We start from the raw sequence: 143,207 nt of genomic DNA, 5'->3' as shown, positions 1-143,207 counted from the left end.
TGACTGGGGAAGTTCAAAGGAGCTGCTTGGTAAGGAAGTAGCAATCACATTGATTTGGAAAATGGAGTCCTTTAGTGAACAGATACACAGCAGACTGGAGCTCTCAGCAAACCTCATTCCTTCTCCATGAGCCATTGTTAACTCTCCTTAGATGTTCATATCCATGCTGTGTGCTGGGCACTCCTTATTATGCAAACGCAATGAAAAATAAGTATTTCCATCTCTAAGAAGTGCTTGTTTTGAACCCTATTGGTACTAGGAGAAGTAATTATGTCTAGGTAGGTTGAGATAGGTGGATATGCTGACCTTCAATGACACCTTCTCTACTCTTAAACCCACACTAAAGAGCTTCATATGCCATTTTAATATTATTATCAATGATTTTTTTTGTGGTTTTTTTTTTTTATTATTATTTTTTACTTATTGTTGTGAGATGTTCTTAACTTGCTTGATTCCATTATTTTTTTTTACTATTAGGGACATCTTTCCTTCTTTTTTTGGGAAAATAAACACATGTTGGCTCTTTCCAGTTTATTAGATCAGTTTGAAGAGAACAAATGAATGAAGCCTTGTGGTGAGTGCATTGTGGGACACGGCCAAATTGTGACCAGAGAAGAGTACAGGAAGAGGAGTCTGGTGGAATGTAACCCAGTTCTGGCTCTCTTGCAGATGGTCGACCCAGCAAATTCTCTTCACATGAGAGCCGTTTGTCTTGTGCTGAGTGACGCGCAGCATAACCCGATCACTTGCTGTTTAAAGCAGATGCAGTCGAACTAATGGAACAATCTTTCATTTACACTTCTGTTTCCTCTTTTGCACCCCATGTCAATAAACTGAGCTGTTCTGTTTAGGATTTTCACCTCCCTCAATAACAGCAGTGAATTGAGTTGAGAGATCCTGGGTTTTAATCCATGCTCTGCCACTGACCTACAGTTGCCCTGTTTCCATTTTAGTATTCGCACATGAAACCATGTGTGTCTGTTTTCATCACAATCCCAAAGACTAACCACAGGAAAAGCACAGACTCAAATTTCCTACATTTGAATGTGAGCTTCGCATGCAATGGATGTGTGATTGTGTGAGATCGGCAGACATGACGTCATGGCAAAATGTTCACAGTCGTTCGCGCCAAAAGCAAATACCGGGTCACCTAGGGAAAGTAAAAATAGAGTGATCATTAATAGCATAAAAAAGATGTGTGTGTGTGTGTGTGTGTGTGTGTGTGTGTGTGTATGTGTGTGTATATATATATATATATATATATATATATACATATATATTACTTAAACGTTCTTTTAGCAAAATAAGGACCTAGTGTACAAGGATGCTGTAGGACGTTGATTGATGACACAGTGGGGTTCACTTTTACTTCTGGGTCAGAATTGCACTACCCTTGCATGGTGTCAGAGGGCAACTGTACTGAATTCATTTGGATGTAATGTTTAGACAAGGTCTATCCCAACGGGATAGTATGAACATAACTTAACCCCTATTTTATTTAAGGTTTTACTTTGATATTACTGAAGGAGAGTAATTAAAAAAGCAAAAGGGAACATCTCAGTCATGCTGGAGTGTTGATTTCAAAACATCAGTGGGCAGTGTGTTTTTCAGTAGCTCAGAAGCTATGTCGCGTGTTCTTTATTTCATGTGACGGATGCAATTTTGCAACAAATCCCTGATCCGGAATTTGAGGAGAGGTTTGGCCAATCTGTCCTTGAGTTACCACCGCAAAACAAAAACATTTAAATTCCACTAATGTGGAGTATTTATGCTGAGTAAACTATCACTCTTCAGGGTTTCATCTAAAGCCCTCTGAGCCGTGCCCCAGTCATGCAGGGCTTTATTCAAACCATTTGTAAGTGCGGTCGGCGGGGGTGGTGGGTGGGCGGGAGATGGGATAGCTCTGAGAGAAAGGCTGGGACTCTGAGCTTGCGTGATTGTGGCTTCCTGTAGCCCTGCTCCCCCCTCACCTGGATCCCCAGCTTCAGCAAGCACCTGCACACACGGCGGGCAGGCACGCAGGCTGACCTAGTGACCTCCGACCCGGAAGGCAGACAGTCGGGCCGCTTGGCTCAGCGAGTGGTAGAGGCTCCAGGAGGTAAATCCAAAAATAATCACAGAAACTGTACCACCGCAACAGCAGCAGGAGCAGCCTGGATATGTCTGGAAAGTTATTCTTTTTATCCCCCTATATTTTTTATTTGTATTTTACAGTCTACAGTCTAATAATCTTTCCACCAGAGAGAACACATTTGCCTGGCATTCTGAGTGGACAGGGTTAGGAGTGTTCTGTGCGGTAACACCCTTATAAAGGTTTACTGAAGTAATAAAGCACAGAAAAGTGGTAATGCATTTTTAAGCCATGGTCAATCCTTGAAAAGCACAGTAAAGACATAGTAAAAGAACTAGACAGAAGCTGATGAGAGACATTACGAGGGCTGCCGCCCAGCTCACATATGGAAATAAGTTCAAATAAAGTAGTGATAGTGAAATCTGTACATCGAAATCAGCATTCTTATGTAAAACCGCAGTCCTTTATAAGCTGAGGTTTGTGTTACCGATTTGGGTTTTGCACTGCAGTCCTGAAAATTATTCCCTGTTGGATTCGGAACAACTTTGCTACATAGGAATCTGATTTCCCTGTCTGATGTGGGCGCCTTGTCAGATCCGATCGCCTGCCTGAGCAGTTCTCTTGTGTGGGTGCTGGTTTGTACTGTAAATTTAATTTAATACGAAGTTTTTTCATCACACTCTGCAAGAACCTCAATAAATCCATCTCTATTTTTCTACACTTTAATGATTTATACTGATTGGAGTTTAAAATATCCCCATGTGTCACCCTTATAAATCTGTTACTATTCGCTCTCCCAAGTTGCTTTGAACTCCTCAACGTGCCTGACAGAGAAGGGAACTGCCATATGGCGTAATTTCCTCTTCAGCGCATCTGTATTGCTGTCATTACAAAGACCCTGCCAATTTTCCTCAGGATTCTCGCATTCTTTCCATGTTTACCTCTGAAATAGCACCTGACACGACAGACCATGCGATGCAGTCACACATCGGTGTAGCTAAACGCTACGCCATGCCACGCGATGCAGTCACACTACACAAACTTCTCCGCGCCAAACCACAAAGTCCCGGTTAGCATTGGTATTGCGCCTAATTCTTTCATGTCTGAAGGTGCTTCTCAACTGCAGCGTGCTGGAAACTGTTGCAGACTGATCCAAATTACAGCACAGCAACCAGGAATGAAAAGTCAAACTGCAAGGTTTTGAAATTGTTTACAGGAAACACTTCCAATTTATTTTGGGAGAACATTCCAAGCAGTCATAGTATTGTAGAAAGAGAGGCCCCCAAAAGGCGATCTTCCAGTTAGGGGGACAAGCAATAGGGCAGACTCTGTGGAGAACTTTCAAAGTTTGCTAGTCATTCCGGTTGTGGAATTCTACACTTTGAATGTGTCCAGTCTGGGCTACTAGAGTGTTTAGTGGTATCACCTGACAAACACATTTTTTCACTGTAGATGTGGCCGTACATATCCACATCCGGGCTGCTGATCAAATCTAATTGAGATTTGTTATGTATGAGGTTTTCATCGAATGTCTCTAATTAAACAGTAATCACACTGTTAGTTAGATAGTAATTAGATTGTAAATACACAACCATGGGTGTAAATACAACCTAATAATGAAAGATATTTGCAGCTGCCTGAAATCTGCATTTTAAACACGCAGTTGCATTGTAACTACACAACCATCTGTGTACTTACTGTATTATCACTGTGCCATAGTGCAATTGCGGCACACTTCGGACCCCTTGCTCAGAATCTTAACTGCTCACTACCAGCATCTATTCTTGTTTTGGCCCTTGAATGAGGCAGCCTTAGAGCAATTTGAATTGTAACATGTAGTATATAATTGAGGCCTGGCCATGCATGGTTTTGTAGTCAATCTTCTGAAGCCAGTGAAACTGAGAGAATAGCTGAAATTTGCTGGTGAGCTTGGGTGCAACATATTCTGGATGCTGGAGCTCAGACAACAGTTCAAATAAGGCCAGACAACAATACTTACTTAGAAATCACATTGTTAGCACTGCTGTATATTAAAAAAATATTAATAACAAAACTCTTGTAGAGGTGCCAGCCTCTGTTAAAGAGAGCCAGCTGTTGTATGTTTAAATGCCTGCCACTCTCTAAACACTTTCTAATGTGGGCCTCATTCCAATGTATTTTTGATCGTGTTTAGTTGGGGGTAATACATAAATAATAGGTCACCCCTGGAGGGACAAGTCCAGTTGGATTGATATTAGGTTTTAGTATTTAGATCCAGGTATAGCAACTTTGAGAATATGCTCTTGTTGGCATTTGGCTGGTATTTAAAAGGGCCAGACAGTGAACTCCCAGGCACAAGAGAGAGCCATGAGGCGTGACACTACCATCTAGTGAGAGCCATGGGAGGTGCATATCACATTGCATAATAGGCACGAATATTGTTTACAGTGTTGAAACCTGTGTCCAGCGGGTTCCCTGACTTTTTGTCTGAAAATATTTGTATTAAATATTTGATCACCGTAGAACCACGTTAAGTATGTAACCTACAAAATCACTGTTAAGAGCAGGATTATTTTAAAGTATTTAACTAGTTGGGGAACTTATGACACCTCATTTTTAAGAGGGCTGGGAACGGCATGTATTGAAGAAATGGACATAGCCTGTACACACAAACAATTCTCATAAGAACGAGCAGTATATATGGTACTGTACACAAGCTTCACAAGGGTGACTAACTAACTGGACATGATTGAACGCCCATGGTAGGTAATGGTCCAGATAGCACAAGCTCAGAGTTGGCAGGATGACATGGAGCTCTTCTGCATTCAGACTGTTATGCCGACACCAGTGTTTAAAGATCAGGGTGGTGCTGCCACCAAGTGGCCCTATAGTATACCTACAAATTAATTATATATATGATTTGTCTGAAAGCAGGTCTGACTTCTGTAAGGAACCCTGTATCCATCAACTCCACTGTGGAGATGTACAGTATACAGCGCACTCTTTCTTTCTTTCTTTCTTTCTTTCTTTCTTTTTAAATAGCCTCAACTGTTTACTAACGATACATGACAGCCATTGCAATTAGGTTCATCATCTCAAAATGTTTGTACCTATTGAATCAGCCTCAAACAAGCTTATTCTGGTGAATGGAAATCGCCAAACCGAAAGAATTTCAATACAAAACCCCAACCGCTCAACATTAACTTCCTGCTTCCTGTATACAACTGTCTTTATTGCACAGACCTGTTGATGATGCAATCAGTGCAAAATATTGTATAATAGGCTTGTTTACATTTATCAATAGATACACGGCATGTATTCAGGGTCTCGATTAGGCAATAGTACCTCTGTGCAGGGCCTGCCTGGACAGTGAGATCTGGACGCTGAATCACTTGTGGAACTAAAACTGTGCCTGACCTACTCCCCCTAGTGGCAAAAGTGGCTTATTTTTCTTTCCTTATGGCAGCTGCGTCTCACGGTTAAGTTCAGTTTTCCACTACAATATAATCCTTCTGTGACTTTTATAATAGAGCAGTCTTCAGGAACAGGTTTCTTTTTTTTTTTTTTTTACTGGTAACTAGGTCAAGGGCGTGTCCACAGCTATGTGTCAATAACTTATTTGACCCCTTAGAATCGATGTGATTATAATAGGTACTTATCACTTAATTAATAATTCTTTAGGAGTGAGAGTGGTGCTTAGAAGTAGCTTGTTCCCTTTTCTGTGCTCCAAATAATCAGATGGTTACCGCTGGCAAATGATGCAGCATCTGAAGAGGTCACACACTGAGTAATTTCCTTATGCGTCAGAGAGACAAATGTACACAAGGGGGTGCTCTGTCCCACACAAATACAGTGCTTGCAAAAGAAAAACGTATGCAGCAGTCAGCTGCTGTTGGTTTAGCCCTATAACTCTCCCACACAGTTCAGTAGCTCTGCCTGCCGTCTTTTAGATTCTTATAAAATGTAAACACGCTGCCCCTTGTGTTTCTCTCAAATCTAAACAAGCTGTTGAAGCGAGTTCTGGATGCCAATCTTTTTTTTTTTTTACAGCACTGCTGTTTAGGAAAGGCTCACAAGAACAAGTGTGTCACACAGAGCTCAGCCCGACCATATTAGGTGAAGGCAAAGAGATGTAGCCTGAATTGATTTTTGTCCTTACCGTCCTGTTAAACAGAAAGCGGCTATTTTTTTTTTTTTGTTTGTTTGTTTGTTTTTTACAAAATTTATTAGCAAAGACCTTACCAAGTTGTCATTGCTATTCAACAATGTGGTTTCCTAATTGTATTGCTTTGGTAGTACTGTGCAGAATACATGAGTTATGGCGAGGACTGAAGATACCATTAATATTACCCTAGCGAGCACCTGTGTGAATTTAAATATCAAAAGATATGTGTATGAGAATCATTTGAGCAATATCGTTGTCCCAATTAGATTTCTCAGCACGTTCCCTGGTATTAGGCAGTGCGCCACCTACTGGGAAACTGAAGGAATGAACCCGGATTCTGCACGTGGTGTATTCCTCGCACTGTGAAAGAGAATGTTTTTACAATGGACTTTTGGATCATCCTTTTATTGTGTTCAGTTCTGGTCACCTCATTACAAAAAGGATATTGCTGCTCTAGAAAGAGTGCAAAGAAGAGCAACCAGAATTATCCCGGGTTTAAAAGGCATGTCGTATGCAGACAGGCTAAAAGAATTGAATCTATTCAGTCTTGAACAAAGAAGACTACATGGCAATCTGATTCAAACATTCAAAATCCTAAAGGTATAGACAATGTCGACCCAGGGGACTTCTTTGACCTGAAAAAAGAAACAAGGACCAGGGGTCACAAATGGAGATTAGATAAAGGGACATTCAGAACAGAAAATAGGGGGCACTTTTTTACACAGAGAATTGTGAGGGCCTGTAACCAACTCCCCAGTAATGTTCTTGAAGCTGACACCCTGGGATCCTTCAAGAAGCTGCTTGGTGAGATTCTGGGATCAATAAGCTACTAACAACCAAACGAACAAGATGGGCTGAATGGCCTCCTCTCGTTTGTAAACTTTCTTATATTCTTATGTTCTTGTAAAAAATAGCCATAGCTACAAAGAAAATCACATTGGGAATCCAATAGATCGTTCTTGATTATTGGGAGACCTATCCGGATCCCATAGGATTGTTAAAGAATCCCACAGGACTAGTGATCAGTCTTAATTAATAACGAGGTTCATAATCACTTTAAAAACTGACATAACATGCATGTAAGTATTTATATTATGATAGTCATGCTACAAACCTAATGCGCTGTCACTGCAAATTCAGCATTTCAAGTTTGTGAGTGCTACCCTTGAAAACTGTGACTGTAATATTTTACATCTATTTAAAAAAAAATCCACCCTGTAGCATTACAAAATAAAATGCCATTCCAACACACCTGACACAGGGATTATGAAGGATTATGCACCATAGGTATAGTGTTATGATAAATACGTGTTTTTTTATTCAGCAGAACACCAAATTGATATTATAGTTATAGTCTTAGAGTTATGGGGGATTGGTTTCTATGGCCGCCATTCATTTTTGAGATTTTTGTCTCCCTGGTTACCACGAGCCGCTAGGGATGCACATTACTGATCCCTCTAATACTATATAGCGAATGCGGCGCTTTGTACGCTTCAGAACTCGAGGCGATGTAGTGAGAGAATGTAAGCTGAAGCAGTCAGATCGGGGAGGCACTGAGACGGAGCGAGTCAGAGCTGTGCTCTTTGAGTGTAAGCCCGCAACAGCACCACGATCAGAGACAAGTTCTGCAAACTGAAATATTTGACGGAAGAATACAAAACGAAAGGAAAATGGTTTTAAACAAATCAAAAGTTATTTAAACTCAAATTCCAGACAAATCCAAATAGACTTCACTTTTTCTCCAAGCAAATATACCAAGAAACTGTTGGTTTGTTTGGAAACTGACCGGGGTTGCAGAAAACAAAGCAATAAAACACAATTGCTGTAAACACGGGGTATTTGAATATAAGGGAAAGATACCGGATCTTGACTGGACTGTGAAAAGTGCGCTGCGTTCTTTGCCCTGTTAATTGACCTTATAAAGCGAACTTACAACTTAAACCTTAACAACATTTTAAAATACAGCCCGTTCGCAATGAACAACACCATGAATACCTCAAACAGCGTGAACTACACCGCAACGAGCTGGAAACCGGAGTCGGTGATAATCCCTTTGGTGTTCTCGCTCATATTTTTGGTCGGGACGATCGGCAACAGCCTGGTCCTGGCGGTGCTGTTCCGAAGCGGCCAGATGAATAATAACACCACCAACTTGTTCATCCTAAACCTCGGGGTTGCCGACCTCTGCTTCATCATTTTCTGTGTCCCGTTCCAAGCCACCATCTACACCATGGACGAGTGGGTGTTCGGTCCATTCGTCTGCAAGGCGGTCCACTTCTTCATTTATCTGACCATGTACGCCAGCATCTTCACTCTGGCAACGGTCTCTCTAGACAGGTCAGTAGCCTACGTACCTGCGCCAGGCACTAAAATCCCAGTGATATTCTACTGATGATAACTTGGTCACTAAGCATCGTAGGCTTCTTATAGTAAAACTGATGGTTTAACTGTTATTGCAAGTGGAGATCTTGGCTTTTTAGACACCATGCGTTTTGTTTTTTTAAGGTTTTAACAAAATTCTTATCTTGCGTTATTAATATCTTATAAGCCTGATAATATTTAACGCATCAGTCTATGTTTGAATATCCTTCGTACAACATCCCACTGCTGCAAATTGATGCACGCAGCACCAATGACAGACGTTTATATATTAATGTGAATCAAGACTTATGGTCATCTACCATAAGTAAAGCATCCAGGAAACTAGACTGCAAAAGCAGGTAAAAACAGACACTAGTCATGTTATATGTCACTGTAAAATTGAATAGTGATTCTGCCGACTATAATACTGACAAAACTACCTGTCGATATTCTTACACACAATACATTCTGTGAGACGGATTCCTTCACAGAAAATTAATTACAGATGACACAAGCACTCGCTTTTCGCAGCGGCATGGCTCAGGAGATGAAGACTCATTAAAATGGTTCAAATTCCTTTAATGCTGAATACATTTACGGGCATTTAACTCACGCGGTACCATGAACATGACAAAACTAGCAATATAAAATAAAAAAAAATATACAGCAGAAAGAAAAAGAAGCAACTATACTGTAAGTCTATTAGTTTGGTGTTCATTACAAGACAGAAGATACATTTTTTAATATAATTTGTTAATAGATTCCGACTACTGATTATTTATGCAACACATTGCCTACCGAGTTTAGATTTTCTGAGAGAGACTGGCGATAACTAAATATTATTATTATTAGCCCTTATCCAGGGCGACTTACAATTGTTACAAGATATCACATTATTTTTACATACAATTACCCATTTATACAGTTGGGTTTTTTACTGGAGCAATTTAGGTAAAGTACCTTGCTCAAGGGTACAGCAGCAGTGTCCCCCACCTGGGATTGAATCAATTGAGTACAGAGCCCTAACCACTACTCCACGCTGCTGCCCACAATATAACCCTCTATGTAGTTTCTAAAAAAGCGTCTGTGTGTACAGTATTGGTAACAGCCTCACTTCACAACGGGTCTGGTGATCCAGTGCACTTGTATAAAAACTGTGCAATGCGTTTTGGAATTGGAATTTATCAGTCATGCACTGGCAACAATGAAGAACTACTCTTACTAGCAATATCTGTGTCTCCTATTAACTGCTTCAGGCAGCATGCACCATGTCCATCAACACACTGCTGTCTTAAAGTTACTGTAACTTTGCACCCAGTTTCCAATGGCTTTCATGACCGTTTAATAATACAGAGCTTCACATTCCTTTATTTTATCTTTCTCTCCTCCAGGTACCTGGCGATCCGTTATCCCCTTCGCTCGAGGGAACTCCGTACTCCCAAAAATGCGCTGACCTCCATCTGCTTCATCTGGGGTCTGTCCATTATCTTCTCTGGCCCCTACCTTACCTACTACAAGCAGATCGACATGAACGGGACGATCGCCTGCATTCCGGTCTGGAGAGTCCCACGGCGCAAGATCATGGACATCTGCACATTCGTCTTTGGGTACCTGATCCCCGTCCTCATCCTCAGCCTGACGTACGCCCGGACCATCCGCTACCTGTGGACGGCCGTCGACCCCCTAGAAGACATGTCTGAGTCCAAGAGGGCCAAGCGCAAGGTCACCAAGATGATCATCATCGTGACCGTGCTCTTCTGCCTGTGCTGGCTGCCCCACCACCTGGTCATCCTCTGCCTTTGGTATGGCTACTTCCCTCTCAATCAGGCCACCTACGCCTTTCGCATCCTCTCCCACCTGGTCTCCTACGCCAACTCCTGCTTGAACCCCATCGTCTACGCGCTGGTGTCCAAGCACTTTCGCAAGGGCTTCAAGAAGGTTTTCAGCTGCATCTTGCGCAAGAAGGTCACTAATAAAGTTCATGTGGTCCAGGTGGCCCACACGGTCAGCACGGTAGAAGCTGTCTCCACAGAGGTGTCCCACATCAACGAGCCCCAGCCCAGCAGCTCCAGCTGCACCCAGAGCAATGGGAGGCAGTGGGGTGCAGGGGAACAAACCAGCCACCACGACAAATCCCCAAACACCTTCATCACCTTCAATGTGACGTAGGCTACCCTGTTCTGACTCCCTGCACTGAGGAGCTTGCCTTTACGGGATGCAGAGAGAAGTGGCTGAACAGGACATTGTTCTGATCTGGTTTCATTGTTGTAGTTTTACCAGCGAATGTATTCAGACTAGCCGAGATGCCTAATGTCCTTTCAAGTAGAAATGTAGTCTAGACAAATAATTAAAAAAAAAAAAAAAAAAACATCTTGTAATAATGTGATTTCTCTCATAGCCTATATATTGTAAACACTTAAAAAATAAATAGCTTAAGAATGAATTTCTTCACTAATTGCCTTTTAAAGGGAAGTTCAATGTAACTGTATGCAGTATTTACAATATTTAGTCAGCAGGTGGTGCCAAGCATTAGGTAACCATGAACATTTAAAGGGGGCACCATTTTAGCCTCACAGCATTCTTCATACTTTGCTACAGTGTGTGGTTTCAAAAGTGGTGTTATGTAAACATGATGTAGGTATGCTAACATGGTGTGTGTGTGTGTGTGTGTGTGTGTGTGTGTGTGTGTGTGTGTGTGTGTGTGTGTGTGTGTGTGTGTCTATATATATATATATATATTTTTTCTGCTTCTAAACAACTGCTTTTGTTTCAGCTGAAATGTATATTTTAATAAATACGGTATATTAAAAAAGAAAAAAAAAAAAAAGGATAAAATCAATGTCTGGCTGTTCTGTATTGTTGCGGTTTGATAAAGGTCTGTGTATTTAATTATTTATTTACTATAATATATCTAATCTGATATGCCCACTGAGATGACCACAGTGCACAGTGAGTTCAAAACTATTGGCTGCATACATTATAACCATTCCTCAATGGTTTCTGCGTCTGCTTTTTTTAGGGAAATTGGGAGTGGACATGTGCAGCAGTTCTCAAGAACTGTCGACAGAATCACCATTTCTGAGGTTGTTCCTCATGAAACGTCACTACTTAAGAAATGAATGCATCGTGTGAGAGTCAGCCCTTATCTGAGTGTGTGCTATAATGGCAGGTGCGAATGATTTACTATTTGTCCTGAACTTTTCAGAGATATGCAGGCAGTATCCTTTATCAATTAATTAGAAAACAGAGCCAAAAATAGATGTACCGGTACCAAAATAGCTGGAAAACAGATCAATTTGTTGCTGACTGAAAAACAGATTTCAAAGGCTTGTCCTTATAGGACAAGCCTTTGAACAACATTGAGCTAATTAACCCTAAAACATAACACTGCAGAACTCTCTCACAGCATTTCAATTGTATTTAATTATGCTAATAAGGGAGTGGATTCAAACAGACCCCCTCTTACACGCAAGCCCTTTCTAGAGTGTGATGGTGGCTGCAGTCTGATGATCACCTGGGGTCTCAAATTGTGCTTGACATCAAATGAACGAGGTCAAAGGTTTTGATTGTTTCTACAGTCATTATCTTCACAAGCCGCCTCCAGCCATAATATTCAATACAGATTTAATGAATTCCCAATAAACCCAAAACATCTTGACGTCCTCCAGTAGTTATGAAAGAGTGTCCAGTCAATAGAGAAGCAGTTCAAGGGGGCGTTGGAGAAAGCAGGCAGTGGAAGAGAGAACAAGACAGTCTGACCTTGCTCAAAATCCTGCCACACTGAATCAGTTTGTCCAGAGAGAGAGACTTCATTAAATGAGGATATCAGAATTGATTAAGGACTAATGCTGAATACTGCTGTTAAATGCATTGCTGTATTAGGACATGGCTTCAAGCATTTCTCCAGCAGGGATAAATCTTTTGAGTAATAATAATGCTGAGCCTTTCCTCTATAGAACTACCACTATACGTTTTAGGGGATATTTTATTGACTACTCTTTGTCATTTCCCATAAAACCAGTATATGAAATGATCGACTGACCATACAGTATATACAAAACCAATACTGAATACAGTATTTTCTTTTCTGAATGGGTTAAAATGATTGTGTGTGTGTCAAATCTGGTGCTGAACATTTCAATGCTTTGCATCAATCACAATGGAACAACTTTTTCTTTAAAAGGGGAACTGCAAACAGAAAAAAATGGGGATCAAAAGTAGACTGCATCCATCTCCCTACATCAATTATTATTATTATTGTTTATGGATCAAAAATGGAATTGGTCATTAAAAATGTGGGGCTTAGATTGGGCCTTATTTGCTTGGTCCCCTCCTGTTCCAGACATGCATGAACCAAATTAAAAGAAATGGATCTGGCAGAAGTATTTGTCTCAACCTGCAATAATTCCATCAGCTCTAATAACAGTCATGCACTTGTCTTAATTATGGGTCACAGGAGAATAATCCTTTCTCTTTCAAAAACAAGTCAGTGACCACGGGACACACACACACACAAAAGAGAGTTATCTTTTAATTCTGATGTCAGACCAGAACAAAAGGTACTTATACATTTAAAATGTGATGTTTGGTTTTAGTTTTTTTTTCAAAATGATCACAGGATTTGCTTGAAATCACTATCTAATCCTTAATTAATACATTTAATGACAAATCTGTTGACTAGAAGTCTTTCTCAGTGTTTTTAATGTCTAGTTCGGAAATGGAAGTACTGCAAAACATTCTGTCCCTATGGTAACCATGGAGAGTAATGCAGAAGGGAGAGGTAAAATGTAAATATGTCTAATTATCTTCAAGTATCCGTGTGCAAAGCAAAAGAAAGAGATCAGAACACGATTAAAGGTGTTTCTTTTATAACAGCTGTGATTTGTTTTTATATGCAGTGAACTCAGAGGTAAACATTTCAAATTCTAAAATAAACAACAAGCCTTGTGGTTTATTACAATTCAGAATGTTTATCTCCTTGTACACCTAAAGACAAATTTCACTGCATCTTATAAACACTCTAAGTGTCATCTGCTTAGAGCTATTATGTTTCAAGTGCTGTGGATTTTTCTTATTAAGGTCTTGGAAAAAGTCATTGCTGCTTCTATCCATTCACAGCACAGACAGCTTTCGCACTGCGCTATGAATGAGAGTCTTTGGGCTTTGGTTTTTCACATTGAGAAAGTACACTTAAGTGAGCAATAACACTCAGAAGTCTGTTTATTTAATCTGCATGGTGTTATCCCAAATAGCACAGAAACGGGCTTGATATGCCTGCACCACTTGTCTTTATTAATACATCATAATAAGTGTGTGCTGGCTCTGTTTTTTGAAAAGACAGAAGTGCTATTAAGAAATTTGGGCTGGTGTCTAAATAGGAAAATCATGCATATCACAATGGAAATCAACACTACAAACGGCTAAACGGTTTTGCTGCTTGCAATTGATAGGAAAGCACAGGCAGCCTCTACGTGTTTTGTGAAGTAATATTCCTTCTGTCCATGCCATTAGTACATTGCTCTGATGAATACTGGAACAGGTATCTGATAATGACTCTCATTTGCAACCTTTCGGGTCAGATTACCGACAGCTGGCAGAATGGTTTATGACGAAATTAAAATAGTTAACACATTAAATTAAACAAACAGTGTCATAACAGGTATTCTAACCCATACTGATCGTTCATTCATGATGCTATTGTTGCTGCATTCTAATATTTTGAAACAGGGGTTTTGATGGAACACAGAGCCACTATGAACCATGTCTAACTATGGCATCTTGTCTGTCCTGGTGAGAGCAATGCTAAATAAAGAAGCACAGGAATAGTGTTGGAATAAATCCTAGTGGAATATTACATTTCTTAAATTTCCCTGGAGAATGGACCGTAAAATTGAGGCAGTTTATTGTGAGACAAAACATCCCATATAAAAGTTTACTCTAGTAAACACATAGAGAAAGCATGCTAAAGCATGGGTAAGGATTGTAAAGAATAATGAGGTTTGGTAGAACATATTCATAAACATGGCAAACACAGGAAAAGCGTGGTAAACTTTTATAACTTTTATACATCAATTATTAGGAGACCATAGAAACCATTAAAAACCAACCAATCATACCTGAGCATTGGAACCCAGGGAAGCACTTGCACAAGACAGGCAGTAGACAAATTGTGTGTTTCCATGGTGCTCTTTAAAAGTTGTATGTCAGTTCTGATAATGAAGACAGATGCTTTTCCCAGGTACATTATGGCTCTTAGCTGCATAACAGAAGTCAGAGCTCATGCTGTGTTCTATGAAAAGTACAACACAGCATTTGCTCTCCTTCTTCACTGGGTCCATTATCTTAATGGATGCTATTTATAAAAATTTGACGTTGGAGGTGCAGTTCCGTGGTTTGAGTTGTACAGTGTAAACCAGTAATGTAAGAATGACATTCAGCTTTACACTTTGATCTCTCAGTCTATCTATTCCTTTCTGTTTGGTGCTGGAAGGAATATCACCTGCTAGGTTCCTAAGATAAGTATCCCCCTGGTTGAATCATCTTGAGTCTTAATTTTTCTGGAGATTCAAAGAGATCGAAGGAACAGTTTAATGTATATCAAACAGATCTGTTCTTTTCCATGTTGATTACAAGAAAAAGATAACATTTCTAGGCCCTTTAAATTCATTTTGATCAAACTTTTATATACCCCATAATGTTTAAAAGTAGTACATATTTTTTTTAAAAACCTGCCAAACTACAGAGTTTCTGACCCATGGATTGGTACTGGGTTAACGGTCAATCAGAGAGTTTCAGCCAATCAGAGATCAGAATTTTTTAAGGCAAGTTTTTGTGAGGAAGGGGAGGTGTCAGCTCCTGTCCAGTGATTACACCCTACAAATCAAAGGAGATGCATGCGTCAGGAACTGGGAAGAAGCCTTGCACATAAAAAGACGATCCCTGCAATCCTGGAACAGGAAGTAGTGATTATTCTCCTTATTTCCTGACTTGAAAGCAGTTGCACAAGGTGAAGGACTCTACAAAACAATTCCATTCAGAAGCAGATAAATGAGGATCTGACCCAGCAAGCTTATGATGTGAATTCCTGCTTCATTATTGTGCAAGACTTTAAACTTGAGGAAGGCTTCAACAAAGCGCCAATGACATGGTGTTCCGTAATGCGATAAAATTAGATTTATTTATTTATTTATTTTTTTAAAGCTCACTATAGAACTATAATATTCAATAAAAATGCCTTTCAGTCTTTGGCAAACTTTTGATCTTATCATGCGACTATTTCTGCATTCTGTGTTCCAACATACTTGTTGCTGTCCAAGGTTCTGACTTGCCTGTACTTTGTACCTGGACGTTCTCCATTCTCTTGGGGATCCCGAAGGAAGCATTGCATTGGAGACAAAACCTTCAGGGATTGATTCTTCTCATCATGCAACAGTGGACCCTACCGACCAGGCACCTAGTGAGCTCAAGCGACACCTGCAAGGCTGATCTTTATTCTCCAGAGGCCGATAGCTCACTGACATCTGTTGAGTGTAAAAGAGGAAACTTGCTTGGTCGTGGGATCAAAAGACGCCCACTGAACCTTTAGTTCCCCAGAGATGTGCAGGGCATTGCTGCGGTGAGGGGAAAAAAATCAATAAATAATTGGACATTGTAAATTGGGAATTTAGCCTTATATGTTATAGTACAATTGGTTGCTTAAAAATAAAAAAAAATTGGGACTGCTGCTTTTTTCTCTAGACGGTTTTCATTCTTTTTTCACTTTGCCATTGTCTATGAGGGAATTGAAAACTGTATTTTGAAAGCTTGCCTCAATACTTGTCTGATTGATTGATTCATTGTTGTTCTTGTTGAAGTATAAAGGCCTTCTGTTGGTTGTATATGAAGTTGTTATTAACAAAAGTTAATCAGGAATGGTTTTATTCTGATGCTCTTGTTTACGAGAAAAAGCAATCTTGAGCAACAAGGCCTTATTACAGAAGACTTACTCAACAAAGCCATTTCAAACAGCCTACTGTCTGAACCAGGGATAAAAGCAGCCTACACATATTGTACAATATGAAAAATTGGTCATAGTTTAATGCATGTCTTGCCTTCTCCCCTTTCAAGGATTTAGGAGCCCGAGTCATATAGACCAGTAAAATCTATATTTTCTATTACAGTTCTATTCTTCATGAAAGACTGCAGCACTTCAGGTGTTTTTATTATGTTTCCAAGCAGCCCCTTGTTGTCAAAAGCACAGGCACTCAATTCCTCCGCTTTGTCTCAAAGAAAAGCTTTCTCTTCTGTTTCTCTTGGTTGATGTATGTGTCGGGTTATTATTATTATTATTATTATTATTATTATTATTATTATTATTATTATTGTTAGTAGTAGTAGTAGTAGTCGTAGTAGTCATATTTTCTTTCTATAATTCTTTTAAGATGTCCCAGGAATAACAGAGCTCCACCTCTTCTTCCACAGCACAGAACTGGAATGAATAATTAGCATCAATTGGCATATTGTGCAATAAGTAATGGATATAGTTAACAAACAACTATACAGTTATACAGTAGTAGACTGAAATGTGAGCATGACATGTGCTAACATTATAATAATGTTCAATAATAATGAGTTCAGTGGAGTTATGTTTTTGAAGTTTGTAAAAAGATTTGCTTTTATAGTTTCACAGCGATTTTAATGGCGATGGACCCACATAAGTCACCAAGCTTTGAAAATGTGTTTTGTATTGCATCTAGGCTAAGGCTTAATAAAATGAAATCATACAAATTCATTCTGCAATGCCTTTTTAACTGACTATCATTGCCTGCTCAGTGTTTTGTTTTGTTTACAGAAAAGACAAACTCACCTTTTACCTAGAGGGTAGTTTTAAACACACTTATAAGATGCAATCCTGTCCCAGATGTAGACTGTTTACATTGAGGTTATTTAGTATTCGATAACATTGTATTTTGGGCTAACTGAAGCTTTGGTCAGCGGTCTTCAGAATGGTCACATATTGAATTGGCATGGTGGCTGCTGCACTTGGAAGTGGGCATACTGTTGACGAATGAAAGACTAAAACAAAAGTCCAAACTCCTTTCAAAATGAAAGAAGATTCATTTTAAAATGATTTAAACCAACCCAATTATCTAGCTTTGGCAGGCAGACAATCCGCTAAGCTCTTTGGAGCAGTACTTCAAGAGACACGAACAGACAGCAGCACTGATAGACCCTTCATTTGCAGTACACTTCTCCTTTAATGTCTGCCGGCTTTGATCCAAGTGAGACCATCGTAACAAGGTGTAATCAGTAACTAGGATAGTACCAAGCTATTTATTTTAATAATTGTGATTTCAAGGCATTCACTGAGCTCTTCTATGGAAGCAAAACAAGACAAATGCTTTCTATGATGTGCATCTCCTTTCTGTTCCCAAGGTTTGCTGTAATGTACAATAATTTCAACCTTGTCTTTTCATTACCTGTATTATTTGAGTAGTCTTTGGTATGTATATATATATATATATATATATATATATATATATATATATATATATATATATATATATATATATACACCAATGAGAGAGAGAGAGAAAAAGCGAGAGAGAGAGAGAGAGAGAATAAAAGGTAGAGTTTATTCTATATTATAGCCCCCGTTTATCTATCTATCTATCTATCTATCTATCTATCTATCTATCTATCTATTAGGTAGATAGATAGATAGATAGATAGATAGATAGATAGATAGATAGATAGATAGATAGGGGAATATGCCATGGGCCAACAGTAAGGACAAAATATTCTAAGTTTATACAATGTGAATGAGAGATGGTAGAAGTAGACTTCAGCACCCAAACCTAGGCAGTGTAAAATGTGTCAAAAGCAGATTTCTTATGAAGAACATACTCGGTTTCACTTGTATAGGGTCAAGCTGAAACATAAGCTTCCAAAGATAGTGGGCCTTCAAAGGAACAATACACTGTCCTCTTAACTCTACTGCTAAGCGTATTTGCACTACTGTAAATCCAAACAGCAAGTCAAGACAGCACACATCACAAACAAGGATGCACGGCACTAAAATATTGTTGAAGTTCAACAGCCATGAGGAAATAATTCCCTCGAGTTAGTAAACCAGAATTTGGCCCTACACAAAGAAAATTAGTGTGAGTTGGAATGCAGCCTGTAAGGTTTATCAATTAAGGTAAATATGGAATTAGCTACTGTGTTACGCTAGAAGGATGAGACCACACCTTGTTTCAAATTTTAACAATGTTTACTGTTTATTAGTTCCAAATGGTTAGTTCCCCATTACATTTGACATTGAATGTTTTTAGATACAATACATGCCACTAGTATTAAGAGAGATAGACAATTGATCATATTACCTCAACGCCTGGAGAGACAGCCCCAGATGCTACACTGATGTTCTGCCATGATTGTGGAGGCATTGGGAGCTTCTCTATTTGTGTATGCCTGAATGCCTTGTATTTATACCGTAGTAGGCTCAGAAACTATGTGAATACAGTTTAATTTTGTTATTTTACTAATTATAATAGAAATGGATTATTCAGCTGTTACTCCATTCAAGTGCAACCAACCCCTAACTACTCTTTTACAAGGTTGCTGTGGTTGATTGCTTACCATATTTCCTCTTTTCCCATACATTCCTGCACATGTTTTATCACTTCAATCATTCTAAACCTAAGTTGCCTTAGCAACTCTACTTATGCCAAAGTCACCTCTCGCAAACATTTAACATTACCAATACATTCTCTTTCATATGACTACCTGCAGCATGCAGCACCATTGAAGGAGGACTAGGTTGACTTACAATGTCATGCAATCTTCCTGCAACGACTTCTATGGCATATACAAGTTTTACATTGGTGAAATTAAGAAGCGTTGTCATGTTGTGAATCTCATTCTGACCTGAGATTGGCTAGTAGTTGTCTTTTGGCATCACTGTTGTGCACACACAGCACAAACATAAAATGCAACCGAATTCGGTGGAGTTCAGTATTCAGGTTTTGGCTTTGTGTACACATCTGCTAAATGATTAGACTAGGTAACTAGGGTTATGTTTGAAACAGGGTGCCCTTGTTTATTTGAAAGAAATTAAATGAATGTAATCCTTGATGAAAACTTTAAAAAGCCCAATTAAGTCTCAGTTAATTGCCCCTGGAAAGCAGGTGGACAAGACACTCTAGAACCGTGAGTGCCATTTTCAATGCGACTGTATACATCTTCAAAGCTTGGAAGAGTGCAGTCTTTTCTGTTCATTGTTAAACTTAATTAGGTATTTGTCAGTAAAAATACTGTAATTAACACAGTCCTGGATACTGTATCATACCTACTGCTTATAGATTAAAAAGAGCATGCAGAAGAATGAACTAATTATTGGCTCGCTCATTCTTCTTTGAATTTCAAGATGGTTTCTGTTTTGTTAATAAACTCAAACTGGTTTCTGCTTCAGTACTCATTGGCCAAATCGTTGAATAATAGCCCAGATATTGTTACCATATGCAACAGTAATACAAACAGCCCAGTTTCAAGGAAAGCATTCTTTGTATCCCCGATCGCTTCTTATTTCTGCCACAAGCACATTATGATTATGGTCTGTTCCTTCCTGTTGCATGAATGAGATGGATGGGTGTGGGTGAATGGCGTCAGACGTGTTCAAAATAAAAGTGAAAAACACATGAAAAAAAGGTTTTCCAGAATTATCTGCCAGTTGCTTAACTGTGTTTATGTTGGATACAGTGACCTGGCAATGAACCTGATTACTACAATGGTAATTAGTTGAAATGTTTATTCTATTGTATTTTCCAGATAGTCCACTTTAGTTTAATTTGAGCTGCCCAACATCTTATGAGTTATCCGTTATCTTTAATGGCCTTGATCCATCTAGTCAGACATGGTTTTAAAACGCCTTGCATTGTGAACAGTATGAATGAATAGCAGTAAAATAGCATAGAAAACTTCCCTTAACTACTGTAACAGTGGACTAAAGACCTCTCAACTCTTCTGACATTAGCACCGTAATAGAGACTGTGTCATCAGGAATAGTGAGTTTCAAAGTGTCAAGAAAACATGAAAAAAAACTTGATTAACTTTGAAGTTGACATGGGTTTAGGGTTAAATACATGTAAAATGGTTCAGCACTAATTAAGCACTAATGGGCCTAATGTATGCACGGGAATGTTTATCATGTATTGTCAACTAAACTGAACTCCCAAATTCCAATGTAAAGGATGTCTGCCCAAGTTTATATTGAACCTTGAACCCATAGTGTGAGTAAAACCTAGTCAAGCACTGCAGAAACTCGATGGAGTGCAAAACTGTTTTATTAATTTATCACTAGACATTGAGCAAGCAGCGACCCTGTACTGTACTCACTCAGACCGGGCAAAGCCTAGAGATCAAAATGGCAGTGACAGGAAGCTCGACTGTGTTACAAAGCTTCCCAATCACACACATACTTTCACCAAGGCAACACATCACCCTGTCATTCCATCGTAACCATGTTGCTGCTCAAGAGAAGAGACAGGAGGTACCGCAGGAGAATGGATTTCAAACCCAAAGCTGACAGCAGTAGCTATATTTACTCCTGCTGTCTGCTTTGATTCCCATGAATGGTAGAGTGACACACCTTATCATTACATCTTTTCTTGTTGAAAGCTGCAGAAATTGTATTATATTTCTTTGAATTTTAGAAAAACATTGGGAATGTGGGAATGTGATTACAGTAATGATATCAGGTTCACATAGCTATGGGTTTGAGCTGCTTTTATAAATTAAGTTACTATAACAGTCTTGGGAAAATATTGAAGCTTTAAAAAACTTATTGTAGTGGTTAGGGCTCTGGACTCTTGACCAGAGGGTCGTGGGTTCAATCCCAGGTCAGGGACTCTGTTGCTCTACCCTTGAGCAAGGTACGTTACCTAGATTGCTCCAGTAAAAACCCAACTGTATAAATGGGTAATTATATGTAAAAATAATGTGATATCTTGTAACAATTGTAAGTCGTCCTGGATAAGGGTGTCTGCTAAGAAATAAATAATAATAATATTGTTAATTATAATGCTTGTCACAGCTAATCCTAGAGCTACCAAAGCGTATAGCTTCTGGCAGAAGAAGCACTTGACTTTTTATTGAGTGCTCTTTTTGAAGTCACTGAGGTCAGAGCTACACTCATTTCAAAATCAAATTAATTTCAGTCCCCAGCTGCTGAATATGCAAAGGTAACATTGTCACATTGACAATACTTAAAGAAAATGATATACTGCACTCACACTGTAACACCTTAATGTGCTCTTGTGTTTTTACTACTCTTTGACCAATTACACATGCATTTGACGCTTTGATTTACCATTTGAAATGAAACATTATTAGAATTACCAGGTAGGATAAAACAAAGGGACATGTTCTCAGAGCTATTTACTTTAAAACGTCATTAGTGCATTTTTTTTCTGAATGAAGAAAAACACCAAATAGAATTTAAAGCAAATAAGAAACAACTTAATGTCTATTTTCAAGACCCTTTATATACAAAAAAAATAAAATCTGAATGGTTTAATTCTCATTTAGAAATTGTCATTAGCACTCATTAAACTTCTAAAATGAATGAGGCAACTTTCATGTTGATTCAAGCCCCTGATGTAAAAGTCTTCGTTGTTTATATGCGGTTTTGTAACTTTATTGGGTGCGTTTCACCTTTCTGAAGAAATTGTGCTAATGGCGTGTGTTTCAGGCTCGCGCACATAGCAACTAATTGCGATACAGTGAAGCAACATTTGTTCTCCATTAAACAATTTGTTGTATTTTCATTTAATGGTAAGTGGTACTGTGTTACTATTTGTCATTCAAATTCTCGGAGACTGATAGACCTTAGACCTTAGAAAAATAACCGGAGGTCCCTTGACTTTCTACAGACTCTCCCTTGAAATTTGATAGTAACAGGATGATTTTTCTTTATATGTAGAATATCATGAACTTTGACAAAAGTGGCATCTCTGGTGGCTGTAGTACTATTGTAGGAAAGCATATGAATATTTTCGCGCTTGTCAGAACAAAATCAAAAGGTGGTAAATGTGTTACCATACCTATTCCATATCTCATTGCAATCTCTACTCACTGTGCTTGCTTATATTAGGCAGTGTGCTTGTGTGGTTGCTGAGTGCAACGCTTTCACACACAGGTGTCTGCCTGTTTGAAACTGTTTCTGACACAGCATTGCCTTTTTTTTGTAAAAGTTTCAACCCTGCATGTGCTTTGATAGGGTGATTTATATTCAGCAGGGCTTGGCATAAACTGCTTTTCTGTTACGCTAATGTACTAGAAACATTCTTTTTTTTCCTTTTAGCTGAAATTCACAACAATGAAGAGTTACTGTTGATTACAATCTAATCATTTTGATAAATGAGCACATCAGTGCTAATGCACTGTGAATAAAAAGAAGTATGTTAAGTTGGTTAAACTCGAAGCTATGCCAGCATTGCTTCCCTCCCACCAGCAGTGTGGAGTAGTGGTTAGGGCTCTGGACTCTTGACCAGAAGGTCGTGGGTTCAATCCCCAGTGGGGGACACTGCTGCAGTATCCTTGAGCATGGTACTTTACCTAGATCCAACTGTATAAATGGGTATGTAAAAATAATCTGATAACTTGTAACAATTATAAGTCGCCCTGGATAAGGGCGTCTGCTAAGAAATAAATAAATAAATAAATAAAATCCTTGATACTGGAATGTGCTGTTTGTTGAATTCACTACACTGGTTATACTGAGACTCTGGAATGCTATGCTCTGCATTAGAACCCTCAGAACTTTCATCCACCAATCAAGAAGCACCATTCCAGGGCACTACTTGATGACTGCCGAACATTTGTGTAATACACAAATGTAAGGATAAAATGAGCTGTTTACAGATCTCCACAAGTGTAATAAAATACTTGTCTGTAGTGTAGTTTATGGTTTATGCTGAGGTCTGGTTGCCAAATGGGAGTTGGTGGGATTGGTAACCATTTACATGAAGTGTCTCTAATTACTGTGTATTTACATAGGAGTTACTTAGTAAATACATGTGGACTTAGATATAATTACAATGTTAGTATGCATAGTTACAATGCACTTAATTATAACCCTAACTCTAACCCTAACCCTTTTCTGATACAAATATATATATATATATATATATATATATATATATATATATATATATATATATATATATCGTGCAAAAAGATTGACACATTAAGTACATTGTAACTTGAAGGTATGAGTTGTGTCCAAGCTACTGAAGGAGTATATTTATTGGGTTTCCCAGTCGGTCCTCCCTCACCTCTTTCCCTTTTCATCTCCCATAACATTTTCTTCCTTACAATACAATACGAACACATTTTTATATAGCACCTTTACGCCATGGCATCCCAGAGCGCTGCACAAAATTAAAAACAAGAGAGCTCACATGTACAATACACTTCAGCTACAACCAATTATATAAAAGCACATTCACAAAAGTATGTTTTCAATTTAGACTTACAAGAATCCAATGTTTCAACCTGCCTAATGTCAACAGGAATCAAGTTCCACAAACGAGGAGCACAACAGCAAAAAGCTCTGATTTGGAGCAACTAAATGTTCTGCATTTTATGATCTCAAAGAATGAATAATCCATGAAGGACTTTGTGGGAGGATAACGCTGTGGCCCAAGATGTTATCGGGTGTAATACAAGACTCAGAGTCAAGAAACTGCAGTGAAGCGCTGTTTTAATACACTGTATTAATGCACTTTCAATACACAAAAACACACAGTGACAAATAAACTAGGCACGAGGGCCAAAATAAAGGTTTAAGCAAAATACACCTGGGCATTCACCTTCACTATAATTACCAACACACACGTCAACACATCAACACCCTGGTCAAAACTCACCAAACAAAGGATTATCCTCCTTTTATACAGGTGGCCATTCCTCAGTTAGCACTCAATTACCTAATTGGGGAATGGCCACACTTGTGATTGTTGGCAGGGACAGAATTAACCCCATCCCTGCCAGCCTTACATTCTCAGACTATTTACAAAAGCAGGGCTTTTTGTCTTGTCACAGACGTTATTACGGCAAATTCAGAATCAATTCTGTAACACACTTGTAACCAATGTAAGGACCTGAGCACTGGGGTAATATGCTGAGAGAGGTGAGTGTGAGAAAGCAGTCTGGCAGATGCATTCTGGACATGCTGAACCCTTCTAAGTTTTTAACACCGCTTCTGTTTTTGGAGCCCATCCATCTTCAATGAGGCCGCTAACATCAGGATGTGTAAATGAAGTATGTGCTGTTTATTTAAACGCCTTTTCAATCTGCATGAGCGTGACAGGGTGAGTTTGGAGGCTTAGAATTGAAATAACATCTGCAGCTAATGGAATGTTGTGTTAAAGGATAAACCGTTGCAACTTTGATATTTCCATCTGAGAGGTTCTGCTGCCAGGGGCTAAGTAGGGGGATTTGGAGAACATGTCCAATTTTAATTTAATGCCCTAGAAATAACTTCATTCAGGAATGATTCCAGGAAAACATTTACTGCCGTTAGATGGAAGAAAGAACAGGCATTTTAGTGCATTTATTAATTGAACACAGCTTTTTGAGTTTGCATATACTGTACTTTCCAGAAAGGTCAAGGATGGGCGCCAAGTACTTGAACAGGGCAATGGAATCCATACAAATTGAAGCTTTGGGATTAACATATGGATCACCAATGAGATTCTTGATTACTGTATCCAGCTGAATCAATGACCAATTCCACAAAGCAGTTTTTTGTATATGGAAAGCCTACATGTCATCCCCATGATTTCAACAGAATTGTGTCTTTTTAAATCTGTTATTCCAGAAGTTTGTTGGATAAACAAATACTTTAGAGAAACTGGACAGTTTAAAAATTAGCTAGGTTACATAGACAGCTAGTATGAAAGCAATCTGGTTTCAATACATTTTATGACAACTTGAAAGGTGATTGCACTGTATTCTTCGGGAAGTGATACCTTTGGCTAAACATTCCTTTCCCACAGTTTAAACTTTCAAAGGAAAATAGGCAAAAGGTTTATTCCTTCTTTCTTCTCTCTCTTACTATTAAACTATTGCTATGTTCTCTTAGAGAAAGAGAAAAGGGGCCACACATGATCAATAATATTTTTGGTTTCTAGGAGGCTTGTAAAACTTCAGTTTTTACGGATGCACGGAGAGAAAATAAAAAGACCATTAACAAACATGTTTAATATGTTAATTCTACAAAGTTCATTACAAAACAATGTAAAATAAATTTTTAAAACAACTTTAACACCTGCAAGGTCACGGAAGCGTACAAACGCACCACAAATCTGCTTTTAATTCAAAAAATATCACAAAATGTAGCAAGTGTTTAATGTAAAAGTACTAATGTAGCCTGACTACGCCAGTTCAGTGCGATAAGACACCGAAAAAATTACAGAAGATCCTTTAGGTTCTTTTTATTCAGATAATAGATCTAAAAATGTAGGAACAAGGTCACCAAGAAAATCACAGATACATTAACAAGCATTTGTTTATTATAAACTTCCAATAACACCTAGTTTCAAACGGTACTGATATAAAACAATTCCATTCACCTATTAACAGGTAGCAAGATTTCAAGCAGTTAAACAAGGTTCACATGAATTAGATAATGTATTAAAGTGCAAATGCAACAACGCTGCTACCCAGCAATAAAGTGGAGATACACATTCAAAACACACCATAAAACTGTCACAATAAAACAATACCACGGTATAAAAGTACAAATACCCACCACACACACACACACACACACACGCACACACAAACACACACACAAACACACACACACACACACACACACACACACAATGTCCGTGCAGGGGAGGGAACACACAGAGAGAGCAGGAGAGAAACCAGCATCGCAATATAGCCTATTCTGTGCACTTCTTAAACTCCAATCGACTACCAAATAGGCTAAAGACACTCGGGCCGTTCGCACTCAATATTCCACACCGGCATACCATCAACCCAATACTTATTGTCAGGATGCTCCATTTACTTAAACATGTGCTATTTATATTCAGGTGCTCTCCCCAACCTACTAATAGGAATGAGAATTAGAATGAGTTCCAGACTTGTTTTTGTCATTTTAATTCAGCACTTCAAGCTGTAAATAAGGCAATTCTGATTCCAAACAGCTCCTGGCAAGAAGATACGAGAGGGATAGACAGGAGTGGAAGCTGAGATGGTGCCATTTGCATCCAGCAAATTATAGGAAGCAAACACCTGAATGTTAAAGTCTCTTTGAAGGTATTGTGTTAAATGTGTAGGGAATGACTTACAATGTGATTCCACAATCATAGATGTGCCTCATAAGAGCACTCACAATAATATTGTGTTAAGCACAAGAGATAATCCCTTTCAACATAATGCGTGACTAGAATTGTAAAGACACACCAATGTCATTTTATTATTATTATTATTATTATTATTATTATTATTATTATTATTATTATTATTATTATTATTATTTGTTTACTTAACAGACGCCTTTATTCAATGTGACTTACAGAAACTAGGGTGTGTGATACCGAATCTAAATGAAAATCCTCTAATTTACACATTTCCAAATCTTTGTAACCAAGTCCATTTCTTTTCATTGCTGATCAAGGGAGGCCATTTAATAGAACACCAGTGGCAGCAGGTTACAAAATCCAGCTGAGGTTTTTGGCAGCTGTACAACTAAGTGTCTATTTGACAGTGTTTCAATGGGGCATCATCAATCAAAGGGACTACCAGACTGAGATGCAACAGCATTGGGTACACAGACTTTCCTGCTTGTATCAGCCCAAAGCTTAGAATTGTGCTGATACCAGTCCCAAACTTGACTACATGATCTTTACCTAAATATATACAGACGTGCTCAAATTTTTTGGTACCCCTCCACAAAAGAATGCACAATTTTCTCTGAAATAACTTGAAACTGACAAAAGTAATTGGCATCCACCATTGTTTATTCCATATTTAATAGAAATCAGACTTTGCTTTTGATTTTTTATTCAACATAATATTGTAAATAAGAAAACAAATGAAAATGGCATGGACAAAAATGATGGGACCCTTAACCTAATATTTTGTTGCACAACCTTTAGAGGCAATCACTGCAATCAAACGTTTTCTGTAGCTCTCAATGAGACTTCTGCACCTGTTAACAGGTAGTTTGGCCCACTCTTCCTGAGCAAACTGCTCCAGCTGTCTCAGGTTTGATGGGTGCCTTCTCTAGACTGCAAGTTTCAGCTCTTTCCATAGATGTTCGATAGGATTCAGATCAGGACTCATAGAAGGCCACTTCAGAATAGTCCAATGTTTTGTTCTTATCCATTCTTGGGTGCTTTTAGCTGTGCGTTTTGGGTCATTATCCTGTTGGAGGACCCATGACCTGCGACTGAGACAGAGCTTTCTGACACTGGGCAGTACGTTTCGCTCCAGAATGCCTTGATAGTCTTGAGATTTCATTGTGCCCTGCACAGATTCAAGGCACCCTGTGCCAGGCGCAGCAAAGCAGCCCCAAAACATAACCGAGCCTTCTCCATGTTTCACTGTAGGTATGGTGTTCTTTTCTTTGAAAGCTTCATTTTTTCGTCTGTGAACATAGAGCTGATGTGACTTGCCAAAAAGCTCCAGTTTTGACTCATCTGTCCAAAGGACATTCTCCCAGAAGGATTGTGGCTTGTCAATATGCATTTTAGCAAATTCCAGTCTGGCTTTTTTATGTTTTTCTGTCAAAAGTGGAGTCCTCCTGGGTCTTCTTCCATGGAGCCCACTTTCGCTCAAAAAGCGACGGATGGTGCGATCAGAAACTGACGTACCTTCACTTTGGAGTTCAGCTTGTATCTCTTTGGCAGTTATCCTTGGTTCTTTTTCTACCATTCGCACTATCCTTCTGTTCAATCTGGGGTCGATTTTCCTCTTGCGGCTGCGCCCAGGGAGGTTGGCTACAGTTCCATGGACCTTAAACTTCTTAATAATATTTGCAATTGTTGTCACAGGAACATCAAGCTGCTTGGAGATGGTCTTGTAGCCTTTACGTTTACCATGCTTGTCTATTATTTTCTTTCTGATCTCCTCAGACAACTCTCTCCTCTGCTTTCTCTGGTCCATGTTCAGTGTGGTGCACACAATGATACCAAACAGCACAGTGACTACTTTTCTCCATTTAAATAGGCTGAATGACTGATTACAAGATTGGAGACATGTGTGATACTAATTAAAGAAACTAATTAGTTTGAAATATCACTATAATCCAATTATTTATTATCTTTTCTAAGGGGTACCAACGAATGTGTCCAGGCCATTTTAGAATATCTTTGTAGAATCAGCAATAATTCATCTCTTTTCATAGCTTCTTTGTTTTATTCTATGACATACCAAAGGCATGCAAGTATACATGATAAAATAGCTTTTAATTTCATCACTTTTCAGGAGGAATGAAGCATTATTTCAATGAGCTGTAAGGGTACCAACAAATTTGAGCACGTCTGTATATTTTGTGAGATACCCACTGCAGGGTAAAGTATAGAAGCACGTGGAAGACATGGGAAATCCATACAGGCCTGCAGTCAAGATGGGAGACAGTTAGATAAAAGTAAAATAGAGAAATTATTTAGAACGATTGTGAGCATCATAGAAAGATAAGGCATGGGTTATATAAGGTATCAGTCATTCAAATGAATATGTAAATTCATCAGACGTTTGCAAAGTGAAACATATACTGCTACGGTATGACGGAAAGGACACCATTGAAACTGAGTAACTGCAAGTGCCTCAACCTACACATAGGATGTAAAGACTTCAAAGCTAAGTGAATTTAAGAGGGCAAGGGGTAGGTTGCTGTGCTAGTTTGCAGAAATGACCGTGCTTAATTGTCCATAAAAAAATATTTTGCTAAAAGCTGTACTTGAACTTACCATGACCATGGGTTGCTGCTCCATGGAATAGAGTAATTTAAAAATGAAAATTTAAATGAGGTTTAGATACAATTATGGTAAGTAAATGTTGCTACATGAATTCATCTGAAAGCAGATATTAGCATACCACTGAAAAATATTTCCTTTTAATAATGTTTTTATGTTTTCTTGTGTAACGGGGCAGAGGCTGGGGAAGAACAGGTGTGCATGCAAAGAACAAGCAAACTTCTTAACCACTATACTGAACTGCAGAAGCTGTTAGAGGAGCTTTTAACCTCTTCTCACCATCAGCGGTCCAAATCCGTATCACACAACACTGCATGTTACTCTTGCATCCAAGGGGATGCAGAAATGCTGGAATTACTCAGTGGTATTTTTCTTTATTCCTTATGTTGATTTACAACCAAAAAAATGTATTGTATGCATTATTTATCAATTATTTATACATGTATGTAAAAAATTAGATGAGAAAAAAAAATCTTCAACATGATGAAGATATTGTCATACAAAAAACTAATAATAATAAAACAACTGACAAATGTTTCGACTAGAAGCCTTTCTCAATGTCTTTCTCGATGTGTCAGTTCCTGTTGTATTGAATTGGTGTTGTTGTATCTCTGTAGAAACTGTTTGTGTGAGGGAAGGCAGGGGTTCTTGACCTTTAACAAGCCTTTATTAAGCAGCCTGAGAGATGGGTTTTTAATGTTTTTTCTTTTATCTGAATGTTTTTGATTTGTCGTGTTGTGGCATTCTTGTCCTTCATATACTTATTATACACGGTAAGTACCCTTCTTTTTATTAACCACTGTGAAAGTCAATAACTACAATTACATACCTACTGAGAATCCAAACAAATCAAATCCACATTTCTGCAGAGCTGCGAGAGGTAATTGTATATGGACTGCTCAGTGAAATGTCAACCAGCTCAGGAAAAAATGTACATTTACCTTGAATTTGATTTTGGCCTGTTCCAGGAAATAGCAGGTGTTTAGGCAACTAAATATAGATCCAACCCTGGCTCTTGATGCACACTGAACAGTTCCCACAAACCTGGTAATTGCATTTGCTTTTACCATACATGACACATTCTGCAACACCTGTGCAGTAGTTAAAAGTTGGCTTCATGATGTGCATTGTTGCATTAAATCCATGGCATTCTGACAGTAAATAGTAATTTACCTGCAGTAGGATATGGATTGATTTAGGATAGGAAGCCAACATTATTTCCGGCATTCTGTTAACGTTTTAAGCTTTTCAGTTAACCCCATATTGCATGAATTCAAAGATGACCTAGGCTAAACAATGGTTTGCATGCAGTCCTGTTATTATGCAAAGAAGGTCATCTTCTATTAAAATAGGTGTTTTATCATATAACCTCTTAATTGACTGCACCACACATAGAAGACTATGGGATCTTTGTGCTGAAGCTAAAATGTTTCTTGAGGTTAATGTTTGTGTAAATATCACAGCTATAGCTACTGTATGGCCAAAAGTTTTGCATCGCCTAGAATTTCAGGATTGAGACATAAAACAAAATGTAAAAAACTATATGAACATGATTTATATCTTTTATTTAACATCATGTAATCAAATAAACTACAAAATGATACTGCAAAAGTCTACCGGAAGACATAATACTAGTACAGTATTTCATGTGAGAAATGTCACATTTTTCAATTTGTCAGTTTTTTGTTAAGTATATGGAAAACTACAGAGCGGTATGTAATTCAATATGTTAACGTTGCATTATTCAGCAGGGTTTTTTTTTGACTTTATGAAGCAAAATTAGTTCATTCTATAGGGTGATGCAAAACTTTTGGCCATAGCTGTAGGTTGATTCTGTTTGCTGTATCTTATTTTTCACTTACCATTTGATCTGATTGTCTGTTTAACATGTTCAACCCCCTTTACAATGATTTGAATTGAACTTGGTTATACTATTTCGGGAACAAAGGTGTCTCATTGTGTTATCCATACGTATCCTGGCTGGCCTGAGCTCAGGCCTCCACACTGCGTTTAATTGGTTCGGTAAAGGGGCGAAATAGTCATGTCCAGAATCGCATTACCGTTTCCTTTCTTGGACAAACTAATGTTCTCTCTGTCTGGTGGTGACGCATTCCTGCAGCAGATCATTACAGGAGGTTAATGAGAGCCCCGAGACCTTGGCTATATACAGAATGGCTTACTCATACAGTACCTAGCCTGGTCCACATTAAAGAGAACAAGGCAGATGCAGTGGTACTGGTGTAAACTGCAGGGCACTGACAATACCCTGTTGAACATGTGTTATTCTTCCATTACTGATCTGTTATTTGAATCATCTAATTATTGGGTAAAAACACTGCAACCGTTTCATAATTCAATTTCAAATATGTTGTAACATAGCAATACATGGGTACTGCTGCTACATAGAATGGTTACTGTACACCGTTTATTATGATGCCCTGTGTTGTTTTTTAATCAAATGCTTGGATCTAAACAGGAATATTGAACTACTCTCCTCCTAATATTGTTTGTAAAGAAATAGTCTGTTACAGCTTGGCACTGTCCGGGACGATCTGTTTGTTCAAATGGGAGGATGCGCAGGATTCAAACATGGAGAAATGGTATTAAGTAATCATGAATCAACTAAAGCTGAACAGCTCATCACATGACTAATGGATTCTGAGGACAGGAGCTTGACAGAGTGTAATTCTTGGCTGGAACTATTATTGGAAATGTTGGTTTCGACGTATAAAAGGCTGAAACGCTCTTTACAATTTGTTTTATAAACTTAAAAGTCAAATATGAAGAGACTGTGGAGTGAAACAAAATGGGTCTTGCTTGTGGCTCAGCCACTGTTTATCCTGCAGACCCCACCATTAGGTCAGTTTCTTTTTGAATTACTTGCCTTCTTTTTCAAAGACTCAATTCTTAGTGTCGTCTACTCTAGTGTATTTAGAACAGCTATTTGATCATCATGTGGAGCCCCCTGCCTATGCCTGCATGCTAGCGCTAGTGACCCCCTCCTTTACCCTTTATCATCCCATTGTGTGGATCCTCACAGGGTGAGTTGTGGAACTGTGGTCCTGACTGCCCCAGCGCTGCTTGAAATATCCATACTGGAGCTGGAGCCACTGTTTACCTGCCTGTCTGTGCTCAATGTCACAGAGGGTCGTTTACCCATTCAGCCCCCCAGCAGAGCCAGGCACAGGGTGGTAATGAACAGGTTTAAGGTGTCAACAGGCTTTTCTAGGGAAGATGAAGGGAATACATTTCCTTAATAGATAGTTTTTGTGCACAAACAGATCTGTTGAAAACCTTCAATGAATTTATCTTCCACCTGCAATGTGTTTGCATGTGCTATTTCAGTTCCCTTCTAATGAAACATCTTGGATCTTACATTAGTTTCTATCTTTTAACATTAAAACTGCTGGAATATTATTTTTGTTCATTGAGCATAAATAATGTATACCCAAGAGAAAATGTTAACTCAAATGTTCAGAATGTTCGTTTCTCCTTCTAAGAATTCATGATTATATGACCATAGTACATTTATACAAGAGTAAATGCCAAAATCAATGCCTCAGAACTCACATTATCCTTTGATGAAACTAAAAAGCGACTTTTACTTTTGTTTCTGTGTAAGTCGATAATGAGTGCATGCATAACATAGAGCCATTAAGTAATCAACTGACTTCCAACCAGGGCAGCAGCAGCTCTGTGTTGGGCAAACACATAGTTTAAGAGTTAATAGCTATAATAAACAGGGATAAACACTAGAACAGAACTACCGGAGTGGTCATTTTGACCGATCACGGTTTTTAAATGCATTTTTCTCCACTGACATGCTAACCTTATTTTTGTCCTCTATGTGCAGTTTGGCTGTGCACACTTGAGTCAATAATATGTAGAAATTACAAGCCATATATAAAAAAGAAAAGAATGCATTAACCCTTCACCCGCAGCAACAACTGAGCTCACACGGAAGGCAGAAATGGGTACAAATGCACCCCACATACATAATGCTATTATGTTTTGTACTATTATTTAAACTGTTCCGTACTGAATACATGCTGTTTTGAAGTGCTAAGCCTTTTTAAAATAGTTTATCGAATAAAGTTTAAGCACATGTAAGGATATCCCTCGATCTTCAAAGGGATATGCTCTTTATAAAAACGTTGGGGTGTATCTGCACCTCTTCCTGCTGATGAAGGGTTAAGCACAGTTAATGTGGAGCAGGTATTCTGCTTCTTTTTATTTTCCTTTCTTTCGTTATTTCTTAACAAAACCCATTTTTTACGCCCACTCCTGTATTTCAGTTAAGGTTTAAAGGTTTTTGCTGGTTCTAATGTGTCTTGAAGTGCTGTGTGGGTATAAAATGTTTTTATTACTATTGCACACAGACAACATTAATGGGTGAAGTGAGCACATGTTTCATACGTGACGCAAATGGCGTGGAATATGGCAGACAAAACTCATGCTCTGACTGGATGAAAGTTTCCCAGCTGTACAGGTAAATAAAACATAAAAAAATATGAAATGAATAAAGCCACCGCTTGCAATGACTTTCACATTGTATTACTCTTTGGTTATTTCAAGTCTGTTTTGATTAAATACATAATGTTTACTGTTTATAAAATAGAAATGCATGCAATTTCTGACAAAGCAGTCATGAGTTTCCCCCCCTACCATCGTTGCTAGATTTCTCATTTTTACCTCCCTCCTCTCTTCCAAGGGTGAAGTCAGCAGTGTGGAGTAGTGGTTAGGGCTCTGGACTCTTGACCGGAGGGTTGTGGGTTCAATCCCCAGTAGGGGACACTGCTGCTGTACCCTTGAGCAAGGTACTATACCCAAATTGCTCCAGTAAAAACACTTCTGTATACATGGGTAATTGTATGTAAAAATAATGTGATATCTGAAATAATATATAATGTGATATCTTGTAACAATTGTAAGTCGCCCTGGATAAGGGTGTCTGCTAATAAATAAATATTAATAATAATGTCATTGGTTGGGATCCTATCCTTCTTTTTATTAAAGCTACAGGGCAGCACTGAGATGCACCAAATTACACATAAGTTAAACTTAATTTGCATTTGTTTGGTGGCTGTTGTACTTTCAATAAACATGTTAAACAAACCTTAAACTCCTGTCTGTTGCTGGCATGTTCAACTAAGTTTAACAAACTCTAAACTCATTTTTCTTCATCAAAAGAAACTTTCACAAAGTTTTTAAAAAATACCTGTTGAATGGAGCACCTGGTTTTAGTGCTGCGTAAGTTTATACTGCAAGTTCACACCTGGTTGTGTTTGACTCAGAGCGGCCCACACTGGTTTACAAAAGAAACATTATTTCATTTGAAAATTAATGAATAGGCAGGATGTGCCTGGTAAATTGATTTTCAAATTAGAAAAGAGGAGAGTATCTTGTCAAACCATGTCATTGTTAATTCAACAGTCAACAGCCTCCCAGAATTAAAAAAAAAGCAGGGCCAATAATGAGCAGTAAAAAGGACTACATGTAATAGGACTGCATTGTCACATCTGTGGCTTAGTCACACGCTCCTTTGTTTGGATAAAAATACAATTAAAAACATGTATTCAAGCAGAACTACGCAGAGGGAGAGGAATTCATGTGAGTATAAGTTTAGGTCGTAGCAAATCATTTTGTTTCCCTTTCCACAAAAAAGGGTTTAAGCAGCGGTACTTGACATGGTTTGTTTTCTGCCTTTTGGAATCGGAGCCAGGGACAGTGCAGTTTCTCAACAGGAGCGTTCTTCCTTGGCTTGGGGCGGCCATAGATAATCCTTTGATAACCCTTTCCAGTCTCAAGCTCTGTTGTAACCTGATTCTTTGTAAATTCACTATCCAGTATATACAAGCTCTATATAAAGACCAACTCACTATAAAGAGTGCACCGCAAGTCAGTTTCAATTCTTTCTGTATAGTATGGTTAGGGTTAGGATCAGGGTCAGGGTTAGGATATGATTGCTCCAAAGAGGGATCCACAAATGTTTGTGATTCCGAGGTATAGATATGGATAAACAGTTGTAAGAATTCGATTCATTCACGCATTTAATTTATAGAGACATACAAAACAAAGTCCAAAAATGTGCAAAAAGAAAACCTTCAAGCTCAAATGCATTACTTCACTTAATTTCAAATTAGTTGTATCTTAAAATAAAACCTGCTCAACAAATTCCAGTTAAATTCTATTTCAAATAATTTGCATGTTATTATTTTTATTTGTTTATTTAGCAGACGCCTTTATCCAAGACAAATTACAGAGACTAGGGTGTGTGAACTATGCATCAGCTGCAGAGTCACTTACAATTACATCTCATCCAAAAGACGGAGCACAAGGAAGTTAAGTTACTTGCTCAGAGTCACACAATGAGTCAGTGGCTGAGGTGGGATTTGAACCGGAGACTTTCTGGTTATAAGCCCCTTTCTTTAACCACTAGACCACACAGCCTCCTGTGTGTCTTTAGCACACTTGATTAACGGTATAAAATATTTCTTCTTTTAGAGCAGCATTGCCACTGTAACTGCATAGCTAATAGGATAAAAAAGAAACAATAAATAAAGTCATTGTTATCTGTTGCGAACAGCTTCATTATATAAGAAAAGCAATCATGGTTCCAGCAAACGATTCACATGAGATCAAAGCATTTTAAAAGGTTTCATTGCAAGCACTTCGCTCCTTCCCAGGAAGCATATATTGCTTATTTATTCCCTGCAATCAAGCACAATGAACAGATACAGTAGAAGCCTTGTCAGCCCTGCTTTTGCCCAACGGTGATTGTTGAACGTGTGGCTTATCAAAATCCTCATGTATTTGTCCTTTCTTCGCTGGAACTGCATCTAATAAGAAAAATATACATCTGGACACGAAGCAAATGCATTCAAACAACTCCTACCATTACTTTCCACACTGCAACCCAACACTCGAATGCACAAAGCCCCATTGTGAAGGTACAGCGGGTTCATTGTGAAATGCTTTGAAGGACTCCATTGATTTTTTTTTTTCAGTTTTGTAGGAGTTTGGTAGAGGTTGGAAAGCTGAGAATTTCAATTTAATTTATACTGTAACAATCTTTCCGAGGGCTTGTTTTCATACTGACCATATATAAAATGAAGATTGAATATCAATATTTAATGAGCTAAATAACTGCATATTGTAGTAGTGCATACAATCTAAATTTGCCTCCACTGCCGGAAGAGTATAGTAACTAATAAAATTACCTCAAGTGTCTGCCTCCGGTTAAATGAGCAATGTGAAGGGCCTGATGTACAAAAGCTTTTGCATCAATTTTACATAACCCTCCTTCAACAATAAAGAACTATTATAAATACTATATTCACCCACGCTTGTATCTTGGTAATTGGATTGTTCCATACTGATGGCCCCCAGTCAGGATTATTGATTTAATTTATTAATTAATTAATTTTTTTAATTAAATTGATCCCAGAACTCAATTACCTCCCCGTCAGATTCGACCATTCTTCAAATGTAGTGTTTATAGACATTATCAAAGTTTCAGCATTGGAAGAGCTGAGATACTCATAGATAGGACCCATTAAGAGACTCTGAGATGGCACTCTGAGTCAATAAACAATATTGACAAGAGAGAGTATCTCATGTCTGATAATGTTGATCGTGCATAACAGCCTCCTGACAAATTGTGTTTGTGTTATTAAAGTGTCACACCCACGTCAAGCACCTGCAATAACAGTATTTTGCAAAATCCCTGAAACTCATTAGTGCTCTTTAACCATGGGGCTGCAGGTGTGTTTCACAACAGTAGCAGTTTTCATGTGCTGCTGTGCATCTTTCTAATAGGGAATCTGGCACAGGATCAAAACCTTGTGCAAAAATATACTGCACTAAGAAAGAATGCAGCAAATGGACTAGAAGGCCAGTTGCTTTGCTTTTCATAATCCCCTAGGCAACCAGAACCTAGCTTCCGAATCCCATGCTCTGCCTATCTGAATGAAAGAAATGTGTGATAATGATAATACTATTTAGAAGGCTTGCAATCCTCTTTTCTCATTTCCCTAAAAGTGGCTTTATTCACTCGGTTGATTTGAGGGCAGTAAAATCAAGGAAATGAAGAATTCCATACACTGTATTTAATTGAATCACCTGAACCAGGCTTGATTTTCACTGCTTTGTGGTTAATAGATCAGATGACTTGACAGAACTCATTAATGCTGTGACCGGTTCACATGATTTAATCATCCTGTTTTTAAACAACACACCATAACTATTACATTGAATGTGTAGGGTGACTCATAAACAATGTACCAGAGCTACATTTATATTCCCAGACAGGATTAAGAATGTTCCAGTGAACTGGAATCAAAGAATTACCAGGTGCTAGGACAATGGGAGATCACAATTTGAATAGTTCATGTCGTGAATTGCATTGTAAACAAATACCGGATGTGTATGTAAATCACACCAGAAAAGAGATTACCTTGTTTTGTGGTTATCTTTTCTTTTCGTACACAGTTTTAACAGAACTTTTAAAAGATTTGTTGAAGTATAACTAGCTGCAGGAAGAACTTAAATTATTGATCTGAAAAGTGTTTGAAATGGTTTTATTTCTCTTTTTTTAATAACACACAGCACAAAACATTATTACATACATATTACAAATCATATTCACAGCTGTCTTGCTATTATGCCACCATTCAAAGCCATGTGATTGTGTTACTGACACACATTGAAATAATACAGCCTGTCAGTTTTCATCTGCCAAAACATATAAAGTAGATTTTGTTTAGATGTAAACCTAGGAAATTCACGTATTAACTGTACTACTAAGAAACATAGCTGTAAATATAAATAGCACATACATAACCTCATCTTCACTTGTATTGAGATGAATAGATTTGATCAATTTATAAACTCAATTATTTTTCTTTCAGGATAAATATTTTATTCATCTTTTTTGACATATCGCACTCAATTCCATTTGTTTGCTTTTTTTTCGTTTGACTTTTTTGAGCAGGCCTTATTTTATGTGAAATGATTTCAATAAATGGATTGGTGACTTTGGACCTTAACGTTTTTGTCAAAGCATTTGTTGAGTTTGCCTGTGTTTTTGAAGTTTGCAGTGACTCATGATCTGAAGACAGATGAGTTTTTCATGGCTTTCTTAATTTGATCACTGCCTGCTTCAGAGAACTAGCTCCTTGGCTCAGTCCAGGTGGGGCTCATGCTACAAATGATAAGGACCATCTTGTAATCCCCATATCTCTACCCCTGTCCATGATGAAGACCACGTGTGGCCAAGTGGTTAGAGCCACCAGGAGCAGTGTGGTCTAGTGGAGGGCTGAGAGAGTGTGGCCTCCCTTTGAAAAAGAATCCTATATTTATCTTTAAAAAACGATATAGTACAACATAAGTTTGGCCATTTTCCCATAGATATATCTGTAGATCGTCTGCCAGGCAATATGGCAAAGACAGCAAGTGCTAATGTGGGTCTGCAAGGTGCATTGGATCTGTGGCTGCATTGGGGTGCGGCATGGTTCTAATCTAGTAGCCAGCCTAAGGCAGTCCTGCAGCTCAGGGATGTAAAATACATCATATGAATATTAAAGCTGTAGAATATTAGCAATTAACGAATGCAAATGCATTGTGAAAATATAGTAAAGCACGTAAACCAATGCTTGCAATGGGTTGGCACAGTGTGCTGGCACTGCTGAATCCCATTCCATGCAATGCACTGGATCACGGCTGGATTTTCCCCAGGTAAATATTGTTGGGCTTCAGAAACGATGATGGCCACTTAATGTAATGACACTTGGTGGCTGCTGTGATGGAAACTGTATGATACATGATTTGATATGTTTGGAGTTTCGGACCCCAGATTGCGACCATGTGCTCTTCTCTTGAGGATCTGTGAAAACCCATATGGAGAGAAACTAAAATAAATACCAAATACCAAACAGGAACAACAAAATTGCTGAAAAATACCAATTTTCAAAAAATACTCATTTTAAATCCATAGAGAAAATATATGAAGGTGTAAAGAGTTCAAGGGTGTTCAAGCTGTGAATAACAGTTTAACAGAAGTGGAATCGAGACAAGTTAGCAAAAAGAGGGCAATCGAAGTCGGTAAATAGCTTCCCTGCTTCAAAACAGCAGGCTTTATGACTTTTGAATTGTGCACAGTCACTTAATCAGCACTCATAATTGAAGCAAGGGTAGAGGCAGTGGATTGCTAGGAAGGTTCGTGGCAGCTAGAGGGGCTGTGAGATTGCGAGCCAGGCTTTCCAATCTCCTTTCCTTAGAGAACATATTTTACTTCAGATGGCCTAAATGGAAATCAAATCCCTCATCTATATAGATAGCGGGAATCAATAATTCATCATATCTTTATATAATATATGACAAAACTAACAAAGCCGTTCATATCATACGTGTTAACGGCAGGGACCTACAGCATGCACGGACTAGCCAAAAGATTAGGAAGTACAATAGAAACAACAACTAGTTCAATTTATAATTGCAGGTGACATGCTTCAGCTGTGTAAGATTTATGATCAGCAACAATATGAAAAAGCCGAAGGAATAGAGCAGCTCATTTTAATGTGACGTCTTTATCATCTGATACAATCCACCTGATACAAAGTCATTCTACATGGAGGTATCGCATCAAGGTCCACCATGTATGTATATATATATATATATATATATATATATATATATATATATATATATATATATACAGGTAGTGGACAAAAAAATGGGTAAATGAGGGACACCAAGTATATTGAATGCAAGGGCTTCCACACAGGTGTGGCTCATGCGTTAATTAAGCAAATAACATCCCAGCATGCTTAGGGTCATGTATAAAAATGCTGGACAGGCCTGGTTGCCTATAATTATGGCTAGCATGGCTACAAGAGGAGACCTCGGTGACTTTGAAAGAGGGGTGATTGTTGGGGCGCGTTTAGCAGGAGCTTCAGTGACCAAGACAGCTCAACTTGCTGATTTTTCATGAGCAACGGTGTGCTAAGGTGATGTCGGCATTGAACTCCGAGGGAAAGACATCATCAGCAAAGGGCAACAGTGGGCGGAAGCGCATACTCCAGGATATCCGTGATATCCGTGCATTAATTCGAAGTGCAAGGCAAAACAGGCGAGCATCTGCAGATCAATTGACTGCAAATTTCAACCTTGGGCAAAAGCAGCCAGTTTCATCAAAAACGGTCTGCCAAGAACTCAACAGAGTGGGATGACATAGTGGCCCAACGCCCTATTAAGTGACTTTACATTGGTGTTTCCATTTTTCTGTCCACTACCTGTATATATATATATATATATATATATATATACACACACACACACACCCCTTGAGAAAGGTATGTTAAGCATACTGAAACATTGGAAAGTTGTCTCTTGCAGTGTAACAGACACAGTGCCTGTTGTTCCCTACAAACTAATGAACTAATATGAAATCAGTCAGGTTTCTCACCCAATTCCATGCCCTTTCTGATTCCAGCCAGAGGCATCAGCCTGCTGTCTGACACTGTAGGCTATGGTTTCTCTATTTATTATTACCTTGGAAACAGCACCTTATACGTCTTTATCATCCAAAGGTGAGAAAAAAGCAGCTGGAAGTCGTTCGCTTTAGCAGGACACCGAAGGGAGCCTGCTGTCTGATAACAAGCAACTGTTAACCCCCTGTGCTCAAACAGAGCCAGAATAAGTGGCCTAGTGGTGAAGAACAGCACAGTGGGTAGAGTTGAGGGACTGGGAAATAATAGAGAACAATTCCACTAAAATAATCCAATAACTGCAATGTACAGCACATTTTATTATTTATTTATTTCTTAGCAGATGCCCTTATCCAGGGCGACTTACAATTGTTACAAGATATCACATTATTTTTACATACAATTACCCATTTATACAGTTGGGTTTTTACTGGAGTAATCTAGGTAAAGTACCTTGCTCAAGGGTACAGCAGCAGTGTCCCCCACCTGGGATTGAACCCACTACCCTCCGGTCAAGAGTCGAGAGCCCTAACCACTACTCCACACTGCTGCATCTACATATTCATGTGAACCAAAAACATAAAAAATAATACTTAACTTGCTTAATATTGCTTCATATCAACATGTAGAAATTATATCATCCTGTTAGAGAGAAGTTTAGTAATTCCTATTTGTTAAAGGGCACATTGTGTCATTAGAAATCAAACTGGCAACCAAATGACATGTGCTGGCTTTAAGAAAGAACATAAGAACATAAGAAAGTTTACAAACGAGAGGAGGCCATTCAGCCCATCTTGCTCGTTTGGTTGTTAGTAGCTTATTGATCCCAGAATCTCATCAAGCAGTGTCTTGAAGGATCCCAGGGTGTCAGCTTCAACAACATTACTGGGGAGTTTGTTCTAAAATGCCCACAAGCAGGCTAAGGGAGTTCTAACCAAGTTGTTAATGAATATATTTGTTGCTTGTATTTTTACAAAATTACCTACATTATTTGCTCAAATATGATAATTGCAGTTGTCTAATTTATAATTTCACTCAAACTAAAATCATGACATGATTCAGCAGTCTCACAGCAAAGCTCACACAGCAGTCACTCTCGCCCAGCCACTAGAGGGAGACTGTGACAATAGATTCAAACCTGTTCCTATGACCAGTCATCCATACACACGAACAATAAGCAATCAGATATCTGCAAAATAAAAGACCTTTGAAAAATGAAACCTCAAACTTCAGAAAGTAAATAAAGGCTGTTTGCATTGTGCTGTAAATTAAATTAACTTCTGTACCATCAAGTTCTATTGAAATCCCTTTGTACTAACCAGTAAAAACAAACAAAAAAACTAAAACAAAAAACAAAATCTGCCCTGGAGGTGCAGTTGAAACATAAATATACAGTACAGATTATAATTTCCTTTCTTTAGGTAATACTCCTTCATAAAAAGGATAATTTGGGCCACCTGCAATGTTAGAAAGACACTAATGTCTCAAGAAGAACATGAAAGAAAGAGAAATAAGAGAATGTGTTGCCATGAAAGTGTAATCCCTATGCTGAGTGACTGTAATAAATCTTTTCTGTCAAAAGCATATCAATCGAATGAACATATTAAGCACAGACAACTCAACGGACATAAGTACACAATACTTACAAAGGCTTTGTTATCGATGATTATTAAACTCAAAGCCTAATTGATTTATTGAATAAATACATAACTGAATGCACAAAAGACTGCTTGGCTCTGGTGCTGACAAACATATGGGGCTTCAACTATTTGCATTGGCACCAGTGCAAGTTTTCTGAAAATGGAATTACATCTGTTTAATAAAAGTGGCTTGGAAGACTGGAGTGCTCGGATTGTCTAACACCATCACAGCCACACTTACTAGAACCTCATGACCCCATTTAGATTGTGTAGAAATTCTATAAGAGCAATAACACTGTATCAGTTGCGGACACTTCTTATTGTGTAATGTACACATTTCTTTTTCACATTTCGGAGGTGTGATATATTATTGGTGAGTGCTATTGCTTATAAATGCCAGTGTAAAGTTATTAAAATGTGCCTGACACATGATAAAGTGTTACATATTACATATGCTCATATCATAAGTACCCCATAGCCTAAACTGTAAATTAAGTGGAGTTTTAGGAGGATAACTTGTACACAGTTCAAATGAGGTGATGCCCAGTCGATTTATAGAAATATCTTCCAACAACTTCATCCTTAGTACTGCTGGTGTGACATGATCAGCGTCTTAGGTCTAAATGGATTCATGCACAATAAAGACTAAGAAGTATAATTTAAAATGTGATATGAAGAACATATGTTCTCCAAATCAACAAAAATCAACCCATGCTTGAAATGGGACTCTCAATTGAATCAAAACAAGATTCTGATTTGTTATTTAATCAGTTGTAAAATACAGATTAATCACTGTAATACTAAAACATTCAAACCTGTATTCAGGGCTATCAGTGGCTGCCAAATTGATCTCAAATAATTGGTTGACTCCTTGGGGTGTACCAGATCCCTTTGTTAAGAGTTTTTTTTTTCAGAACTATGACAAAACTAGGGGTTCATTTGTATTAAATTGTACTAATTTGTACTGTTTTATAACTCATTTTTGGTTAAAACTGTTCAGGTGCCATGAAAAGGAATCGTGATCAGCCCCTTTTCTTTTAAAGTTTGAATAATTTTAACAAATAAAATAAAAAGTGACATCAAACATTTTTCTATGGACAATTGTAGCTTTTGAAATAAGGCTCAAATCGTGTGCCAGTGGTAAAGGGACAAACAAACACCCCTCCCTCTCTCTCTTTTCTTATGTTCTTATGCTCCTATTCAACATGGTCTATCCTGGAGAAATATGAATATGTTTTCAAGCAAACAAATCTGTGTAAACACCAGCTCTAATGAAAGCCTTTTGGTAATAAAACATGGTATCCAGTGAATAAATACGCCCTCCCAGCGTGCTTGTTCTAATTTTCATCTTATTAACAGTAGAGGCAAATTGTAAGCAAATTCAAAACCCAGAGCAGAGCCAAAAACACACGATCGGGCCAAACCAGCAACGACATCAGAGTAAGTACAACTCGTTGTTTATTCTGTTTTATGTCTTTGGTAATATATGCATGTCTTAATTTAAATTGCATTTACTTACAGACTATATATTCAGATTGATTTGACAACAAATGAATACACTTTACACCAGAATCACCGTCGAGCCCTCTTGAGGTGTCGTGGGCTAGTCGACGAAACACTGAGGATGGAAGGTGCCCACTTGAAAACCCCAGAGATGTACCCTACTTAGCTCAATCCAGACGGTTGTCATGCTGATGCGCTGGGGAGGCCGCACTTTGGTTGATCCCCGGAGCCAGCATCGCAGCCGTAGTGTGTGCTGATGCGCCAGGGAGGCAAAATAAGCTGATCCCTGGAGCCAGCATTACACTTCAGCCATTAACACCAGACAGAAGGATATCTACATCATCATATGGAAGGAAACGTAAATGGATGGAGACACATATGGCTCACATTAGTTTACTGTAAAGCTACGTCTTAGTTGGTGCTTATCTTGGCGAGAGCCGAGTTCAAATCAGCATGAAGTTTTAACATCTACTCTCGTGTAATGGAAATCAGCTATGCTGCTGAACAAGCAGTGTATATTCTTATGTATGGCTCAGTGTAAAGTCATTCGAAAGGAAATTCTGTTTGTTCCTATCACTTTTTATAAAGTGTTACCAGAAAGTCTCACAATACCTGGAACTGGTTTGCATGCTTCTGCATTTTAGCCTCTTTGTTCATAGATGGATGGCAAGCCATGTATGAACTCTTTATTTATATTGTGCAGATTAAGTGAATGTGCATGTGGTTTTGAGAAGTGCCAGGATTTCAAGCATACTGTCACAGATTGAAGTATACAATTTAGGAATAGCCACATACTTTTCTTAATGTATTAATAAAACACATTGTTGTTTATTTCTTTATTTAACCAGGATATTTACTCATTGAGACCAAATAATGTAACCTGTGGCTTATCTAAATACTGCAACCATTTAGGGGTGAAGGACTCTGGCTTTTCCAAGTCTTTGTATCTGAAACCTTGTATCTGTTAAACCTGAATTAGAATGACGCTGCCAGGACCAAAGTTCCCCGTCCCTGAGTTCAATCTTTGTGTGAATTGCTTTTGCTTACAATCCCTTTACTATTATTTGATGGTGTTTCTGGGTTATTACTGACTTATTATCATTTTCTCTAATTCTGTCTTTAACTTGGCTTGGAGCAGGGCTAGAGGAAGGACGGACTCCCTATGGTCACATTAGGTAGTTCAAGATCACTGCTGATCATGCTCTTTGAAACCGGCTGTTTATGATATACTATTCTCTGCTTACATAAAGTATTGGGTAGTTATAAAATCCTTCTTTTTTTCCCAGACGCTCCAGAATGAAAGTCACAGGCTCCTCCAGCAGGCATGCATTAAACACAGGGCTTGTCATTGTGCTTTTTCAAGCAGGTGAGAGTGCGAATTGTGCAGTGTTGCTTTAGTAGACTTTAACTGAAGAACAATTATGATACATGTCAGTCAGGAATCAGTTCCATCATTATATTTTTGAGTTACCAATAAAAAAAAAAAAAATACATTGTATAGATAATTCACTTTTTTAATTTAGGGAAGAAAAAAGGAAAAAAAGTCACTCACTTGTATAGACCTGAGGTTCACATAAAAAGATGTTCTACAGCTAGAGTAAGCGTTTGAAGTTAGATTGAAATTCTTTCACGGCATTATTTCCTTGCTTTCACCCTCTTGGAAACTAGATAGCTCAATCTCACGTTGTCTATAGTACTAAATCAAATCAAGTCAAATTCAAACAAATCAAAGAGTCTGGCACCGTTTTCCAGTAGAACATCACATACCCTAGATTCCAGAAGATTTAAAGACACCTTTTTGCATTGAAGCTCTATCTGAAATGGGTGACCTTGTCTTGCAGTTTCCAGTGTCCAGGCTCAGAACGCCTCAGGCTGTGTCACAAGGGCATGCCTGGTCAGTACTCTGCTCGCCAGTACCAACCAGTATGTCATTCCATCAGAACGGGAGGGCTGTAAGGTGGAGGTGAAAATAACCAATATTAGCATAGAAACCTTGGAAGTGGTAAGTACTGTAACATACAGTACATGTCAGGACATGGGGTCGGATATATGTATGCATTTATTTTTATTAACTGTTCTACACTTACACACATTACAATGGGAGCATGTATTAATATAAATAAAACACCAGGAGCCATAGCACTAGATTATCCAAACTAAATGAATCCATTCATTTGTTGCAATACATTTTTATAATGAGAATATACTGTGCAGTCACCAACAAAAGTGCAAGGGTGCTCTCTCCCATACGATTTTACTTCTTTACCATCGTCAGCACTTACAGCACTTTCATCTGCTTGTGTAATTGGCTTTTACTAAGCCATTTGGTGGTAGTAACAGTAGTATTTTAATTGTTACTAAATTAGTACTTTACTCTTTTTTTTCTTCTATAGGATACAAAGAACCTGTATTTTGTTACTATTCTGAGAATGACAATGGTAAGTATTTATGAGGAAAAAAGTTGGTACCACGATTATTGTAATGCTTACTAAGCTGGTCTTCACCATTGTAACCAGGATCAAATCCACATGGGTACTAAAGCTGTGGCAACTGTGTGTGAGAAATGGAAAATCACAGTAAAACACACGTATGTAGAACATGGTATAGGGTGCTGCTGAGTGTAGTCTACTATATGTTATTTATAATAGGATATCAAACAGGTAAGAACTTAAATATTATGAAAGTGTAGCTACAGTAAAGCAATAGCAGCTCTTTTGACCCATTCTAAGATGGATGCATCAATCCTTGAACCCATCAGCCCAGAGCCTTCTTCCAACCAGGTCTCCAACTGTTTACCTTCACCTACGTGTTCAATTAAGTAATTAGGAGCCTGGTTGAATCATGATCCTGGACTGGTGTGGACAGAGAGAGTCACAAGTGACAAGCACAGCTATAAATGATCCAGTGGTTCTCAACCCTGGCCCTGGAAACCCACTGGCCTGCTGGTTTTTGTTCCAACCAAGCTCTCAGTTACTTAATTGAACCCTTAATTGAACTATAATTTGCCTAATCAGAGCTTTTTAAATTATTTTAAACAGTTGGAGGATCCAAGTTAAATATAAAATTATATAAGGAACTTGAATTCTCCAACTTTTTGTAAGCTGAACAATTTAAAAAAGTCAAATTAAGCTAATTATTAGTTCAATTAAGGTTTTCAATAAGTAATTGAGAGCTTGGTTGGAACAGAAACCAGCAGGACAGTGGGTCCCCAGGACCAGGGTTCAGAACCACTGCCTTTAACCAACCTCTTTGCTTCGTCTTTCTCTAGGTATTTCCTCCATAACTGTACAACACCACAGTACAGTATGTCTTCTCTGAGAAAGACTTCTTGTTGAAATGTTTCTAACAGAATTGTATCATTTTCATTTCGCATTATGTCCATTCCATGTTCCATGCATTACAGTTTGGCGCACATGCTCCTGCATTGTAATTACTTTGTGTAACACATATCTTTAAAGTTATAAAGAGCCAAAAGCTTCCTCAAGGAACATGATTAGAATTTTTTTTTTAAAAACTCAAAAGGAGCGATTTCCAGAGTCCTGAATGTTGCTGTAACACACCTAAGGTGTAACAGGCCTTCATACATTTCCATCTCTGTTCTGGGATTGCTTTGTCAGGTGTGGCACGATCCCAGTCTTCACTGGAAATCTGTGTTTGATAGCGTCCCTTTGCCTGTTGATTATGTTTGGACGCCCACGCTCACTGTGAAAAACGGGTGAGTCTCTTCCATACGTGACGGTTGTCTTTTGTCTCAGCATCGAGACAGTTATGATGGTACCTCACTAGGGGGTGAGTTATCTTTCTGGGCCTACCAATGCGCCCCAGCATGATGTAAGGGGTACTGCGACATTAAAAACAATACACTAACTGTCCAAAAACTGAAAGAAAATGTGATACGAAACCTTCAACGCTGGACAAGTAGGGCCTTTTTTTTTTTTTGGTTTTTATTTTTGGTCACGTGATGTCCCTACAGTTACAGTGGCTCCATTTCTTAATTAAACTTGTTGATTGTGAAACAAGATCACTTTTGTATTGTCTATGATTCTGTTTCATTGATAATGTAAAAGAAAAAAGGCAGTTTCTTATTTTTAATTCAAACCAAACACAAAAAGTGAGTTCAGTTAAATTGCCTTTCTCAGATTTAAAATCTTAATGACTTGTTGCAAAAATGTTATAACCTGTTTTGCAAATAATAGTTTCCTCTTAATTACGATTTAACTTCACTCGCTGTTTGCGTTTGGTTTGAATTAAAAATAAGGAGATGCTCAATCAAGTTATGGGAGAAAAAAAATAAAGTGAACTTGTTTCACAATCAACAGTTTTCCAAAAGGTTGATTGAACAGAATCGGCTCAAAAAAAGGGACAGAACATGACTAAAAATAAAAACTGAAAACAAGGAGCCCTATGGACTAGACACACCTGGGGAGCGATGCACTGTGAACTTTGTAGCAATTTTTTTTTTTGCTTTTGTGCCACAAATGCTTGAAAGAAAAAAAAAACAAAACAAATACATTTGTGTTAATATGTTTTTTTTTTTTTTTATCCCCTCAGACTCAAAATGGAGAAGCAGTCTGAGACTTCCCACCTGCTGGTCTACAGTAACGGCACCGTTATGTACAACTACTTGTTGTGGGTGACTGTCGGCTGTGATGTAAACCTTTACAAATACCCCTTCGCTTCAGATTTTTGTGCTATTTTCTTGACTGGCTGGACTGAGGATGGTGGGTCCTTAAGCTTCTTCTGTGAACTGGTTCTCTCTGTGGTTGGTCTGGGTTTATCTAAGGGATGAACAACGATAAGTGTTGAATCACTGCATAGTGGCCCACTTCGCGGTGTTTATCCCACTGATAACAATTATAATTCAGCTCAAGATAAGACTACGGTTTATGAACCATAAAATGAAATACACAATTAAATTTAAAAAAAAAATGATATTGGTGAACTCGCTGAAAGTTGCCAAATGTGCTTTTCCAAGGGTGTGGCGTAGAACTAGACATTATGAATGCTAGTATAACCGTGATGGGGAAAGACAGAGGAAACTGGGTCACTGAGTCAGCTGAAATGGAGGGAAAAGATGGGCACACTATACTGAAGGTAGATTGTTTTCAATATTTCAAAAAAGAATGCGAGATAATGCTGCTAATGTATTTATTTTTTAAACTGAAAAGCTGTGTAGCTGTAGTGTTGTACCTCCTGTGTGACCATGTGTATTGGGTCTACCTGGTAGGTAAACATTCGTTCACAGATCTACAAGGTTCTGGTCTCCTTGATCATTCCTAGCATCATGATCATCCTGGCCGATGTGGTGGGCTTTGCCTTGCCGATACTGGACGGGGAGCGTGTCTCCTACAAAGTGACTCTGGTCTTGGGATTCGTCATGTTCCTGCTCATCCTCACTGACATACTGCCTGGGTCGCCCAAATGCGTTCCTCTCCTCAGTGAGTTCCTGAGACAGTTTCTTAAATTAAGGCAGAGTATGCACCCACTTGCGTGATTTTATGCACCCTCACTCCAAACTGGATCTGTAGCCTCGACAATCTCACAGTCGTGGCCTTAGTTATTTAAAATTTTACTCGATTCATTAACTAAAGTTTGTTATTCTTGTTTCTTGGTAATAATGAAACTCCAGAGTTCAATTATTTGGACGACGGAGTTCCATTATTGCCGAGGAACACGCCAAAGCAATGCAGTTATCCGATTACACTGCAATGTTTTAAAGTCACTTATTTGTTTTCTTTATTTGTCCTCTGCTTGTCTGAAATAATCATTGCAGTCCCCTGAAAGAGAACTTTTTCAAAGCAGGACTTTCATCAGTGGTTTTAGTACAGGCGTTGTTAATTAGTGTCATCTCTGAGCTGCACTGTATTTGCCTTCTGTTATTGAATAATAACAAAACAGCTGACTTCTTGTATGTACAGTTGTACAAATTAACTCATACTCAATCATAAGGTTTTCAGTGGGGCCATTTTTGGTAACACCAAAACCAGTAACACTAATATAAACCCTGTTAAGGCATACCAACATTTTTGCTGTGTGTCTTCAATGTCTATCACCCAATATCCATCAATGGGGTAGCCAATGTGGTTTTCTTCATTTGCTTACAGGCCAGCACTTCACAATCACACTGATTTTCCTGTTGTTGAGTTTGATTGAGACCGTGCTGGTAACTTACCTGGCTGCAGCAGGGACCCCCTCTCTCTGTCCCCCCTGGAAGAAGGGGAGAGAGGCCAAGCAGCATCCTGAAAAGGAGGCAGGAGAACGACAGCATGACAAAGGACAGAACGGTAAAGTTTATATTAAGTTTACTGTAGAGCCTTTTTAACAAGCTGTAACAAATACTACAATCTCAAGAAATGACACGCAGCACTTATGGATCAGCAACAATATTCCAGGGTGTTTTGTGTCTGGTGTTTTAGTTTCAATTCTTTTTTTTAATTTTTTTGATAAGGTGTTGCTCCTGAACTGCTCTCTGACACGGTCTCCCCGGGCCTCGGTGCCAAACCTCTGCAAAGAATAATCCGTTTCATCAGTTATATGGAAGACCAAGAACAAGACGCAGAAAAGAAGAAAAGTTTTGCTGCAAAGGTGGACAAAGTCTGCTTTACGCTGTACATGCTCGTCCTGATGATTTATTCAGCAGTTATGCTTTATATGTTCCTGGGAAACCAATGTTCAGTTAACCACTTGATTTTTTAGTGTATGGCATTCCCTGGGAATTCAGTGTAAAGAACTGGGTTTCCTTCTCAGAGTCTGCGTGATCCTCTGGGTGAGATGTAGAGCTATATGCTTGTATTGAGTAGTTTAGATTGTTACAGAAAAAAATACTTTCGCTGCCTTTTGTTGAAGCCTTATGTGTACTTTGGACAACTGAAAATATTGTTTTAAACATTATACTGATGTTTTATTCCCTCTACACCAATCAACTTCAAAATGCACCACCAGTGAAAAAAACTTGTTCAAAAAAGATATTGAAGAAAACAACATTGTTGTTAAAAAGACCATTCCGAGCACACAGATGGAAACCACGAAAATCCAACACAGTTACATATGTGAGCAGGAGGATGATGGGAAATGTAGTTCTGAGCAGTCCATGCGGGTACATGGGAAGCCATCTTGAGGCAGGGAATGCAATTTAAAAGTTTAAAAAAGTGGTCAAAATGTAAAAAAAAATAAATAAATAATTAAAACAACACACAGACCTTACGTAAACAGTTGTAGCAACACATGGGAACATGTAACACAGTAAAATAAAAAGGTCCTTATGTACCCTTTTAGTAATATTTATTAATGTATTTATTTATTTGCAACCTATACAGATTGATGTTAATGTGTGCACTTTCGTGTTTCTTTTCCTACATACTGAACTGAGTAAAGTCAGAAGTCAAATTTGGGTCTTTCTGTCTGTTTAATGTTGAAAATATGAAATAAACTGCAATTGTGTTTACAAAGAAATCTGAAACAAGTGTGCGCTCTATGGGACAGCACAAAAAGATGTCTTTAAGGTCTAAAGTGAACGATTCACAAGAAACATTGTGCAATATATTTGTTTAATGTTTAACAATAATTAATTTACAAAAGTAAATCCTGAGCGTCTCTTAAGCGAGGCGGAGGCAGTGTGGGCCAGGCCGAGCAGGGCAGTCGATCAGTCGCAGGCTGGGGCTTATGCTGATGTATCAAACAGTCTCTCAATCATTTCTTCCACTTGCTCTGGTCTGTATTTGTGATACTTTTCTGGGTTCTTAGTAAATGAGATGTTGGTATATCTGTGGGGGAGAACAAAAGACTGTTCAGGTCCCTTTTCCAGTCAGACTTGAGCACTGTGATAAAATAAGTAAACAAAGGTGTTTAAGACAAAATTAAAATGGCTTGTTTAGACAAATTGTTGTTTTGGTTACTTATCCCCTCCCCCCAAAGCTTCACTTTATACACCTACATGTAATGTTCTTATGTTAAATAAAAGTTAGTGCTAAAAATTGGTTGTCTCTGTATCATTAATATATTATTCTGTCAACCCCACCCCCACATACAGTACTTCAATTGGCCTAAAACTCTCTGAAGTGTGTTAACTTAAAGTGAAGTAACAAAATGTTTGTGCACACATTATGTATCATTGTACATTTCTGCGGTTTGTTTTGAACTGAAATAATGACAGTGATGTCCTGGATTCAGCGGGTGCACATACCTCTGCAGAAAGGCCCTGTACGCCTGCGTTATCATCCTCTTCTGCGCCTGGCGGATGGCATCTCTCTGGTCTTTATCAGGGATGGCCCACACCTTCTGGATTTTACACAGCTCCTCCAAACCATCGTTAAAACCCTGCAAACCGCAACATGACACTGAACTTGTAACTGCACTGTGATCCCAGCTTAAACCTTTCAGCACTGCAGGATTGTTCTGAGCAAACTGAATTTTCCAACACAAATAAGAAGTGCACTCTGGCAGGTGAGCAACGCTTTTGGGTCTTTAGGCAGGTTAACAGAAGTGCATGGCAGCCTTAAACTTCTTCTCTGGCGAGTTATTTGGACATTTCTTTTAAATGCGGAATACAAGCAGAGCCCCCCATACTAGCCCATGCAGTGCCCTCTATACATATATAAAACTGCTTATCATACCTTAAATTTGTCTTTAATCATCTGTCGTTCCTTATCTTTTAACTGAAAAAGAAGATATGAATTATTGTTGGTCACAGATAAAGCTGCTTCTCCAGCCCAGCCAGCAGCAGGTTTACTAAGTGCATATGCAATGGCAGGATGAATCTAAGAGGTTCTTCAGAGAAAACATGGCCAGGCTTGCGAGCACTCCTGAGCTTTGTGCATTAGCGATAGAGAGCATTTGACACTGCACTGCCCCCTAGTGTACACCAGGCTAGTTCAGACAGAGAAACAATGTAATTTATATACATATATGTATACATATTTTATCGATGAGCACATAATAAATCTAAGAATGTCAACGAGATGATTTCTGATTTCAATGACATCAAGTATTAAAGTGTGATTGCTTACCTTGGCCCCAGGTTGGAAGGCAGGCATGTTTCGATCTGTAATATATTCTGTCACCTTTAGCCAGCTGCAATAATGCAAAGCAAGTCAACAGAGGTTTAAGGGATGTTCGCTTTAGAAATTGGTTTGTTTAAAATCTTACCTGGCAATAATACTCGCTTCTCGAACTAACTTACAGGCAGAGTGCTGCTTTTATTAAAACCCTAATAAAACCACCATGTCTTGAGAGTAATGCAAATAATGGACATGCTTTTCTTTTCTCAGGCCAAAGCGACCTCTTTGAGTCAGACTGCCACATTTCACAACATCGTCAATTTGGAGATACAGATTTTTTAATCAGTGGGGGTTGACAAAAGCTAATGTAAAAGTAGCAACTTCCAGATGTTATCTAACAAATATACCTTTGTGGCAGATGTAGCAGTCTATAGCTATGGCCAAAAGTTTTGCATCACCTAGAGTTTTAGGATTGAGACATAACTAAAAAATAAACGATATGAATATAATTTAGATCTTTTATTTTACCTAATGTAATCAAAGAAACAACAAAATGATATCACAAAAGTCTACCGGAAGCCATAATAGTAGTAAAGTATTTCATGTATGATTTTGAAAAGTCACATTTTTCAATTTGTCGTTAAGCATATGAAAAAACTACAAAGCCGTATGTAATTCAATATGTTAATGTAACATTATTCAGCAGGTGTCATTCAACTTGAAGCAAAATTTGTTAATTCTATAGGGTGATGCAAAACCTTTGGCCACAGCTGTACACTGACTGCCTTCATTCCCAGGGTTGCCATTTCCAGGCTGTCTGCCCCACAGCTTGCAGTTTAAAAGAGTGCTAACGAAGGGGAAGCTCACCTGCGCTGATAGGATTGGATCTGCTGCTCAATCAGCTCCCTGTACTGGGTCTCTGCCTTCCTTTGGGTCACAGACACCAGCTGGATCAGTTCAGACCTGGGGAGTCATGTGATACATAAGCAATCATGGTAAGACTACATGAAGTAGTTGTAGAGTGAGAAAACAAGCTGCCCCCTGTGGCTGGCTTGCCATGCTGAATTAGTTTACATCGACCCAAAGAGCTGCTTTTGAGCACATACTTCTCTAGAGACTTGAGGGTGTAGTTGTAGTTGTTGTGCAGGAAGATGGCACTCAGTGCGGTGTCTTCATACACTTTGGATTTGCTCAACAGGTTCAGCTGCAAGTTGCCCAGGACTTTGCCTTTAAAAGGAAGCAATACGGGGGGGTTAGGTGTTCTGCGTGCGTTTTGTAGACCTACAGTAATTGACATAGTGAATGTAGTGTGCATAAAAGCATTGTCCTTTCCTAAATGCAGTGCACGTTTTCAGTATCACACAAAAGCCATCACGCCCTTACTAAATCTGCTCTGAAATAACGTACTTCAATAATCTACTTAGTTAAAAAATTACTTCTGAGACCCCACCCAGGGGTGCAGAACTAATGGGAGTTTCTACACCTAGGGACGCGTTCTTTGGTCTATAAACCCTTCTTGGTTCAAGGTTAACTAGCCTCACTGTCTAATAACCATATCCGGTTCCTAGTTGTGAAGGTTATACTTACAGATGTATGTACTGAGGAGCCTCCTACTGAACTCAGAGCTGTAGCTGCTTGCTGATGAACTTGTTTCTGAAAACAGAAGTACGTTGGTAAAGGTGAAATTAAAATGTTTGCATGCACACAGACTGAATATCTTCAGCGTTTTTTTTTTCCCATATTAGACTCGACAAACATCAACTCAATTTCTGAATGTTTGCATACACTGGTTCAGTATGAATGGTTCCTGAGTTGTTCAAGTTAGTATACTAATAACAGCCATAGCTTGTACATCACTAAAATGCAAACACTGATCAACAAACTGAATCTCATGTAGAGCACCACACAACTTAACAGCACAAACACACACATCGCTGATATTTTCGCTCTCACTACAATCACTAATATTAAAAGATGAGTCAACATTAAAACGCCCAATGCATACATTTATGGCAACATTGCAGTCCATCAGGCGAAGGCATTAGAAATATCATTGAACAGCTTTACATTTCAAGCAGTCCAGCAGCTCAAGTAGCAAGCTGTAGAGACAGCTACTGACAATCCATGAAACACACACAATTGTAGGAACACTAAACAGTCACTACATTCAACTTTTTTTTTTTTTCTAAAAACATTTAAGTCAGGTCTAATATGCGCTACACTGATCTAAACCACACAGATTCAGTGATAGTACCGGTACATCTAAAGACCCTAAAAGGAGTAACAAAAATTGGTTACAGCTTTAAGAGACTTTTCTGCTTAAACTGCAGCTGTGATAGACGGTAGAGAAGGGAGACACGGTCCAGGTGTTTTCTGTGCTTACCTCGGGGGTCTAAGGGAATATTGTAAGTGTCCCCAAGAACTACAAGGTACGTGCAGAGCCAAGAGAAAGAGAGAGAAAGAGAAAGAGAGAGAGTAAGAGAGGCAAAGTGCACCAGGTTAGAGAATCTCATTAGTATAGAGTTAGCAGACCCAAGACAGACAGCTGGCAGGTGTAAGAGAAGCAGCACTGTTAAACCTTTGTTGGCTGCGGTTTTTGTACAGTATGCAAACATGTAACGAGCACATGAGGAGCCTTTATGAGTGAATGTGGCTTACAGGTTGAATGGGAAAAACAGGTCAAATAAAAACCTTGAAATCGGCTTGCCACGACAAAGGTGGGAATAAAGTGCGTTTGCTAAAGAGACTGCAGGACAGTAGCTTGGAGGTTTCAGCCATCAAAGGGTTAACCAAGTGGACGTGATGTAGCAGCATCAGCAGTTTGGAACCAGAGGTATGAAAGGAGCTGAAAGCGGTGATAGAAATTGAACAGCAGGGGGGAGGGACTGCTGAAGATATACACCATGGAGTCATGAGAGCTGGATGGTTCATATTCCTCCTTCTCTTTGCTTACAGGGTCGCCCTGCAGATTCACAACTGGGGCTTTAAACATTCAATAACATTGTGACCCTTGCAGCTGGCATCTCTAGACTGCGGTTTCCTCCAAATCAAACAGAAGCAATCAACGCAGTGTTCACAATTTCAGTAAGCGTGAAAAGAAAGCAGTGTAAATCTATTGAGCTTCCCTTTAGCAAAGACTTGAATCTATTTTGATGGCCTGAGGTGGACCTCTTTCTGTCAAATATGGTTGTAGTTTTAAGTGAAATTTAGCCCAATTTCCATCTGCAAATGAATCTAACCTGACTCACGTTGAACCGTCCCCAAATGAAAACTATTAGAGAATAATGGTCTTCACTTTTGATGCAGAGCAGTGAATACTCCTAGATTATCACTTGTGTGTCTATACCTGCAGTTCCTCATTCATTTGAAAAGTGTCATATGTCATTTTCATTCAAGAAGATTGTTTGAGTCATGAAGAATTCTAATCAGATTTGCAGCGGGATGCATTTGGGAAATTAGCCACAGCGTACTTTAAGTCTTATAAAATGATCAGAAATATGCCCAGGTATCTCTCTACACATCTGAATGGTAATGACTGCTCTGTGGTCTATGGTAAGGTATATTGCCAGTAGTTCCACACTGAACCACACCTACCTTGTGATGCCAGCATTGCCCCAGCCGTCTCCTGGAAATCCAACAACTGCTGGAGGAACAGGATAGCCTAGAAAACAAAAGCTTGTCAACACACACAAACTGCAGCACAACACAAGGCTTTATTTGTGTTGATTTAAATGTCTGTGGTATTAAACTAATATTGAAGCAAGTATTTGATTTTTAAAATTCTTTTTTTCAGCACGCTTGTCAATTTAAATTAAAAGGACGAGTACTCACATTGCTAGTCAGTTCATGAACTGTCCCATCCTTGGGCATGTTGTACTCTTTGTCTGGATCATTCTGTTCAAACACAAGCACAGTATCACATTTTGAGCCACCAATTTTGCTACACAGGCAGATATCCGAGGACTACTATCAATTAAAAACCAAACTCTATGCAAAGCCCTCCGTGGAGAGTGGATTTAAAACCCAGTCTCAAAAATAACTGGCTTCTATTGAGTCATTTTATTCATGTCCTTCTAATTGCAAAATAATTGGCCCTTGTGCATACTAGTGAGAGGTGCTATAATCAAGATGTGCTTGATTTTAAATGGTTGAAATGGTCATTTTGAACAGAAGAGGAGGTAATTTTATCCCATTTCTGTACCACAAGCACTGCCATTATCCAGTCTCCCTCTGAGATCCAATCACAGTCTGATTATGAAGCACAGTACACGTCAAACTAGTTATTAAGTGAAACAGGAAATCCCTTTTCCAAGACGAGGTCTGAATAGTTTACTGACAGAACTTCTTAAGCACACTATAAAAAACTGTCATCACTTGGTCAGCACAAGCATGCCACCCCCCACTACATCCCCGTATGAAAGGTCTTCCAAATGGGATCAATCTTGTACCTTGATGCTGTCAGCAAATTCCTCCAGTGCTTTGGCTCCTATGGTTTCCATGGATGTTATCAGGGAGGGCAGCTTGTTCTTTGTGCTGGCAGCTGTGCCCTAAATAAACACACACACACACAGGGACGGTTAAGGAAGAGGTGGCCAATGCTGGACCTGGAGAGCCACGGGGTCTTCTAGTTTTTGTTCCACCCGAGTTTTTAATTACTTAAACAAACCAATTATTTTGTTAATTGGTCAACACAATTCTTCCAGGTCTTTAACCATTGATGACTGAAAGATACCCAGAAGACCTGCAGGATTGTGGATCTCCAAGACCAGGGTTGGCCACCCCTGGGTTAAAGTATTAAAATAAAAAGATCAAGACTCAAAGTCTTTCTTAACGTCTTCAGTCAAGACAGAAACCAAGAGCATGCAAAAAAATATTCATTGCTCTGGCCTAGACTTCCTGCTGCAGTAGTGTTGCTATATTCCCTGTAAAGCTGGAGACACTTACTACCATCATGGAAAGCATGTTTAGCAGTCCTATAATACAGGAGCGTTTGCAATAAACTCTATTTTAGGAGACTGCACTTGTTAGGATGGGCTAATGAGATATTTCCAGCAAACAACAACTGTTGACCTAAAAAAAAATTCAATACCGAATCATGGATTTCATAACTTGGATAACATGTTTAGCAATTCAATTAAAAGTGGGTTACTTTAAGAAAAGACCATAGGTAAACGGTAGTTAGGCAGGACTCACGGTGCCCTCCTGTGGCAGCAGCCGTGTATTGCAGAGATCTGCAGCCCCAGTACTGTACCTGCAGGACCTGGTCGAACTCAGGCTTGGTCTGCTTCAGGTGCTTGAGGATGGGGAATATGGTGAGCACAGCAGAGTAGTCATGCCGCATGATGGCTCGACGGGCTGCCGACACAATGTTGTCTCCTTCCAGCATCAGATTGTCCAGGGCCTCCTGTTTCACAGCAAACAATCAATCATTAGCAGAACACACAGAGACCTGTAAATGTGCAATGCCCCATACAATTTGTTATTTAATATTTCAAATAGTAAGTAATGCCTTAAAAACACTTGTTGAGAATTGTTTAGCCTGGAAGACATTCCCAGTATAACAAAAATGCAACATGGAAAAAAGGGTTCCTATTAATGATTTATATTATTATATAACCTGCTACTGCTGCAAGTGGTAGCAGGACACCCATGGAGCATGTGTCTAAAACGGATTTGAATGTTATATTTTTGATATTGCAGGTCAGTGCATGAAAACTATAATAATAATAATAATAATAATAATAATAATAATAATAATTGCCGTTTAGGCACATGTCCCAGTTGTAGCGTTACTGCAGTCATTGCTCTGACCTGGATGAGCGAGTCGAAGGTCTTCTTCTGGTGGTGCTCGGGGATGATGTCAGTGAGCAGCTGGTACTCACTCTGCGCCAGCTTCACAAAGGCACTGATACAGTGGATGTAGGAGTCAATCTCGATATCCAGCACGTCATCCTTACCTGTGGGGTACACTGCCCTGGTCAGCACAACCTTGCTCTCCTGTGATTAAACTTTCTATCCCTGGTTCTCTACAGTATAACTCGCAGGGCTTACTCTACTGCGCAACTTTAGTCAAACCACCGAAACTGTGCTTGCTGGATGATATGTGTAAAATGACTTGGGTTTTATTTAAGGTTGTATAAAATGTACTCTATGTGTAACCATACTGTATTACAAACAGCTCACATTAACTTTGTGTACACCCCTTTTTTTTGCATTAAAAATGTGAAATAAATACTAAATTTTAAACACAGGTCAGTATCTTATTTATTTATTTTTATAAATCTGTATATTTTAATATAAGGATTCAAAGTTCTATTACACAAATGTTCATTCATATTAGTATGACCTCTTATGATTTTCACTACCGATATCTTACTTTCAGCTAAATCTACCTAAAAAGTTTGTTCCACTATAGAACACATATACATTGTGTTACTTCAGACCAAAACCTGGCATCATAAACTTCATTTGAAGGAGTGATAGGCCTTTGGAGGGTGTGGGGGGGGAGGGGGTGGGGGTGGGGGGGGGGGTAGTTTAGAAATGAAAAGGTTAAAAGGCATTTGGAAAGTGCTGTCCTCTGGAAGAAGTTAAAAAATAAATAAATAAAAAGGGTTTGTATAAGAGGGGTTAGACAGTCGACAATAAAATGTCCCAGCCCCTAACCCTAAGCTAAGCAAAGTAGGCATCTAAGCCCTCAAATACATGGTTTCTCTATGTACTGGTAACCCTAGTGCCCTGTACTTACCCGCAGCAGCCCCGTGCCTCTCATTCAGGGCGTCGGAGAGGTGTTTAACCCTCAGGTCGTGATCGTGACCTAGTTGAGTGCCAGAGCAGTGGAGACAGATTGGAAGGGTTTATCCTTAGGCAACTGCTGAGGCAAACTGGCAGGCCTGAGACTTCCTACAGACAGACAATGACCCGCGGGCACCCAGCTGGGAAGAAGTGGGGGCTTTGTACACAGGTGTGTGTTCATGATGGCATGTGTGCTTACACATGCATAGGAATGTAAGCACATGTTTATGAAAGGGGTGTGTGTGTAAAGTGTACATGTTGTGCTGCATTTGATAGGTGACAGATACAGAGGAAACAGCAATGGCAGTCACAGGAGCTTCTGATTTCCAATGCAAGATGTAAAAGTGCTTGAAGCAGCCACAATTGTAGCGACCATTTTCTTCTTTTGGCGACTGTAAATATTATTTACTTTGGGTTGTATTTTTTTTTAATTATTATTAAAATACCTTTGGACCCGTGTTAAAAATAATACAGCTTTTTAGTGCCTACATTACAGCCGCATCTGTCCATACAAATGTACATATTTTTGGATCAAGCTTATTGCAGTTTTAGATTGAAAATGCAATCTATCTACTTATCCTTGTTAAAAGACTACACAGCTATGCCTGTCCTGGTGGACCGACACTACAATTCAAAGAAAGAGAGGCTTTGGTAACATCCAAAGATAATCTACATCAGGATTTCTTCTGACTAGATACATGCTGCACCATATACACTGGGTGCATAAGACCCCCCCCGGGTCTGCATAATACCAGAGTTTCTGAATCGTTGTAAGTTCCCTAAGCTCCTGTGAGGCCCTAGTGGCTGACTGTCACACATCGCTTGCTGGAGGTGTGACAAAAAGCCCCTCTGCACAAGACACACACCAGAGCGTTTGGTAAACACTGCACCGAAAGATGAGAACGCATTACCTTCCATAGGCGTGAGGTTAGAGCCCCCCTTTTTCCCATCCAGCCCATGCTGAGAGTACTGTTTCAGGAGGTTCTGAGCCTTACGGATTGTGCCTGTTCCCACAGAACGAGAGGAGGGGAGAGATAGGGACAGCAAACAAGAAGGGAGACAGAAAGAGACAGAGCACCGGGGAGGAGGATAAGAGAGAGGAGACAAGATCTAGGAAGTGAGTGATACAGCACCACCACATCCCTCCACCACACCCACATTCAGCACTAGAGACCCGCGGCTTCAACTTGACAAACATTGACAGGCATGCACAGAACAATTTAAACCAAAAATAAACAAAAAATATAAAAAAAGGTTAATTAAAAAGATATAATTGCATCATTATCACACAACAAGCCTTTAGGTTTTAAAAAAAAAATGATACAGATGTTATACTCATCAAAATGCCCCTGACTTAAAAGTACTCACCAACTTTTTCAAAGGCAATTTAATATTGTCAATGGTAATTAGACTGTGCTACATTGCAATCTGAGTTATTCAGCGTTTCACTATGGGCTTAATGATTGTACACTGGAACATGTGACCTGCTTTACAACAATGTATTTTTAATAGCTGTGGTGAATCGAACACACCAAACAACACAATTAACATGTTCACACAATTTAAATGAGTAAGTTAGTAGAAACACACCCAGTTTTAAGCTGAACAGAGCATTCATACACTATTGTCCCTGGAAGGGCCTACCTTGATACAAGAGTGCATGTGGTTTTTATAAGCAGCGCTGCATGATGGCTGGTACCTACGCTAATATATTTATATTCATTAAAAAAGACAATGGAAAAAATGCAGTCAAACAAACACTGGCTTATGACGCAACCAAGCAAAATGAATTAACCATTAAAAACTGGTGAAAACAAAGCTGCAGGGCTAGTGAAAATAAGACGAACATAACGTACAAAGCAAACAATGCAGATGCTTGTCATTAAGGAATTGCAGTATGGTAAAGTGAACTAGCCTTCCATTATACAGAGTGTACCTGTAAGGCTTTAAATAAAAAGACTTAAGTACAAGTACAGTAAGTGCAGAAATGTGTTTAATTGCAAAAATATCTGTGGTTTTATTAACTTTATTCATAGCCTTCCATTCATGAAAGCATAATAAGCTGCAGACCTCAAAAACGTAATCTGGTCTCCTTGCACATTATATACAGAAATAGAAAGACCACCGATTGCTCTGTGTGTGTGTACTGCATGTATGCCTTGCTTCTAGCCCATGAAAGTGAATAGCTAATATTAATTATGAATGTTAAGTTGTCCCTGAACTTGAATCAGTTAAATATAAGCAAGGCACGAGAGCACACTGAAAAGGGTCTTTACCTGGGATGAAGACTGTCATTCATAAATGAAAAACAAAAAGGAAAATAAAAATCAACAAAATAAGGAAAACAGAATAGTTTAAGTAGTAAAATACTGCGGGGACACAAACCACATCACTTCTTTCTATGCAAGGATCTGTGGATTATTCTAATCAAAGCATGAAAACACTGACAACCAGAAGTATGGACGTGGCAGCCTTTTACAGTATTGAATACACATTTTAATAAGTAACTAACTTATGTGCAACCGATATCATAGCTGTTTCTTCCCAAGCGATCTGGAATTATGTTAAGAGAAAAAACCACGTAATGCACAGGAATTAATTATTTCCAGAAACTGACTTTACCGTTTTATGCCCAAGGAAAACAAAAAGGCCCAGAGGGACGTCTAGATTTGAAGTTCTGTGATTTACAGTCTAGGCTAACAACTTTATCTGCAAAAAACTGGACCCTGTTTTCTTAGTCTGGAGCCATGCAGACGGGAGTAAAGGGAAGGTGGTCAGCCCCGAGGGTGAGGAGGATTCTGGGAAGGCGGCCCCGGCACTGACCTGGTCTCTTGGGTGGTTTCTTGGTGGGCGTGTCTTTACGCTTGTTCTGCATGGCCGGGGAGTACAGCACCCCCGAGGAAGAGCTGCTCTTGCGGAAATGCTCCTTGAGGCTCTTCACTGAGCGGTCCAACTGACTGGAGCGGATCTGGAAGTACACGTTCATGAAATCTGTGGGCAGAAACACACCCGAGAGCTCATTGATGCACACTACTATGTCTTTGAAATAATGATGCAGTTTTAGGTACACTTTTCATAAACAGTACCAGTTATTTTTCTTTTCTTTTTTTTTTAAATGATGGATATTCATGCTAACCTGTCATCACCACACTTACTGCTGGGTTAGGGTTAGCCTCCCTGGAGCTGCCTGCTGCAATGGGCTCGAACGCTGACCCTCTACCTAATGATCCAGATGTTGGGGTCTGTCTGCGCTCCCATTTCAGAGTTCCCTTCTTCCTTCCTGCCTGCGCCTCCTCACACTCTAAACCTGAACCAGAATTAATGCAACCCTAAATCTTGCCTCTTTTTGCTTTGTGAATTCAAACTTGAACATTCCCCTATTTTCTCCCTAAAATAATTAAAATCATCCCATAAGTTTGATCTCATTCATACAATAATAAACTCATTTCAAAAGATAATTAGGAAAGGCTACATTAAATTGAGTGAGTGTCGGCTGTGCTAAACAGGCAGGTTTACCCTGGTTGCGGCCGTACTCCACCAGCCAGCCCGAGATGCAGATGATGTCCTGCAGGACCGTCTCTGGAAGGTGATCCAGGGTGACCTCCTCCTGGGTGTCCAGCTCGTCGTCCGCCCCAATCAGGTCCAGGATCAGAATGGGCGGCACCGGCTTGCTGTAGCGGGTCAGCAGGCTATGGAACTCCGCCTCCAGCAGCTCCTTGCCCTTCTCAAACCGGACTTTCTGGGGGAGAAAAAGGACAGCAGGTGTCAAGATGAGACCAACTACAGCTGAGAAACAAATTAACTCTGGAGATCCAAAGGTAGTCAGGCAGTCACATGACAAGAGAGGCTAGAAATTGTCCCGCGTGAGGGCTGTGCAATTCATGTATGAACCAGCCTTGTACATGACCGTGTGCATTTACCTTTTGCGAGGCAATGTAATTGCAATACAAGACAACAGGACCAGAGCGGACTTATATGAACATAAGAAAACAACAGAGGGAACTGGGTGACAGGCTAGAGTAACCAAGCAGTTGTTTCTCTTGTATTGTGTAAGTTTGTGTGCTCTTGAAATGCATGAATGATTTGCTGCTCTGTTCTGGTGATCCATGCAGGAAACACTGATAAGAACGTCACAGGGTCTCTCACCACTGTGTTGAGCTCTGGACTGTCAGGGTTGTTGTCCTGGAAGTACTCCACTGCCTTCTGGATTTTAGCAATACAAGCCAAGTATTCATCTAGCCGCCCTGAGGGACTGAAGCAAGACAAGGGACAATTTAAGAAAGAGCACCCCCCTCCAGTGTAGTCCAGTACCATTGTACATAAAGCTTGTTCTATGACTACATTTTCAAATTGTAAATCTTCCATAGGCCTTCCACATACAGTAGTACTGCCTTACCCCTCCTTGATGATTTTATCAGTGTCCTTGGCCACGTGGTAGTAGCTGATGACGTGGTCCATGCAGGACAGGGTCTTGTCCACATTGTCCTGCAGCCGCTGCAGGTTCTCTGTCTGCTTGTGGACCGGGATGATAGAGTTCTCCAGCTGCATTAATCTGCTTTCAAAGGAGGAGAGGATGGAAACCTGCATGGCAGACGAACAACACGACAGCGTGTCATTCAGACACCCTGGTTGTCAAGTACTTCAGTTTTACTTCCAGCCTCGATTTGGAAATGAAAAACATAACACAGACCTACAAGAACAATTCTACAAATCTATGTATTCAAGCAAATCCATTTGAAAATGTTATCCCATCTAGAAACTGACCATTATTTTATATTAACGTGAACAAATGAGCAGTGGGAATAGCAGTAGTGCTAATGAGAATCAGGGATTTGATTTGAAAGGGATATATATTTAAGTGTCTTTCTGCCTTGAATATAGTTTTATTACTGCATAAACGTAATGAATTGATAACTTCCGATTCAGTAAAATACAGAATCTAATCATATTGCAGCTTAGGAAGGCATACACAATGATGATTGTATTACGGTGAATGTCCATATAATAGATAAGCACAAGGCGCTTTGAAGTGTAACTGATTCTTACCATGCCCTTTGTTAACTGGTCGCTTTTCTCCAAGTTCTCTAGAATAAAAGAGAGAGTGTCCTGTTCCTGTGAGAAGAGAAGAGTCACACTCAGCAGGGATGGGAATAAGACTCCCATTGCATTGCAGTTTCACTCATTCCTGGTTTTACTATATGCAAAGGGAGTCGTATTTTTATCTCTGCTGTGTTATAAAATATCATTTTAGCAGGCTTTTACAATGTGTCAAACACACAGGCATTCTATAAATTCATATGGAATACTTTACAGAAATCAGTTGCAATATGTACACAAATAATAATAATAATAATAATAATAATAATAATAATAATAATAATAATAATAATAATAATAATAATAATAAACAGAGTGCGCCAATTCCTACCTAAATAAATACTTGACAGTTTACGAGATACAACCCATAACAAATAATCCATGGAAATCGTCGCCTCACTTTTTGTTAGATAATGTCATCGACACAAACCTGTTTGAGTTTCTCGTCGATTTCCTTTTTCCTCGCTGATGCATCTTGCGTAGGAATCATTTTGCCGAATGGTTCGGCTAGTGATCTATTTCAACTCGATTCTCTTTTTCTTATTATTATTTTAAACCTACATAGCAGCCAGCACTCCCCACAACAACGGGAATTCTGCTTCCTGACTGTCAACGGCTTCACTTCCTCCATCCAATTCCTATTGGCAATGACAACCACCCGGCGCCATCTTGGTAGTGGCGAGAGAATTTACAGCAATACACAATTGTACCACAGTGTGTCACTCAAGTACCACTACACTGCAGTGGCCATTGCTAACTTGGTATAGTTGCTTGTAGCCTTTGCACCCTGTATATGCTGTTGTGTTTGATGTATATTTAAATAGACTTTTTATGTCAGGGTAGGGAGTTTTACAATTAGTTAAACATTATTAATAATATTACTACTATAGACTAGTATTGACAACCAATATTGTACGTCTATTGCAGTAATATTGTATCCTGATTGATCTAACTTGCGCTTAATTTGAATTCCCTGGACACCATTCCTCGTAAAATCGTGACGATCCATGGAAAACTGGGACAGGTGGCATGGGAACCCTAATTGTCTAGGCTTAGAGGAACAACACGGTGTGCCTGTTGCATCACAGCAGTGTGCGTGTGTACTGCCTGAAGGTGCACCAAGGATGATAAAATATGGATCCCGGAAGTCCCTGATCCAGGATCCTGCATATTTACTCACTCATAGTACTGCCTGCGCCTCAGCGCCGACTCACAGAGCTGGAGGTGTTTCTGCGGGATAAACAACGAAAGCCACACCAGCCTGAAAATGGGCAACTCTGACTCTAAACTTAATTTTAGAAAAGCAGTGATACAGCTCACCACCAAAACACAGGTAAACGAACATACAAGACAAACGGTAGTTGATGCAATTATTTAAATCATTGAAAAAAAAAAAAAAAAAGCTGTGTACTACTACTAGCTTGCAATCAGAGAGAGAAAAGAACGGACCAGATGGCACGGCAGCATCATAGGGATGTCATCGCGAAATAGATTGAGATCATTATTAAGGAAAAAAAAAAAAAAAAAGACAGGGAAATAGACGTTTTATTATAGCTATACGATTCTGATGTACTCATTTCTATTTGTTTAAATAAAATACGCATGGATTTCATATTATTATTGTTTTTATTATTATTTATTTTTATTGTTTTGGGGGCCAAAATGCAACATTGTAGTGTTTTAACAACTATATATATATAGAATGTACAGATTCTGACAGGTCTACCTTGCAATACGGTATTAATATACATTTGGAATTCAAATGGAAGATGCATTGATTGAACGTATTTATAAATAATAAGAATAAATAAATACATTAATAAATCCATTAATAAACACACAATTCCTGCTTTTGTTTTGTGTTAATATCATGATAAAAACCAGGGCAGGTGCAATCGTGTTTTAAGGTGGTCGTGAAAAATAAATCGGCATGTTTTTGAAGTGTTCCAAATTAAGCCCCTGATATTTTACACGGTTATTACAAATGCAGGCTGCTGCAGGCTGCTTCGTTAGTTCTAGGGGATGAATCGTGCAAAGTTGTGTTTCGTTTATTTTACGGCTGACGTGTTTTTAACCAGCGCTCAAGTGCCCATATTGCGGCATGTGTGGGGGCCTTTAAGGTGGACTGGAAAAGATAATAGAAGGGCAATATAGTGTATATATTTGACATGTACTTTTTGTACAGCCTTTGAAGGCTGAACAGAAATGAAAGGCATGTAAATAAGGAGGTGGCACAAACTTCATTTGCATTTGCGGGTTACTCTCTGTGTTGACAATTAGGAACTGGAGTGTTGCATTACTTTTCATGCAAATAAATACATGGTAACGGCTAATAGTGGCAGTGTGATGAACCAAAGTGATGTTGGTCTGACGTAGCCTCATGCCCAGATGTTTAATAGGGGTGGTAATTTCAAATAATAAGCTATTCGAGTATACCAAGAATAGAGGTTTCGAATACTCGACCTGTAATTACTCATAACAGGTCCTTAGATAAATGCAACAGTAACTGCGAAGAAACATCTAAAGCATGTAATGTATTGTATTTAAACTAGAAGTAAGAAATAAGAATACACAGCAGGGGCGTTTTAACTATAAAACGCAGAACTTTATAAAAAGTACCTTCAACACTTTCAGCTGCGTTGTAACACCCTTAGACGACTCGTATAAAGCACACAACACGACTGCTTACTAACAAAGCACAACAAAAATAGGTTTGCTCAGTAACATCTATGCTTTAAAATATAAGATAAAAAGCTGATTCAATTTTCACTGCTCATGTACTCCCTTAACCAATAGCAGAGCTAGGTAATGAAGCACGGTGTAGTTAGCGCATTTTCCCATTTGTTTTAGAAATGAACGACTATTAGTTGGTCAAAGTATTGGAGTAGTAGTAATTATATTTAGATTACTCGAATATTCTGAGTTTACTAACACAGTTGCTGGTCCACTTGGTGTACATGATCACCACATTCCTCTACACCCCTATTGAATGCAGTAGCCTCTTCTGTTTTGCAGCCTGTGGAAGCGACAGATGATGCGTTCTGGGACCAGTTCTGGGCAGACACGACCACTTCAGTGCAGGATGTGTTTGCACTGGTGCCAGCGGCTGAGATCCGAGCCGTTCGGGAGGAGTCCCCCTCAAACCTAGCCACCCTCTGTTACAAGGTACGGTCACCAATGAAACTTCAGGATTTCATCACAAATGTGCTGCATTTTAAGCAACTCCCTTACAGCAAGTCAAGTACACAAGCAGTGTTGTGATGAATGTGTTCTGATGAACTCCGAGGAGCTCAGAGCAGCTGTTGTGTGTGTGTGTGTGTGTGTGTGTGTGTGTGTGCACAGGACAAGCTGTCAGTCAGCACAGGGCTGCTGTTTTCTTTTTGTGGCGGTTGGGGTTCAGAACAGCAGGAAAAGGGCTGGGAATCTCCATTTCCCTTTCACAGGCCAGTTCCCTTCATGTGCAACTGTGTATGAGAGGAGAGAAGCAGGACGTGGACAGAGAAAAGCTTACCTCCTATTAGCATTAGCACCTTTTTTTTTAATTCAGGGTATAGAGATTTTGTAAGAATAACACTGTAGATTATTTTATAATATATATATATATATATATATATATATATATATATATATATATATATATATGTAAATATAATATATTAATTTTTTTCCTGGTATCTAATCGGTTCCTGTGTTGTGGATCACATGTGCCGATTGCAGCTAGACCATTGCTTAGCGATCTTTTGATAGTTAATGCTGGCCAGGTTACAAGGCATTACAAATCCACCTGTCTGTAGTGGAGATAGACAAGCAGGACAACCTCTTGTCCTGCTTGTCCATTGCTTGGTCTTCGTCCATCTCCCTGTAAAACACATTCACAGCGTTCTTCTCTTTCTTTTATTGGGGCTAGTCTTTACAGTGGGTTAAAAAAACCCCTCTATCCTTTCATCTCTGGAGCTGTAGTAAAAAGTCTTGTGAGTAATGCTGTGGTAGTGTAGAGGAGAGAGGGGAGAGGGGAGCTTTCATGACTGCCTGTGTCCCTGGCAGGCGGTGGAGAAGCTGGTCCAGGCCACGGAGTCTGGCTGCCCCTCACAGAAGGAGAAGCAGATTGTGCTGAACTGTACCCGCCTGCTCACCCGCATCCTGCCCTACATCTTCGAGGACGCAGACTGGAGGGGCTTCTTCTGGTCCACAGTGCCAGGGGCCGGCCGAGCTGGGGTGAGTCTCAATGGGCCGGGGGGTACAGTCGAGTAGCGGGTATTTGAGTACATCAGTGTATTCTGTATATTTTCACTAGCTTTTCACCTTGACATAGGTCCCAAGGGGATAGTCTTTAACTAACCCCCCAAATGGAAACTAGTATAGATCATAACACCACCACACATGTTAATTCAGGATGTGGATGTATTTCAAACGCAACACTAAAACTGAAGCACCCTGGTTCTTTTCTCTGTAGTAGGCCACATGTTCTGATTGCTGCTCGAGTGACTGAGTGAGTTTGAACTACAACACGTGGGGTGGTTTAATAAGCAGGAAGCAACAGCTGTACCATACCATATTGTCTTTGAGTATAAAATGCAAGCAAGCAACCAAAAGACCTTCAGTACAAACAAAGGCAGACCCATGATAACTGTGCTAACAGTGCTAGTGCTACAACATGGATTTTAAAAACTGCGTCGGCACTCCTTTGCAGAATACTATTGATAATTGTGTTCCACTACAACTGAAAAAAATTGCAAAAGGCTAAAAGGATCTTCATCATGGTTTTGCCTTGTTTTCTGGTACTGCTTTAAAGCTACGAGGATCGCTATAACTAAAATCTCTTTTCCTGCTTTTAAAACCGTTTCTGAAATTGCAACCCTAACCTTTCTTGAAAGGAAGAGACCTTTTGTGTTTCAATCCTGACCTCAAGAATGCCTGATGAAAAAACGGAAGCCTGCACACAATCACATGCCTTCACACAGCCTTGTGAGGAATGTAGGATCTGACAGGCATCGTGATTGGGTCTGTGCCAGGTCGGTTAAGCTGCAGTTGATCAAATGGGAATTCTGACAAAATCTAGAAAATAGAAGTGTATTGCAGAGTAAGAGGCTTATCTCAATTGTGAATATTTTTTTTTTTTGTAATTGAATCTGTTTCTTTGAAGGTTATCAATTTGCCGAGCAAAGACTTCTTTGTCTTGGATTATAAAATAATCAGCAGGGGGTTTTGGTGAGTTGAAGTTCTGTACAAACAGGTCTACTGATTTTTTTTTTGTTTTAAAACACTCAGTGGCAAATTCTCAGGTAAAATCCTTAAACACTTAATCTGTACACAGAGGGCCAGATTTCAGTTTTAAACGAGGCTGTAGGTAAAGAAAGGGCAGTACAGCTACAGGATCTCCTCTGTTGACTTTCCGCTTTTCATGTTTAGGGCCCACTTTAGTCAGTATAACTAGTTTATGACAGTTTTACAACAGATAAGAAACGAAAAAGTCCTGATAAGTGCCTTGCTATCATAATTGAGCGCGGGTGCCAGGAGTGCTGTGTTCCAGTCATTTATTTATAAAAGTGTTTTTCCAAACCCGAGCTTCTTCCCCCCTTTCCAGTAGATCCTCGTCTGGAAGAATTCTGTGTTTTTAACAGTTTTCTGAAACGTCCCTTTCTTTTAAAGTTCCAAAAGTGTATGGAGCAAGTGAAGCCGCTCCTGTTGGCATTATAATTGAGTCAGACTCATTTTACAATTCTGAATGTCGTTTACACAGTTGGACAGATCTTAACATGTCACTCAAAAATGTATGAGGAAAAATAAGTTTAGAAGTGGACTACAAGCAACGTCCCATAAACGTTAAATAAAGAAATACGTATGAAAATAGCTTTAATAGTTTCCCTTTAATCAAGTAATGATTCAATATAATGAGACATGACTCATCAGATTAATGTGAGCCTGTAAACTGAGTTTAATAATAGAAGAATCTCTCCCTTCCTGTGGAGGCTGATCCATGCTATTGCTGATTGACTTTTCCAGTGGCGTGTGTGTAATTCAATACCTCAGAAATCTTTTGCCGTCTCTCGTTTTCTCTCTGAATACCCCACAGTATAGCTTCTGGTGGCAGAGTGAGGGGGGCGTTCTGTGAGGAAAGCAGCAGGAAGGTCACCCATATGTGGAATTCATGTCAAATTAATATTATAATATAACATTGGGGCTATACTTGGTGTTTTGCCCCAGGACCGAAGAGTGTTGAGTAGAAGCTATTTTGGATGAACCTTGTTGAGACCAGAGTAGTTCCCTGCACTTGCAGTAACGTCATGGGAAGTATATTTATAGAATAATGCTTTTAGTTTGCACTTGATGATAACACTGGCATGTTGAGTGCTTTGAAGCTTGTGGCTCTCTGACCGTAGCTCAGTGTATGGACAGAGGTGGTGTTAATTAGCCTGGTGAGTCATTCTCTCTCCCGGATCTCAGCCCCCTTCTTCCACCCACCTCTCTGATAAACTACATTGTGTCCGCTCTGTGCTGTTGAATTGTGGGCCATGTTTAGTATTACATTGTTTGATTGTTTTTTTTTTTTTCATACCTTTTTGCTGACTGCACTGTGTACAGAACTTGACGGCTAACAATAGATTATGTAGGTGCATTTTATTTATGTGCTGTACTTTTCATGGCAAGATTTTTAAAATGTAATGTTATTTGTACCCAGTGGGAAAATCTGACAGACGTACAATGATTTGCATGAAACTTTTACCATTTTATTTATTGCATGTTTTTAAATGGATTTCAAATGATGTCATGTTGTGTAATTTCTGAAAAGAAAAAAAATGGCCATTTTAACAAAACTAGTAATAAACCAATAGAAATCCAATCAAACTAGAAAACAGACTGTGGCTGTTTCCTATTTGCAGTGTGCATTAGAGTGATTGCATTGAAACTGAATCCCTCTCACACCCCGTCTCGTGTGTGTCCTGCAGGCAGACGAGAGTGACGATGACTGTGGCCGTCCCCTGGCCGAATCCCTGCTGCTGGCGATTGCTGACCTGCTCTTCTGTCCGGAGTTCACCGTCCAGAGCCACAAGAAAGGCAGCCTGGTGAGTCCGCCTGAACCTATATATATGATTGATCAGTCTTAATTGACTGTGGAGTTTGTCTGCAGTTTAATACAGACTAACCCGATCTATGAATGCATTCATCTGCATAAGAAAATATTTGTTGCAATCAGTTGTACACGTGCCCTGCACACCAATGCACTATTTGCTCTTGGCTAATCTAGCTGGAGAAGGAAACAAGATGTTGAGATATAGGAAACAGGGGTATCATGGCTTATTCTATTGCTTTTATTTTCTCTCACATCACTTCAAGTCCCCCGCAGGCTTGGACCTATCCAGGAGGTTAGACGATTCTATCAGAAGATTCTCGGTTGCTGCAGAGACGAGCCAGCAATGTCTCGAGTTAATTCCCACTATTTGCACGGCTTAAAATCTTTAAAAGACACTATTGTCCAGAGGTTTCCCTCGCCCACTTGTTTAAATGAAAGACTGAGCCAGCAGCGTTGATTGATTTATAGAAGAAATATTAAGAAAGAGAAAAAAAAACACACCTCTGATCCCAAAGTATTAATGTGTCCTCTCATGAATGAAAACCTGCTCTCTGTCACTGTAATGCACCTCATTTGTGTCATTACCTCTGAATTGGGTTGAGTCTGTTAATCAGTAATGTGTGTCTCACAGCTTGACCTAAAAGGCTCTGTTTATGAAAGGGGTTGAGCGATCTTACTAATCTCTTAAATAAACAGAGCAGTGCTGGTCAGGGCAGTCTGTCAGAGCTACTGACTTTCTCACTAAAAGAAATGTCACAGGCTGTAGGATACAAGCAAATTATATGCACCACAAGGCTTTTATGTAATTGAGGAAATCTCCTGAAGGTCAAATGCTGCAGAGGCCATGCAATATGATACCTTTGTTATACAGCTAGACTTGTTATGAAGCTGCAGCGAGATGGATAACGCTTAATGACAGCCTTGCAGTGAGGGGGCAGTGTAACTTGTCTTGTTTTTCAAATCCCATTCTCTTAATGAATATAACAAGGCTACAACGGTTAGTTTCAAAGTGTGTCTTCCCTCAATTCATATTTTAGTTTTTCAGTTTTTCATTTAAAATGGAGAATTCCCAAAATGTATGTTTGTTTGAAGAAAGGGCTATCTACTACTACTAATAATAATAATAATAATAATAATAATAATAATAATAATAATAATAATAATAATAATTGCACAAATAACAGCAGTTCTTTTTTACTTTCTGTGGGATACTCAAAGGTGTTTTGTTAACAACAGTAGTTTTACTTGTGCCTGTTTTGTTCCCCCTCTGTTATGAATAACCTTCCTGCAGCTGAGATTTGCCTAGTAATTTGTCTAAACCAGTTTGAGCACCACAAACAGCTTGTCTAATTACAGGTGGATTTGTCGACCCCTAACTCCCTTACAGGCTGTTGCACTTTCCTGCAAAACCAGTTTTAAAATGGAGTTTCTCACAGTGCAAGGCAACACCTTTCCCCTGCTTTCTTCACAGGACTCTGGACATTTCTGCTTGTATCTTGGATATATTGCATTATAATATCATTGTGATATCTTGGTTGTCTTTGCTATGTTAACAGCTCCACTGTAAAGTTAACTGGGAGACATGCAAGGATTATTTTTTCTCATATTACTTTTGTAAGAAAAGTATTATTTTGTGGCTCTTAATAATAAATATATATTTTTAACTGTTTTCCAAAGATATAATTAGGGAATGGCATTTTATTGTTCTATGTAATTGATATAAATAAGCTCACAGACAATAATATAGCATTTCTGTCAAGAGTACAGCAGTGTGGAGTAGTGGTTAGGGCTCAGGACTCTTGACCGGAGGGTTGTGGGTTCAATCCCCAGTGGGGGACACTGCTGTTGTACCCTTGAGCAAGGTACTTTACCTAGATTGTTCCAGTAAAAACCCAACTGTATAAATGGGTAATTGTATGTAAAAATAATGTGATATCTGTATAATGTGAAATAATGTATAATGTGATATCTTGTAACAATTGTAAGTCGCCCTGGATAAGGACGTCTGCTAAGAAATAAATAATAATAATAATAATAATAATAATAATTTCAATAGGTTAAAAATTGTTAGTGGTGACTTTAGGAGCAAACGTTCCACATTCTTATGCCCCTTACAGTGGCGTCTGTGGCTGAGTTTGCAACATGCCTCTCTTGTGGAATGCACCATATGCTCGTGTGAAGTCAATTAATGGAGCTTAGCTAACCGGGTCTATCGTGTGTCTAAAGAAGGCAGAATGAGGCATTGTTCTAGATGTGGTGTAGACTGGGGCTGTAAATTATAACTCATAAGATTCAGAGAGTAGCTGGAATCAGATGGCTAAGCCTGAGCAGGTATCTGCAGGTCACATGTTTTACTGGGTCACTGGTTTATTGTAGCTTTATAGTGTCATTCTGAGTTAAAGTGTTATGAATTGAGCCCAGTGTGATTCTGTGAATACAGTTTTAAAATTGTTGTGTTCCCAGGATCGTGACTCACTTTATCGATGCCTTCCTTGCTGCTGTTGGAGATGTGTGTCTGGGAGTGTGGGGGTGGGTTTGCAGGTTGTGAAATGCCATAGAGGCACAGATGAGTTGTCAATAGAAGGAAACATAGTACTACACTATGGCATGCCAGCTCTATACCGATCTAGTACAACCAAAAAGCTGTCTCTGGGTTTGCGTGCATGAATTTGTATGCAGATGCTGCCTGGGTCAGCTCAGAGTGATCATTCAAAGGCCCTTGTTTAACAAACAGTTTACACCCCCACCTGTTACTGAACTCGTAAGGATTAGTATCTGACAAAGTTGATTCTCCTTTGCTTGGCAGCAGTGTTTTCCTTTCATACAAATGCAGATTGAAGTAAGGATTAACAAGATATGTACAAACAGTCCAGAAGGACAGAAATCAAATGCACGGATTTATGGAACAAGCTAAGACTTTTTCTGAAAATATCTGTTAATTCATTTATTAAGTTTCTTGTAGTATTTGTAAACTTGCTCAGAGTTAGCTGGCTGAACTCCAAATGAACACAGACACCTGCACCCAACATTCTGTATAAGATATGTTTAGTGCTGCATTAGTCATGCAATTTATTGTGAATACCAGTTGCCATAGGGACATATTTTAATCTTTATAAGTGTCTTTTCTAGGAAGCAAGAAAAAAAACAAACACCTGTTGTTGCTCGATTGCCATCTGCCAGGCTGGTTTTGTGTGAATATCTGCAGCTTGTTATGAAGGTCATGATTAATCAGGAGTCTCCCTCTACAGGACACTGCTGAGGACATCCACTCCATTGACAGCTGTGAGTACATCTGGGAGGCTGGGGTGGGATTCGCTCACTCCCCACCACTCAACTACATACACGACCTCAACAGGTGGGTCAAGCAGCTACTGTCCGCTCTGGAACGAGTGGGAGGGACAGCGTGGCCTTTGTGGTTAGAATAAAGGAATGGGAACGTCTGTTAGTTTAACATGTACCAGGAGACCTGCTCATGCAACTATTATTTAACGTTGGTTAGGACAAGTTGTTGAGATAATCAGAATCTGGAAATATTGTAAGTTGGCAGGTGTGAGGTGTGTGTTTTTTTTTGGTCCAGCTAGATTGTATTATTCAGCTAACAGTTTTTTTGTTGTATTTTTTCAAACCTTCTTTGAAGATATCTAACTAAATCAGTCTACAGGGGTGAGAGTGTTCCGTCTATAGACGGTTTTCCATCTTAAAAATATTTTGGGAACTGAAAAATTAGTGTGTGTTTGGAATGTGTACTGCAGCAATGGAGGGTGTTGGCGAGCCGAGAGCTGATTTTGTAAGCAAAAACGAAAAGTTGTTTTCAGCTTTTTAAGGTTTGCCTCCCATGTATACGATTTATTGACTTAAAGGCAGCAATATGGACATTGCACGTTCTTTTCAATAGTATGTCAACATATTTTAAAAATGTTTACAGAACTTGAAAATGTTGTTGAATTTGTCACTCAAGGTTGTTTAAAAAAAAAAAAAAAAATCTGTTTTTGTCTGCTTGTTAGTTTTTTTTGCAGCCAACACATTTATAGAACATTCATACATTTTTAAGATTGTTTCAGTAGCAACTCGAGTTTCAATGTTTGAATGCCGTTTGACCATTGACGTAGCGCAAATACTTCCAAGGTTAGCTGTACCTGAGAGAATGCAGTGAAGTGTTTTTTTTTTTTTTGTATTTGCTTGACAGATGCCCTTATGCATGGTGACTTAGAGTTAACAAGTTATTACGATAAGCTAAGAAACAAGCAATACAGCTTTTTTTGTTTGCATTTTTTTTAAGTTTCTTTGTTTTGTAAAATGAAACGGTTTGTGCAATTATTGTGCACAGTGTGTTTGTTTCTGTAGGTTGTATACACATATTTGCTTTGTATTTGTAGTGTATAGACTACGTGCAACTACTGTTAAAATATAAATTGCTAAAAATGTTCGCCTTGCTTCACTTGGCACCATACATTTTCTGTCTTTGCTCTGCTCCCACCCCTGAGTCTAGCTATCTATCCATCTATCTATATCTAAATACAAGTAGCTTTTGATTTAAGGTAGGAGAAAGCAGCAACTAGAATTATGGGTACTCAGTATATGCAAATTTCAGCATTACAAGAGCCAATCAAATTGCAGGAAAGTCACCTAAAGGCTTCTACATTCACAGCGTTTTAAAAGTCAAAGCACAGTATCTGCAGACATGTTTCACCCTGTTTGGGGCTCATCAGCGCTCCTGAACAATATCTCTCCCTTCTCTTTCTCAGGACAGAGCTGCTGAAGCTCCTGCTGACCTGTTTCTCGGAGGCCATGTACCTGGCCCCCTCCTCCGAGAGCAACGTCCTGAACCCCTGGGTGCAGTTCTTCTGTTCCACAGACAACAGGTGAGCTCTCGCCGCTCCAGGGACTAACACTACACCTGGGTCTTCATCCACACTGCCTGCTGTCCACTGGCTTTCTGGTCAGTTATGCACCAATGGATAACAGTAACTAAGATTATTTTTTTGCAGCAAAATTTCTTGCAAGGTACCTTGTGCCTTGTCTACTTATCATTAACGAGAGATGGAATCTGTCCCATTCAGCCAGTATGATAAGTATCGATAGCTTCCCTTATAAATGTTTCCCACAGTAAAAGCATAGCAAAGTTTACTAAAGCATAGTGAAAGCATGATAAAGCACAGTTAAGCATTGTAAAGAATAGTGAGGTATGGTAAAGCATATTAGTAAACATGGCAAACGAGGGTAAACTATGGCAAATGCATAGTACAACCATGGGAAAAGCCTGGTAAAACTGCAAAAACACAGTGCAAAACTTTTCTAAGGATTCTAAAGTGTTTCCCTAACCCCGCTGTGTTGTGCTAGCCCAGCCTTTGTGTGTGTGTGTGTGTGTGTGTGCGTGTGTGTGTGCTTACTCTGGCCCTGCCACTCCCACAGACATGCCTTGCCCCTCTTCACCTCCCTGCTCAATGTGGTCTGTGCCTACGATCCTGTGGGCTACGGGATCCCGTACAATCACCTGCTCTTCTCGGATTACCGCGAGCAGCTGGTGGAGCACGCAGGGCAGGTCCTGATCGTCATGCTGGAGCACGAGGGCAGCACGGCGGCAGGCAGCCCCACCCTGGACGGCACCACCACCAACACCGCCATGGACGACCAGGACGTAAGAGCCAGCGTTTCATCTGTCTGCCTTTCCCATTCAGAAAATTCTTCAGAATCATAGATATACACATGTACACGTGCCCGCATACAGCTGCATGATAGCTGCTTAGTAAAGTTAATCAGAACTGAACCTGCTGAACTTGAGCCATCCCCACCTATGCCATAAAGCGTTGTTGCATGTGAGCTCTAGCTGAATAGTTCATTTTTATTTCTATTTCCCTTTCCTTGTGTGTAGCCCGTGGGACCCGATAACCTGTTTGTCAACTACCTGTCCAGGATCCACAGGGAGGAGGTAAGGTATCTGAACGGATAACTCTGCATACCTCATGTCAGGCAATGCCCGTCTCCTTTTTGCAAGTTTCAAATGCTTTCATCAGTGCCTGCAGCAAAGCTGTATTTCAATCACCCCCAGGATTTCCAGTTCATTCTGAAGGGAGTGGCGCGCTTGCTGACGAACCCCCTGGTCCAGACCTACCTGCCCAACTCCACCAAGAAGATCCAGTTCCACCAGGAGCTGCTGGTGCTCTTCTGGAAACTTTGTGACTTCAACAAGGTAGGGCAGTTTGCCAGCTCACTTCCTTCAGTCTTCAGCACTTTGTATGTAACAGCAGATCTAGTGTATTAGCACCCATTGTATTAGTGAGCATTCCAGTTGAAACAGGGCTCTGGGCATTCTACGAGTTTGAGCTCTCCTGGCTTTCCTTATCAATTCAGTACACATACATTAAATCATTGCAAACTATCTCAAAACCTTGTAGCAGATTGTTTTACTGCCCCTGTGTCTTAATATGCATGATGGGTGGGAGCCTAAAAGGACTGGGTAGTCCACAGTAATGGTGTCTCTTTCAGAAATTCCTGTTTTTCGTGCTGAAGAGCAGTGATGTGTTGGATATCCTGGTTCCAATTCTCTTCTACCTGAACGATGCCAGGGCAGACCAGTGTAAGTACACCCCGACCGCCTCTTTCTCTGGGCTCACATTGGAAGTTTTTCTCAACCACTGGATAAAAAAAAAAAAAAAAAAAACGCTGTGCTGTACTGTGCCACAAACGGCTAATAATATTCCCCAGCAGATTCTCTACAAATCAGAATACACAATTTTAGATTTGCCATTGCAAATATCTTTGATTCGCTTTTGAAAAGTTTCGCGTTTTAAAGAAGATCTCTTAACGAATCAGAGCAGCTAAACATTAGCTCTTTGTTTTGCAGCCCGAGTCGGCTTGATGCACATCGGAGTGTTTATTCTGCTGCTGCTGAGCGGGGAGAGGAATTTCGGGGTGCGATTAAACAAACCCTACTCCGTGCGAGTGCCAATGGACATCCCAGTCTTCACTGGGACTCATGCTGACCTGCTCATCGTAGTGAGTAGCCGTGCTCAGGACACACCACTGAAACACCTTATTGAACATTAAAGCCATTACAAATAATGTGTGTAAAAAATAAATAAATAAAATAACATAATTACCTATGAAAGTGACACCCTGCCGTCTGCTTCCCAGATTTTTCACAAAATCATTACCAGCGGTCACCAGCGGCTCCAGCCTCTCTTTGACTGTCTGCTGACGATTGTTGTTAACGGTGAGTGAGCTTCTTGAGTCACTGGCGCCACCTGCTGGGCTCTGAGGGCATTGCATGCAAAATCCCATACTAAAAGGGGTTGTCATTTTGCTCTGTTATTGTTTTGGCAAACTCTGACAATTATTTTCAGAGTGCCGATGGTTATGTAGTCCTGCCAAAACTCCTATACAGCATCCCGTCCTATGAAATTTTAATTTGCGTTTTTGCTTTTTAACAGTAAAGTTTTTTATATATATATATATATATATATATATAATATAATATAATATGATATATAATGTGTGCTGCATGTTTTCAATTGTATTTGAAGGCTTTTGTGAAGTCTTTCTTCTCAGTGCTTCGATTCTTATCTATTTATTACCGGTCCATTATTGAGTACCGGCTGCTGATTGTCTGTCGTCGCTCCCCCTCAGTGTCCCCCTACCTGAAGAGCCTCTCCATGGTGGCGGCTAACAAGCTGCTGCACCTCCTGGAAGCCTTCTCCACCAGCTGGTTCCTGTTCTCCGCCTCGCAGAACCACCACCTCGTCTTCTTCCTGCTCGAGGTCTTCAACAACGTCATACAGTACCAGTTCGACGGTAAGGGAGCCATTGCAGGGAGCTCCCATCTCTCTGTTTGTATCTATATTCCCCCTGTGGCATCTTCCAAAGCCACTAGCGTGCACACATACGTTTCTGTGCCTTTGTGAAAGCACAATATACATTTATTTTGCTACATATTCTGGATACAATGTAAAATTAGAAAAATTGTAAAAACAGTCTGCCATGTATGATCCACTAGACTTATATAAACTGTGTCAGAGCTGTGTGCAACTGTTTCTCAACTATCACGGGAAAGCAGGACTTCCGTATCTTTACAATGTGCATGACAAAATGCATGTGCCTATCCCTCAATGCAGTGGCTGCAGTGAAAATAAATGAAGCTCAAAACTCTGGGATTGTTATTTATTGGTAATGTGTGTGTGTGTGTGTGTGTGTGTGTGTGTGTGTCTCCTCCAGGCAACTCTAACCTGGTGTACGCCATCATCCGCAAGCGCAACGTGTTCCACCAGCTTGCCAACCTGCCCACCGACCCCTCCTCCATTCAGAAAGCCCTGCAGCGCAAGAAGAAATCCCCAGAGCCCATCTCCCGCACCAACTCCCAGGAGGGGGTGTCCATGGAGGGCTCGCGGCCGGCCGCCCCTGCCGAGCCAGGCACCCTGAAGATAAGCCTCATCGCCACGCCAGGTACCCAGCAAGCACAGCAGAAGAAAGTGGCTGTCGTACATAGGGAGGACATTGCAGAAAGCAGATCGCGATACAGGAAATAGGGATGCCTGTTTAGTGGCACCGTTTCTCAAAATCCAGTTTGTGTGGAGTGATATCAGTCATGAAGTTTCCTTTCAGTGACGTGATGGCTCCCTTTCTAACTCGCCGCCTCCCCTCCCCTGCTCAGGTATCGACAAGCTGACGGAGAAGTCCCAGGTGTCAGAGGATGGCACAATGATCTCAGTGCAGCCGACAGACTCTAATCAGAGCCCTTCAGATAGCAGCGGGGCTGCAGGGGCCAGTGACACGGAGTCCAACGCTGGGGCCGTAGACGATGAGGTACAGTCATGACAGCAGGCCGCGGGGTAGGGAGAGTAAGGGGTAAAGGGGATGAGAGACCTGGGATCTGAAGAGCTTTTGCACAGCAAAGTTGAGACTAAATATTAGCTCAGGGAATGAGTCCATTACTTTTTTTTTTTTTCATGTATTACCTGTTGTCCCCCATATCCTGTCTTCAGGGTGCAATTCACAATGCCCTCACTTGATGTCGCTGTAGGTCACACATTGATTTCTATGTAGGAGGTTCTTTCTTTGAGAAAATGTTTTCATTTCTTCAAACACATTGTGCTGCTTCAACCCCGAACTGGTATTTTCATTTCGTCACTGTCTCCCTCCCTCTCGCCCCTCAGGTGTTCTATGTCAAACCAGAGAGAAGGCGTCTGTCCAGCACTTCCTCTGTGAGTCAGTGGACCCCCACCTCTGACTGGGTGTGTATGAAATATAGAGATTGTGGTTTTTTTTACTGTACTTGTCTTTTTGTGTCCCTATATTTGTATCTTTTAACTCATTTTGTATGCACATGCACTTTTTTATTATGTGTATTCTTGGTAACCGGGTACCTGTACAGTTTCCTTCCTTCCTGTGATCTTAAATGCCTGTTTATAAATCGGCAGGTATTATCCTGGAAGTGCAAGCTGCCTCTGCAGACTATCATGCGCCTATTGCAGGTCCTGGTGCCTCAAGTGGAGAAAATCTGCATTGACAAGTGAGCGAAACTTTCTTCTTTGTGTTGAAAGAGCTTGTAGTCATCTTGTACTGTATGTAGTACAACCCAATACTAAAATATACTAGATTGCCCATTCTAATTGTTCACAGTGAAGTTCATTTATTAATTTATATAATAATTATAAAAACTGCTTACTTGTAGTATGTCCTTATTCTTGGTTCACTTTTGTATCTCTTTTATTGCTTTTATTATATTTAATTATTTTGTATTAACATAACTTCTTTTTTACCAGTGTACTGTAGTGTTACATTATGTTCACAACAGGCCCCTTAAATAAATTGTCATGAAATACTAAAAGGCAAATACTTAAAAGGTAATCTACTCAAATGATTGATTTGTTAACTACCGGTACTAAATCCATTCATTTACTACCCTCTAAAATTATCCAAGCTACCTAAATCATGTGTGATGAGCATGTGTTGAATTGGGGTCCCTGATTTGGGGGTGTTTTGTTCCCCAGGGGTCTGACGGATGAGTCTGAGATCCTCAAGTTTCTCCAGCACGGTACTCTGGTAGGATTGCTGCCCGTGCCACACCCCATCCTGATCCGCAAGTACCAGGCAAACTCGGGCACTGCCATGTGGTTCCGCACCTACATGTGGGGAGTCATCTACCTGCGGTAAGAGAAGCAAGGGGCTTGTAGTGTTGTGCAGAGGATTGCTGTGCTTGTGCAGCAGACAGCGATGTGGCTCAGCACTGTGCGGTAGTAAAGTGTAGCAGCTCAAGAGCTAAAACTATGTTTGAAATAGTGACTCTATATGTCATTTCTTATACAGTTGGGATTGACAGATTCAAGGCCGCTGGTTTTACCAGTGTCTATAGGGGTTTCATGCTAGGAGTGCAGTTTGTCCCACCAAGCTCCAGCTCTGGGTGAAAGCTTATTTGTTCTCTCAAGCCTTTGGAGTGTGATTACCTTTTAACGTTTTTTATTTTCTGTTTTACTTTAATTGTTGTATTGTTTGGTCTTGTTTGTTGTGTCTTTTTATTAGTGTTATTGATTGTGAAGTGCTTTAAGATGGCCTTCCCATGAAAGGTGCTATATAAAATTGATTGATTGATTAATCATTTCATTCCATTTCTGTGTTTGCTTGTATGTTTGTTTGTTTTTCTCAGGAATGTGGACCCCCCGATCTGGTACGACACAGACGTGAAGCTGTTTGAAATCCAGCGAGTGTAGAAGGCAGTGTGTCGAAGCCGGCGGCAGAAACGGGACGGTTGTGTTTTTTGGCTTCCCTGCAAACAACAAACTGTTCAGTTTCTAAGAAACATCACATCACTCCTATTACTATCTGTCAGGGGGAACGAGGCTGGCTAAAGGGGGGAGAGGTAACCCAGCTGCTGTTCTTGCTGTGAAACAGCTGAGGGCAGTGATTCAATAGCCACGTCCCCTAGTGATTTTGAGTGACCAGTATAGGCTGATCATACTGAGACCAACAGTAACGTACTATTGCAGTACTGCCAAAAAAAACATTTAGCAGATGAAATTATGCGATAATGATGTGCCATTGAGCAGCAGTATTATAAAAAAAAAGAATAATAAATTCAATAATTACACAAGATTTCGACACAAAATATTCCAATATCTCCCCTGTACTTTACAGCGACACTTGTACATAGATCACCTTTTGACTCGCTCTATACAGAAAACATATAATTCCATTGAAGAGCCACAGAGTGGGATTGCACAGTCCGGACAGGCAAAGCAGAACCACTGACCCTGAGAAACAGTGGTCATGTTCATCTCTGGCAGCATTTACTGCTTAAAAGGAAACCAAACTGGGTGCTATTCTCCAAAGAGATGATCCTTCTTCATAGTAGGTGGTGTCTACTCAATGTAGAATTCACTACTACTGCGCAGGAATTTAGAAATGAAATAGCTGTTAGACCAGAGCTCTCTTTAGTGAATAGCAGTACTCCTTCATTAGTTATTAAACACAGTAAAATAGCATAGCAAGACTTCTGTGTTGCTGCCACAGAGGAAGAAGTATACTGTGATTTCTGAAGTGGGTGGTGGTTCTAGGGAAACGTTGACTTTTTGGGCCAGTAGGTATCTGTTGGCCACTAAGTCACTTTGGTTCACTACAGCAGCTTTCTCAGTACCTATAAAAGGGAATGCACAAGTGGAACACAGCTTGAGGTGTTGTCAAAAGAGGACGAGTTCACTTGACCTTAGCGATCTTGAAATGTGAGTGTGGAAGAGCTGTGTGCCTGTTAGGAACCCAGACTGCTCCAGCAGCTGCAGTCCGTGTGCCATGCTCAGTTGTACATGATGTGCTGCTGCGGGGTGGTGTTTGTGAAAGACGTCACTCCTTTCTGACTTTTAACAGGCTTGCGCTCTGCAGAGCAGGATGTTAAAAATAAAAAAATAAAAAAAAATAATCAAGACCAAGAGTTTCATGTGTTGTAGTCGATCAACTCACAATTTTGCTGTGCTTTCATTAAATGTTCTTGTATGCTTCTGTTGTGTAGTTTCCCCCCATTTGCTTTCGGGACGTTTAACTGAAGAAACCTATCTATCAGCAGAACACTTCTGAAAAGGTTTATTAACATGAACTTGCACAGAAATGTATTGAATGTTCATTGGTAAGAGAGAGAAGTTCTTAATATGTGCTTTTTTAAGATTTAAAACAAATGTTCTGGAGACGTGCTGAAAAACTGCACTTAACTTTTTTTATTTTTATTATTTTTTTTAATTAAAACCGCAACTCTGAACATAGACTCATGTAAAAATCACTTTGTTCTCATTTCTCACTTTAAAAAGTATTCAATACTTGACAACTTCACTGTAACACTAGATCAGACTGGGATGTAACCATTAAACCACTGACGAGATTAGCAGTCTGCTGTAGTGCTGCTATTGTGGTGGTCTGTGTTTTAAAAAAAAACAATGTGTTAGCTCTTCACAAACAAAATCTATATACATGTGATGTTTAAAGGAATGATTCCTTCAAGATATGTAGAGTATATTATAAATTATTTATAAATGAAAACGTTAAACTAAACTTGTGTGTCCTTTTTATTCATGTTAGGTACAAATTTCCTTCCAGTCAAATGAATGTTACTGAGACCGTGGATTTAAAGGAGTGGTAACCAGTTCTCTAATGTTTGTTTTCTCACCTCTTAGTGTTTTCTCACCTTACTCCTTGATTTATTTGGAAGTGGGAAGTACTGTAAAGGGGATTAATTAACATTAACTTTCTTAATGAACAGCTAATTTGGAGGTCTACTAATCCGGGTTACAAAATGCTAGTTTACAGAACATGCTTTTCCAAAATTGAATCTTGCCTTTTGTGCTTTCCCGTACTATTTTACATTGTCCCAGGCAAACCATACTTTCCTTATTTTAAATCTTCTATTTAAACATTGGCTGAAGTTCTTTTTTTTCCAACCCACTGTTCAGATAAAAATGAATAAAACAAAAGAGTAAAGTGGACTTGGATCACCCTGCTTCTTTGGTATAGAACTACAGTTAGACAATGGCAAGAATTGTTCTCCTGTTCATTTCAATGGCCTTTGTGATGTCATAGCTGTGACATATCTCAGGACATCGCCGCGGTTTTCCAAACCATTTATATGTTTGATATGGCAGGATGTCGCTAAGCCCGTGTCTTGCAAGCCAGCTGATGCACGACGATATCCCACAACCACACACCAGTTGCTTAAAGGACCACTTTAGAAACCACTGGCAAGAGTGTGGATTGAATAAGTTGCCTGGCGTTGTGAGTGATTTCCCCAGATAGCGTGAGTTGGTATTGTGGGAGAAAAGTGATGAACGACCCTTCACTTTATTGCTGGGGAATGCACCCAGCTGTAAATAACAGTTCAAGGGTTTGCTTGCACCTTGTCAGCTGGAAATGCACGTTCTTGTCCCAAAAAAGTCAAAGTTCACTTCTAAATGGCCTGCTGCTGTAAACAATTACCTGTCTGTCTGCTCGCTATGGTTTGTGCTGGATTGAAAAACCTTTGCAGTAAGGAAATGGGTAACTTCTAAAGTAAACCTTTTTTTCTAAGAAGCAGTATTGTGTTCTCTCCCCCTAATCCAAGTGTAGTGCTGGAGCTGTTTGTTTGAGTGGTTTAAGCACTGAACATCCTGTACAGTCTACAGTTCAGTAGAGTAGCTTTCTTTGCAGTAGCACTGCAGAGCACTCCTAAAGTACCTGCATTGTCTGTTTCAACTACAGCCTTCGTTATACTGATAAACACGCAAGACAAAATTTCTATTAACTTCGAGATTGGTGATAATTGTGGATCCGTAAAACCAGCCAGATGTGTATTGTGTTTAAAAGTGTTGCTCTTTACAGTTACATAGACTATTGCTTAAGAGCGCTGCCAAATAATAAACGTTGCTGGAACTACTAAGTGCACATTCTTTGTCTGTTTCCTTCAAATGAGACAAAGGATGAGAAGTACTGCTTTTAAAGAGACAAGGCTGCGTGGGAACACACCTGCACTAATGACTTATGAAGCAGCTTTCACAGGATGACCGTTCAGCGCCACCACCTTCTGTATCCATACTGATGTCAGGCTTCAGGCTGTAAGTGCTCTGTGTGAATTGTCAGATTGGGTTGCATTAGTGGAGGAGACCGGTGTGCCGTCTCATGCCTTTATTAACAAAGCAGAACGTAATGTTTAAAAAGTGAAAAACCTTACAAAGAGATTTTTTAAAAAATAAGCATGTGTAAGGCATGAGTGGAGTAGTGGAACCATGCCTGTAGAGTCTTCTTCAACCCCAGGACTGCACTGCATCTGAATGAAGCCACGCAGCCATGCACTGGCTCCCCTGATGAGCAGCTCCAGCAACCCCTCCACAGAGTGCATCCTGTAGAAGACCCCCAGCGGCTGGCTCAGGTTCAGGAGGATGAGCCAGAATGAGAACCCGTAGAAATCCTTCCCCACATGTATTATACACTGTGTACGAGACCTACCATAATATTAGTCAGCACAAGGAAGGCAGAGATCTCCTTCTCCAGTTCAGTCTGCTTGATGCAAGTTCAGCTTTTATTTCAAGGTTCATCTGTTGAGTGCCCTCCTAGAAGTAGAAGATAATGTAATACTAATAATAGATAAGGAGGCACAGAGTACATACATAAGCTTTTCACCTATGGTAGCCTGGGTTCAAATGAGAGGAAAATGGTTAGGTGGTCTCAGCTTCCCATAAAAGCATACTGATATCAAGTCTGGGTGTGGGGAAATGAGGGAACTTCACACATCCACTTAGAAATGATAAAAATAATGCTGTAGGATAGAGAGCCACTGATTTAAACAGTGGTAGTTGACAGGCATCACAAGATTTCACGCTTTTGTATGAGCTAACAAAAACCACACACTTGCCTTCCCACACAGTGGGCCGTAGCCCCCTCCAGCTTGTCTGCAGCTCCCCTCCTCCTCCAGGCCTGCCACTCGTCCCCCCTCCCCAGCGCTGGGGTGCCGGGTCAGCCATAACTTTTCTCTAAAGACATGAGATAGAAGATCTTCTGATCCCGGGAGCAGTCCTTGGAATGGACCCATAATAAGTGTGTCTGGAACAAACAAGTATGTACATTTAATAAAGCTTGATTGTTGTATCACATACAACACAACTCTGGGATCTTCTAAGCGTGCTGCTGTATGAGACTGGAAAAGGGTGTGAGATTAAAGCAGAGAATAGACAGTGGTATTCTTTCCCAGTTCGCCTTTTTCATGGACATGTGTACCTAAGCCCTTTTTGGTTATTTTTCCTAATGTTAAAAGATGTCCCCCAGCCCAGCCTGTACCTATACAATGACGAAGAGAGATTCAATGAAAGGGATAGAGAGCTTTTACCACAGGTGTGCATTCCCATTTGGAGAAGTGATAGCCCATCTTGAACACATGGAGCAGCGGACTGCAGGCAGCAAACAGCATCAGGGCTCCTGTGAGTGGAACGATGCAGAATCAAACATTAAAACCTGAAGTAGTGATTGAAGTCTTTATGAAATGTATGTCAAATTTGCCAGGTTTCGGTACCATTGAACTCAGTAAGATCACAAAAATCATATAATTGTGATTATTAAAATCTGAACAAAATTTGATCAAACATAATTAGACAGTGCTCTTCGTTCAAATACCCGCTATGCCAACAATTATATATTACCTGCATTATATTGCGATTAACAGAGGACTAGCTGGATCCACAGAGAGACAGACAGAGACAGATGTGAACAGGCTCCCTCAGTACAGTACCTTTCATCAACACCGTGCCTGCATGGTGGTCTGTGTGAGGCGCGATCCCTGGCTGCCACCTTTCCCTCATCAGGTACCAGAACATCCAGAGCAGGCGGAGTCCCATCAGAGCAATGAAGATCAGTGACTGCTTGTACCTCAATCCACTGGCGTTAAACACTCCACCAATCACCAGAGAGGCACCCAAGAACAACAGATTCAGGGCAAAGAGCCCAGGGAGCAGCCTCCCTCTGACATGGCTATTGACAGCTTTGAAAGATGTTTCTGGGAGGTCCAGCATGTTGAGAGCAATGGTTTTTGTTAGCATTACCACAGCTTCCTCAAAGTGCGGTAAGTGGCTCCATTGTATGTACCTGATCAGTCAAACCACAACTAAAAATCATTTCCAGGCCATTTCCTATTTTTTTTCAAAAATGAATAAAAAATGTTTTTAGAAAAGAGAAACATACAATGAAAAGTTTGAGCACTTTCAACAAATTAGTTCTGAAATAAAATGGACAAAAGAGTTACAAAATGCTTTTACTACAGAGAAAAATATACATGATGAGTGTGAAAAGGGCACCATATTTAATTTGTTTAATACAGTGTGTGAGAAAATGAAGATGCTAAACATACACAGTACATAATTAAAGTATTATGAGTTTCTGAACTGCCGTAGTTGACAACTGCAAATAATAACCAGTCAATAATGTTGGAGCAAAATCCTGTTTATCCAGGATCATGATCAAGAGATTTATTGGAATGGGGTGTGTTTTCCCACGTCAAAACACACCCCAACTCGGACTCGCTCAATCCTCAAGCCTTTCCACACGAAACTAAGGTTGACGGAAATAGGTTGAAAACAAATATCATTTGTGTTTCGATATTTAGAGGCATGGGTGTGTAATGAATTGGCACCTCTGTCCATTTAATTGAATGGAAAGGGAAGGGCTGGACACAAACCACAAACCTTACCGTTCACTGATGAAAGTCTAAGTACGTTTCTTATGCTGAGGTCAGTATTATTAACTCCTCAGCCGCTTGGAGGAAATTCATCAGAGGTGTGTCACATCAACAGTGCACTTTCATACAATCTTTCTAAAACTGGAACTATAGAGTACAACAAAAAATCTTTCTTTTGTATTTGTTAATGCATTTATTGTCACAGTAGACTAAAATCAATTTTAAAATCATTCTGTGTAAAGGATTAAACACAAAACAAACATTAAAATATAAGCAAACTTTACAAACTTTTACATATGTCTTTATAATCTATGTTAAAAATTGGTAATTGTATATGCAATTTATGAATGGAATAGTATTGCTTGTTGGGGAACATGCAGACATTTTTTTAAAGCAAAACTTGCCCAGCATTTTGATTATTCTAGAAGTCAAACGTTTACACTCCAGTTAAATATTAGCATTGAGCTGAGGGAACACACTTTTAAGAGTTCTTCATGTAAGTCCCAGTCAAGTTTTCTGCAAACTTCACTTGAAAGGCTCCGGGAAAGAGGGCATTAAGATGTCAGGTAGACCTCGAAGAGACTGGCAACCGAGTGCATCCGGTAGAAAATCCCAAAAGGAAGCCCGATGTTGACAATGGCGACCCACATGGAGAATCCGTAGACCCACTCTTCCAAACCATTTTCAAACTGCGGACGGGCACCGAATGCCGGTATTATCCAGAACTAAGCAGGAGAAGAAAAAAGAAATGATGTTAACCAAAAGGGTTCTTATATGAAAATACTCACAAAGAACCCAGACTAACTGTGTTGGTATTTTTTTCCCCCCATGCTTTCCCCTGGGGTTATACTGTGCATTTGTCATAGTTTACTATGGTTTACCATATTTTTTTTTAATATACTTTACCATGCTTTCCTGTGCTTTACAATGCTTACCTATGCTTTACCATGCTTTATTACACTTTTTTACTATGGGAAACTGTAAGAGTTCAGCTCTTTACAAAGAAAGAAAGATTCCACTTACTATCACATTGCAGAGGAGCAGAAACCCAGAGATCTCCTTGAGGGCCCTCCTCTTCCAGGACATGCGGCTGGATGATGAGTGGGTGGTGCTGCTGAAGTCGTGGCTATGAGATGAGCGCTCCAGGCTGTTCTCAACTGGTGAGGGTTCATCATTATCATTCTTGAGAGAAGGCGAGTAAGGGTTGCTGCGGGAGGTGCCTTCGTTGATGAAGACCACGCTCACCACAGGAGGCTCTGCATGGTAGGGTTGTTTGTGGAGCCCTTCAATAATGAATAAGTTCTGGAGACAGAGCTGGAGAATAATGAGACAGGAGCAGGTCAGGTTGAGCATGCTGACGGTCCGGGTGGCTTTCTCGGCCACTATGGCTACGATAGAGAAGTAGGAGATGAGGAATTGCCCCAGTGCGGCCCCCAAAAGCAGGGCAACGTCCAGGCTTCGTGTTGGGTTCTTCGTGGATACCACCGTTCTCTTGTCAAACCTGTAGATGACTGAGCCAGCTAAGGAGGCCAGTGACATCAAGCTGAGGCCGACGATGCAGAAGGTGTAATACATGATCAAGACCCGCTCCTTTGATGCATCCCCTGTGACTTCCACCTCATAGACAACGAAGACTCCCAGTCCAGCTATCACCACCAGTAACCCCACAATCACTCCAAACACAACTCCCTTGGTACGGAAACTGATTTTGTGGGGGCTGCAGTCGTCAATCTCCCTGCCGATGTTCTTCCACATGACGTAGGTCATGGCTGAGGCGAAGAGGCTGTACTCGATGTTAAAGGGGTACAGGTAGTAAAAACCCTTTTCAAAAATCTCACAGGCACCGTGGGTGCACTCGCAGCCCGATCTACCAGCTAAAATGATAACAGGGAGAAAATGGGTCTGACTATCATACTTCACAAAATGGTTTCAAGTGTACACAGTGATATCCTGGTTTTAGCACCACATGCACCACAGCTTACACATTTAAAGACAGTTTGACTGATCTAGACTACATTACATATGTCTGTCTATCTCAGGCAACTAGAATAGAAAGTGTAACTGCAGCAGAAGAGCAGCTCCTGAACTCCTACTCAAAAAAGCTTAATGCAGGTAATGTTTGAGTAATTGCAATAGGAACTCAGAATGACAGCAAACATCACAAACACATAAAAACAAATAATTTGAAGCTACTTTACACTTCAATGTCATATCCATGACAATCGAGGATACTAAAGATAAACCATCAAGGTACCTTTAAAGAACATGGATCCATCTCGGAGATGGTCGAAACTGCCATTGGGCTTCGAGGCTTCTTCCCTGGTCTGATGGAGCGACTCGTCAGTGACAGCTGACATCCACAGCATGAGGTTGGTGGCCAGGGTCAGCATCAGCCCACATCTGTACGGAACACTCAGGAGTCAGGAGACAAGGGTTGCGTTTCCAAAACTCAGCGTGGAAGCACATACAAAGGCTGCCTGGCATTGAAAAGACTTTCTCATTCAATTCAAGTCATGCAAGTCATGTGACAGTGGGACTTTTTCCCACTCTTCTGGTCCTAACTAATTAAAAGGTCCATTGCCACATGACTTAAATAAAACGAGGAAGCCAGTTAAGCTCACAGCCAGGTAGACAGATTAAGAGGAAAAATAAGATCATTCAATATAGAGCAACCAAACTCTGAACCACTGACTGCATTCATCATAAAAAAAGAAATGTAAAGAACCAATTCAAATAAAACTTTAACCAATATTGTGATCTAGTGGTTGCCATTCAAGTTGTGCTTACCCTGTGATGTTGCTCTGTTTTTGAACACAGTCCTTGGAGTGCACCCACAGAAAATACGTCTAAAATATGGGAGAAGGAAACAAAATGATTAATGCAGTAAATCGCATTGCAGCAGCCTGTAGTAACCCAACTGTCCCCAACCATTTAAAATCATGACACACACGTGCCTGCTTCAAAGACTTTGAAATCAGACTTATCTGTTTGCTACTTCAGTACTAAGAGATCAATAGCTGGCTTCAGACTGAGTTTATCATTACCTGGACTACCACAAAGACTAGCTGCACCAGAGGGAAGGTGACTTTCACCGGAGATTCACAATTGAGCTTTCCGGTGGAGTAGCCAGTTTTGAAGACGTCCATAATCAAACTGGCCATTCCAAAGAGCACCAGACCTCCTGGAATACAAAAGGAAGGAGAAGTCAGCTCTGATCTGCACACTACAATACAACACTGTCTATGTCAAGAAAACTTGCTGGAAATGAAGTTTAGCTCTTTTAAATGATACCTGCCAATATAAAATATTTTTGGTCCGGCTGCCCTGAACCTCACATTGCAGTGGTTATGTGAGAACTTACTATATCCAATCTCATTAGCCTCCATGTTAGCAGGGCTACTGTAAAACAGGATTTTTTTGCGGCAACTTAATTTCGCTAATGGTCTTCAAGGTCCATTTTTGCTGCAATAAATGTTTGCGCTTCTTTTAATGTACAGCACATGTATGAATAATATATTTCACGGCACATAAATTTTGCGGATTTTTAATAAACACGAAATTAGCAAACATTTCTTACTCGCGAAATGTTCTTGTTTACAGTACTTTTGTTACATCCGGCATGGAAGGAGATAGGGAAGAGTAGAAGCGATTTTAGAAATGGGTTGTGTTTGCAGATATGCAAGGATGTCAGTATAAATGGTGACCCTTCTGAACGTCATACATTAAGTCATGCACTTAACCTGAGCCATAGAAAATTATGTTGATGTATGGTCACCCTAATGTATTTGCATAGCACCCTCTCCTATATTCTATATAGTGTAACGTACAGCAGAGGATATAGCATTTATTTTTTTAATGCTGGGGCCCTATAGTACCTCTCAGCCAGATAGGCCCAGCATGGCTGTCCTTGTAGAGCACAGCCTGTGTCCGGCTGGCGGTGTGCACCATGTAGAAGATCATCCAGGCTGTGGTGAGGATGAGGAGGATGGTCAGGTAGATGTGAATTTCCTCATCGGAGAGGACCTTCACCTTGCTGAAGGCTGCACCGCAGACCAGTGCACTGCCTAGCAGGAGGATGTTCACAGCCAGGATCCCTGAGAGCAGCCGGATGCTGTTCCTGCTCTGCTGGTGCGGAGTGGAGGGGGTGTTAGGAGACGGAGGCTGGGAAGAGTAACTGAGGGTCTGCATAGCAAGCTCCTGCCCGGCCGGCACAGAGCTCACCCCATTGGGGCTGGCAGCAGCAACATTGGACTGGTTACCTTCCATCACACAGCAGGGATCTAGGTGGTAATTAAAAAACACAGCACTACATTATTGAAGGGCTTTGTGAATGGGGTTGTGCATGAGTAAAAGGGTGCGTACCGATGACCCTGCACACCGCAAGCAAGCATCTTAACCACAATGCAAAAAAGCCGGGCTCGTCTGCATTCGTGGTTTTAGAGCTTTTAATATCTCATCTAACCAACAGGGGGCAGAATCCGTAACGGCAGCGTATCTCACAACACTGCCCGTTACGACTGCAATTTAGGCTAGACTCTCCCTTAAAAAGAAAGGTTAAGGGTGCGTTTTCTTGACCCTCTATTTCATGCATTTTCTTTATAACAGCTTTCTTTACATCAAAATAAATACCTGTTTTAACTACAGTCGACCTCGGTTAACTCGACACCCCACGGGGATGCCATTGAGCGCTGACTTATCCAAGGAGTCGCGTTAACCACAGGTGCACATGAGCCATGGCATTAACATGCATAAAAGTAACAGAACTCACACATTTACAGTATTACAGTATTTACAAGTTTATTTTTAGTTAAATGTCCTTACGAAAACGGTTGAAAGAACTGCAGTGAATGAATCAATTACAGTACACAATACTATACAAACTTGGTAAACTTGTATAGTTCAATTGAAATAAGCATTAATAAAATAACTACAGCGTTATTTTTACCAAAACAATCCAACCACAAACTGTACACAAACTGTTGACTACTTTTAGGTATGGGCTTGTACTGTCTAATTTGACGGCTTAAATAGCAAAAGTTAACAAATGTACTTTATATAGAATTAACTCGGTGAACGAAAACAAAAATAAACACCTTACAGTTAACAATTTACTTATAGAAACTGTAACTGTCGAATTAAGTGTGTCGAGTTATCCACCAGTCGAGCTAACCGAGGCTGGCTTTATTTTTGCATGACCTAATGCATAGAGGGTTCAAATATACACCGAAATCTACTGCACGTTATACATGACTAACAAAAACAAGTACATCCCAGACCTATATTATTATGGATATACAGTATTACAAAACTATTAAAACAAATAAGAAATGTTGCCTTAAAAATTGGTAGCAGATTATAAAACAGTCTGAATTCCCTTTAAAGAAAAGTGAGAACGTATGTAATGAGAGGCTTTGCTAAACCTCCATGCCCTTCCCTACTTACTCCAGCAGATACCTGCAACCCTTTCAAAACATGCAGCAAACACCCCCGGAAAATGGAGAAAAATGTCTCTAACTTTTTACACAGAATAATTGCACATTCAGTAGTCTAGAAAATCCTATGAATGTATCTGTAAATTAACTGAAACAGTTTTTACTTATATCTTCAATAGTTATTCTGTAAATTGATATTCCCATTTGCAGCAGAGGCCCCACTACTATTCTCAATGCCTTACCTGAGTAGTTCCTTGCGCTGAGTTTTTAAGGATCATGGAAATACGTATATTTTATTTCAGTCTGTAATCATACATTCTCCCTTTCAAAGCCACCAAGGAAGTAAGTTACCTGTTTTTAACATCTCACAACCATCTTATCCTGTGACTAATTGTACAATCAGGACCTTTTATTAAATTAGTTTACCTAAACTGGGTCTGGAAGATATCCAGCATTTACCTTTACACAAAGGTGGAGATGATGTTTTTTCACTGTAATTCTATCACACCTGAAGTCTGACAACTTTCTTCAACAAATTGTTTGAATAATCAAAACATCTTAAAGATGTTACCTGTTCTACGTGTCTCAAAGTAACTATTGACACGTAGCTTATGAGTCGTTGCTTTGAATATTTAAATCTTGTCATTATTCAAGGGACAATGGCACCCTATGCATGAAGTGATTTGATGTGCTACCCATTAATATTGACACAATATGACTTCAGATACTCAATCAGCCATTAACTTAATAGATAGCCAAAACCTCTTGACTAAATACTGGTCAATAAAGACAACTACTTTACCTGTAGGATACTGAGCGATTCCTAACTGAACATCCACTGTATTTTCTTGTTGAGGTGCCAGTCAACAGCACAAACATGTAGAAAGAACCTTGATATACAGAACGGGTTCAACTCCCTCTCCTTTTAAATGAACTGTAATATTCTGCATAGCTCAATAATTATTTATTATGTACTGTATGTATTTTTATTTCTTGTTTGTGTGTATATATATGTTTTTTTAGTTTTTTTTTTTACATATTTCTATATTTACTTTCTTACCACCACCAACTGTTACGATTGTTTTTAATCGTAACAGTAAAAAAAAATGTTCAAAAAAAGTTAGAACTTATGCAAAGTATACTGGATTCTCCAAAACTTGCAAATTCACTTTGACAAAATTGAAGAACATAGTGCATGTACATTTTCTATATATAAAGAGAATGCTAGTGCTAAATCAGCCGTGATAGAGCACTGCAGGCTGCTTACCTGTTCTAGTTTATGAGAGAGTTCCTCTTTTTCTGTAACCCCTCGGTGTTTCACTGAATTTATACCCATCTCCTGTGATTCTGATTTACTGCCCCTTGCAGGGGTGCAATCGCTGGATTTACTAAAAAAAAAGAACAGGAGACAATTTAAACAGAACATCATAAATGCAGTGCCCTGTATGAGAAAGGGAATATTTTCAAAACGTTCACTCCAGTCTTACATGCATACTCTTATTTTTCAAACTGATCAATTCACAAAACCATTCAAAGAGTGGTATTTTCCAAGCATTACCCTTGTCTTTGATTAACTTAATTCATTTAATTACATTTGTATGAAAGGAGAAACATTCACTTTAAGCACTGTTTTAAGGACTATCTTTTGTATGTCCTTAGTGGTTTGTGTATAGGGCTCAATGTTACAAAAAAAGGACTAAATAGGACTAAATGTATTGGAGTTTGTAGGAGCCATACCTCCCTGTGCTTTACAATGCTTAGCTGTGCTTTACCTTGCTTTCACAATGCTTTATTATGCTTGCTTTGCTTTTACTATGGGAACATTTTATAAGGGTTCAGCTCTTTAGAAAGAAAGAAAGAAAGAAAGAAAGAAAGAAAGAAAGAAAGAAAGAAAGAAAGAAAGAAGACTAAGTATATTATATTATTTATGGACTGTCAGAAACAAACCTCATTGATCAGGCAAAGAGCAAACTGTTATAGGAATTATTGCTGCTGTCACTCTCTATACCTCTCTCTAATTATGCAATGCTTTAATTTATGAAATATTCAGAGAAGCAGCTGAAAAAAAGTAGTTTTGGACACATAATAAATATATTTTGCATTTATATACTGTATATTTTTTGTATTGCTTTATATGGGAGACTAAAGGCACCCCCATTTGAGTTCGCCATACATGAAAGGGTTAATTACACCTTTTTTTTTTAAATCTAACAATAAATTCCACAGAAGTCTACATTTGAGAAAAGTAAACTTACTTATCAAAGAAAACCAAAATACACACAGGTGCTCAGTTACTTCTTATTTCCTGGCACACAGTGAGTTATTTAAGCAACAGATCTAAAAGCTGACATCACTGATATGCAGTGACGGGTGTCAGGCTCTCCCTGGCTCGGCAAAAATTTGAGGGGGCTACAGTCCACTTTGTATGGGCACGTATAGTGTCAATGTTTCGATATGTCTTGCAAAACTTCAGTATTAGGATGCAGCAGTGTGGTGTAGTGGTTAGGTGGAGGACACTGCTGCTGTACCCCTTGAGCAAGGTACTTTACCTACATTGCTCCTGTAAAAACCCAACTGTATAAATGGGGAATTGTATGTACAAATAATGTGATATCTTGTAACAATTGTAAGTCACCCTGGATAAGGACGTCTGCTAATAAATAAATAATAATAATAACAGTGGAATCTGATGCAGATTAAGTTCCTGTTAATAATAATAATTAACAGACGCCTTTATCCAACACAATTTACAAGGGTCACAGTGCAGTATGAAGTAAGTGTTATGTTTGGCTGTTAAGAGCTCAGCAGCACCCTGTTTGTGTTTGAGTTGTGAGTGTGTGTAGTGCTTGTGTTGCTAAGCTACGATGCAGCAAGGCAGTGGGAGTTGTACATTAGGTCAGTGAGACGTTCCTTGAAGAGTGAAAAACTACACAATAAACATCCTGTTTAGTTCACCTTACAAAATTTGTTAGAATCAGTTATTGCACCATAACATTGGCGACGAAGATGGCAGATTTTTCCTTATCACCCCCGCCTCCCTTTCTGGCTCTGCCCGGTGAGCCGCCCGTTCCCTGGGCTCGCTGGCTTTCGTCTTTTCAAACATACCTGCTTGCCCTTGGCCTGGATGATGTGAGTGATGCCTGCAAACATGTGATGCTGCTCCACTACCTGGGAACTGAGGGACAGCAAGTTTTTCCACACACTGAGCCCGGCTACCACATACGCTGAGGCTGTTGTTGCACTCCATGCACACTTTGCGGCTGCTAAGACTAGCGTCCTTATCCGACCGTTCACATTCCGACAGCGGGGTCATCTGGCGGGTGAGTCTATTTTGTAGTATGCGGCTGCATTGCAGGATTTGGCGCTGCTGTGTAAATTTGGAGCGCTTCATGACAAAATGATCCGGGACTTCATTGTTGAAAAAACCTCTAGTGTGCAAGTGCACGAGAGACTGTTGCTCGAATCTGATGATTTAACTCTGGCCAGCACAGGCCACAATTCACACTGTGCTCTCCAACCCTGCCTGCTTTAAGACATGTGCTGTGTACCTCATGGATGTGTGCATTCCCTTTCTCTTGGACACTGGGGTCAAGGTGTCCTTGCTCAATTTTGACACTTATAAGCAGTTTATCTCTCACCTGTCTCTACAGCACCCCTCCACCGCCCTTAGAGATTACAGACATGCCAGAATTGAAGTCCTGGACTTACTGCAGCTGCTGGTGTGCTACAGCACCAGGTCTCTGCCTGCCATCCCATTTCACGTCACGTGCAAGGGGGCCAATCTCCTGGGCCTCGACCTCTTTATGGGGCTTGACTTCTCCTTGACTGATAACTGCGGCACAGATATCCTGCAGGTTGCCTCCCCTTGGCAGCGACAATAGCCTGCGCTGTTTGACGGTCTGGGCTGCCTCTCTCCGCCTTCACTCATCAGCCCAAGGTCGACCTCACCGTAACCCCAGTCATCCAGCCGCTGAGCAGCATTCCCCTTGCCCTGCGGGATCATGTGTCAACTGAGCTGAAGCTCCTGCTGGATGCTGGATGCTTGAGCCCATCAATGCTTTCCCCTGGATCTCCAACCTGGTCATAGCAAAGAAAAAGTCGGGGGGACTCCGCATTTGCGTCAATCTGCGTGACGTGAACACAGCCATCATTCCTGACAAATACCCGCTCCTGACAGCGGAGGAGCTTACCACCCACTTCTACGCCTTCAGCGTCTTTAGTAAACTGGACTTATGCCAAGGCTACCTCCAGGTTCCCCTCCACCCTAGCAGCAGGCACCTCACTGCTTTTGTCCCGCATGCTGGTGCTTTTCACTACACCCACATGCCTTTCGGTCTGAGCTAGGCACCCAGTTGTTTCTGTCTTCGCTAGCATCCCAAGGGTGTCCTTTTACCTGGATGACATTGTGGTGCCCGGCCCCACCACCTCAGTTCACGACGAACGCCTCCGCCAGGTGTTCCGAATTCTCGACCAGGATAACCTCACCCTCAAAGAGGAGAAATGTGTTTCTGCTGTGCCGGAAATGGAGTTTGTGGGGTTCCGCCTGTCAGCCAATCTCCCCACTGCAATCCAACGTGGATGCGATTCAACACATCCCAGAGCCTTGGTCTGTTGCACAGCTCCTCTCCTTGGTCACCTTTGAAGCCCATTGCTTTTGCCTCTCGGGCATTGAGCTCATTATCAACACATATCAAAAAATAAAGTGCAGCATACAAACTAATTGGGCATTCGATGCCCCTTTTTAAATGGAGGGTAAACCACAATGCAAAAGAGCAGGCCTCGTTTGCAATCGTGGTTTTAGAGCTTTTAACGTCACCTCATATCACAACCTGGTCTCACAGCAAAAACGTTATCATGCTAATGTTTTCACTGTGCTCTGAAACGTTACCTACGTAACGTATTTCAGCGTTTTTGCTGCATCAACCACAATGCTTTTTTTTTGCTTTGTCATTTTAAAACCTTGAAATATACCTTTGCTTCATTGACTTGATCCCACAGATCCCACATTTCTTTTCAACGTCCCTCCCCTTGCCTATTGGCTGAGCGCCGCAGAGCGAGCAGGGGCGGCACATTCAAATTTCAAACTACACAGATAAACACAGAGCACTAATCTTAAATGTGTTTAATTTACTGACTGTCTCTGTTGAACCGAATACTGTTCTACTATTCAAAAGTATGATGGCTGTTTATTGACATAGTTTACATTTAATTTTAATCATTATTATTATTATTATTATTATTGTTATTATTATTATTATTATTATTATTATTATTATTATTATAATACGTAAACATTAATGTAAATAGTAGTTATAGGCTAAGCCTTTTCAATAGTTAAACAGACAAGTTTGCCTTTCTACAAACAAACAAACAAAAAAAAAATTAAAATGTGGAAATTTATTTAACAGTTTCGTTTTACTTTTCTAACAAAAAGGTAAGTCAATTAAGAAGCAAACACATAAATTAAAGTGTGTACGTGTTGTGTATTTGTGCATGCGTTTACGTATTTGTGTTGCATTGTTGCACTGAACTGTAGTTCATGCAAAAATAGTTTAGGCTAGTAAAAACTAAATTGCAGGAGACTTCGTTTCTTTACAGTGGCTACATTAGGACCCTGGAGAATCTTCGACAGTAACCCGCAGTGTATTCATTTCCAGAAAGCACTCCCCTCTGGTCCAGGCATCTCAGGTGTCTGTAGCAACCGTCCTACCTTGCTGCCGCTACGCTGGGAGAGAACCAAACACCACCGACCTTCGCGCCCGCTTGGGGTCCATGGCTGGACCCTCAGCGGAGAGCTAGCCCCCGTGCCGTTTTGTCCGATGCTTGGACGCAGGCATCATGAACGATAGGTTCCACAGAGCGTCCCGCGACGGCTACCTGGACCTGCTGAAGGAGGCCACCAGGAAAGAACTGAACGCGCCTGACGAGGATGGGATGACACCCACACTGTGGGCCGCCTACCACGGCAACCTGGAGGCGCTGCGGCTCATAGTGGCCAGGGGGTAAGGTTTGACGAGAAACGAATTCATTTTCTTTTTTTTTGTGTGCAATTTAAGCCATTTGTTAAGCATATTGCTATGTTATTTCATATTGTGCTTATGTTGAGAGCATATCGGTATTAAATGGCAGATTGATATTATTAAATCATACTCCTATTGCAATAAACTAAGCCGAGGGGGTTCCGCAGAGTTGAAAGGTTACAGCCTCACAAGCTCTGGAGGCATAGACACACATTGTTAGAGTAGAGTAATAATAAATAATAATAAATAGAGTAAGTGGTGATAGTGTTACAAGACCTGAGGCAAATGTATTGAGTTTACATAAGCGTATACATTGATGCCAGCTACAGCCAGTTTCAACAGTATGTATGTATGTATGTATGTATGTATGTATGTATGTATGTATGTATGTATGTATGTATTTATGCATGTATTGTGTATTTATCATTTATGTCCAGATAGTTTACTGTACATATGTTTAAAATGCATTTGTTATGAAAAAAATGTCTAGTAGTTGTCTCTTAATGTAATGGGACTAACCCATTAAGTGTATTTATAGTAGTACAAAGCAGACTCATATCTGATATTCTCAAAGAAAGCCTAATACTAGACCATGATACGTGCTTGTATACATACATTAGGTAACCTCATAGCATAACAGAACAATGAGAAGCTGGCGCTGCTGCCACACTCTGTCCCGGCAGTGTGTCAGTGTGATTGGAAATATGAAGCAGGAGGCCGGTGTAGATCCTTATCCTGTGTTTGGATTGTTGATGTTGTAACCCGTGAAGCAGGGATACCTCGCCACCCTTCAGGGCTGCTTGTTTCTAGGTATAATGAGAACGAGTAAGCAGTTTGATCAGAGGCTTGGGTTTTACAGGGGGGTCGTACTTATCAAATGGAAAGCCACGGCTGTCATCTTGGCACAGCATGCAGTTTGGAGGGCTCTGGTTTTAGGTGACATGACAGCAAGGTGTTCAGCATTGTTCTAGAGGGATACCTGACTGTTTCTCAAGATTACCACAACTGCCAAATTGTCAAATAATCACTGATGGTAAAAAAAAAAAAAAAATTACTTATGTAAACACAACTGTCTTTACCTGTTTTGTAGTTCTCTGCCACCCCCTTGCCACTGTTTAGGATTAATACAGAATATCTGCAAGCAAATAACTGCTTTTCCCTCTGTCAGTCTCCTGTTGGCTTCCAATGAAGTGAAGTCACAGCTCTGATTACATCATTTCCACAGCAACTGATTATGATGTCATCAGCAGATATTCTTTTACGTTGCCATATGTAGACAAGAGGTGGCAAGTTCTGATTGGGCAGAAAGGTGTTGTTTAAGCGCTTAATACTTTTGTAGTAAGCACTTGCTTTTCATGTATTTATGAAGCACAAGCACATGAAGAAAACATAGCATTTTTTGGAATAAAATGAACACAGATGATTTGAGGAAAAGTAGTGTGTTTCCTTGAGTAGATTCCGTATGAACGCAGTGGGAAATATGACACTGTACACTAGACTAGACCTGTCCATGGTGCTGAAATATTGTAGTGTAGCAATTTAACATTATCCGAATAATAGGGTCTTTGTTTCTTATGCAGTGCATTGCTCTTAGTCGCCATATACAGTAATTGCTGAATAATAATATTAGTGGATAAAAGTTAAAAAATGTGTTTTGAGGTTAATATCCTTCAGGATTTGTTTAAAAATGTTCCCCTATCAATACAGTGTGAAGCTCGGTCTTTGGAATACTTTGGTATTAAATATTGTATAAAATCCAGTTTGGCTAACACTTTTCAGATATTAATATTTTGCTATCTAAGATTGTATTAGATTCTCATATGACAGATGTTGTCAACAGATCACCTCATTCTAACTTCTAAAAGCCAATCTATGTGAACACTGCCTTAGCAATGTACTGTTGGAATGGTGCATAATAACAGAATGTTAATTGATGCTCCTAATACGAATACATTGACAAGCACACAATAAATAATAATAATAATAATAATAATAATAATAATAATAATAATAATAATAATAATAATTCACTATTCACTTTTCGTGCCAAAATGAAATCCTTTCACAGGTGCAATAGCCAGTGAGGCACAAGTGAGCAAGGCATTTTGGAGAAGAAAGGGCATGCTTGCCGATCTGAGACAAATGAAGCAGACCATAGTACAGAAAGCAATCACAAGTACACGGATTGCAAAGGGGCTCTTTTAATTAAACTGAAACCTGCTCCCATTAAACTAGTAGTAAAGATATAAATAAACCAGACCAGTTTAATATACTGTAGATAGGAACGGGCCACAGAGAGAAGTCAGCCTGAACACACCTAACCTAATGACAATGTGGAAGAAATCTGAATATTGATATTTTATTAATATTAACTTCCAACGAAACATTCTTTTTTTTTATTTTTTTATAGCAAGTAGGATGTTTGTAGCATACTGGTCCATCGGTAGCTAATTGTTGTAAAGTGGCTGGATATGTTTCCTAATGTTCTTCCTGAAGCATCAGTATTTTGTTTTGTTTGTACAACCCCTGTAGGTGAACATTTTTGAAATCATAAAAAGGGAACAGACTCCCAGGGCAGTGGTAAATATTGTATAATAACAACGTGGTGCAATAAGCTAAACAACAACTGACCTGTGTCTGCAAACTCCCCGGATGTCTAAGTGGTATCCATGAGAGCAACATACACAATAGCAATGTTTCAGTGCTAGCATCCTAAGCTGACAGTTTTATTTGCCATCCAGTAGCATTCAGGCTTGTCCAATTAAGTTGCAAAAATGCAGGGCAGTGTGTAAAGACAGACTGCACTAGACAGGAGTTAAAGGTCAGGATGAAGGATATAAGCGACTCTCTTACAAATGCAAGCCTTTCTCTCCGAGAAACAACTGCTACTGTTATGTAATTCTTAAACACAATTATTCTAGCTATTTTTCTTACAAAGCTGGTCACATTTTCAGAGCTTGGTGAGGGGGCTGGGAGTCTGTGGCTCAGTGGTTAGAGCCGACGGACTGAAAGTGAAAAAATGGTCTGGCTTAGTGTGGCGTAATGATTAGAGTTGATGGTTGGGAGATGGTGTGGTCAAGTGGTGAGTGCAGACAGATTTGAAAGCAATGTTGTCTAGTGATTAGAAGCGAATGCATACATTAGAAGCATTGCAAAATATTAAAACCTGTAAGAGACAGTTTCTTGTGGTCATCCGTGGAATCTGTACATTAAGTCCTCTGTTTGTGTATAAGAATTATTGGCGATTCGCTGTGAAAGCTAGTAGTGAAGATGTTATTGCCTGTTTATTCCAGCAGCCGGGTACTCAGCCCTTAAATCAAATGGCAATCCCTGCCACAGCATCCTGGCAGTAAAGATTTAGTGACCCTGCACAGCTCTGACTGATTGAGGCAACAGAGCTCATTTAATAAAGGAGCAGGATTCATTTTCCAAAATGAACACCCGTACTGGAATACTGGTGCAAGAAATATGGACATTATTTATATTAAAATTGACCGTTCTGCATTTTACCAGTATACAGTGCTATGGAATTACCTTCCTTTACCAAGCAGTCAATATTTATTATTAAAGTAAACTGTAAATATGAATCTACCTCGATCTGTGGTCATATTTGAATATCTACACAGATAGGGGCATTTTTAAAGTGTGTTTTAGCCGGAGGTGTTTTATTTGCATAAATGGCTTAAATTATATTTGCATATTTGTTATTGAAATACAAATAAAACGCTGTATTTGTTCAAACTTGTGTTTAGTCCAGACTCCAATTTAAATAAAAGCTCAAATACAATGTGTGTTAAATCCGGGGTCAATAAAAAGCTTGGTGTGAGAATGTGTTTGTCAATCCCACAGCTCTGGTGTCAGCACTGATGGCACCAGGCCCGGCTGGTCCCTTTAAAAGCAGCTAACTCCTGTCCATCAATAATTAATTCCCCTCTGCAACACTTCACCTGCAGCCCATGAAATATTGATCATGTCCAAGTCTGGCCTAGCAGGGTTGGGTCAGGACAGAAGGCAACTCTGCCACCTTTTAAAAGGTTAAAACCAGCACAGATTTATAAACACAATCACAGTTGTTTTTCTGTTTTTGCCTACTTGTCCTGGATCCCCACTCAAATCGGGAGAGGCCACTTCACTGTCTTTAACCGATAGCTGTTGTCTCTGGATGGATGGAAAGCCTAGTGGAGTACCACGGAAACCAGTTTACAGTGGTGTAAAAGAAAAGTGTAGGAAATCACAGACATTTTTTATTAAAACATATTACAAAACCATAGTAAACAGGACAGGTCTAAAATAAAGCTTAAATGGCAGATTACTGGACATATGTACAAACTAAATATATATGGATTCAGAGACTTATTAGAAGTAAACAAACGTGAGTAAAATATTGTACGCAAGGTTCAGGAATATGTTCGTCCGTCTATACAGTAGCTTCCCTCGCTTGGATTGGCTTCTCTCTGGCACGTGGGCCTCCTTCCCAGCTACTGCCCTCCAGGAGTCCCCTTCCAGCGAGCGTCACTGGCTCGTCACACTCACTTACAAAATACAGCATCATGTGTCATACTACAATGGGCTCTGTTTGTTAGTTACACTTTAAATTCTCTAGGACTTCCTTTCTTAAAACTAGTCTTAATTTGGTTCATTGTCCCTCACCGGCTGGTCTGAGCAACTGTATCGCAGGCTAATAAAGACACTGTATATTTCCCTTGATATAGGTTTAAGGAAGAGAGCATGTTTACTGGAAGAAACCTGTTTTGGGTGATTTTATAGATAATATAATCTGACACATTCTTAGGACCTGTTTCTAATATCAGTTTGGCCTGTGTTTTAATGCATTAAAGGCTTGGCATGCCATAGACTGCACAAGATGCCTGGAAGTGTATTGTATGATTGTGGTTATTGAGGTACTCAAAGAATTGCCGACCATGAATTGGCTCATATGCTCAAAGTCTGTATCAGACACCTAAAAACCAAGCATGGAATACACCAGCATGGTGGGTAGTTGCATCATCAACATAAAAGGTGCCCCATGTGGTCATTTGGCCTTCCAGGTGATCAGTGAATGGCCTGTGAGCTGGAAAGAATCCAGGTGATTAGTTGCTGTGCAGTGTTAAACACCAGGCAATGATTCACAACACAGCACTGTGCCTGTATCTCTACCCAAGGGTAGCACACAAGCCCCTCCAGGGTAATGATCTCCTTTTATTCACACTAAACGGCTATTGTAAGAGGTTTTTATGGAGTCGGGTATCAGACTGGCTCTCCCACTGTGCGCACTGTACTGATTTTAATGGGGTCTGTTACATTAAATGAAGGGGAATGGAGTAATATTTTAGGAGAGTGTGGTCCAGTGGTTAAAGTCCAGGGCTTGTAACCAGAAGGTCACCGGTTCAAATCCCACCTCTGCCACTGACTTGCCTCACTGTGTGACCCTGAGCAAGTCACTTAACCTCCTTGTGCGCCATCCTGTGGATGAGATGTTAAATCAATGTCCTATTGTAAGTGACTCTGCATATAATGCATAGTTCACAGCCTACCTCAGTAAAGCGCTTTGTGATGGTGGTCCACTGTAAAAGACACTATATAAAAATAAAGATATTATATTATTTTGGGTTAACCTTTAAATGCAAACATTTTAAATTATTTTTTTGCTAAAAGACTTGGCAGTGTGTTATTCTAGTAGGGCATGGTTATGAATACTATATCATTTTAGCATACACATGGTCCCATATATCCTTGAGACAGGCTGACAAGATTCGTTTTTCAATTCCTAACCTAAATACTTGTGTACAGTAGTTAGAATGTAATAATGTGTCATCCCTTGTCAAGTCGAATCAGTGGTGTCATGTTCAAGATGATTATTAATGGGTCCTTAAACTCAAGTGTGACTGTATTACCTGTAAACGGCCATTGGGAATGCCATTAATGTAAAACGCTCCTAAGACCAGTAGGTGAACCCGCTACCTCCAGACAGCCCTGTTATTTCTCGTTTTGTAACCCGTGTGCTGTCTGTCTCTCGCAGGTCTGTGTTTAATTACATTCTCTGAACTGGGAAACCCTCATTGAAGCCGCGTGTTCTTTATAGTGACTGACAGTGACATGATGAGTGGTGCAGGCTGAGTGAGGCTGCAGTACTGCTAATCTGACAAAGGCAGTAATGCAATCGCCCAAGCTTGAAACACGATACCTTAAGATAGATTAGTGCTACTGTTAACTTTACTCACTCTAGCAAAGCAGTAATAATGCAGTGAGAGGCAGCTCGTGGGTCATATGGTAAGGAGTGACACATAGAGTCACCTACCTGCTCATGTATTAAAATGAAGTAAAATCTAAACTGCTGACATTTTGAAGTTAAGTCTGTGTCTATTTTAAAGTGTTGGATGAATATGAAACCTTGAATATTCTTTTTTTTTTTTTTTTTTAACCTAGGGGCGACCTGGACAAGTGTGATATCTGGGGGAACACTCCTTTGCACCTGGCTGCCGCGAACGGGCACCTCAACTGCCTTTCCTTCCTGGTGTCGTTCGGGGCCAACATCTGGTGCCTGGACAGCGACTACCACACGCCGCTGGACATGGCGGCCATGAAGAACCACATGGAGAGCGTGCGCTACCTGGACTCCATTGCTGCCAAACAGACAGTGCTGAACCCCAAGCTTGTGAGCAAGCTGAAGGATCGGGCGTTTCGCGATGCTGAGAGGCGCATCAAGGACTGCGTGAAGCTCCAGAGGAAACACCACCAGCGAATGGAGAAGAAGTACCACAAGGAGGCTTCGGATGCCTCTGATGCCATGAGCTTTTCCAGCTACTCCAGCAGCACCCTGAGCCGCAACCTCCACCACCTCAACATGGTGAGCTCTTCCTCCATGCCATACTCCCAGGCCACCCTCCACGCCACTGCCAAGGGCAAGACCAAGATCCAGAAGAAGCTGGATAAGAAGAAGCAAGTGGACGGGACCTTCAAGATCTATGAGGACGGCCGCAAGAGCGTGCGCTCGCTGTCTGGCCTGCAGCTGGGGAACGACGTCATGTTTGTCAAGCAGGGGACCTACGCCAGCCCCAAGGACAGGATGCGACGCAACATCAGGGACATGTTCCCCAACGAGGAGGACGCTGTCTCACGTGCCATAAGCGACCCCGGGATGCACCTAGACTCTGCCTACTCTGAGGTCAGCACCGACTCTGGGCACGACTCTCTCTTCAACCGGCCGGGGCTGGGCACCATGGTGTTCCGGCGGAACTATGTCAGCGGAGGGTTGTTCGGTATCGGCCGGGACAGCACCAGCGTGGGAGAAAGTGAGCTGGAGGCCAGGATGGGCAACGTGCGCATCCGTAGCCGCCTGCAGCGCTCGCCCAGCCTCAACGACAGCATCGGGAGCGCCAACAGCCTGCAGGAACGCAACCTGGAGCAGCTGCCCTGGGAAGAGATGGAGCTGGGCCTCAACGATGATGATGAGCCTGAAACCAGCCCCCTGGAGACCTTCCTGGCCACCCACAGCATGTCGGAGTTCATCCCCATTTTCAAGAAAGAGAAGATTGACCTCGAGGCGCTCCTGCTGTGCTCAGACCACGACCTCAAGAGCATCAACATCCCGTTGGGACCCCGCAAGAAGATCCTAGATGCCTGCAAGCGTAGGAGAGCGACTGTGGAGGACCCCAAGAGGATAGAAGACACAGAACTGTAAGTGTCTTATCAAGACATTGCTGTGCCTTTTAAAACCTACCGAGTCTGTTTTGAGCAATTCCAGATTTCACTATGAGTTTGTAGTTGACCTCTGCAAACAATGCAGTGTACAGTCTTTACTGAGTGTCATTACATTGATTTCAATTAATTTGAAATTGAACTAAATTATTTAATTGTGATTAACGTATTTTGTTTTTGCAGATAACAACACAGACACTCTTCAGTGGGAGACAGAGAAAGGAAAAAAAGTTGCCAGACAAAATATAAATCAGCAGATTTTTATTAGATTTTTTTTTTTTTGCCAAGGACAGTCCTGCAAATCGTTTAGGGGTCTTGCGAAGGTGCTGTGGAAGCTGGTGTATCAGTCACATGAGATCATGCCTGCTTTTAAACATCCCAGGGCAGAGGCTGAGCCATCAAGCAAGCTGGAGCAGAGTGAGCAGAGTGCTGCCCTCCAGTGGCTGAGCTGTGACATGACTATGCATGAAAGATCCACCTCTTTCCATGCTGTTCATAGAGATCTTAGGAACTCGATCTCAAGCTCATTTGGGCAATTGGATGCCGGAGCATGCAATAGTGTGCAAGCACGTATCACTAATATAATAGAGAGCATATGGAGGCAGTGAAGTTAGCCTGTTGTTTGGAACTCAGGGTTGTTTGGAACATTGTTGTTTTAGTTCCAGCAGACCTACAGTATTGCCCCTGTGGGGTAAGTAACTCCATGTGCCTCAGTCCCAGTCATCTGTAAAACTGGGCATGTATTTATTTATTTATTTATTTATTTATTTATTTATTTCCAATTCTCAGTTAAAACTCAAACAAATTTTGGATATAGACAGCATGTGGACATATTTAAAATGGTAAACCCCATTTAACAGCAAGTTTTGTATCTACAATTATGAAATCAAATAGAAATGCGGTTGGTATGTACCTTCAGTATGTGTGTTTGTATGTATGTCTGTATGCATGTACAGTTGTGTATGTACACTATTGTATTCTGAATATAATTGTCCTTAAATATGTCCAGTTGAAATGCTGTGTCACAATGTAAACATAAAACTGTTGGGTATATCAAAAGAGTATCATATCAGATCAATGATATCAGGCCATGCTACTCATTTTATAATTTACACCGTGTCAGGAGGGGAGCACCTTAACTTCCCTATCCCCTCTGATTGCAGCCACCCCTCTTCCCCATGTCATGTATTCCAGTCTTGTGTATATGTTGTAAGTATACTTGTGTACATTATGTGAATATACAGTCTTCCGTGCATGTTTATGCCTTTCATGTGCACATTGTTAAGTCACGAGAAATCTGTTTTGTAGCAGACATCACAATGTATTGCAATTTCTGATCTTTTTTGGGGGGGAGAAAAATGTAAAACAAATAAGCAGAAGACACTGGTTGAAATAACCACAGCACATTAAAAGTTAAATATGTTTTAACTTTTCAGAAGAGTTCTTTCCTTTCCATTTGTTTTTAGATTCAAAACAATAATTTACAAAAGGACTGATTCCTAGTAAACATAGTATATGCGAATTAAGACCCCATGATCCTCAGAAGATGCAGGAATCAGGTGTGGGTGATTTGCAGTTGTGACAACCAGGCATTTAAAGAGCTTTTTCACCAGAATGTGCACTCATGTGAAAGCTCTTGTGTGAGCATGGCACGTAAGAGATGGCATTTAAAGCCTACTGTTGACAAGCTGCTGGCTGTTGGTACAGGAATGCTACAGGCTGGTACATTCCACTGTCATGTGACATCATCAAACAGGTGTCCGTTTGGATTGCACCTGTATCTTTTTGTGCACCTTCCTCTTTCAGCCACTAGATGGTGAACTATTTCCTTTTCAGGCCTTGTTTTGAGTCTGTCTTGTCTCACACTCACTCCCATCAGCGATTTCCCATGGTGATTATGATCGAAGTTTATGGATGAAGTTTTTGTTTCATTACATATTTCGTATCGTTCAAGTTAATAATCATCGAGATGGGGGCGCCCATTTCCGCAGATCTAGAGTGAACTGTTTCAATTTTGTATCCAACCATGCTAATTTGCAGAGTCACAGCCCTCTCGCTGGGGTGAGGAGGTCCAGATATTTCTGCAGTATGCCGTGGACCTGCAAGCTTGCTTAGTTACGGATTAAGTTACTATAAACCACAATTAAAAAATTTTACACTCTAATGGGTTCAGCTAATATTACATGACAGGTACAATAATGTTACTGGTGGTAAATGCACAATTTCTGAAAGTATAATTATTAAACACATATAAAACAGCTGGATTGACAGAACAGAAGTATAAGTTAATAGACCCTGTATTGATACATAGACGAGGCAGTTCAGAATCTAGAGAATTTACCATTCATATCTGTATTATTAAAAGTACATGATCATTTTGCACTTTACCATACTTGCTCATGTACATGTTTAATATGTATTTATGCTTTTGTGACAGTGCTTTAAAATATGTATCTGTGATTTCCATTTTTATTTTGTTCAATTTCCTCATCACTAATCACGAGGTCACAACATATACAGGTACATTACGGTTGTCATCGTTGGCATTTAAAGGTGCTGTAGTATTCTGTGTTCACTAAATTCCTTTCACAAGATTATACAAAAATGTTAAATATTTCCCTGTTCTTATTTCTGGGAAGATAGAAGGATCCGGTCACTTTGCAGCAGACACATCTCTCCTCCCCTTTCCCAGCACCCCTGTGTGACCATGGCAATAAAACAGTGTTGCTCTCAGTGCACATCTGACGCTCCCCTCCCCCAATACCTCCCTTACTTTCCACAGTCCCAGGACATCTGCCAAAAAAGAGAAAAGACAACGTAAAAAAAGTGCTGCAGCTCAGTGTAGAATTGATTATCCAGCAGTCAGCAGCACGGAACCAGAGTGTCAGACTTTCCCCAGGAGGAGCTGCAAATAGATTTTAAAGGCAGGGCATGCAAGACTGCTGCTAGCTACAAATCATCCAGTCTGGTGGAGGACTGCTGTGTTTATCAATTGAATATCTGGGAGGGTTCTGAAATTGAGAGGGTACAATACTAGGGAGGAGAGAGGAGGGCTGAAGGAGGAGGAAGTGGCAGGGGAAAGGGAGAAAGGGGGTTGGATGTCTTTCTACGGTTCAGTTCAGGATAGTCAAATTATTCATTACCATCCTTAGCAGGCGACGTCTTTTGACCTTATTTCTTGCTCCTTAACTTCTTTCTGTTTTTTTTATCAATAGCTGACACAGCCTACTTTGCTATTAGGTGTGTAAGAATGGAGACACTATCGGACGCTGTACTGCAGAGAGAAGAAGCGGAGGCACAGAGGGGGATAGGGGATGCAGGGGAAAGGAGCTGGAAGAATTTGGAAAGGAAGTCCTCATTCCAGGAGGGTGCTGGACAGGAGATCCCAGGAAACGAAAGGCAGTTTCAAGACCTGACCCTTCCGAATGAGGCTGGAGAGAGCAAGAAAGAGAATGCTGAAGAGGAGATGGTACCTGCGCTAGTGCACAGGAGTGGGAAGTACAAGGGAGAGAAGATGCAGAAGGAGACTGTGATGATGGAGCTAACAGGACTGGTCCAGAAAGCTGTTAATGAGAGCAGCTGGTGGGAGAGACGGGGAATCGACTGTGCAATACTCACCGCAGCTTTCCTCTCCTTACCTGCAGGTGAGTTTTGTATTTAAGGATCCTCAATAAAATATGTCTGTCTGCCAAATTTTACATTTTCACAAATCTAAATTTTATTGTGTGCTCCTAATGTCCTGTTGCCCTTTCAGACTAAGTGTGGATCTAAACCGACATTATGAAGTCTCTGTATGTGAGCACCCTGTATATGTGTGTGCACTGGTTTACTATTGGACTATGAGAAAGGTGTCTCTAAGCAAAGCTACACACAAATACTATCTGGGGAGATGCCAACACAAGACTATACATGATTCTTAATCCAGACCGCTGCTCTTGTTTTTTTAGTTCCTCGGAAGGCAGGAGCGTTAGTCAAGATCTAACTGTATACAGGACTCTAAATCCAGACTGGTTTCCAGTTCCTCAGGAGTGCTAGTCAAGATTTACATCTTACTGTATGTGACATTTTCAAAACAAGACGTTTGTTGTACAGTTGTGCAACTCATTTGGAATGCATGTTTATAGAAAATTCTCCATAAAATATATACATTATGTAGAAATAAAATCCATTACTGTTTTCATACAGTTACACCATGCATTAAATAATGTAGAAATCACTACCCCCATCAACAAGGTCAAACTACTTCTAGAATATGTGAACAATGTAAGTGATTCTTTGACTGAGGCAATCCTGAAACAGGGTTGACTGGTTGTTTAAGCCAAGTTATTTTACAATGCTGTGTTTGGCAATCAGATTTCATAGATATCTCAAAAAAGTATTTCTCTCTGACCCCTATTCGAGCTCTTACAAGCACTGGCAGCTGTGCATCGCCTGCAGGGATGGTAATAGGTGTAAAATATTCATTCAGTGGGACTCGTTCATAGCTTGCACTTTTGCAGATACACACTGGAAATAGAAACTCTCTTTTGTAGCCTGCAGTTTAAAAAGCATACTGCAGCATTCAAGCGGAAGGTCATTTCGTTTGAGTTATTGGGCTTACTGATTGATCCCAAATCAAGTGCAGCTGAAATACACAGAGTTTAGGGAATGTCACACATTATAATGCACTGTCCTGACTAAATCTGTTCCTGCTCACCTCTTCACCCCCTGTATCATCCAGGTTTCCTGCTGCTGGGTTGTTCTCAAACCCTACTCTTCTCATTGGGAATCCTGGTCATGGGGACGGCACACGCGGTTATCACCGTAAAGGGGACTCACCTAGCCAGCCATGGGTCGCTAAGCGAGTCCCAGGCTTGGGGCCGATTCTGGGCCGTTTTCTTTATTGAGGTGAGCAGGCCCTTTTAAATACCAGAAACTGCTGAGCTGTTCAGGACGGAATAAAATCATTATACCTCTCCAAACTCACTGTATGCTGAACCAAGATAACAAACAAATTCATATTTAATGCAGATTACCCATCCCTTTATCTGTCTGCAGTAACTTTGCCATCCTGTGTATCTGCCTGATGGAATTACAAGGTGTTCTAAATGTTGAGATAAGAGATTTTAGTCTTATTAACTTGGCACACTGAAGTGAGCCCCAGCACTCGGGTGTTCCTGAGGCAGTAAGTGACCCTGTGAGATGGTTTGTATGGTGACGTGTGTCTCTCCTCTGTGTCTGTCTCCCCCAGCTGTGTGGCTCGTTCACTGCGAGGGCAGGGGTGCAGGCTCACATCAAGGTGCACCACGCCCACACCAACATCATCGGCCTCGGAGACTCCAGCACCTGGAAGCTTCCCTTCCTCCCGCGATACGTCTACATGTTTGTGGCCCCGCTGGCTGTGCCTGTTATCACCCCAGTGGTGGCGTTTGGTACTGACACTACTGCAGGGAGCAGGGACTGACTGACTGACTGACTGACTGACTTTACAAGAAACGTTTCTAACTATGCACCAAAATGAAATGTCTGAGTTGCTAATTATAATTTGATGACAGATTTGAAGTAAAGAGCTTCGCAAACCATAATTGCATCGTACATCCATAATTTTAACTACATAACCATCTGTGTAATCACTATGTAGTCAAGTGTAATAAAGAGGCACTTCTCGGAAAGTGTTTTGTTATTTATATATGTTGCAGAGTTTGATCACACACTAAATCATTTCCACAGCCTCAGTCGATAGTAATCTGGTTATGTTACTAATTCCAGCTCCCACCTCTCTCCTGTTCATTATTGAATGATTTTTGCTGCAGGCCTACTGAAGGACCTCTCCATGGGTATTGCATTGCGGGCGCTGTGCATGATCACACTGGGTCTCTACTCCCAGTACTGGCTCCTCCTCCACCTGTCCGGATTCCAGTCCCCAGTCTCTGCCCTGCTCTGCATGCTGCTGTGTAGAGCCGCCTTCTCCCTCCCCTACATTCATGTCAACATCTTCCAGGTACCAACTGAACGCTTTCCTGGTTTCTCTCCCTCTGCTTTCACAGCTGTGAGCTTCACCAATTAGAGCAAAGAAAGAAAAAAAGATGGAGGACATACATTTAAAGCAGGGTTGGTGATTCAACAGCCTGTTGTATGAAAGGAAATGGACAATGAAAATAGGTGTGAAGTATGGGATGTATTGAAAGCAAATAAGTGGGTAATGGATGCTACAGTATGAGCCATCCGAAAGGAGCTGATATTGGAGTTAAACACTCCAATGTTTAGTATGGAATGAAGCGAAATCTCTCCTGAACAAGGGAATTCTTCCTTCTGAGACCCCTTCTGGCAATACTGCTGGTTCCCACAGAATAATAATGAGCTATGGAGGAGTTTGGCAACATTTGCTCTACCAGAAAAAACAGTTGCAATACTTTCAATCTTTATCCCAAGCCTCTCTGAACAGCCTGTCAGTGTTCTGCTGTGGCTTCAGTCTCTACTGTGTTTTGTTAGTGACTTGTAACTATTGATATATGGAATAGTTGGAACATATGTTCCATTTTCAAACCCCATTCTGTCAGTAGAATAGTCTGACATCACACAATAAACCACGCGATCATGGAAAACGAATGCAAATATTTAGAATGCTTCACCACAACTCATCTGTCTGAACACCTGCCCTTGTGCTCTGTAAAATACATTTTCATAACCACGCAGCTATTGAAAATACAGCATGCTGCAAGAGGTATCCTTTGTATTTTACTTGAATGTTTGACTTGGCCACATCTAAATAACTTTTCTTCACTTGCATACATAAACTGACTTAATTCATCTATTAGATTTTTGTTTAACAGGCAATGCCTCCTACATTGGATAGTAATGCCTAATTACGGCACACATTGCAGATCTGATGGTTTTCCTTGCCTTGTGTGTATTGAGCGCATGCTTCCCTTGTATTCCAGCACATCGGACTTCCCATGTTCTCTCCCAGCCGGAGGCCCAGCCGGATACATCAGATGACTCACGGGGTGCTGAATTTACCCAGAAACCCTCTGCTCGACTGGACGTTCGGACACTCCCTCATCAACTGCCACGTGGAACACCATCTCTTCCCATTCCTGTCTGATCACATGTGCCTGAAGGTGAGTAAAGGACCACCTGTACGATCTGTAGTCCTCTTACACCTCTTTTTGCATGGATACAGATATCAGCTCTGTTGTGGTTCTCCCCAGGTGAAACCCATCGTCTCACGCTACCTCCAAGAGAAGCGGCTGCCCTATCAGGAGGACGGCTACCTCTCCCGCCTGCGGCTCTTCCTCCGGGAGTATGAGGAGCTCATGGTGTTGGCCCCGCCCATCACAGAGCTGGTGGGCATCCAGTGAAAAGGGGAGGGGCCAGGAGTTCAGTCAGCCCCTGAATATTCCAGCAGCTTCCAACGTCTAACACTGGACTGGGAGTCAATATAAATGTGAAACTAAATATCAATCATCGCTGCATAATGCATGGGCAGTATTTTCAAACTCTATTTGTTATTAATCTATTGTTATAACCTATGGTTAAGCATTAATAATAGACTATTAAATACCATTTACAATTCTAATACAAGTAAGGAACAGACAAGCTACTCACAAGCTCCTAAATTAAATGTCTTATTACTGGTATCTTTATTTGTGGTGTTTTTACTAGCAGAAGAAAGTGTGCTCATTATGTAGCCTTACCACATGTTAATTACAAGGTAATAACACAAGCAATAATCTAGCAATATGAATGTTTAATGGCACTGCACAGTAAAGTACACACTGGTCTGATGCACAGCAGTATACCTTTAATGATAAGCTTTAAAGACAGCACTCACATGCACAGTAATCACTGCAGATAGTGTTCATACTGCAAGGGCATTTTTTTCCCCCTCTGGTATTTCCTTGTGGAATCAAGTTTCATGCAATAAGTTGCACAGAAGGTTGATCTCAAGTGTTATATTATCCTTAGGCTTTCATGCATGCTGGTCCACACTAATGGAGAGTGGCCAAGTGGAAATGTCTTATAGGGAGAACTGGAGCCCACACACCTGCTGCACTTTGATGATGTTAGTCGATGTCTGCATCGAATGTAAAACATTCTCATTTGAATTGTATCTTAATTGAATTGTATCCTGTGTTATGTAAATTGTGTATGTTCCACCAGGTAGCACTGTTTTCACATATTTTGTAGTGGCAGATAGATTTTACACTAGAGCTAAACATTCCCTAATCAAGCCTCATATCTTTAAATGGGCTGTCCCTAACAGAACTGATCTGATTGATCTAAAAGTGTCCTAAAATTAAGACCCTGTGAAAATTCACAGCAGTGTCACGGGTAAAGTATCGTATTTCGGCGAATGTGCACAGAACTATTTTATAAATGATGTGTACAATACTACAGATTATTATTATTCTTTTAAACATCACATCTAGAGATAAATACACTGACATTATCAAAAAGTTATTCAAGCACATTACAGTAGCTTGTGAAACGGTGTTGTAATTAACCGCCTGCAGGTAAAGTGTATCTGCAAGGACAGCTTTCAGCTCTAGTACGTCAGATGCATGTTCACCATTTAGGTGTTGCAAAACAAATACAAATACAATGTGTAACCTATACTGATCTTGGGCATCAGTCGACTCATCAGTGACCACTGACAAGCAAACAGATTGTTTTGCCAATTCCATATTCTCCTGCTTGTGATACTCGGCAACTTTAGGTAAGTATTCATGTCACAGCTGGGCTGATGAAGGAATCGCTCCACCATTTGCTACACTTAGTCTGAAGAATTTACGTAACTTTTAGTTTTCAAAAAACTGTAGTGATGATAGTGCAAGGATTATTGTTGAAACAGAGTTTAAAGTTATACGTGTAAAAAGTTGTCAGGATATTAACAATGAAAAGAAAAATAACAGGTACGTTATTTGAACAGTTGTAGAAACACGTAGGGACGTGTAACGATATATTTTTCGGAACCCCGCTACTTCCTCTTTAACCTGCACTTAGAAGTAGGTGAAGTCTTCCTCTATTATTCTTTTATAGAACAAGAACTAAAAACACATTATCACATTACTGGGTAACTGGAGAAAGGACACAAAGCCTCCGCTGTGTGTGTGTGTGTGTTTGTATAGTTTCAGTGTCTGGCATTTGAAACTTCTACTTCCCACCTGCTTGAGCTGCTGTATGTCCAATGAGGAAATGTAACAGTAAACCCTTTAGGCACTCTGCATACTTTAGGTGTGGTTAGCAGGATGTGCCTTGTGTACAGTCTCAGACTCAGCTCAGAGAGTCAGAGAGAGGAGCTCTGAAAGCCATGGCAGACCCCAAACCTGAAGGAACCAACGAGCAGCTGAAATGCCCTCTCTGCTCAAACACATTCACATGCCCTGTGGCCCTACCCTGCAGGCACAAATTCTGCAAGGCCTGCCTGGAAGATCGGTGGGACAAAGTGGAGAACGAGACTAGCTACAACTGCCCGGAGTGCCAGCATACCTTTGAAACCAGACCCCAAATTCAAAAGGATCCACTCCTTAACGGAACAGTGGTGGAGCTGTCGAACAAAGAGGCAGACGAAATCAAGACACCCCCCTCTGAAGAGAAGGACAAGGTCCTAGAACAGAATGAAAAGATCATAGAAAAGAAAGAAGAGGGCATTGAAAACGACGAGGTCATAGAGAAGGACGAGGTCATAGAGAAGAAGGACGAAGTCATAGAGAAAAAGAACGAGGATGAGGATGTGGTCTGCGACTCCTGCATCGAGACTCAGTCCAGGGCTGTGAAATCCTGCCTCACCTGTCTGGTCTCTTACTGCGAAGCCCATCTGAGACCTCACCTGGAGAAGAACAAGTTCCAGAACCATAAGCTGGTGGAGCCGCTACGGGACATCGAGCGGCGGACCTGCGAGGTCCACAACATGCCCCTGGATCTCTTCTGCCAGGAGGACTGGACCTGCATTTGTCAGGAGTGTGTAATCGAGGAGCACAGTGGGCACAAAACTGCTCCCTCTGGGGAAGCCAGGAAGGAGGTGGAGGTAAAACAAGGCTGGGCTCGCACAGCTTTCACTTGACTGTTTAGTTGGCTTTTAAGAAGGGTAGAGTTTTAAATGTTTTTTAGTTTTTTTTTTAATCTCTCTCAAATCAAAAATTGGTGAAGGGGCAAGGGTTGCTGTTACAATGGTATGGGCTATTTGTACTGTAGAATGGTAACAATTTTATATTTAGAACAAATAATTCTATCACAATGGTATGAAGCACACTGCGACTGACAGTAATTTTACAGTTCAATGGTACCACATCAGTACCCAGGTGCTAACTTGTACAGGACCATTGTGCAGTATTGGTTTCAAATCCATCTTAGTAAAGGATAATACACACTAGAATGGTATCGTAGTAGTATTTCAAAATTTTCCCTGACCAGTTAAGGTTTAATGAGCAATCCATCCCACAAGTGCACTGGTACCCAACATATTATTAATTTGCTGTTATTGCAGAATGGGGACTGCCAAGAGGGGGGCCGTCAGTCACCACAGTAGAAAGCCATGACTTTAATACAATGTAGTAAATGCACAGGGATCGAGGTCGAGCCTGTGGGGGTTCTGGGTAATTACTTTAGATCATGTGAGTCTGTTAAGCATTAGACAATTTTACATAGTAAACGGAGTATGGACAAACTGGCACAATTGCTATGCAGCTTGTTTATTTTTACAACCTAGTTACTATAAATATTTTCTATGGAAACTCTTTACAGACTAATATCCCAAAATCGCATGACGTTTCTGGTAATTCTGCTATTACTAATCCTGCTTCCACACCCAATGACTGCACTTCCTTTGTTCAGGGTAGTGCACCGTATTGAGAACTTGGCAAATGATAGCACACCACTGGTACCTTGATCCACAGCTGAAAAGAATCTTAAAATAAAATGGCTTCAACCGTATATATCTTAAACCATGGCTGCATTGTAACTACACAGGCATGTGTGTGCTGTAGTGTTACCTGCACTGGCCTGACTGATGATCTGGACATCCAGTCCCTTCGTAAAAACTGAGCAAGTTTTCAATACAGAAGGACAGTGCACTACCCAGATGCAAAACAAGCACTGAAATCAACCCCACACCTTTTCCAGTGTCTAACTCCCTGTTCTAGATGATTGTTGTATACAACAAGTCTGACACATCACCCACTCACACACCCCCATCTATGCACAAACATACACATAACAACATGCATTTAAAGTTGCCAAGCTAGTTTAATGTTATTTGAAAAGCCAATACAAACACAAATAAACACTATCGAGTATCTGGTATGGGTAACTAAATACAAGGCTGTTTGCTTCCTACAATCTCTTCAGTATAGTGTTCAGTGGCTCGTGGTTTACCAAGTACCGTAGGATCAAACGCTAACTTAGTTACATAATATGTGGATGATTTGAATGGTGTGACAGGTTTTCGATTTGTCTATTAAAATGCACTGGGAACATCCACGTTCTGAATAGCAAATATGTTGGTGAACTGCATAGCACTTTTGCAATATGATAGTGACTTTACTGATTGATATACGACACCCACAAGGGCTTCTGCATGTGGGAGTGTATCTCTCCTACCCTAACTACTATTCAAACCTGCCTAGATAGAGATTCGCATTCACTACAGGCTATTGTTTATCTGCAATACTAAAGAAACAGATCTGTTAATCCTGACATTTTCTGAATGGGTTCAGCTGTGGAGAATACACACCCTGCCTGTGCTCTTTTTTAAACTGGAGTGTCCCATAACCACATTAATTTTACAAAACACAAACTAGTGCACAGATAGGATGAGAGCTTATGCAGTGTATTTGAAACCAGGTTTTTGATTATTCCACAGAATCGGTTAATTGTAAATGGGTGATGTTAACGTCAATAGCTTGTGTCAATGTATTAAAGGTAGGTAGTTATTTTGCTGTATGATTTCTAAATGAATGTATGGTCAAATAACAAACCTTAACAAAATACTCTAATTAGCTGTTGGTAAGGTGTGGTATGTCCAAACCTTACCTTCAGATCAGTGGGGTTTCTTTCATGTTTAAAGTGCAGGTGTCTCTCTAAGCTTTATTACAGGTCTGGGCTTGTTTGAGGTGCTATGTTCAATCCAGGCATTTGCACAGCTTTGACAGCCTCTTTAATATTGTGACTGCTTTCCTTCTCCAACAGTGCCAGAAAGTAAACAAGAAAAGGATTAACAAACATACTAAATATACACAGACATGTTTCATTTGACGTATATAGTTCAGAACATGAAATGTGTTCATGGGCCAGTTTCACAAAGCACTGCCAGCACTTAGCAGGCTGCTAGCTAGCAAGCTATTTGATTTGTACCTGTTTCAAGCAACAATATTTTAAGATAGAACGATAAAGTTTACTAGAAATCCACTCAGCAAGTCTATATGATTAAAGGACGAATGTGTTTTTTTCTTTAACTTAAAACAAATGTATGGAAGTGAATTCACAGACTGTTACATAGAATTACTTTGTGAAACTAGACCATGGACTGTAATAAAACATTCAAACATACAAGTTCCGCGGTTCAAAGTTAACCTGTGTAGGCTAAGCCCAAGCAATGTAAATGATATACATTTAAGTTAAATGTCAGATTTGTTTATAGCACGGGATGTCATGATAGTTTTAAGACTGCTTGTGTCATAGGCATTTATCCAAACCTGTTGAGGCAAGGGGCTTGGTCTGGAATGTGGAGTTTAGAATCCTGATACAACTCATTACACAATACCACTGATATTGAAGGTCACAATACACCCAGTCACATCTGCACAGAACACTGTGCTTACAAATGGTCATTCATATAAAGTAATCATTAATTTCTATTGGGCCCTAAACTTAACATAATGATGTATTTGAATACTATTTGAACGATCCAACGGGCGCAGATGGGTCCTAACTTAGGTACTTTGTGAATAGTGCTGGACTGATAACAGCTCCTCCTGCTCTTTAGAATGAACTAAAGCAGACACAGATTGAGCTGGACAGGAAAGTGAAGGCAGCAGAGACCGCTATCAGCAAACTGCAGATCAACGCCACCTCCATTGAGGTAAGCAATCTTTGATTCACATGGGGTTCCGCCTGATTGCATTTCCCGCATTCCTTTCCAATACAGATACTTCTCGATTGCATTGTGCAAATGCTTTGTTCTTTACTGCTGGTGGTGTGAGTCAGCACCTTCCAGGGTACTGGTTTGTGACACTGCAGAGCCTGTTACAATGCACTATATAAGCCACACCCATATGTGTCATAAAGAGGATCATTCTAATTTCCAAGGATGTGCCGAACTAACCTGTTATCTGACAGTTCCTGGGGATAGCCTGTTACTTGCACCACTGGTGTCTGCTATGGAGATTAAGGTTGGTCTGTGCACAGATTACTATCTGTGAGTAATGAATGACACATAATTGCCCATTGTCTGTAAGGTCCTGAAACTGAGCCCGGTTAATGATTGTTCTCCACTACCCCGTGCAGGTCTCAGTGCAGGAAGTGAAGGTCAGCATTGACCAGCAGTTCTCAGAGCTGCTGGAGGCTGTTGAGAAGGCCAAGAAGGAGGCGATGGAGGCCCTAGACAGTGAGGAGTGCTCAGCAGTGAAGCAGGCGGAGGGCATCAGGGCACACCTCGAGCAGAAGTGCACAGAGCTCAAGAAAACCCACACCCAGATTGAGAAGATGACCAAGAACAAGAATGATGTTCCCTTCCTCCAGGTACTGCCGTGTACCTTCATAGACTATGCCAACCTAACCTATCCTGTTGTAATATATAGATATATACAGTATGCTCTATATGCAGTAGTGTTGGTTGCCTCCCATTGTAATAGCACTGCAAACAAGCATATCCATTTACTATAGCTAGCAATGAGAAATGCAGTCAGGTAGCCCTTGCAAACCAGCCTCATCTTGATGTCGTGCTGCCCATGTGTTCCAGGAGTACATCGAGTGGAAGAAAGGGGCCTCCGATGACACCCTACCCAGCATCTACATTGGGCTGAAGGACAGACTCACCTCCTTCAGCAGAGTGGTGTCCGAGGCCTCGCAGGCCATCCGGGATGAGCTGCTCTCCACCTTCAAGAACCAGCTCAAAGAGCTCTGTAAAGACGGTGAGAGAGAGAGGGAGAGGGAGAGAGAGGGAGAGGGAGAGGGAGAGGGAGAGGGAGAGAGAGGGAGAGAGCCAGCCTGGGAAATGAAGGCTTCTTAAGGTGTGCCGCCTTTAAACATTAGCAGCAAGAAGAATGCCCTTATAAAAGTTTACCGTAGTAAAAGCATAGCAAAGCAATGTAAAGAATAGTGAGGTATGGTTACGATGGAAAAGGCATGGAAAAGTGCAAAAATACTGTGCAAAAATACCATGGTAAACTTGTATAAGGGTGATTTGACCACAGAGGTGTTTTTCATATTACAGTGCAAACCTGACCAGTTTGAATTGATTAGTTTGCATTACATCATGTAGCTTGTTGCTATTCATCTTAAATGGGGATGTTTCAGCCTCATTAGAAACCCAGTAATTATGTTAATAACAGAAACCTGGGTTTTCTGAGGATAATTGCCAATGAGTCACAGACAAGGCATCCATCAGTTATTAAAAATCATTAAGATCCACCTTTTTTCTTTGTGTGTTAACGATTGAAAAAGGTCATTTTTTAGAACGTTTTTTTATATTTCAGATAAATGTGGAATTAAAACCACAGTGGCTCTAATCTGCTCCCCTAAGCACCACATATCAGCCCCTGAACCGAAGACCAGGAGCGATTTCCTGCAATGTGAGTAAAAAATATTGTATATGTGAGGGAGCTGTGAAATGTCAATGCGTAATGTTACATGGTTTAGACGTGTCTTTTAAGACCTTGTGCAACCAATTCAGAATTCCAAAATGTATTTACAGAATTAAAAAAAACTGAAAAATAGAGGGCAAACCCTGTGTCCCTTAAATGCCATATCAAGTTTGGCACACACAATAAAACTAACCCCATTAATACAAGATAGTCATGGCTTTATAACAGGAATGACTTGCCTACAATTCTTGTGATAAATGCATGGCCTAAACCAGGGAAAAGCAAGGTGGTAATCTGCCAAATTCTAGTTACAGATAAAGTTCTATGATGTTGCTGTTTTACATCAGTAACACAATGATCACTTCTTAAATGTCCTACTCAGATACCTCCCCGGTGAGCTTTGACCCTGACACGACGCACCGGTACCTGCGGCTGACAGAGGACAACCACAAGGTGACCAACACTGCCCCCTGGCAGCACCAGTACCCGGATGTGCCGGAGCGTTTCGAGCACTGGCGGCAGGTGCTGTGCGCGGAGAGCTTCTACCTGGGCCGCCACTACTTCGAGGTGGACATCAGCGGGGAGGGGACCCATGTGGGTCTCACCTACAAGAGCATCGACCGCAAGGGGAAGGAGAGCAATGGCTGCATCACCGGCAACGACTTCTCCTGGTGCCTGCACTGGAGCAGCAGGGACTTCTCAGCCTGGCACGGCGACTTGGAGACTCCCGTCAAGGCCACCGGCAAGTTCACCAGGATCGGCATCTACGTGGACTACGCTAGGGGGAGCCTGGCTTTCTACGGCGTCGCTGACTCCATGACTCTCATCCACAAGTACCAGGCAGAGTTTACTGAGCCGCTCTATCCTGCCTGCTGGCTCTCCAAGAAAGAGAACGTGGTGCTGCTGGTGAGCCCCGGCGAGGCGCTTCCTCAGAAGAGCCCGTCACCTCCTCCAACACTGCCAAGCACGGCCGGGGTGCAAATTGCACAGTAGCATGTTTATACTACCTGGCACCTAGTTTATACAAGTTGCCCCATGCAGGACTCCACGATTGAGAAGTCTTTTCTCACTGGCCGTTCCCATATGGCGTGCATAAAATAAAAAAAAAATAAAAACTACTGTTTTGTGATAATGTGATGAGATTGTGAAACAAGTTGCACAACCAGTGGTTTAGATCAGTGCCCCCTCTACTGGGTTTATTTTGTATTACAACAGGTGTCTCTTACATGAAAAACCACGTAAATTTAACAAAATCTTTTTTTGTATTTCTTTATACGACCCATGTTTTTACCTATTTATTCAATATGCATGACACACACCGGTTAAGGACCACTCAGTGTTGGCCTTTCATTAGTATGATCTGGTTATTGTAAGCAAATACAGTATTTTGCATGCTCATGGTCAATAAAAACAGATCTTATTTTTAATTGATATTATAGGTACCAATAATTCATGCATTTTATGTTTTATGTGGTGTGTTATTGTTGGTGTTTATTGGTGCACGGGGTATAAATTGGGCTGTGTCGCATGGGAGAGTTAAAATATATATTTGTATTTAGGCACAGGGATTGCACAATCACTTCACGTGCAGATAAAATGTGTATTAGTATTTGAGCATGGGTAGATATGTTTGCACGTGGACTTTGTGACACACCCGTGCCCAAATACTAATACTAATACCCCACCACATGCCTGCAATGTGATTTTATTTTTAAATCCTGGGGATTAACAGTTGAGGCTGTCACTATTGGGTATAAACTGTGTTACAAGAAACTTCCTTAGCAAATGATCTTCAGCAGTAATGCATTACTGTACAGTGCTGGCATACCAATGGTACAGCAATGATGTTGATTAATGCACACTGATGGTGCATCGAGGTACCATGATACCATTGTGCGTACCACTGGGTTTGCTGCTATTGTAGGTTATGCTATGGTCTGCTAATGGTTCTGCTGTGGTTTTTGTAGGGTAATACACTGGGATTGTAGTGGTGTGTTTTTCAATCTGTTCTGTAATGTATCAAAATGACTGACTCAGGTCTTTGTGATTATCCTATTACTCTTGAAAAGTGGGTTGCAAGTTGGCTTTGTTTGTAACAATGGCTTGGATTTTAGATAGGAAAAAAACACTAACAATGTATTGATGTATAAACAATGGTGTAATAATTATGATCATAAATAAAATATATTTAAAACATTGTCTAACTGCTTACATAAATACACACACACACATTTCATAAAGAAAAAGCTAATGTAAGTACATAAAAATGTGGATAATTGATAAAAAAAAAAAAAAAAACTATTCACATTTTGATCTACCTACATTAGCTTTCCTTTGGTACACAGCAGTTTTCTTTTTTCAAAGGAAAAGCATACCCAAAGACTTCATGACAAGGCCTTTTCGATATATATGATTTAAAGTTTTGTGTATTGGGCCTACTTTCTCAGAAAGCTACGGTACCTACAGTTTTCAGACTCATTTTTGGAAAAGTAAAATTATCAGCATTAAATGTATGTAATACACCAGATCAGAAAGACTTTGGGATGTCAGGCTGTACCAGTAATAATATGACTCAACAGTCAAATTATATTACCATTCCCTTAGTCTTCCCAGGTATCAACTACTCCAGTCAGGCTTTAGGAACGGAATTCCTAACATACCGTGGTACATTTGTATAAGGGACATGCACTCAAGCAGCCAGACTCACAAGACACAAACAACAACAACAACAACAACAACAACAACAACATAACACAATAATCAATAAAATTAAGTGTTAAACATATACCAATGGTGACACTAACATTTTATAAGAGTACACTTCTCAACAACGTCATGTTTATATTTTAAATCAATGACATCAAATTCTCATTCATAAATTCATAGCTACGACTTATAAGGAACCTATAAGTAAAATAGACATGTGTTTTTGTACACCGATGAATGAAAATGGGCTTTGTATAGGTTTAACTTGGGTTACCATATGGCTCCAGATTAACCGGACGCTTTGAGACAGACCGGAATTTCAAAATTCCCCCTAAATTGAAAGTAATTCACGTATAAATGAGCTCCACCTTTGCTGAGATTAATCCTGCTGTGGTGGAATTGCTTGGGCGCAGCAAACAATTCACACTGATCAGCTGCTTCTGATCAGATCTTAATGAACGAATAGCTAATTTATCGATAGAGCAACGAGATGATGATGAAATTGTATTTGCAGAACAATATGGGCGATTGAATTTTAACAAACAGAAAAAAATAGCGACTGGCTGCAATTCATTTTTGGTAGAATACAATTATTTGACGCGCATGCAGGTATTTAAGCACCATTATTAATTGTAGCTAAGGATGGTTCATTTACACCTTCATTTATTTCAATTTAGGGGCAAGTTTGAAATCCCGTTCTGTCTCACAGCGTCCGGTTAATCTGGAGCCACATGGTCACCATAAACCTAGGTTTAACTCTAAATTTATTTTGCTAATACGGTTGCTGTTCCAGGTGTTCTGGATAGGACCCATGCTGTGGTGTAGGGTTTACCTCCTGGCTCTAAGCAGCTGGTTTACTACATAACAAAGTCAATAATTCAGAAAGGTTTAACTCTGCTCACACACTAGAACACATCAAAAAATATTATGGGTATTTCATCTGTTGTGCATAGTATACCTTAGGTACACAAAGCCACAACCAAGATGGCTGCCTGATTAGACGTCTCCGTACATGTAGTCAAGCTGTTCAGAAAGGTTGCGCTGGGTGACACACAACACCAAAAACATACGCTTGTATTATTCCTAAAAGTTATAATAAACTATCACTGTACTTGTTTTAAGAAAAGACAGACTGCGGTTGATGCATTTTTATTTTATTTATACATGATCACCGGGGTCCTTCAGGCATCAAGAAGTCAACTCTCTTTGAGGACACGTTTTCAGGAAGTGTAGTGACACCAAAATGATGAGACAGGTAAACATCCAGCAACTTAATTGTGTGTGTGTCTTTAAACTGTTTTGTTTATATTCATATTAAAAGGCAAACGTTTATCTAAATAACGAATTACGTCTGTCTCCGTAGTGGCAATGGTATGGGGTGTCGCCGTGACCTAAATAAAACAAAGCTAGCGTAGCAGTTGACTGTAAGGGAATTTCAAAAGCAAAACAAAGTAGCATACTGCATTTAAAACAAAACAAATAATAATAATAATAATAATAATAATAATAATAATAATAATAATAATAATAAAACACGTTTTAATTTTTAATTCCGTGTTAATACTTTGGTCGTATCCAGTCGTTTGGCGCAGTAAAACTTCCCAGAGTTGATTTCACGACTTGTTTACGTGTACTAATATTTTAATTTCTGTGTCGACATGTGTTTATTCATCTGCTCACGAGGTTCGAGTAAAGTAAAGATTATTTTTTTATTATTATTTTGAATGAAGAGGAACAGGCAGCTAAACGTACCTTTTTCATTATTGTGGTGATGCATGAAAACAGAAATGCTGGTGAGGTCAGAGAGTTATTTGTTAACTTAATGCGCAATGACATTCTTGCACACTAAAAAAATAAAAAAATAAATAAATAAAATAAAATAACTTTAGAGTTACCGGTACGTTCTATACGGAACATTTTGACAGCTGGAGAAATCGAGAACCTTGCGTAGTTTGTTTATGTATTGTCGTCTTCCTTGGTTTTTTACAATTCCTTCGGTGCTAGTGAAAATGTCAATGCTGTGATACCAGAGACCGCTTTTGTACGGTAAATACTCGATACCGGTCTGTTTGGAGTACGAGTTGTTACAATTGAAACTTGTATGTATTAATTCAAACAGTCATTGGAAATGGTGCATATCAGTTACTTTTATCAGTTTTACTAGACAAACAGGAGAATGTTATTTGAGATGGAGCACTTGTCCTGACTTAAGCAGGTGTTTGTATTTGGCATCTGGCCTGAAATACAGCAGAATGTGTGAATCTCTCTTGGCATTGAATTAATTCATTCATTATGTTGCAGGACTCCAACGATGCCACAGAGGATGTGTCTCTGTTTGACACAGAGGATGAGACAAGGAGAAAGTCCAAAAAATCAAAGATCAGGTAAGCTCACCTGTGTGTTGTAACAGCACAGTGCCATTGGGTTACATGCAAAGACAACTACACCTGCGGTCAGTGTGCACGGTTGGAGCTGATCAAGTTCTGGCTCCTAACTGCTTGCTGTTTCTGTGTTGCAGGCACCCGCTGGCCTGTTTCTTCCACCTGTTTTTCCGAGTCAGTGCGATCCTCGTGTATCTCCTGTGTGAGATCCTGAGCAGCAGTTTCATAGCCTGCATGGTCACCATTATTCTGCTGCTGTCCTGTGACTTTTGGACTGTAAAGGTGGGTTTTAATGAAAGCAGAATGTCATACACGGTACCAAACAAGGAATTGTTAATAATGTAAGTGGTGTTATGCAGTAAACATGCAACAACCATATTCCCAACAATATTTCAATTAGATTTATTTAAAAAACAAACAAAGAAAAAGGATAGTGTTATAAAGTACCTCCCTAAAGCCCCTTGGGTAAGGTGGATGGTAATGTTAATGTTTTTTATAGTTGTCACAACTGATGTTTTGGTTTGTAGGCTCAAACGGCTGTGTGTGTGTTTGCTTCACATTGTTTCATTCTTTGCCAGAACATTACCGGCAGGCTGCTGGTGGGGCTGCGCTGGTGGAACCAGGTTGATGATGATGGGAGAAGTCACTGGATCTTTGAGGCCAGGAAGGTAAAAAAAAAGATAAAGTAAATGACCCACATATATAACAGAACTGTTGCTTACTCGTGCTTCAAGATACCACAGCTTTTCTGCATTTAGATTCTTCAGCTGAGAGGCTGGAAAAGTGTACTGCCAATACCCCTTTTCTTGTAAACTTTTTTTTACTTTTGTTCCTTGTATAAAATATAGAAAAGCTGTATAATTTGTATTTTTAAACTTTGAAATGGATTGAAGTTTTTTGTTTTAAAAAAGCAAAATAAAAAAACCTGACATACCTTTTGTAATAAACCTTTTCTTTTCTCTCAGCCTTCAACTCAGGGGAAGACGGCCTCTTCAGACTCCGAATCTCGTATCTTCTGGCTGGGCCTGGTGATCTGCCCCCTTATCTGGGTCATCTTCTTCTTCAGCGCGCTCTTCTCATTCAAACTTAAATGGCTGGTAGGTTAGTTTTACTTGAGTTCCTTATGTACCTGATCTGTGGTTAATAGAGAACTCCAACTCTTATTTTGTCAAAGTTGCACAGACTTTTTTCTTCCCCTTTTTAAAAGAGTGCTTGTGTTTGTCCTCCAGGCAGTGGTGATCATGGGGGTCGTGTTACAGTGTGCCAACTTGTACGGATACGTCAAATGTAAAGTGGGCAACAAAAGCAATTTGAAAAGCATGGCTACTAATTACTTTGGACGCCAGTTCTTCCGACAGGTATGTGTTCCTACAGTTTTATTAATTCATAAAATATTTATTAATAATTTGAAACCTTCAAATGCTAATTATTTACTATTGTTGCAAAAGTACTATTTTATATAATATTACATTTTACATTTTAATTTATTTAATTCTGCTTTTGTTTTGTTTTTTTTAAACAGGCAGCTAGGGAAGAAGGATCCTAAAGCCATGAAAGACACAACTATGTTGCCACTGTAATATAGAGATAGCTAATTACAATATTTTCTTAAAAGATTAACTTTAAACCATAATCTTTGTAAGCCTTCAGTGTTTATTTCTTTTCTGGTTTATTAATAACTTTACAAGGTGAATAGAGTGATATATACAAAAAAATGGAAACACCTGGGTAAATGAGGGACACAAAGTATATTGAAAGCAATATATATTGAAAGCGTTAATTAAGCAAATAACATCCCAGCATGCTTAGCGTCATGTATAAAAATGCTGGACAGGGCTAGTTGCTTATAATTATGGCTAGCATGGCTGCAAGAGGAGACCTCAGTGACTTTGAAAGAGTGGTGATTGTTGGGGCGCGTTTGGCAGGAGCTTCAGTGACCAAGACAGCTCAACTTGCTGATGTTTCACAAGCAACGGTGTCTAAGGTGATGTCGGCATGGAACCACGAGGGAAAGACATCATCAGCAAAGGGCAACAGTGGACGGAAGCGCATACTCCAGGATCGTGATATCCGTGCATTAATTCGAAGTGCAAGACAAAACAGGCGAGCAACTGCAGATAAATTGACTGCAAATTTCAACCTGGGGCGCGAACAGCCAGTTTCATCAAAAACGGTCCGCCGAGAACTCCACAGAGCGGGATACCATAGTGGCCCAACGCCCTATTAAGTGACTTTACATTGGTGTTTACTTTTTTTTGTCCACTACCTAACATAACAAAGCAGACGGTGAGGGAGATGAAATGAGCATGATGATGTGACTGGCAGTTTCCTGGTATATCTAAATATAATTTGAAATTTATCACACTGGGGTTGCAATCAGCTGGGACGGGGTTGGTGCTCTTTTGTTTAAGCATTAATTTAACTACTAACATAATGAGTTTGTATATTTCTCTGATTGTATTAAAGGGTTTGGGGGGTGGGGGTGGGTTTAGTTACATTTGTAAATATTATTTATATAAATAATAATAAAAACCAAAAAAAGTATTATTAGCATTTTTGTTATACCTTTTTATTAGAGAAGTCTAACAGGAAAAAAGTGACATGGGTGTTTACTGGCAATAGATGCAATTCTCCAGAAGGTGGCACTGTTTTACCAATGTAAACTCTTAGTTCCCTCTTACAGTCCTTTCTTTTATATATAGGGACGTTTTTGAGGGTATTGCTAGCTCCTTTCGGTACAGTTTAAGAAATCTAGATTTTACATATATATATATATATAGTCTTAAAAATCTTTTTTCGGAACTGAGTTCCTCAATCTAGCGGCTGGAAATCATTTTAGCATTTGAAGGATTGAGCAAAACGAAATCTTAATATTTAACAGGCTGACATTATCCATCTTGAACATGTCTACACTGCTGCTTCGCCTTTCTTTACAATTGATGGGTCGGATCATGTTTTGGGATAAAGCTAAAAGATGCATACACCTGAAAAACTACGTATACTGTAATACTAAGGAGAAAAATCATAAATGATTATGATCATAGGTCTGTTAAAAGCCAGTATTTCTGGGGTGGTGGTTTAAAAAAAAAAAAAAAAAAAGTTTTCCCACCATTACAAAAGCGTTCACATACGCACTTATAACGAGAAGAGAGAGGCGACTCTGTATCCAAAAAAAGAATCAATTTGATTTTCCTTTTTTTTTCTTAGGAAAGGAAATAATACATTCCTAAAAATTTTCACTTAGAATTAGATAACCAAGCTTCTCCTGTCGCCAACCTGAGCTCCATCCTCCCTGTAGCAACACAGCATTTCTGAAGCCAGGTCTCCACACTGGCTGTTTGCTAGAGCGCTCGCAGAGCTGAGAAAGCTAGGGGTAAACACAGGAGACACTTCTGATTTATAGGAGCTAGGGAGGACAGATGTTGCAGGGTGGGGATGACTTTGAGACGTGCAAGATTATTCAAACAGGGTGGGGTTCCTGCTTGACTCCAAACCTAGGACAGATATGTCATCTCTCTGAGGGATAGTCCTGTGTATCTGTGCCAGCCCTTTAAACCGTCACAGCTCCCTGGAGTGCAGATGTGAATAATAAACACGTGTGTAGCGTGTTGATATTGGTATCCTAAACCCATTCTGGATATTGAAACTCATCTGTTGTCCGGGTATCAGTTGATATCTCTACAGAAACCAAAGCTTTATAATACCAGAGTATTATTCTGTAAAACCCTGCCAAAGATGTTCTTAGACCACTCCATTACGAATAATGGAAAACAATGAACCTGGAACATCGATGATCCTGATATGGTTGCATTAACTTGTACAGTGCATAGGTATTGCATTGGAATACCTGGTCGTACTGCCTCCAGTGTGCCCCTGCACGTCATGGTGTGAGAGGGAAGCTCTGGTTGTTGCAGCTCAGTAGTTTATTTTAAGGTGTATTTAGGTCTTCTACTGTTTAGATTGCTTTTTTGACTTGTTCTATAAGTGGCGTTGATGGATGCTCTTTCCGTGTGGGATTCTTTCCACATTTGGAGTGTGTTTGGTTTGGCATTTTTTTCCCTAACTGAGCTAGGCAGGGTTTTCAGGGATATCGCTTCTTGACGAGGCTGGGACCTCACTTTCTGGACAGGATGTTTTCTGTGGTGTTTCCTGCGGAAATCTCAGGGTGAGTAATTTGAACACCGTCCTGAAAAAAAAGAGCTGTGTGGTTTGCTAGCCAGGTTCAGTTTGTCACAGGGCTGCTTTTAGAAACAGCGTGCAGCACTTTTGGTGTTGGCTTAAAACTGTTTCCTTATTTTAAATGATTGTAATGCCGTAGCCTGGGGTACTATGGAGCAATGTGGATTAATACACTGTTTATTTTTGAAGGAGACCGTGCCTTCCTGGCTCGTTCTCAAAAACATGAAGATGAATCTTCTCACAGAGCAGTGACCTCTCAAAAGGCTAAAAAGTCGTCTTGTGATGGAACATAATTGTATTCATCCACTGTTTTTGCAAACGTCACAAACCAAGTAAAGATTGATCAACCGATAGTTGGACACAGCATTTATAATAAACGTGCACATATCACATTAGGGGTATGGACTGTCTGCATATTTTACAAAGGCTCATCTGCAAAATGCTGCTTTTGAAATGACAGGAGAATGTCCTTTAACTGACCCACCCAAAAACAGTAGCTAGTTCCCCAGATGACATTGTTATTTGACTTGGAGAAGAGATGACATGATACCCCCCAGAAGAATTTTATGGAGGTTTCCTGACCGGGCTTCATGTTCTGCATCCCAAGCAGTTTGATAGAGATGATAAACACCTGTGACTGCAGTAAGACCTTTGTGGTTTGACACCTGGACCCTGCAAACCCATAACAGTTCACTCTGTCTGAGACCAGAAGGAAAGCTTTTCTAAAGGAAGATTAGCCTGACTTAGTTTGGAAAATCAGCTATAATAGTGCTCAGTCTTAACTGTGGGGTAAGGAGGCAACGATAACTGAGAAGATACATTCTAAGAGGCTTTGTGTAGCTAAGAAAGACTTTTCTACTTAAGTATATCAGAAGGCCCTTAGTTTCTATATGTAATAGGTACAGAGCAAATTGGTGGTTGTTTGCTGCCACACTGTAAACTGTTAATAGTGTTGTTTTGATTGATTTACCTTGAATGAGAACAACAGAGGGAGAGGTTCAGTTCCAATATACAGGACTATACTGTTTTGTTTATGCTATACACTTTACAACCACTAGATGGCTCTCCTGGACCTCTGTGATCACCAGGAGTTACATACAGAGAGACCTTCCTGCCAAGTTCAGGACAGTTTTGTACTGGCTCCAACAATAATGAAGAAATCTGGAATACATTAACGCAACCTGCCAGTCTAAACCTCATTTGGAGCACGAGGAGAGACCAAGCTGCTAGGTGAGGTGGGGGTGGACTTTACCAGAATGCAAGTCTGTGTTGGCGACCTTAATCTCCCTGTGCTGAATTTCTCCCCCCACCCCCTCTCCATGTGTGGAACACATAATTTAACTAAAATGTACCACACCAAGTAGACAGGAACCCTCCCTGGTCTGACTTGTACTGTGTTTCATATTACATGATCAAGTTTTTAAATTATATATATATATATATATATATATATATATATATATATATATATATAATGTCCATAGTTTGCAACAAAACACGAATTAATCAGATGTGAAGGTAGTGGGTTTGAGTATCTCAGTGGTAAGAGATTGCATTAGCTCAGTGATTTATTTAAACTAATACTACAAATAATAATATTACATGTTTAGGCTCCACAGCCTCACATGTCACGAGGAATGCATTGGTACTGCTTTACCATCTGGGTCAGTTTATACTTTATCATGGGTGGAACAATAGGTTGTGTTTTGTACATTCTAGGTACCATTGGCAGAACATGAGGTTGGTTCTAAATGTTTTTTCTTTGTTTGTTCATTAAACAAACCCTATTTAATTCTGTATTGGTATCATTTGGTTTCACTCTTAAGAACTGCTCCTGTGCACATCAGAGAGCCTGTTATTTTGGGGAGTGTATCATAGGAGCAGAGACAAGACCCCTGGAATAGCTGCTTTTCTCTGGATTTCTTCTACTTGTCTAAGGTCTTGGCCAGCACTCGCAACTGGCCCCCTGAGAAATCTTAGAGACCGCAGCTGTGTCGAATTCCACAGCCCCCTTCCCCTCCCCCTTCCCCTCCCCATCTCCCCATTTATTTAAGTCTTCCTTTGGCGTCACACCCACTGTTTTCCCTTGCTCTATGCATCATGTGGGCAGCAAAGTTTACCAGCCTCCACCATCAGCTCCACCAATAGCTCTGTGCTGGTAGTGTGACTCTGTCACATTTTTGTGGTTTAAATGTAACACTCAAATGTAACTGACAAACTGTTAAATATTTAAGAATTAGTATGACTTATTTTGGAGGCACAGAATATTTTTTTCTCATTCTAGTTCTTGTGGTGATCCCAAATAATATAGCTTTTTTAACCTTAAATATTTTTAACAGTACCACTGGACAATCCCTGCTATTTGAAGAATACTTGTGAGCAAGTAAAGTGAAACCTTGTTTTTCAACAGCATTGCTCCAAGTGCCCTTTCTAAAATAAACAACATTGTGGCTTTTAAAAAAAGCCCTTATGGACTATGGTGCATTACAGGCTCATTGTCGCTGTTAGTCTTTCTCAGAGATGCATTAGTTCATCATACAAGGTCTGTGTAAAAAGCTTGAAGCAGTAACACATTACATATATAGGCCACGTGGGATACAGGGAAGGGGTTCACTTCTCCAGTTCCTGGTCATGCTTTTACTGTTGTTAATGTATCTTTTTGGGGGGTTTTGATCATTCAGAAGTTAACTGGTTCATGTGATCAGAATTGACCCCTGAATAAATGCAGTGCACCCCATAATATTTAAGCAAACTGAAACCTGTCTTCCTAAATCCACTAACCGTCTCAGCAGGTCTGGGTGAAGGTGCGTTGTGTTATATGGCACTACTGTAATTTATCCTGTTTATAGCATAGACTGCAGATATTTTTGCATGGGTAGCAGGGACCCATACATGAAGTGCACTGTTCCAAATTAAAAGGCATTAAAACTGCTCAGGACTGCTTGTACATACATTCCATATAAGGTTTACAAATGTTAACATTCAAATAATCTTCATTATGTTTTGGCTGATAAAGATTCTTTCCCATTGAATTAATGGTCCTGATTCATAAAACATTTACCACATTCTTTATTCAAGGACTCAGTGGAACGAGAGTGTTTCAAGACTAAGCAGACCTTAAATAAAACGTGAATAAACTCAGCCGAATGTTAATATTCCAGGGCTTGCTGAAGGCTTGGCATTTCTCTTCCCTTGTGCATCATCACGTGTTGGATTCTACAGAAACCTCAATGACAATGTATGAAGGACCATCTTAGTTTTCAACACCTTTTAAATTCAAGATGGGGATTAAGACTATAGCTCTAAACACACATAATGGGAGTGATGTGATGTGATATGTATGCATGTTGTATATTGGCTAAAAAACGCTCCTGAGGATAACTGTAGAAAACCCTACAATGCAGAGACATTTCCCAACTATATATATATGTAAGAATAAATTATGGATTTGAATGTAAACAATAACAAGTAGTTGTCATGCCGTCAAAAACCTATAAATACCTCCAATGTTTTGATTCAAACATGGGCTCCCTTGAGAAAGGTATGTACAACATATCGAAACGTTGAGCAGCTGGCTCTTTGAGCTAATATATATATATATATATATATAGTACACAGTCCATTCAGCCTTTCTGCAGTTCAAGGCCCTGTATGATATACTGACCTCTTTGAAATCCTAGCAATTCCCTCCACGCCCTTAAACCAAAAATACTGCAGAAATAGCCAATCGCAGGGTGGGTGGGCAGGGGGCTATTTCTGCAGCAGCCCTTACTTTCTGTGGGACTTAATGGAACAAACAAGCATGCAGTGGAATTGAGATTTCACATCAGATGTGAAAGGGGAAGCCTGGAGGTTTGAAGAGAGAAGTAAGAGCAGGCTAATTGATGCCTGGAATTCAGTTAACAAGTTTCCAGTACAGCCATTTATAAACCCTGTTCAGGTCAAAGAAGAGAGGCTGCGTGAGCGTTTTAGGTTAAAGTAGAGTGGGTCTCCAAATAGTCTGCTCTTCATAATGGTAATTAATATTTCAGAAGATAGACAAACTTTGATTTCACATCTGACATTTCACATCTGAAAGAAATAGAGACAACCAATATTAACAATTATGCCAATGCTGCCTTATTTACGGGACAACATATACAGTTTATACCTCGCCTTGCTGCCTCATAAAACACTATATAATTCCCTTTTAGTTTTCATTAGTTTTTACTGCTCTGGCTTTAGAAATTAATTGCATAGATTTCAAATTCATCAATATAAATAGATGGAAAATAATGTATATTTGACCCTATAGGTCCCACAGAATGTAGTATATATGCGGTCGATGCTTGGAGTTATGCTGACTTGTAATGCACTTAACAGTCTTCTTGTGTGGCGTGGTGGTGTTTTATGCTTAGCTGGAACTGTCTGGCGGGGGAGTGTTTTCTCATGCTATTTTATTTAGTTGTGACCACTAAACTTGGCACGCAGCAACTCACCAAACCCTTGATTTTCAAAAAGCTTTTACGTGCTTCCAGAGAATCGAAGCATTTGGCTAAACCGAGATGGTTTTTTGATTTGTTGCATGACAGCATGCAGCACAGCGTGTGAACATTTCTAAGAGAATCAGAAATTAAACACTATTACCCCCTTGATGAAATCCAGCCATAGCAGAAGCTTAGCTGTAGAAGTAGGGTTATTAGATTGTATGTTCAAGCTCTGTTATGGGTCATGAAAGTCAAATTGAAAAGAGGACATTATGAGTACACTCTACTTCATTTTTGAACTTTTAAAAGGCTTACCACTGGATCTGTTTCTCAAATGATTTAATGCTTTGAATGTGGAATCAATTTTGTTTTTACATGCATTAGAACTGATATTTACTGTAGAGAGACACCTTCCCTTCATGCAATAGTAAAGTGTCCTGAATGTTCAAGCAAGCCAGTTGCAATTCTCAATGATGGATGATAAATGACAGAAGGGATCCAATGTACAAAGTCTCTTTCCACTTCAATCAGAGACAACCTAATCTATTCCAGTTGGATGCTGCCACATACAGAACCAATTTAAATGCTTTATTCCATTTAAGAGAAACATTGTTACTGACTAATTTGGTTTCGGGGGCATACCTCTCATTAAAAGTGTTTTCACAATAGCAATAAATCAGTCTTTGTTTGGCTTTCCAGTGTAGTAATTGCTCTCAATTGATTTTGGTGAGCACTTAATACAAAGCAGGTGGCAGTAAGTACAGACAGAGTACAGCAGGTATGATGCCAGAGCCTCCAAGGAAAGCTGCCTTCACTGTGTTTACACAAGGAAGCTCCAAGTCTGCACAGGGGGGCTGGCTTGGAGATGTCAGTCTACAGCAAAGCAGCAACACTAAAAGGTTGGCTTTACAGTTCAGAGTAATTCTTGCCAATCGGTTCAAAGCACAAGAACATTACATTAGATTTGCACTGTATCGGTAGTGCCAGTGCTGTATCTTGATTGGGCTCCCTATGAGTTTTCTCAGCACCATCTCAACAACTACATTTTTAGACTAATCCGACATTGTTTCCCCTTTCCAGTGGGCTTGAGGTTAGCCGATCTCGGAGCCTGTAACTCTCTTGAAAAACATCTAAGCTTATAAAATCTTGTTTCTACATCTGTGTTTATTTTCTGATATTTTCATTTATTAGCTTCAAAGAAGCATATCCTGCAAAAAAAGTAAAATGAGAAACATCTGAGCCAGTGGTTCTCATGTGTGGCTCCTACAATTTGTTTCCATGTCTCTGTTTGGTTCGCCGTGTCACTGGTGCTTGTACAGAAACCATGCATGGAGTCTCTGCAGGGACACATTTCCTGAGCTGCCAAGTGGAACATCCTGTACAGTTCATTTTAGCAATGCTTACAGAGCTAGGCACACCTTTCCGATGGCATTTCACAAACAACAAAACAAAACAAAAAAACTGTCAAACTTAAGTTTAAGGATCCATTAACCCATTAAGTACCAAGATGCCAGTTAAAAATGCTCCAAAAAATGACAACATAGCCTATTCTCAAATGAGGAGAACGAAGAACAGCTTTTAAATGTTAAATAGTTAAATTAATTTATGAGAAAAGTGTGGAATGTGGCCAGGTGGGAATTTAATTATTGAAGAAAATTACCCCTGGCTACACCCTATAAAAAAGAAAGAAAGAAAGAAAGAAAGAAAGAAAGAAAGAAAGAAAGAGTGAGTGAGCTGAAGATTGGGTGTGTAGAAGAGTTACACCTCAAGGAATAACAGTTTATTACAATGCCATTTTAATGACACATTAGCAGTGGAACGTTGCTTCTTAACCTTGACAGTAATACCATACCTTCACCAATTTCCTAGTTTTTGTAGATTATTTTTTTTTTTATTGTATGTATTTTGTAACTTGCTGCTACTTTCCAAGGGACCTCAAATAACACTTTAAATGACATAAAAAAGACGCTTTCAATGTCTGTAATGAAATGGTCAGACAAAGACAGCTGTTTGAAAGATGACATGTTTTGCAGTCCAACACAGGATATGAGTGTCTTCTAAGAAACCTGAGTGTTTACAGAAGCATCAGAGGAGTTGGGGAATATATCACACGTTATATTGCAATATATTACACGTTACAGCTAACCTCTGCACTCGTAAAGAGGAAACACATAGCTTTCTATAACATATGCAGAGCTTCACTAACAGGCAAAGTGACTATTATTCACTAGCTGTATTAGCCTTGTAATTGGAATTGTATTGAAAAAAAGGTAAACAAGCCTAAAATATGATGAAACAACGGTTGCCACTTTTCTGCATAGCAAGAACATAACCTAGTACAATCACAGCATGTCAGAAACATGCTTGGTTCAATTATAATATTGCAACATGTTTTGCGTCTTTGTGTGTTTGTGCAAGCTTGCTCCGTGGATTCCTATTCCATTCAGTACCTGCCCTTTGGATAAACACAGAGTGTTGGTCTCCTGTAGTGAATCATTCACAAACACTAAATGAGTTACAATCATCACAATAACCCCTTATCAGGCTGTGTAAAGTCCCCCCCTTATCATCACAAGGAGGTTATCTGTCCGATTGGATTCCCAGGCCTTGCTTGCTCTTTAATTCAGATTGCCTCCTTCAGCCCGTGTCTGCGCTCTGCACAGATGTTCTGTATTAGGAAGTGGCCCCATATGATAATTATGTGGAAACAGGCGTCTGCACTTCAAGTCTGAAATGAGAAGGAAAGAGCCTCTCACAGGCAGCCTCGCTCACAGGGTTTTTGTCCCTGTCTTCCCTCAAGCCCCTTTCATTTCTAGCTATGCATGAAAAATAAATAATAAAGCATATTAGAAAATCACACCACTAACTAGTAAAGACATACTTCCAAGATCCAACCACACAGTAACATAGCATGTACACTTAGCGATGGTCCTAGTAAGATGTATACCATACATACAGCCTCTGATGAATGACTTTCTCTGCACATATATTATCCTTACATTCCTCTGCGATCCCTGTGGAATACACTTTAAAACCAGGATCAGCTTTGCAGGAAATGGCAGCCCCTTCAGGAATAGAATGCAGCCGTACAGTACTTGACCAAAGCACAATATGGGAATTCACAACCAGCACTGTAGAGACAGAGCTGTGCTATGAGTTTGCAATCTTCAGGGCAGCAGAACTGCAGGACTTCTGCTTCAATGCAAAGCTTGCACCACTGTTTCTAAAAGGAAAATAGAACAGACTGTCTGTTAAAAGGGTTACTGTTGTGAACCGTGTACAGTATAAGCATAATACAAGCCTTGGTAAATAGCAAATAAGTATGGTAAAAAAGAGGGTGAGTGCATAGAACTTAAGAAAACAACGGTAAACTGCCTAATTTACCAAGGAAACTTCTTTAGGGATTTGGAGAGCCCCATGAATTAAATGTGAGATAAATCTCTTAAATATCTCAGTTAAAGGTTTTCTCCTCGCGCTGGCCGTGATACAAGCACGAAGCCAAGATATGTTGAGAAGAGTGAGTAAAAAGCCACTGGCTATTGTAGAGCCTGAATTATTGTTATTATCATTATTATCTCTGCTGCTACACTACTTTCCAAGAAGTCCACCTGTGAACCAAAAACTAAGAATAGTCATGACGACTAAAGCCAACAGACATGGGGAAGCATACAGGAAACTTACAGGATCTGGTAAACGACAGAGAGAAAAGCACGCCGCAGAAGAGTAACTGAGCACACCGTAGTTACAGGGTAAATAAATCACCCTACGGAAATAAAAAAAAAACAAAAAAACAATAAGAAATATTACTAAGCTGTAGAGTTAAAAGGCCACTGTTTAGATAACTCATCAATAGTTATGTCTGGTAAATTTCTAGTTTCACATTAAAAACAGTATTTCCTATTTAGAGATGTTTTTCTGAGGTCCAGTAAGTGGAGAAACAAGTGGAGAAAGTAGATGATGGATATTGCATCCACGGTATTGCATGCACAGTATGTAGCTCTTCCTCATGAATTAAAGACACCCTTGCTCAATACAAGCTCTTAATATCCTTTTCTGGCACATTCAACATTAGGAACAGGCAGCTTACATTCTCACAGGAAGTTTTTAAAAATGTTTTAGAAGAAACAGGGGTGTGAAAAAGTTCCTGTTTTACTACCAATGGGACATTTTATTGAATGCATTATTTCCTGTGAAAGTGGAGTAAACACTCAACTTCTTAATGGACATTTATAGCAGATCTTTAAGATACTGGACTGAATACAGACGAATACTGCAGGCTTTCTAATTCAATAAAGTAACATCAGTTTTGTTAGGTTTAGTTGTATGTTCAAATAAACATGTATTTTACATGCACATGAATACAGTAATGATGTGCATATGACAGGCGTATAGCACTTATACTGTGTATACAACGGTGAAAGCATGGTACAGTAATACAATACAATATTTTCTTATTACAGAAATTCTTGCAGACAATATTTTTTTTAAAAGGGTTGCAGTAGATTTGGGATGAGGGAAGGTAAACATGTTTGTTTCAAATGCACTATTTACCAGCTTGGTGTGTTTTTTAACCACACCCCATCAACAGAGACATGTGACATTTTTATTGGTCTTATCACCGCAGCTTGGCTCTCTAGGGTTGCTCTGGCCTCTCATTTGAAACAGATTGTATTGGCGCTCAATAGTTACCTCCATGTGAAGTGATTTAGATAAGGGCAGGGATGCTGGCCTCAGCAGTGTTTAAACTCCTCACCCCTCTCAATCACTATGCATGCCTTATTAATACATTTACAACTTATTACATATATAAAGAATTGATTTTAGGATATATATATATATATATATATATATATATATATATATATATATATATATATATATATATATATAAATTCAAAAAGTACAACGCTTTTTCCAGGCACTTGCACAAGGTCGGTTTTGAAAGGCGCACAATTTTCTGTCAAATCAGTGGAAAATCACGAGTCTTGGAAGAAAAGAAAATGAGCAGCACCACAAATTGAAAGCAGCCCTTTCGAATAGACAGGATCCACAAGGACTGAACAAATATCAGTTTGTTATTATTATTGCATAAATCTAGGGAAGAACAGAGTATATTAACACTATAGAAAAATTCTTCTGCTACCACATGCTGATTCTTGCATACATCTGGGTCAGAACCACAAATGTGTCTTCTGAATATTCGGTAACACTTTATTTGAATTGGACACTATGCACCAATCACAAGACCTTCATAAAGTCTACATAACCACAGTAAAAGTGCTAACGGCTCTGAGTCACAGGCATGCACTTTCAAATGCAGGTTATGAATACTGATCTGCATGCTTTTCAAAGTGGTTATGAAAGATTATATACATAGTTATACAATGTTGTGCAGTTGCTCAAGTGCTGCAGTTTTAAGTGGTGCTCTGGTGTGTGACTTCTAAGACATAACATTATATTCTTAATCATCCCCAGATCTCTAATGGCTATAGAAACATCTCTGTCGTTCCTGTGCTGAGTGTAGCATTGCTCCACACGTTTCAAATACATAAAATGTCAGGAATTGTCTCTTGTGTGGCTTTCAGTTCCTTTATAGGAAAACAAAACAAAACAACAAACTTAGCAATGAGTTAAAGTTTCATTTTCAATCTGCATGTATGTATGTATGTATGTATGTATGTATGTATGTATGTATGTATGTATGTATGTATGTATGTATGTGCTTGTGTTCACTGGTGAGGCTGTGCTATCTGCAGGAAAACCAAACTAGACAAGTAACATCTCTGTACCAAACAGTTTATTTCTCATCGCTTCAACTCCAAGCACATCCATACCCTCATTTATTATGTTATACAAATAGCAATCAGAGGGTCTATTTTGTATTTGTTTTTCCTCAACAAACTTTCCAAGGAAAACCAAATCTGGTTAATGGGAGCTTTTGCGCCTGTGTGGGGATTTCTCAAATGAAAGCACTGCACATAGACTGTGATTAAGCAACCATTGAGAAGAAGAAGAAGAAGAAGAAGAAGAAGAAGAAGAAGAAGAAGAAGAAGAAGAAGGAGGAGGAGGAGGAGGAGGAGGAGGAGGAGGAGGAGGAGGAGGAGGAGGAGGAGGAGGAGGAGGAGGTAATGCCATTCTAAGGGGAATAAGCAGCGAGCCATGCCACGAGTCATTGGTAGAATGGTACAATATTTTGATATACCACTTTAAATACAAAGCAATATACATGGGAAATCCAGTATCATGATGCAATACAAATGGAAACAGAAACAGAAACAGACAAAAAGTCATTTCAAGCAGAGTCTTTCACTTTCATTGTCAGCTTTTACATGGAACAGGCTCTCCTCCTCCATCTCTCCCTCTCGATCCCATTCTGTCTGTGTTATATTCTGAGAATTGTAGGACAAACACAATGGCATGTATGAACAGGGCAAACGCAAACCAATCAACTTGTAAAAACTTTTACAATTCCAAAACACATGCTGTAGAACTGCTTGGCAGATCTCAGATCTGGTCCATGTATGGGAATGAGACCACTGTTTCAGATTTATATTTTCCAAGTGCTTGGCAGGTGTTGCTGTTTGTTTCTTGGACCAGTAACAATAGCAATTGAATGCACCCTCTGGCATTTCAAAGATAGTTACAGCCTGCTTTATTTTCTAACAGAATTAAATGGCTATTATAACACTGCACCATTTTTTTTATTTACATGGCAGTTAGGGTACAGTTTGCAGCC

The 143,207-nt window shown here is 40.0% G+C and overlaps 9 protein-coding genes across 24 annotated transcripts; 7 read left to right on the top strand and 2 right to left on the bottom strand.

Moving 5' to 3' along the window:
- The first annotated feature begins 7,737 nt into the window (after nt 1-7,737).
- On the top strand, nt 7,738-11,310 carry LOC117424063 (galanin receptor 2a-like). The gene is made up of 2 exons (XM_034040093.3): nt 7,738-8,552; nt 9,968-11,310. Exons 1-2 carry the CDS (start codon nt 8,191-8,193, stop codon nt 10,743-10,745), a joined length of 1,140 nt encoding a protein of 379 aa, XP_033895984.1. The 5' UTR covers nt 7,738-8,190; the 3' UTR covers nt 10,746-11,310.
- Nucleotides 11,311-49,253: 37,943 nt separating this feature from the next.
- Nucleotides 49,254-50,525, top strand: LOC117974056 (zinc-activated ligand-gated ion channel-like). Its single transcript, XM_058992356.1, has 2 exons — nt 49,254-49,618; nt 50,285-50,525. Exons 1-2 carry the CDS (start codon nt 49,465-49,467, stop codon nt 50,500-50,502), a joined length of 372 nt encoding a protein of 123 aa, XP_058848339.1. The 5' UTR covers nt 49,254-49,464; the 3' UTR covers nt 50,503-50,525.
- A 1,185-nt stretch (nt 50,526-51,710) lies between these two features.
- On the bottom strand, nt 51,711-65,721 carry LOC117424576 (exocyst complex component 7). Of its 10 annotated transcripts, none has more exons than XM_034041038.3 (21): nt 65,496-65,721; nt 65,015-65,080; nt 64,365-64,549; nt 64,115-64,220; nt 63,485-63,707; nt 62,792-62,959; nt 60,880-60,972; nt 59,922-59,990; nt 58,988-59,133; nt 58,428-58,580; nt 57,625-57,723; nt 57,008-57,070; nt 56,771-56,837; nt 55,560-55,598; nt 54,764-54,829; nt 54,283-54,403; nt 54,044-54,139; nt 53,186-53,249; nt 52,793-52,834; nt 52,363-52,496; nt 51,711-51,943 (listed from the first exon to the last, which is right to left on the bottom strand). In XM_034041038.3, exons 1-21 carry the CDS (start codon nt 65,553-65,555, stop codon nt 51,841-51,843), a joined length of 2,163 nt encoding a protein of 720 aa, XP_033896929.1. In that variant the 5' UTR covers nt 65,556-65,721; the 3' UTR covers nt 51,711-51,840. The 10 variants fall into 10 exon arrangements, with proteins under 10 accessions (XP_033896929.1, XP_033896940.1, XP_033896931.1 ...); XM_058992354.1 differs by having other exon boundaries at nt 51,863-51,997; XM_034041049.3 differs by lacking the exons at nt 59,922-59,990; nt 60,880-60,972 and adding an exon at nt 62,245-62,256.
- A 191-nt stretch (nt 65,722-65,912) lies between these two features.
- LOC117424229 (protein HID1) lies at nt 65,913-84,048 on the top strand. The gene is made up of 19 exons (XM_034040405.3): nt 65,913-66,398; nt 68,081-68,230; nt 69,110-69,280; nt 72,013-72,129; nt 75,386-75,492; nt 76,883-76,999; nt 77,550-77,775; nt 78,010-78,066; nt 78,187-78,327; nt 78,624-78,714; nt 78,982-79,133; nt 79,272-79,350; nt 79,764-79,928; nt 80,349-80,576; nt 80,785-80,936; nt 81,287-81,364; nt 81,551-81,642; nt 82,124-82,282; nt 82,777-84,048. The coding sequence occupies exons 1-19, from the start codon at nt 66,333-66,335 to the stop codon at nt 82,838-82,840; spliced, it is 2,412 nt and encodes an 803-aa protein (XP_033896296.2). The 5' UTR covers nt 65,913-66,332; the 3' UTR covers nt 82,841-84,048.
- A 5,157-nt stretch (nt 84,049-89,205) lies between these two features.
- On the bottom strand, nt 89,206-93,064 carry LOC117424770 (proton channel OTOP2-like). Of its 3 annotated transcripts, none has more exons than XM_034041475.3 (6): nt 92,682-93,064; nt 91,851-91,987; nt 91,594-91,652; nt 91,061-91,206; nt 89,830-90,680; nt 89,206-89,531 (listed from the first exon to the last, which is right to left on the bottom strand). In XM_034041475.3, exons 1-6 carry the CDS (start codon nt 92,992-92,994, stop codon nt 89,361-89,363), a joined length of 1,677 nt encoding a protein of 558 aa, XP_033897366.2. In that variant the 5' UTR covers nt 92,995-93,064; the 3' UTR covers nt 89,206-89,360. The 3 variants fall into 3 exon arrangements, with proteins under 3 accessions (XP_033897366.2, XP_058848182.1, XP_058848183.1); XM_058992199.1 differs by having other exon boundaries at nt 89,830-90,673; nt 91,072-91,206; XM_058992200.1 differs by having other exon boundaries at nt 89,830-90,720; nt 91,119-91,206.
- A 6,833-nt stretch (nt 93,065-99,897) lies between these two features.
- On the top strand, nt 99,898-108,271 carry LOC117424128 (pre-mRNA splicing regulator USH1G-like). 2 transcript variants are annotated; one of them, XM_034040227.2, is made up of 3 exons: nt 99,898-100,240; nt 106,685-107,935; nt 108,140-108,271. In XM_034040227.2, the coding sequence occupies exons 1-3, from the start codon at nt 100,077-100,079 to the stop codon at nt 108,141-108,143; spliced, it is 1,419 nt and encodes a 472-aa protein (XP_033896118.1). In that variant the 5' UTR covers nt 99,898-100,076; the 3' UTR covers nt 108,144-108,271. The 2 variants fall into 2 exon arrangements, with proteins under 2 accessions (XP_033896118.1, XP_033896119.1); XM_034040228.2 differs by lacking the exon at nt 108,140-108,271 and having other exon boundaries at nt 106,685-107,939.
- A 237-nt stretch (nt 108,272-108,508) lies between these two features.
- LOC117424129 (fatty acid desaturase 6-like) lies at nt 108,509-116,080 on the top strand. Its single transcript, XM_034040232.3, has 7 exons — nt 108,509-108,647; nt 111,172-111,600; nt 112,677-112,843; nt 113,187-113,367; nt 113,749-113,936; nt 114,877-115,056; nt 115,147-116,080. Exons 2-7 carry the CDS (start codon nt 111,207-111,209, stop codon nt 115,294-115,296), a joined length of 1,260 nt encoding a protein of 419 aa, XP_033896123.2. The 5' UTR covers nt 108,509-108,647; nt 111,172-111,206; the 3' UTR covers nt 115,297-116,080.
- Nucleotides 116,081-117,177: 1,097 nt separating this feature from the next.
- LOC117424286 (tripartite motif-containing protein 16-like protein) lies at nt 117,178-124,933 on the top strand. The gene is made up of 6 exons (XM_034040497.3): nt 117,178-117,965; nt 120,921-121,016; nt 121,442-121,675; nt 121,896-122,067; nt 122,632-122,727; nt 123,122-124,933. Exons 1-6 carry the CDS (start codon nt 117,249-117,251, stop codon nt 123,730-123,732), a joined length of 1,926 nt encoding a protein of 641 aa, XP_033896388.3. The 5' UTR covers nt 117,178-117,248; the 3' UTR covers nt 123,733-124,933.
- Nucleotides 124,934-126,178: 1,245 nt separating this feature from the next.
- Nucleotides 126,179-129,459, top strand: LOC117424714 (Golgi apparatus membrane protein TVP23 homolog B-like). Of its 4 annotated transcripts, XM_058992351.1 has the most exons (8): nt 126,179-126,195; nt 126,631-126,700; nt 127,747-127,829; nt 127,964-128,108; nt 128,405-128,494; nt 128,792-128,923; nt 129,056-129,184; nt 129,349-129,459. In XM_058992351.1, the coding sequence occupies exons 2-8, from the start codon at nt 126,689-126,691 to the stop codon at nt 129,370-129,372; spliced, it is 615 nt and encodes a 204-aa protein (XP_058848334.1). In that variant the 5' UTR covers nt 126,179-126,195; nt 126,631-126,688; the 3' UTR covers nt 129,373-129,459. The 4 variants fall into 4 exon arrangements, with proteins under 4 accessions (XP_058848334.1, XP_033897269.1, XP_058848335.1 ...); XM_034041378.3 differs by lacking the exon at nt 126,179-126,195 and having other exon boundaries at nt 126,358-126,700; XM_058992352.1 differs by lacking the exons at nt 126,179-126,195; nt 126,631-126,700 and adding an exon at nt 126,796-126,816.
- The last annotated feature ends 13,748 nt before the right edge of the window (nt 129,460-143,207 follow it).

This window comes from Acipenser ruthenus, chromosome 19 (assembly GCF_902713425.1).
Source record: "Acipenser ruthenus chromosome 19, fAciRut3.2 maternal haplotype, whole genome shotgun sequence".
Taxonomy (NCBI): Eukaryota; Metazoa; Chordata; class Actinopteri; order Acipenseriformes; family Acipenseridae; genus Acipenser; species Acipenser ruthenus.
Note: the sequence above shows the minus strand (reverse complement) of the source record. Positions and strands in the feature narration are given on the sequence as shown.

Bases quoted from the DNA above. Each gene is read 5' to 3' on its own strand.
- LOC117424714 (XM_058992350.1), top strand. The intron at 128,495-128,791 runs GTAAAAAAAAAG...CTTTTCTCTCAG, and splicing joins GGATCTTTGAGGCCAGGAAG to CCTTCAACTCAGGGGAAGAC. The intron at 129,185-129,348 runs GTATGTGTTCCT...TTTTTTAAACAG, and splicing joins GACGCCAGTTCTTCCGACAG to GCAGCTAGGGAAGAAGGATC.
- LOC117424286 (XM_034040497.3), top strand. From the start codon at position 117,249: ATGGCAGACCCCAAACCTGAAGGAACCAACGAGCAGCTGAAATGCCCT. The intron at 117,966-120,920 runs GTAAAACAAGGC...CCTGCTCTTTAG, and splicing joins AAGCCAGGAAGGAGGTGGAG to AATGAACTAAAGCAGACACA. The intron at 122,728-123,121 runs GTGAGTAAAAAA...TGTCCTACTCAG, and splicing joins CAGGAGCGATTTCCTGCAAT to ATACCTCCCCGGTGAGCTTT.
- LOC117424229 (XM_034040405.3), top strand. From the start codon at position 66,333: ATGGGCAACTCTGACTCTAAACTTAATTTTAGAAAAGCAGTGATACAG. The intron at 72,130-75,385 runs GTGAGTCCGCCT...CTCCCTCTACAG, and splicing joins GCCACAAGAAAGGCAGCCTG to GACACTGCTGAGGACATCCA. The intron at 81,365-81,550 runs GTGTGTATGAAA...ATAAATCGGCAG, and splicing joins GGACCCCCACCTCTGACTGG to GTATTATCCTGGAAGTGCAA.
- LOC117424063 (XM_034040093.3), top strand. From the start codon at position 8,191: ATGAACAACACCATGAATACCTCAAACAGCGTGAACTACACCGCAACG. The intron at 8,553-9,967 runs GTCAGTAGCCTA...TCTCTCCTCCAG, and splicing joins GCAACGGTCTCTCTAGACAG to GTACCTGGCGATCCGTTATC.
- LOC117424576 (XM_034041038.3), bottom strand. From the start codon at position 65,555: ATGATTCCTACGCAAGATGCATCAGCGAGGAAAAAGGAAATCGACGAG. The intron at 54,140-54,282 runs GTATGTGCTCAA...ATGACTCCCCAG, and splicing joins ACCCTCAAGTCTCTAGAGAA to GTCTGAACTGATCCAGCTGG. The intron at 53,250-54,043 runs GTGAGCTTCCCC...GCATTATTGCAG, and splicing joins ATCCAATCCTATCAGCGCAG to CTGGCTAAAGGTGACAGAAT.
- LOC117424129 (XM_034040232.3), top strand. From the start codon at position 111,207: ATGGAGACACTATCGGACGCTGTACTGCAGAGAGAAGAAGCGGAGGCA. The intron at 112,844-113,186 runs GTGAGCAGGCCC...TGTCTCCCCCAG, and splicing joins GGGCCGTTTTCTTTATTGAG to CTGTGTGGCTCGTTCACTGC. The intron at 113,368-113,748 runs GTACTGACACTA...TTTTTGCTGCAG, and splicing joins CACCCCAGTGGTGGCGTTTG to GCCTACTGAAGGACCTCTCC.
- LOC117424770 (XM_034041475.3), bottom strand. From the start codon at position 92,994: ATGCAGACCCTCAGTTACTCTTCCCAGCCTCCGTCTCCTAACACCCCC. The intron at 91,207-91,593 runs GTAAGCACAACT...TGTTCCGTACAG, and splicing joins AAACAGAGCAACATCACAGG to ATGTGGGCTGATGCTGACCC. The intron at 89,532-89,829 runs GTAAGTGGAATC...TCTCCTGCTTAG, and splicing joins TGCTCCTCTGCAATGTGATA to TTCTGGATAATACCGGCATT.
- LOC117974056 (XM_058992356.1), top strand. From the start codon at position 49,465: ATGATCATCCTGGCCGATGTGGTGGGCTTTGCCTTGCCGATACTGGAC. The intron at 49,619-50,284 runs GTGAGTTCCTGA...ATTTGCTTACAG, and splicing joins CAAATGCGTTCCTCTCCTCA to GCCAGCACTTCACAATCACA.
- LOC117424128 (XM_034040227.2), top strand. From the start codon at position 100,077: ATGAACGATAGGTTCCACAGAGCGTCCCGCGACGGCTACCTGGACCTG. The intron at 100,241-106,684 runs GTAAGGTTTGAC...TTTTTAACCTAG, and splicing joins CGGCTCATAGTGGCCAGGGG to GGGCGACCTGGACAAGTGTG.